At 40.0% G+C, this 134,010-nt stretch overlaps 2 protein-coding genes across 5 annotated transcripts; one reads left to right on the plus strand and one right to left on the minus strand.

The window, feature by feature from the left end:
- Positions 1-18,189: 18,189 nt before the first annotated feature.
- On the minus strand, positions 18,190-52,323 carry ptpn18 (protein tyrosine phosphatase non-receptor type 18). Of its 2 annotated transcripts, none has more exons than XM_042409344.1 (16): positions 52,252-52,323; positions 43,370-43,478; positions 42,998-43,074; positions 42,012-42,107; positions 41,740-41,778; positions 40,581-40,649; positions 39,974-40,036; positions 39,218-39,360; positions 38,122-38,188; positions 32,931-33,008; positions 29,963-30,055; positions 27,217-27,269; positions 25,650-25,775; positions 23,332-23,507; positions 23,119-23,208; positions 18,190-20,239 (listed from the first exon to the last, which is right to left on the minus strand). In XM_042409344.1, exons 1-16 carry the CDS (start codon positions 52,321-52,323, stop codon positions 20,166-20,168), a joined length of 1,425 nt encoding a protein of 474 aa, XP_042265278.1. In that variant the 3' UTR covers positions 18,190-20,165. The 2 variants fall into 2 exon arrangements, with proteins under 2 accessions (XP_042265278.1, XP_042265277.1); XM_042409343.1 differs by having other exon boundaries at positions 23,302-23,507.
- Positions 52,324-55,734: 3,411 nt separating this feature from the next.
- gripap1 (GRIP1 associated protein 1) lies at positions 55,735-115,146 on the plus strand. Of its 3 annotated transcripts, none has more exons than XM_042408243.1 (29): positions 55,735-55,928; positions 60,922-60,988; positions 64,101-64,162; positions 64,316-64,342; positions 65,027-65,134; positions 65,216-65,378; positions 65,497-65,663; positions 65,748-65,787; positions 71,512-71,678; positions 74,782-74,829; positions 74,998-75,029; positions 76,882-76,929; positions 77,034-77,133; positions 78,706-78,783; positions 79,280-79,372; positions 82,352-82,486; positions 83,419-83,514; positions 83,648-83,758; positions 84,376-84,477; positions 84,702-84,815; positions 88,076-88,153; positions 92,634-92,729; positions 94,231-94,287; positions 94,522-94,621; positions 99,891-100,021; positions 102,038-102,154; positions 102,646-102,739; positions 111,596-111,768; positions 111,861-115,146. In XM_042408243.1, the coding sequence occupies exons 1-29, from the start codon at positions 55,881-55,883 to the stop codon at positions 111,939-111,941; spliced, it is 2,733 nt and encodes a 910-aa protein (XP_042264177.1). In that variant the 5' UTR covers positions 55,735-55,880; the 3' UTR covers positions 111,942-115,146. The 3 variants fall into 3 exon arrangements, with proteins under 3 accessions (XP_042264177.1, XP_042264178.1, XP_042264179.1); XM_042408245.1 differs by having other exon boundaries at positions 55,737-55,928; positions 71,608-71,678; XM_042408244.1 differs by lacking the exon at positions 79,280-79,372 and having other exon boundaries at positions 55,736-55,928.
- Positions 115,147-134,010: the final 18,864 nt, after the last annotated feature.

Genomic DNA, 134,010 nt, shown 5'->3' on the forward strand with positions numbered 1-134,010 from the left:
CTCCACTGGAGCAGTCGGGGTTAAGGGCCTAATGAGGGGAAAGTCAAGCTGCTTCTTCACTTTCCCCCAAACAGATTTATTCTGCTTTCTGTGGGATTGAACTGGCGACCTTCCGGTCATAAGCTCACTTCTCTAACCTTTAGGCCACCACTACCCCATTCCTACTCCTCCCTGTTCCTCATAGTCCTGTTTCCTCCACTGTTCTTATTCAGTAGCAGTGGGAACCAGTAAGTATTTTATTAGAACCTGATTCATACAGTGAAATTGCACAATAAACCAGAGGCTGTATTATTAAAAGTGTTACCACATTTTAGGTGAAGAATTAATGCATGTTCACAAGCAGAAGAGCACCAGGACTGTGGTTACACCAAGTTATAAAAGCACCAGTTAAGTACACATGTGTGTGATTACAGATTAGTCACATCCTGACAGCGTGATGAGTCAGACAGACACACGAGCTGCTGTAGGCTGCAGTTCACTCAGCAACACAACAAACCAGTCAGGACAGGTAAGGGACCAGTATCAGGACCTGTAGAGCTGATCACAGGTCAGTGGTCCAGTATAAACCATAGACTGTAAAATAATATGGACGTAGCCGCTGTGATGTCACTCGTTGGTGTCTGGAGAGCGGGTTTGGATGTATAAAGAGAACTGGATACGGCGTCGGAGGCGGGGCCCCGTTCGTTCTTATGAAAGTTGCTCAGTGGCGCATGAAGCAATAAAAAAATCAACTTCCTGGTATGAAAGTACCTGGATCTTCCACATTGTGCGGCCCATAGAGCGAGCGCACTAGTGACTTTCGCTGGCCGAGTCGGCTACTTCCGGTTTAGCCTTCCGGCTAACTTGAATGGGGATAAAACAATTCAATCATGCGGCTCTTCTAGGATTTTGAAATGTGATCAGACCGAACGGATTTAATTCTGATAGTGAGACAAGTCATTTTGCGGGGGTTGTGACGCTCAGAAAAATGTATCTGCTGATTTACAGACGTCTCTTTCACAGTGTAAGTCTATGGGAAAAAGTCTTTTTGGGCCAGTGTGCATCACATGACATAACTACACGGTTTGGCCGCTATGTCAAATTTGTCTCAAAGCCTGGTGCTCTTCCTGTATCCAGTTCTCTTTATACATGCATGGTTCAAAGTGGGCGCCATCTTGGCAGTGTTTGACTCCGCCTAACTCACGGTTAATCCAGAATGGGCAAAGAGGTGGAGCTGAGGCAGCCAAATGAAGCCTGGTTGCTGAAACGAGCCACCTAGCGGCTAGTGACCTGTCACTCAAAGCAGCAACGTCCTTAATTATGCATAATTTTACAGCTTAATAAAATTTGTATAAAAATTCACCCCCCATGCAGTTGTCATGAAAGAGGAAATTAGCTACAGAGACCTAAACCGTTGTTTGTACCAGGCTGTAAACATGTTTATTTCTGCTGTAAAGTTGGACATTTTAACATGGGGGTCTCTGGAGAATGACTCGCTTTTGGAGCCTCAAGTGGTCGTCCAAGGAACAAAGGTTTTTTGGCACTAACGTGTTGCTTCACTTTCCAGCCCTGGAGGTTTCCGCTTGGTTTATACGATAAGTAGCTTCACTTAAAAACTATTTATATTGTATTTTGCATTTTGGCGTAGCAGAAAATAATGATATCAGTTTGTGTAAAATGTATTCAGTCTGTAACAGCAGCAGCAGATAGAAGTGATTCATCCCCAACAAATCCTACAAATTAAAGAATAAAATATGTTATACAAGTGTTTTCTGATGTAATATTGTTTGTTTGTCTTCCAAACCTGTTACACATCACTGTCGGAAAATAAATATGTTTTATTATGTGACAGTGCTAAGATTAAGGTTTGGTCAGGTTTAACATTGTGGTTTGGGTTAAAATTAGGCTACTACTGCATTAAAGTGTCTATAATCAATATTCTACCACAGTCTGATGTGTCAGTGTGTAATGTGTTGGTTGAGGCTCGTAGTGATGAACCTACAGAGAATTATCAGAGACTCTGCAGCTCCTCTCGGCTTCACGGAGCTTTATAGTGAGTTTCAGCTCATTGTTTATCTGTCCGCCTGCAACTTCACTGTTCTGGTTCACATGCGCTGTACATAAAGATGGACGTAGCGAGGTGTGATGTCACCTGTTGGTTTCACTGGAGCCAGTTTGAAGGTAAATGTGAGGTTAGATCAGCTGGAGGGGACGAACTCTCGTGACTGCGTTTAGGGTTACGCACACAATGAAGAAACATATATAAATCTTGCAAGAGTTTCATCAATCGTCTCTCCGGCTGATCCAATGTAGCACCGACCCAGTTTGAAGACCAGAGTTGCAGCTTCTGGTCGGCGCCATCTTTTCCGTTTGGAGCTCCAGATAATGAGTTTGGGTTGTTGCCTTTCACACTCTGGAAACACGCCCCGCTACCTCGGACCCAAGCTAACGTTAGCTTACTGGGAACACCGAGCGCTGCACACTTGGGCTAACGTTAGCTTCTTTAGCTAAACTGTGCTAACAGGGCAGGTATCATAATCAAGTAACATTAAACTTAGTGAAACATTGCAACAATAGTCCGCAGGTGAGCCAACTGTCAATCACAGCTGTCAATCAACACCCACACAGCAGACAACAAAGCTACTATAAGTCTTCAATTCTTAATAATGGAGCAATAATTCCCAAAATGACCATTAGCACACTTATTAGAGGGCCTGAATTTAGAGATTGAGACCAGAATGACTCACTGAAAACAAAGATGGACTCAGTATTTCTAGAGAGAAGTTGAGGCTTTTAGCTAACGGCACCGCTGCACACTACCTGCTCCCTCTTTACATCCATCATATATCAGCTGAAAAGCCGGATGTCTGAGTTTTCCACCAGCTGCTTTCAGCGCAGCGTTTGTGGATCAAAGAGCATGAAAAAGTCTCTAAAAGCTCCTCACACAAATGTAACCTGATCCATGTATGTGATCTGTAGATAAATGCAAGAGAAGTTCACAAATATTTGGAGATATTTATAAGCACAGGAAGCTTTTCAAAAGAGAATTTTATCAGATCTGTGAACTTGAGGTTGAATATATACTGTATATATATATATATATATATATATATATATATATATATATACACATATATATATATATGCTGGATTTGACCACAGGACCAGAATTGCTCTACTAACAGTCTTATGTTTTAAGTCCTGCAGATTTATTCAGATCTTAGAAAATCTGCCTCCAGTTTTTGTGCACGTTATCCTCAACACTCTCGCTAACCCCGGACTAGACTCCGGACTAGACTCCGGACTAGGATCTCAAACCACTTCGTCTCAGTGTGCAGTTATTCTCACTGACTATCCTGTTGATTTGTTTTAACTCTGCAGGTTTTCTTTCTATCTCAACATCATTGCAAATGAAGGGAAACATCAGTGATTTTCAAGGCTTCAATAATATGTTTGAATGAATATGTAAAACACTGACATTAATTCAAGTTGTGATGTATTTATTAGAGGTGTGCCTGAATACAAATACACTATTCGGCAAAGCACAAATAGTGGGTTTTATACGAATATTTGTTTCATACAAATATTTAAAAAATGATTTGTTGGGGTGTTCCCCAGAGATAAAACTGAGCTACTGACACATGTGATGTGCTTCCAAAGTGACTCTCCATAACCTGTTGTTCCTCTTCTCCTTTCCACAAAGTTAGGTTGTAAAAAATAGACAATAAATGAAAAGCGCAAAGCAATAATCACCTTTGAAGTTCTTCCCTACATGTTACAGGCTGTACTGTCTCTGTGTTATGGGTGTATAAATAGGTAGAGTCTGTCTGCTACAAGGTGATGAGTAAAGTTTTAGCTCAGTAGTCAGCGCAGTCGTCTATGATCTGGAGACTCTAGTTTGAGATCCGGTGTGGGGACCTCCTTCATAAGGTAGTTTATTCATGATAACATGATAACTTATTATAACACTTTAATTTTCTTAAATTAAAAGTGTCATAAAAGCAAAAACAGGATTTTTAAGCCTCTTTCCACTTTTATTCAAATACAAATACAAATAATTTTTCTGCCTCAACAAATACAGATACAAATACAAATACTGGGATCTCTGCACATCACCAGTATTTATTTGTAAAAATCATTTTACATTTGTTCCAGTTGTTTGGTATTTGTTTATGGATTGGACAATACGTTTATGAACACTATAATAAATTGCCCACATTTGTGAATGTTGTTTTTATTTGTAGCTCATTTATTTGTCACCATTATTGAGACTAATTCTTTTCCATAGTGTTTGGATAACAACAGAAGCACAGAGGAATAAGATATATCAGGCTTTAGATACAAGTCGATCAGTTCATTGTTGGTTTGACTGCACATGAGATTTGTTCACAATAAGAGAAATATAGAAAATCGACTCTGCACATGAGATTTAATATAGAAAATCACCAGAATGATCCTTTAATGGCACAGTCCCTGTTAAATAAATCAATATATAAGCAACGTGATTGGCTGCGGTTGCACATATGTGGCAGTTTCCAGGTGTTGTATCGTCATGACGACACCTGTAGTCGAGTCCAGAGGACACGGAAACATCACAGTATCAGAGCTGCGTTCAGCTTCGGTGCGGCTTCAGTGTGTGGTCGCTGTGCTGAAGCAGCAGCAGCAGACTCAGTGTTTCCAGAGCAGATCGGAGCAGCTGGAGCCTAAAATAACCCGGCTGGGTGTCGTCTGCTCGGGGCCGGGCCCGGGATCAGGTTCAGGTTTAGACTGGGGTTAGATCCTGCACGGCTTCACCCTGTAATCAACTCTGAGCTTGACAGTTCTGGGTTTTTTTTTCCTTCTTTTCTCTGTTTCTCTCTCTGTAATTTTCTTAATTGAAGCCACTTGAGGGGTCGAGCCCTCTCCTCTTTTCATCTTCGCCTTCTCTTTTCTTTCCACTTCTCGTTTTTTCTTAACTTTACTTTTAATTTCTTTTTTTGCTCTTCTCTTGTGGAAGATGTTAAGAAGGAGAAAAAGAGGGAGCAGTGAGGAAGATGTATGGATGGAAATGAAGTGATGAGGAAGTTTAAAGAAAGAAAAATCCAGTGAAGGAGTGAAGAAGAGGAGAAGACGACTGTGGTTTGTTGTATAAAGAGGAAAAAACCTCATCAGAGAGAGAAAGATCAGTAAACACAAGAAGAAGGAAGCTTTGATAGAGAATCATGGAGTATCAGAGTTCTTCTAATCTGACATTCATCATTAAACTCGTGAGATTCAGTCTTCAAATCTGATCACAACTGATTAAATCAGCTGCTTCAACAGGTGAGTGAATGTGTTTGTCTATCCAGCGACCTGGCGAGGTGAACATGAAGAAGTTTTTCCATTTGATGTTATTTTATTCGTCTTCTCAGCTACATTTCAGTGGGAAATATTTTACTTTTTACTGCCTTTTATTTCACAGCTATACAAGAGACACAACCACACTGATTTTTCAATAATTTCCTAAAAGTAGTAACACACTGAAAAATAAGTTCATGTCAGGTTTTATGTCAGTGTGTAGAATTTAGTGACATCTAGCAGAACAGACTTGGCAGAATATAATATTTATAAGTGTGTTTTAATTAGTTTATAATCACCTGAAAATAAGAATCATTGTGTTTTCATTACCGTAGTATGAGCCTTTATATCTACAGAGGGAGCAGAGCCGCCATGTTTCTACAGTAGCCCAGAGCGGACAAACCAAACACTGACTCTAGAGAGGACCTTTCACGTTTTTCACTAGTTTCGCGGCCACCGTAGGTTCTCCTGCATGCTTGGAAGGAGCAGAGAGGGGTATTCAGTTGGTAATCTGCAACTTCACCACTAGATGGCACTAAATCTTACATACTGGTCCTTTAAAGACTTGTCAGCGGTCTAAATCCACGTCCACATTAAGCTAAATTTGTAAACGCATCTTCTCTCCGTTTTGTTCATGGATGTATTATAAGAGCTGGATACCGGACTAAAAATGGCGCCCAATCAGTCATATAGGAATTACTCTCCTGGCGCATACGCCAAAAAAAGTTTCTAGCTTCCAGGTTTGCTTCCGCGTTGTGCGGCCCACTGAATATGCGCAGTAGTGTTTCCCCCGCTGGCCCCGCCCCCGAGTTCCCGCTCGGCCCATAGACTTTACATTGTGATGTCACGGATTTTTAAATCGCTTTTCTCGGCTCGAGGAAAGTTTTACAAACATAAAACCTCCATGGATCAAAAGGTCATAATAGAAAGAGTCATAATTGACGGTGTTTGCAGTTCGAGGTGTCCTGTCAACAGTTTTACAGACGTCTCTTTTACACTGGTGGTCTATGAGGGAAAATCCTTTTCGGGCCGCAGGGGGATTTTTCGTTGCAATACCGCGAGTGACCACTGGGAAAAACTGGCTGCAAGGCTGAGCGGCGGCGCCCTATCCAGCTCTTATTATACATCCATGGTTTTGTTCCTCCATCCAGACTAAAACTGCATTTTTCTCCTCTGTAAAAAAAGCTTTTCACAAATCGTCCTCCAGAGTGTGTAAATGTGAAGTGTGTTCTGTCGTATTGCTGACAGAACAGATGGTGGCAGTAGAGCGGCGTTTCACTGGAAGAGGAAGAATTAGTAACATGATGACACTAACAACAATGGCGGACGGCTTCATGCAAGTCTTGTTCTCTTTATCGTCTACTTTAACAGCTTATTTAGAGTTAAACAGCTATTTACCACCTTTCTCTGCTCAAACTGTTGGAATCTGCTGCAATAAACTAAACAGAAACAGTACACCGTTTCTTCTTTGCTGGTTTTCTTTGCTGACTTGCTCATCTGTCCTCTGCACATGCTCAGTAGGAGGAGAATCACCTGTTTGGTGTTTTAATGTGGACGCAGGTTGTTTTAGCTCGAAAACGTTTTAGAATTTAGTGGCTTAACGTAAACCTCGTCTAATTTATTATGAACTTTTGCAAATTACCAACTGTGTATGAACCCAAATATAATGAACCAACATTTACCAACTAAACCACCTGAACATTTTTCTTTCCATGTTTTTTGTTATAATTCGTACCAAATTGCACCAGATGTCCTCAACATGTTAAAGCTGTTAAACACCTGCAGAGTCCTCAGAAAATTTCCAGGAATTAATATAAAAATGAAAGAAGCTGTAAAATAAAACTTTGAAATGTGACTTTACAGTGAAGAACCAGCAGCTTCTCACTCTGCACGACTCCGTTTGTTTATTCAGTATCTTTCTCTTTCTTCTTTTTATTCTTTTTATCTTTCTCTCAAAAAATATTTTCTCTCCCCCCCCCCCCCCGACCCCCACCCTCCCCCCTCTCTCTCTCTCCTCAGTGTAAATTGATGCCGATCGCCCGTTAATCTTTGTAAGTCGGCGTGAAACAGCCAGCAGCATGCATGACAATGGGCCTCTGTGTGTGTGTGTGTGTGTGTGTGTGTGTGTGTGTGTGTGTGTGTGTGTGTGTGAATGACAATGGGCCAGTGTATACATGTGTGTGGACCTACTGTATGCTTCCCTCTTTACATCCCTGCTACTATTACAAAACACATCTGGAGTCTTTCTGTGTGTGTGTGTATGTGTGTGTGTGTGTGTGTGTCTGTGTGTGTGTGTGTGTGTGTGTGTGTGTGTGTTGTTGTGTGTGTGTGCAGCTGTTAGTTAAATCTTGAGCGGAGTTTACGAGGTTGAAGCCGCAAGAGCAGAACAAATTCTCTGTGTCTCTGTCTTTATTTATTTTTACTTCTCTGAGGTTTGTCTGATATCCAACACATCTGTGTGTGTGTGTGTGTGCGTGCATGCATGTGTGTGTGTGTGTGCATGTGTGTGTGTGTACATGCATGTGTGTGCGTGCGTGCATGTGTGTGTGTGTGTGTGTCAGACTCTATTTTATTATCCAGAACCCAAACACACTTAAAGCAGAAAACACAGTTGATCACCATGACGCACTGATCACACTTTGTTTTCAGTTTCCACTTCTTCTTCTTCTTCTTCTTCTTCTTCTTTGAAACACTCAGCTGTGAATTCTTTTAATTCGCAGTGAAAACATTAACATCCTCAGATATGAAGTCAGCTGTTGATGGACGTCATCCTTCCAACAAACCAACAAACCAACCGATCGACAGCTTCAGGTTATCAATGAGTGAAGCTTTGGTGATCATTAACTTATGTGATTCTCTTTAGAGACAGCAAACATTTGGGTTCATCAAACACAGATGTGACTAAAAATTCCAATTTCCAGTTCCAGGGAACTTTGTTTTTGTTCACGCTGGCACATTTTAATGGATCCGAGCCATCGTCGATGTTGATCATGTGACTCCAGAACGACACATAGGAGCGTTTTCCTAATCTGGAGCCTCAGTAATCATCTCTCTGTTGTGCTTTTTTTCCAAAACCGTTAAAACCGTTAAAAGATAATGATGTTTTATGATGTGACAACGCTGTGGTTACAGTCTGGTTATGGTTTAGAGAAAGATCATAGTTTGGGTTAAAATGAATCAGTCGTTTCAGAAAACACCCCGAAAACATGTTTTTTTTGTGTGTTGCAGTGACATTTCTGTCCAGCTGCTGTTGTAATTATGATGTTTAAATAATCATAAGTGTTTGTATTTCGCATATAATACTTGAAAATGACTTTCAAATGCCAAACATTCACACTTGTCTCTTGTTTATTCATGTAAATACACCCTCAGCTCCTGACTAACCTCAGCAAGAAGAAGAGATTCAGTTTACAGTAATATAAGTTTATTATCATGTATGACAAAGAAAGGCAGCAAATCCTCACATTGGAGAAGCTGGAACCAGAGATTATTTAACATTTTTGCTTAAAAAAAAAGACCGATTATCAAAATAATTGCCAATTAATTTTCTGGCAATCGACAACTCAGCCTGGTTGCCAGAATAAAACGTTGAATACGTTTCAACACGTGAAATGCGAAGCATATTAACATTTCAACAAAACGTATCATGTCAACATTTCTAAATATGAGTTGATCTTTCCTCTATAGGAGGAGGGGCGGGTGGATGGTTGGTAAGTTTCTTGGCAGGAAGTCGGAAATCAGCAGAGAACACGGTTCGAGACCACCTCCAAACCGAAACCAATGTCCGCTTCCCGTTTCAACCGATAAAAGCGGGTGTTTTTAGCGAGACGTCGGGACATTTGCAGGTGCTTTTCTGGAGAGAAAACCGGCTTTTTTTAGTGAGACATCAGCCGTTTTTATTTTATTTTTCATTTTTATTTTAATCCAAACCATGATCTTTCCCCGAACCCTAACCAAGTGGTCTTTGTGCCTAAACCTAACCAGACCTTAACCACAGTGCTGTCACACCATAAAACATCATTATTCAACAGGCAGAAATGTTGATATGCTACGTATTACACGTGTTGAAACATATATATTCAACGTTCCTGTGGTTTGGGTTGCAGTTAATCGACTAATCACTGCAGCTCTATATGGGACGATAATGTTGCTTCGTGTCAGGAAGTTAGCAGCAGTTTGCTAACATGTTAGCCACAAATACTCTATAAACTGACTTTTGTGGAATTCTTCTGCGCCACAGCATGGCCATGTCTGTCAGCCTCCAGGAACAGCATGGAGCTGTGAAGCCAGTTTGACATAGTGGCCAAACTGTGTAATTACAGCATGATGCTACTGGGCTCCCGTAGACTGTGCCAGATGTCTGTAAATGACTCGTCTCACTATCAGAATTTGATCCATTTGGTCTGATCACATTTTGAAAGTCTAGAAGAGCCCCACCATTGAATTGTTTTATCCCCATTCAAGTTAGCTGGAAGGCTAAACAGGAAGTAGTTGGCTCGGCTGGCGACGGTCGCTAGTGAGCTTTGAGCCCCACAGATGCGGAAGAAGATGATTTTTTTTTTTGGCTTCATGCGCCACTCATGGATGTATAATAAGAGCTGGATAGGGCGCCGCCGCTCAGCCTCGCAGCCAGTTTTTCCCAGTGGTCACTCGCGGTATTGCAGCGAAAAATCCCCCTGCGGCCTAAAAAGCATTTCCCTCATAGACCACCGTTGTAAAAGAGACGCCTGTAAAACTGTTGACAGGACGCCTCGAACTGCAGACAACGTCAATTATGACTCTTTCTATTATGAACTTTTGATCCATGGAGGTTTTATGTTTGTAAAACTTTCCTCGAGCCGAGAAAAGCGATTTAAAAATCCGTGATGTCATCACAATGTAAAGTCTATGGGCCGAGTGGGAACTCGTGGGCGGGGCCAGCGGGGGAAACACTAATGCGCATATTCAGTGGGCCGCACGACGCGGAAGCAAACCTGGAAGCTAGAAACTTTTTTTGGCGAATGCGCCAGGCGAGCAGTTCCTATATGACTGAATGGGCGTCGTTTTTAGTCCCGTATCCAGCTCTTATAATACATCCACAGCTCAGCCTCCGACGCTGCATCCAGTTCTCTTCACACGTCCGTGGTCAGTCCCAGTAGTAGAGGGTTGTAGTGTATTTTTTTGCCTCTCAGGTGGTGAAACTAAAAAAAAAAAAAAAAGTCCTCTGAGTGAAACAAAAGCTGCTTGTGGGCACTTTGGCAGAACACCAAGGCTGTTCAGGGTTTCAAACCTGTGAATCCCTCGTCACATGACTCTCTCTCTCTCTCTCTCTCTCTATCTGCGGGGACGGGACGGCCGCCAGGCGTGGTGCTGAGGTGGTTGCCATGGTTATCGCTGAGCCTCGCTCTGACCTGATTGTTCAAAAAAAAAAAAAAAAAAAAGAAAAAAAAAACAATGAGGGAAAACTTCAAAGAGGAGCTGCTCAGTTGCCTAGCAACAGGGCTCCATGGCAGGACTGCTCTCTCCGTCTATCCCTCTGTTTCATCACTCTCTCTCTCTCTTTTAAATCACTCTCTATCTTTTTTTGATCACTCTGTCAGTCTGTTCCCATCTCTCTCTCTCTCTCTCTCTCTCTCTCTCTCTCTCTTTGCATCAGTTTCTTTCTCTCGGTTTCTCTGTTGTTTCCTCTCTCACACTCCTCCTTCCTTTCTCTCTCTCTCTCTCTCTCTCTCTCTTCATCTCTCCATCATCATATTTCCACTTTCCTCTCATCATCAGTTTCATTGTCTGTCGCCCTCTCAATCGTTTACATAAACTTACTCCCCTCTTTCTCTTTCTGTCTGTCTGTTTTCTATCACTCTTCACTATCAGCTTTCAATTAGCTTTATTGCAGTGACACATAAAGACATTTGTGTTGCTGAAGCCTGAAGAAGAACATAAATACTATAATGAGCAAAGATGGTTTTATAAGGAAATAATTATGAGTATCATGATATATTTTGATATATTTTATCCTTTATACATATTATACTGTATATGTCATCATGACGACCAGCCAGTTGGTCAAAATGTGTTGTTTTTTTGTGCATGAAATCATGTTTTTCTGTTGTTGTTGTTGTTGTGTATTAATTTGTTTTCACATTCATTTCTTACATTTAAAAGGTGCATTAAAGCTGCAGTTTGTCTGTGCGGGATCAGTATGAAACCTCCAGTTTCTGCCCCGACAGTGGCGCTAACAGACTGAACCATGTTGCACCTGGTCTGGACGGGCGAGATCCGTCCAGTCAGATCCAAAGTTTCCACCCAAATGTGGCTCAAATTTTATTGCCTGAAAATCTGTAAAAGTAAAATACAGTGAATATTTGTTTCCATCCGCTGCTGTTGTGTGAATATTAGCAGATAAACAGCAGGTGGCGCTAATTCTCCAGTCGGTGCCGTTAAACCGTTGCAGAAGAAGAAGAAGACACAGCGAGACGACGTCATTAAAAGAGCAGCAGTCAAAAGCTCAAACGATGGAAAACCATGTGGAAAATATGATGGAAATAAGACATTTGTGTTTGTTTCATGTATTAATTTGAGGAGCTGGACTGTGCAGCTTGTACAATTTCAAATATGGAAAGATTTTGTGGGTGATGTGATTGGGCATAATAAGTTCTGGCCTCGTCTTCTTGGTTCATACTATAATCTGTTTTGGGTTTTTTGAGGTTTTTCTTCTTGTATTTATTTGTCAGTTTGAAGCAGTTTAACCCCCAGTGTGCATTATTCTCTTCAGTTTATGTGTAAGTGTATGTTCACAGTTTAAGTAAATATATGTTGTGCATGTTCTGTACATGTGTATATGTATATTGACTACTGCAACTCCTTACTGGCAGGCCTCCCCGCATGTATGTTCAAACATCTGCAGATGATCCAGAACATGGCAGCACATCTGGTCTTCAACCAGCTCAAAGCAGCACGTGTCACCCTGCTGTTCGTATCCCTCCACTGGCTCCCAGTTACTGCCTGCATCAAATTCAAAACCCTGACACTCGCTTACAAAACTAAAATGGTTCCCGCCTACCTGAACTGCTCACTACCTCCTGCTCACTACGCTCTACACCACCACCACAACAGATTCTTCTCTTCTGTAGTCCCCCGGTGGTGGAACAAGTTACCAAGACCCAGCTCTTTCACGAACACCTCTGCACTTGATGGACTGAAGAAAAAGAAATCTGCTTCTATGCAACTTAGTTAGTGATTCCACTCGTCATACGTTGGCTGTGGGGAGCTAATGCCACTGTGTTTGTTACCAGAATAAATCCGGGACAGAGCTGAGAGGCGACTGTGTGCGTGTCATCCTTAACACAACGCAAGAGAGAAAGTACACCACTGCTACACAGTCTGTGCACTCTATGCATTGCCTCTGTGCTCTGTCTGTTGGCATCTATGGACTCAATCTTAAGCTTTATGACACTTACTCGTGTTGTTCTCTCCTGACTAGATCCCTGCTTGTGTTGTATCAGCTTTGGATAAAAGTGTCTGCTGAATGAATAAAGGCAAGGCTGTGAAGGCAAAGACAAATAGGGAGCAAACTTATATTAAAAATACCAATCTTTATCATACAAAAATATAGTTAGATAAAATTACTTGGAGCAGTTGGTTGGTCACAATACATTAAAGGTCACACACACAATCCGTCTGACAGCGACTGGATCAGATTAACAATGCAAAGCAGCACATAAACTAGTGCAAGAGGAGCTCACAATCTATAAACTCTGGCAGCGTGCTCAATAATGCCGACAGGGTCATCACACAAACACAAATAAAGGAAACAATTCATTCAAAATACAAAATAAGTAAAAACAACACAGAGGCAGTGGCGCACTAGCAGCTGTACAGCAGGTCCCCGGTTGGATTTCCCACACAACTGCTCAAGGAGCTCCGGGGTGCAGCTGAGACCGATATTTTACCTCCTGTCTAGCTTCACCACCATAATGATCATTAATGTACATAGTAGGGATGTGCAGAGAGCCCGGTGTTTGTTTTGTATCTGTATTTGTTGAGGCAGAAAAATTATTTGTATTTGTATTTGAATAAAAATGGAAAGAGGCTTAAAAATCCTGTTTTTGTTTTTATTACAATAAGTGTTCATGAATAAAGTATCTTATGAAGCAGGTCCCCACACCGGGTCTCTAACTGGAGTCTCCCAGATCATAGATGACTGCGCTGACTACTGAGATAAAACTTTACTCATCGCCTCATTGCAGACAGACCTCTACCTATTTATACACCCATAACACAGAGACAGCACAGCATGTAACGTGTTTTCATTTATTGCCTATTTTTTACAACCTAACTTCTTGGAAAGGAGAAGAAGGGGAACAACAGGTGATGGAGAGTCCGTTGGAAGCACTTAGCATGTGTCAGTAGTTCAGTTTTATCTCTGGGGAACACCCCCAACTCTGGGAGTGATGTTCAAATTAGGAAATGTGCGTCATGTAGCAGGTGGATGTGACTCCCCTCGTTGAGACCTGCTGATAGACGTCACAGCGGAGCAGAGGAGAGACACTGAGATAGTGATGTACCCGACCTGCACGCTGGTATTTGACACGCTGGTTTTTTTTTCTTCTCGAAAACAAATAGTTTTTAAAACATTTGTATGAAACAAATATTTGTTAAAAAAACACTATTTGTGCTTAACGTATTTGTATTCGGGCACACCCGTAGTACATAGTCTTCTCAGTATCCTCAAAATGGCGGCAATTCAAAGTTGGATCATCTAATTACTCATAAACTCAGCACAGGAAACTCAGTTGAAGACGAAATTTTTTCTCCTTTGGTACAAAAATGACACAGTGTTTAGACATTGGACCAGGACTATCACCCGCTCCACCTGATCTTCCTTCTTGTTGCGTCGAAGCAGGAGAACTGGATGCAAGAGGAGACCGATGCTGTTGCAACTGTGCATTCAGAGTTTCATTCATGTTCTTTAAGGCTGCCGTAGCTGCCTTGTCTGCTTCTAAACTTCCTTTAAGAAGTTGAAGATCTTTTATGTTCAGCAAAGAAGAACCAAGCACCAAAAAACATGAAATGGGTTTGATTGCACCACTTTACATCCTGGCTCTTCATGACACCAAATCTTTGTGAGACCCACTGACTTGGTCTCTCCTCCAGGATCAATAAGTTTGAGTCTGAGTTTCTGTACCCTGATGTTCACTTCCATGGGTCCACCCGGCCCCATATATGATGTCTCCTGCCTTTACCTCTCCCCTTTTTTGTTGTACTCCATGGGAGAGGTAAGTTGTGGTCTTCCTGTTAAATTACAGTTGTAGGTTTATTTGTTAGCTTAAACTTCTTGTGCAGTATGCTAACACATTTAATTTGTGTAGGAGCTCAAGTTAGATGTCACAATTGACCAGAGGATTTTGTTGTTTACTTCTGTCGTCAGAATAAACAGTCGCCTCCAAAGATATCCTGGTCTGAGCCTCTTCGTCAAACCACAACGCTAGAAACCACCGGTTGCATATACACCCTGGCAGCGTGCTCAGTAATGCCGACAGGGTCATCACATAAACACAAATAAACAATCGAACCACAATAAGTAAGAAAAGAAAACACAAAGGCAAGTAGAAGAAGAAGAAGCTGTACAGCAGATCTCTGGGTGGATTTCCCCAACTACACTTGTACATTTTGGCACCAATCCCTCCCAGACTCTGGGAATAAAGCAGGAATGTCCCCCTATGGTCCCGGTCCACATGCTGCCGCTATCAAACACCAAATGACAGCGTGAATCCACGTGCAACTAAAGTCAATTTACTCGCTTAGCTGTGTGTTTAACGCTCTCCACGCTGTGTGCCAGGAAGACAAAGCCAAGAAATGAAACCTGTGGCTTGCCAACAAGTGCCTCTTATCACTCAATCACTGTCAGTACAATCACTTACAGGTCCGCCCAGACCAGCTGCCCAAACCGTCAGTTCCACTCAGCCTCCTCATCGCTCCGCACGCAGATCTGATGTTTTTGTCTCTTCACTGACATTTGAGTCACATGTTTCATTTACATCATCACTTATTCACTCAGTCTGTTGACACTTTTGTTTTTTATGCACACCACTAAGATAAGATAAGATTTTATTGATCACCAGAGGGGGACATTTGCATGTTACAGCTGTGCAGGGAACAACGGAACAGAGAGGAACTAGGAGTAATAAATGCAAATAAAGCTTTATTTCTACGTATTGTAGTCCGTGTTAAAAAGTGGAGATGACGGTGATGGGCCTGTTTTATTGTGTTGACACAGTCCTTGTCGTACAGTCTGATGGCAACAGACACAAACGAGCACCTGAAACACTCTGTCTTGCTCTTTGGTGGAATTTAATGCTACCAAATAGTGATTTTTCCCCTCTGAACCTCTCACATGGTTTCATTCCAATAAATGTTAAAATGATCCAATATTTCACCACAAATGACTACTTTTACACCTCAGGCATGTGATATATTTGGGACTTTTTTTTAAATTTGTCACATTTCCACTCAGGTTTTTTTTTTAAGAGGAAATTGAAAATGTGAATAAAAACAGGTGGATGGAAAAAAAAAACCCTACTTACTCATTTTTTTGTTCTCTGCCTCCGACTTCCATCCTGTCCTCTCTCTCTCTGGATTCCTGTGGTCTCTCCTCCACTGAAAGAGCCAACAACCAACAACCATGACCTGTGTGTGTGTGTGTGTGTGTGTGTGTGTGTGTGATAAAGTGAGAGGACAATGTTCAGAAGTGAGAAGACACAGAGAGAAGAAGAAGAAGAAGAAGAAGAAGAAGAAGAAGAAGAAGAAGAAGAAGAAACACAGAAAGAGGAAGAACACACTCACAGTGAGGAGGAAGGTGGTTTCAATTAGAGCTCTGTAATCGCTGTGACATCATCAGCTCTGAATCAGATTACGAAAGATAGCAGAGGTGATTCAGCACACACTCCCCCCCACTCACACACACACACACACTCACTCACACAGACACACACTCACTCCCACATGCACACACTCACTCACACAGACACACACACACACTCACTCACACAGACACACACACACACACTCACACACACACACACTCACTCACACACACACACACACTCACTCACACAGACACACACTCACTCCCACATACACACACTCACTCACACAGACACACACACACACTCACTCACACTCACACAGACACACACACACACTCACACACACACACACACACACACTCACTCACACACACACACACACACACACACACACACACACACACACTCACTCACTCACACAGACACACACACACTCACTCACACACACACACACACACACACACACACTCAGTCACTCACACAGACACACACACATGCACACACGTTTGTCACTCGTTCTGATTCTCAAAAACCACTAAGTGCAACTCTCTCCCTGCCAGCTGTGTGTGCGCTGCTACTTTGCCACAAAGCATATTCCACTTATTGCCAGTAGCTGCTAACACACACACACACACACACACACACACACACACACACAGACTCTGAGTCTCTCCTGCTGGTGTTTCATGTTGCTCTGCTGCCTCCTGGTGGTCAGCAGAGCAACACTGTGACTCACCTGAAACCACCTGCAGAAATCAGGTTCTGTATGACTTCCAGTGGTGGAAAGTAACTAAGTACAAGTACCTCAAAACTGTACTTGAGTATTTCCATGTGATGCTACTTTATACTTCCACTCCACTACATTTCAGAGGGAAATATTGTACTTTCTACTCCACTACATTTATTTGACAGCTTTAGTTACTTTTCAGATGAAGATTTGACACAATGGATAATATAACAAGCTTTTAAAATACAACACATTGTTAAAGATGAAACCAGTGGTTTCCAACCTTTTTGGCTTTTGACGTCTTACAAAAAGCAGTGTGTAGTCGGGGTCACATTTCACATGTCTATGAGTTGTTAACAGCTCCACCAAATAGTGATTTTTCCCTCTAAACTTCTCACATGCTTTCATTTCAATAAATGTTCAAATGATCCAATATTTCAGCAAAAATCAAAGATTAGAGAAAAAGTCCAAAAACTGAAAACAGATTTGTGTATCAGAACTTTGTTTTTACTTCTTTCCTCTCCCATTAATCATCTCACCACCCCTCAGATTTATCTGCTGACCCTTTGGAGGGGCCCGACCCCTAGGTTGGGAACCACTGGACTAAACTAGCTAACTGTATATAAAGTAGTGTAAACTAGCTCCACCTCCAGCAGCTACAACAGTAACATGCTGCTCTAACACTGATGCTTCACTATTAATAATCTAATGATGTCATATATAATAATATATCAGTCAGAGGGACCAAACCACTACTTTTACTGCAATACTTTAACTACATCAAGCTCATAATACTTATGTACTTTTACTGCAATACTTTAACTACATCAAGCTCATAATACTTATGTACTTTTACTGCAATACTTTAACTACGTCAAGCTCATAATACTTATGTACTTTTACTGCAATACTTTAACTACGTCAAGCTCATAATACTTATGTACTTTTACTGCAATACTTTAACTACATCAAGCTCATAATACTTATGTACTTTTACTGCAATACTTTAACTACATCAAGCTCATAATACTTATGTACTTTTACTGCAATACTTTAACTACGTCAAGCTCATAATACTTATGTACTTTTACTGCAATACTTTAACTACGTCAAGCTCATAATACTTATGTACTTTTACTGCAATACTTTAACTACATCAAGCTCATAATACTTATGTACTTTTACTGTAGTAGGATTTTTCAAGCAGGACTTTTAATAGAGTACTTTTATAGTGCTGTATTGGTACTTTTACTTAAGTAAAGGATCTGAGTATTTCTTCCAACACTGGTTGATTCCAAGGTGAAGAACAAGAAGACGTCCAGATTAAAGTGGTTGTTGTGAAGGGATTTAATCGGATGGTGTTTAGAGTTTAATTTGCAGAACTGAAAATCAAAATATCACACACACACACACTTGGAATAAAACTTTAAAAACATTCAAGTCAAACACAGATGTTTAGCATAAAGATGTGCTGGTGACAGAACCATAGATCACATCTGCACATTTACAGTGTCTATAGAAAGTCATCAAACCCTGTGAATATCTTTATCTTTTGTCATGTTACATCCTGGAAATGGAAATAAATTAAATCTAACTTTTTTGAGCTGTATGTACACATTATAACCCTCATCATCAAAGCGAAAAAATTCTGGACAATTATTAAAAATGAATTAGTGAAATGTCTGGTTTGGTTAAGTGATCAGCCCCTTAGAGTATACCAGAGGTTCATAGAGTGGGAGGTGGGCCTCCCCCGAGGGAGTTTCAGGGGAGGCTCAGTGAATGAAAGTGGAAAATTATTACATCAGTTATCAAGAGGAGATCATGTAGAATAACCCCAATGCGTGTGATTTGGTTAAAGACATAGTTCAGAGATACAGTAGTTTTGGGGAATTTTACTGTTTTTCCCACTTTGCTCAGGTGCAACCAATCAACTTCCAGATCAAACGCCAGGCTAATTGCCCCCCACCTGACATCAATCACAGTGATTTTGATTACTTCAGAAAAACCAGCTATTTCTTGAGGATTTCACTACTAGTAGTTCACGGTACTGCAAAGAATTCACAATGGTTGGAAAAGTGCTTTCAAAAGGCCTCCGGGATAAAGTCATTGGTTAGGTTGTAAAGTTAGGTGAGGCAACAAAAAGATTCTGAAGGCTTTATCTATCCCTCTGAGTACCGTTCAGAGCATCATTAAGAAGTGGAAACCGTATGGCACCAACAAAACCTTGCTTTGATCCGTTCAAACTGGATGACCGAGCCAGGAGGACATTGATCAGAGAAGCTACCAAGAGGCCAAAGGCAACTTTAATGGACTTACAAGTCTTTATGGCTGGGACTGGTCAGTCTGTGCATGTGACAACAATCTCACAAGCTTTACAGAAAGCTGGCCTGTATGGCAGGGTGGCAATAAAGAAGCCTTTTCTGAGAAGGTGCTACACTCAGTCTTGTTTGTGTTGTGCAAAAACACACCTGGAAGATTCTGCCGCCATGTGGAAAAAGGTTCTATGGTCAGATGAGACCAAGATTGAACTTTTGGGACTGAACTCCAAGCTCTATGTTTGGCACCATACCTACTGTGGAGCACCATGGTGGCAACATTATGTTGTGGGGATGTTTCTCTTCAGCGGGGACTGGGCACCTGGTTAAGACTGAAGGGAAAATGGATTTTGCCAAGTCGTCCCTCTGCTAGACAGCTGAAGATGGGCAGGTCATTCACCTTCCAACACAACAACGATCCTAAACATGCCGCCAAAAGAACAACGCAGTGGTTTAGGGATAGGAAGGTGAATGTCCTTGAGGGGCCAAGTCCGAGTCCTGACTTAAAACCGATCTGAGGATGGACTTGAAGAGATCAGTCCATCGCCGTTCACCACAGAATCTGACTAAACTCGAACAGTTCTACATATTCCCCAATCTAGTTGTGCAGAGATGGTAGGGACATATATCCAAACAGATTGATGGCTGTAATTACAGTAAGACATGACTCTATGAAGTCTTAAATCAGGGGACTGATGACTTTTACAACCCTGTTATTCTAGTTTTTCAATTTTTATTAATTTTCAGATCTGTTGCCTTTTTTTCATTGGCTTGATGTTGTTAGGCTAAATTTGTAAATAAAGCTGGAAAAAGTCAAAGGGGTATGACGATTTTCTATAAGCACTGTATCACACAGCAGATTCATAAATCCAGTCTCAGTCAAAGTCAGTTCAAAATAATCCCTCACTGTTCACTTTAATGCACTAATCCAGTCTGACAGTTGACTGTAAACCAGTAAAGTCCAGTTGAACCGCTTCAGCTGTTTCATCTCTCCAGTCGGCTCCACTCAGCAGGAGGATCTCTGGGTCCTCTGGGCTTCTGAATACGACAGTTAAATCCTGAAAAATACCACAAACACATTAAGATACGCAGTTCAACTCAAAATACACAAAACATAGTTAAACACAGTTAAAGGAGCAGTTCAACAGTTCAGGTGTACCTGTCTGCTAGTTTCATCTCTTAGAAGCGTGGGATGTGGTTAGCCTAGCTTAGCACAAACACTGAAAATAGGGGTACATTGCTACCCTAGCCAAGCACAAACACTGGAAATAAGGGGAAACTTATCCTAGCTTAACACAAACACTGGAAATAGGGGGAAACTGCTAGCCTAGCTTAGCACTAACATTGGAAATACGGAGCAACTGCTAGCCTAGCTTAGCACTAACACTGGAAATACGGCGCAACTGCTAGCCTAGCTCAGCACTAACACTGGAAATAGGGGGCAACTGTTAGCCTAGCTTAGCACAAATGGTGGAAGTAGGGCGAAACTGCTAGCCTTGCTTAACACAAAGACTCAAATTAGCCAGGGACGACCCATTCGTCCGAAGGCCCATTATTCCGAAACCCCAGTAGTTTGAAAAATGTCCCACTGGACTGAAAGCCCTTAGTCCAACGGTCCGTTATCCCGAAAACAAAAGCCCACTGCTCCAAAGGTCCATTGCTGTGAAAACACACACTCTGGGGTTGAAGTTTAGTGACTGCCTGCCTTACTCCTGCTCTCCAGACTCCGTTAATATATTGTTCAGTTTAACAGATAACGTATAAATCATAATGTGAGACTTTGTACAACTCCTAAAGAAAGATTTTTCATTTCAGCTGATATTTAACTTCAACAGCTCTTCTGCGACCTAAGTTGAATAAAGTAAGATGTGACGTTACTGTTTGACATTCCGAAACTCCGTCAGTCAGCACGTCCTCGCAATTTTTTGTGATTTCATTAAATCAGAGTTCTGCTTTGTGAAACATGACGCCGAATTTATCAGAACAGCTGAGTGAATTGTGAAAAGTGATGAGTTAATGTACATTTTAAATGACTGACGGCGAGGCAAATAAAGTCTTCAACTGTTTCCTACTGTCTGCGTAATCATAGCCTCCATTAACATATTATTAAACTTAATATCTTAGTGTATTTTGATGTGCTTGTTAAAGAAGATCTATGTTTTATGGTGTTGAAAGCTCCACTATATGTGGCCGAGACAAACTCCTCTCAAACCTACCTGTGATTAAATTATTTAATTTTAATTGGTGATAAGTCTGACCATAGACACATATCTGTGCTAAACTATAGTTGAACTTTCAAAGCGAGACTCGACAAAGGTAAACAATCACCTAGGAAATAAACAACCGGTAGAGGAACTTGAGGCCCAGGGTGAAGCTGTGGTTTCCTGTACCAGGCTGAAACCCCTACAGCCTAACCTCAAATATAAAAGAGCAGAGGTGTATTAGCTGTCAATGTTTCAAACTGTTTGTTCTAAGTGACAAACCAATAAATGTCATCGTTTTATCAACGCCAGGAAGATGTTCTGGCAGATCACCATATATGGGTGTAGGAAAGTTACAAGCATGGGAGGGGAATATAAAAAATAAAGATAAGAGAGCCGAGGGGCTTTTTTTTGGTCTTTTCGGGGCCGTGACAGATGGTCTTTTTTTCCCAGTTTGCCTATTTTGCATTTTTATAACTTCTATAACTTCTTTAAGTCCTAGAGAGGGTTTTTTCTTGTTTGCATCTTTCATATTAAAGTTTTTGTATTCTCCTTTTTATATTTTGTATTACTCACGTTTGTAAAATCCAAATAAAACTGGTTTGTATTGTTATACACTCCAACCAAAGTTCCTGACTTGTGCTCATCTCTGAGGTCTTCTCTAGTCCCCCACGTAAGAAAAAGACGTCTCCTGTGGGATATGGCTGACATGAGTTTTAAATTTGTTTATATTAAAAATTAATAAGAGTGGGTCTCAGAGTGGGCCTCCTCCAGTGATGACCTGTTAGAAGGCCGTCCTGGAGTACTTTCAAACCTCCAACACCTATTTGCACCCACACACTTTTGTTGTGACCCAGCTGTAAGGACATACTTGACTAAATAGGCCTGTTAGCGCGGTTCAACGACAGCTGGTGATTATAGAAGCCAGGCTGCACTCTGGTTGCCTAAGCAGGCTAAGACAGTCTTGCGTGTAGATTTTGGGAACCCTTTCGAAACCTCGGTCAGAGGTAGAGGATAGTCATCTGTTAGTGTTTTGTCCAACTTGGCAGGGGTTATCGGTTGTCTGTCAGGCAGAAACCAGTACAATGGTGCGACACTGCTTTAGTTAAGGCCTGGTTAAGTTTAGGCACAAAAGAGAGGAGGGAGAGTGTGTGTTTTTTGGAGCAGTGGGCTTTTGTTCTCAGGATAACGGGTTGTTGGACTTGGGGCTTTGGGTTCAATGGGAAGTTTTTTCACACTACTGGGTTCCAGAATAATGGGCTGTCAGACCAATAGCATGGCACTGAGTAGCCTAAGGGGAAACTGCTAGCCTAGCTTATCACAAAGACTTGAAGAAGGGGGAAACTGCTAGCCTGGCTTAGCACAAAGACTCAAAGTAAGGGGAAACTGCTAGCCTGGCTTAGCACAAAGACTCAAAGTAAGGGGAAACTGCTAGCCTAGCTTATCACAAAGACTTGAAGAAGGGGGAAACTGCTAGCCTAGCTTATCACAAAGACTCAAAGTAAGGGGAAACCGCTAGCCTAGCTTATCACAAAGACTCAAAGTAAGGGGAAGCTGCTAGCCTAGCTTATCACAAAGACTCAAAGTAAGGGGAAACTGCTAGCCTAGCTTATCACAAAGACTCAAAGTAAGGGGAAACTGCTAGTGTAGCTTAGCACAATTCAGTAAGACAAAGATTTCCCAAAATGACAGTCTGTTCCTTGACAGGTGAGGACAGGTTGTACAGGTGAACTGACCGATGCCATCACGTGAGCACATGTTGGGGATGTCTGTCACAGAAGTGGAGAAATCTTCATAATCATCATCTGTTGATGAATGACGTTCAGCTGGAAGGAAACGACAGTCAGGTCACATCCTTCATTCTTTACTTCCATTTTTTCCCTCCCTCCCCCCTTCCCCCTCCCTCCTCCTCCTGTTACCTGCAAACAGCTGATATTCTCCATTGTTACCTAGTGCCGGTGGTCCCTCCCCCGGCCTGTGATTGGCTGATGTTGCTGTGTCGTAGATGGGCGTGGCAGACGAGGGCAGAGTGTTTGGTTTAGCTCTGGGTTTCACAGTGCTGTAGAGAGGAGCTGCAGACGCTCCTTTGACGTCGTTGTCATAGTGATGGGAGGAGGGCAGCGACCTGGGAGTCAAACAGCATCAAGTAAGAAACACTTGGAAACACCAGGATGCGTCTGAATATTGAATCAAGATTTTTTTTTAATGTTGACGAGCTGAAAATGATCTGAGCAGCATCATTTATGAGATGGAAATTCATTACAAATAAAAGTCCTGCATGAAAAACCCTACTTCAGTAAAAGTACATAAGTATTATGAGCTTGATGTAGTTAAAGTATTACAGTAAATGTACCAGTTACTTTCCACCACTGGTCTCTACTCTGTCAAACTACAGAAACACACAGTCCACTGGCGGTTGCACAGCGGTGTTACAGAGTGACGCGTCTTTATCCACAAACAATCTTTGTGTGAATACAGATAGCAGCTGCAGAGACACATTCACCAGAGAACACACGTTAATTATCTACAGCTGATCTAATCTGCTGCTGATGATGTCTGTCAGTTTAACCAGAGATGAGGATGATGATGTTTCTATGTTTTCTATTGATCTTTACCAATGAAAAGATTGAGGAAGAGATAAAAGCCTTGATAAGAGATTTGTTAGTGTCAGAGCTTAACGGTTCTGGGTACTCTGACAACCGGGAACTGGATCCAAAATGGAACTGGTTATTGAAACCCATCCCTATTCAAATTGTTCCCTAATTTGCATCTCATCATGTCTTTCCATTGACTTTGTATGTGTCTACATTTATTATGTAACACACAGTCAGAGGTTCACTCCTCTCTCGAACTGACAGTCCATTAATTTACACATTTGAGGAGCTCCACAGATGGTTCACCACCTCAAGTCAAGTCAAATAAAGCTAACGTAGGCCAAAAGTTACAAATCACAAATTTGCTTTAAATGGAATGTACAACATATCACATCCTCAATATTTTGATAAGAGAAAAAGTCTTTGACAAAAAACCCCAAAAACTTTACCGGGAAAAAAGAGGAGAAATTGAAGCCCCGTCCTAACATCCTGGATTTGAAGCATTAGTTGAAGACGAACTCCAAAACCCATTTAATTGTTAAAGAAGACATACTCTGCACATTTCCAGGTGTATATTTATATTCTGGGGCTCTGCTGGAATATCTTTGTATGATTTTCAGTTAAAAACTCCTTATTTATCTTTTCACATTAAAAAAAATCAGTGTTTCTCCGACGATGTTTGGCGAGCACCGGACGTCCGGTACAGGCTGTTAGCTCAGCTGCTGCTAATGTTTGCTCAGTTTATTTCTTTTATAACTTTAGATCCAGACGTTTAGCAGGTTTTTACCAGGAGGTCTCCTCTTCTCCAAAAGCAAACGTACACACAGATTAAAATCGTTAAAAATACAGAATAAAGCTGTTTCACCTAAAAAAATCAATGTTTCTCCGACAATGTTTAGCGAGCACCAGACTTCCTGTAGGGGTTGTTAGCTTAGCTGCTGCTAACGTTTGTACAGTTTATTTCTCTGTTAACTTAAGATCCAGACGTCCGGTAAATAAGATCCTTCATCCGGTTAAAAGATATAGTTAAAAATGACCAAAATCTAAAACGTTTATCATGAAAATGTGGCTTAAAACTGAAAAGAAGTCAATTTATGACAGTTTCTCTCAAACAACCACAACGCCGATGTATTATCTTGTATGTGTGTAAGTTACTCTTTGGTAGACGCCATTGTAGCGGACAAACACAGCGCCACCGTATGCATCTGGTGCGTGTTTACTCTTTGGTAGAGGAGGTATGACGCCATCGACAGGCGACCAAATGAAACGGTCCGTTACTTTGATTAAATTACAGATTTCTCTGGGTTTGAACATTGTTGGAAACATTTGGGATAATGGAAGTACACAACTCAACAACATATATAACATAGGTCTAGTTGTTTTTAGACATTTTAATGTGGAATAATTACATTATAGCTTTAATTTATTCTATTATTGGATTATTATCACTGATGTATTTATGATTAAGCTGCATTTTACAGTATGGCTGGTCGAGGTGGAACTTTTAATTACTTTATACTTAAAGAGTTAAATCTGTAATAAAACGTCACATTTTGTTGATTGAACTGAATATTAACTATACCTCCACTGGTATATAAATGTACTGGATATTAAACAGTATTTATCTCTGATTTAGAGTAAAGTGCTTCAGTAAACGTCAGATATTTCTGTACCTGTTGCCGACGCTGGGTCTGGTTGTGGTTACAGTGGAGTAGGCGGGGCTTGTTGAGGGTGAGGGGGGGTGTCTGGGTTTATTAACCACGGCGTACGTATCGTTCATGACAATCGGCTGCGACAATCTGCACACACACACACACACACACACACAGAAAGAGAAAGAGAGAGATGAGATGAGATAAAGAATACTCGCTTATATAAGAAAACAAGTCCAGCACATAAACTTCAAACTGTGGGTTTTTTTTTTTTACATTTCTGGAAGGAAGTGATTTTTATTTTTAAACTTCCTCTGTGGCAGAATAAAGAACACAGCGTTCTGAAAGCTGAGCAGCATGGCTTCGTTTCATGATTCAGGATCGAGCACATTGTGTCTCCTGTGACTGTGACAACACATGAAAGAGTCTCTCTGACTGTTACTGGGTCCACATGTGGATAAAAAGAAGCATTTTCATATTGATCTGAATATGTGTGGACAGTTTGTTTTCTGCTTTATTAAAAATCCTGTTAACCAGAAACACCTGTAAATTCAATTAAAGATTATTTCCACAGCAAGATTCCTCCTGAAGATACACAACTACATTATAAACCATTTATGAGCTGTTTATATACTGCTTGTAAATCATAAATAGGAGGAAGTGTCTGTGTAAAGAGGGACTTTGGCACTAAAAAGACTGTAACGTTGAAAGATATCTACTAGATTTGACTTATTTGGACGCTGAAGCTTCATATTAGCTTCAGATAAACTTTTAAATCCATCACTTCCATTGTAAGGTCATTATGAAGGGATCAGTGTGAACAGGAGGAATGATTACAGCAAGAAAAAACATGTTTCATTTGAGCTCCTGACTGTTGTTTTACTTGATGACGGTTTTAATGCTGCTGCTGCGTATTTACATCTCAGCAGGAAGTCACTCCTCTCTCAACTTCCTGCTCTGGAAGTCGCCATGGTTACACTGATATGCTAACCGGTGTGGCTTAACCAGAGCAGCCGCACATGATGTAAAACTAAAGTCTTCTTCTCCTCTTCCTCTTTTCCTCTGCTTTCTCCTTTTTGTTTCCTCTCCTCTCTCTCCTTCTCTCCTCTCCTTCTCTCCTCTCCTCCTCTTCTTGTGTTTCCTCCTGCGAATCCTCTCACATTTCTCACCTCCTCTTCCTCTCCTCCCTCACACTCTTACACTCTTCTTCTTTTCACCTCCTCTTCCTGTTTTCTCCCTTCCATCTACTTTTCCTTCCTCTCACCTCCTACATCTCCTTCCTCACCTGTTTCCTCTCCTCTCTCACTTTTCTTCCTCCACCTCCCCCCTTTTTTTTTTCTCTGCACATTGTATTTTTGTCCTCCTCTTCTTCTCTCTCATTTCTGCTTTCTTCTGCACTCTTCTCCATTTGCCATCTCCTCCTCCTCCTCTGCCCTCTCTCTGCTCGATCTCCATGGTAACATGGTAACATATGGGGATGGAGGCATGGAGGAATGGGTAAGGAGGGTGAGAAAGCGTTAATTTAACACCTGCCTGTCTGTCTTTCTGGCTGCAGACAGATAAACGGAACAGACAGACAGACAGTTACCTCTTGGAGGAGGAAGCAGATTTTATTATGGTTTTCTTCTCCGGTATCTTGAGCTGGTGAACAAACAGAAAACACTTCAGTTTAGTTTCATTTATTCTTCTTTCTAACAGCAGGTGGGTTACTTTTTTTTTTTTTGTGCACAAACTGTTACATGTTGATTGCAAATAAATATGCTATATGTTTTTGCAGCCCAGCAGCTCTGTGAAATAAGAGCACGGAGCGTTTCTGACTTTCACACATCACAGCAGAGTTTCAGACTGTGAAGGAGAGGTGTGACATGCAACCGGTGTCAAGACTCTTTTCTTTCTTTGAGTCACAACTCAAATCTGAACACACAGACATGAAACTCACGTCTTTATATTCAGCGTCACGTACACACCCAGAAGACATCTGATGTATAATGCAAATAAACCTGATTAGGAGGGAAAAGACACTACAGAAGTTTTCTTCAAAGTGATCCGGTGACAGTTACACGTCCTGTACAGACATTTCTACACTGCAAACAGGAACTGCTAATAGCTGATTCAAAATACAAATAAAGGCCCTGAATATCCCTTAAAGCATTATGGGAACTGTAGCATTATGGGAACTGTAGTTCCAAAACTGAGAGCATGATTATCCCCCGAATGGAAGTAAGACGAGGAACAAATAATAATAACAGAAGCTACAAAATCCATTAATATGAACTTTTTTTCAATATTTTTGTCACATCGCTAACGCTCAGAAACTCTCCTCTAAACATTTATACACATATTTATCCTGTGTTGAGAATCACAGCAGATCTGTGGTTTGATCATGTGACTCCAGAACGACACATAGCTGCGTTTTCTAATCTGGCGCCTCTATCAGCAGGACGACATCGTCTGTCTGTGCTTTTATAAAACTGTTAAACAATAATGATGTTTTATGAAGTCACAGCGCTATGGCTAACGTCTGGTTAGGTTTGATGGTTTGGTGCAGGTTAAAGTCGCTACTTCCTTACAGCCAAAGTACAGCGGGCGCAGACGCGGCGCGACAGAGCGCCGTCCGTTATAATCAACTGAAGCCGCTACGCTGACCACACCCCTCTGTTTTATTCTGTCTATACGCGGCTAACGCAGCTCTCTAACAGGTAAAAACGACATAGAACTGTAAAATACAAGCACAGAAGCAGCAGCGGTGCAACCTTGTGTGTGTGTTTTTTTTTTACATTGCACATTAAAATAAATCAATGACATCACTGTGTATCCATGATCCTGTTAATAAAGCTTCTAAACTCTGCATAACTAACTGACTGCATTATCTCAGTATGGATGCAGTGATGCAGTGGAAACATTGCTCCGCTCTGCCTATGTGACGCCTCATGTCTGTACTCGGCTGCTAGGCAACAATAACCACCATGGAGTTAATCTATTATGTCATTTCCATTCTGTCTTTTATTTTAAAACTGTGACCACAATCTTCCTCATTTTTAAAAAAAATTTGTATCACACTTTTCAAAACTAATGTTACAAAGTGCTTTATATACACACACACAAAAAACCCCCAAACAATAAAAACAAAGTTACAGGAATAAAGTCTTACGGCAGTTTATAAAACATACGTAATAAAATATCACAGATATAAAAAGGCTAACCCAGTGGTAGGCAAACAGCGGCCCGTGGGCTAAATTTGGCCCTTCAGCTAAAATATTTGGCTTTTATTTTGACTTTCAAAACTTTTTCACAAATCTGCTGCAGATAAGAGAATAAATACAAGAATCTACGCTAATAAAACAACGTGAGCTACTGAAATTAAGTCTAAAAACAGAATTTGAACACTGGTTTAATTCCACAACTACAGTCTGTCGGACCAGAACAGAAACACAAACAGCTGCAGGCCAACACAAGTTTTATCTGACTTTTTATATTTTATCTTCTATCAGATGTTGCGCAAACAAACGAAGAAACAAGGTTATATCAGGATGAGATGGTGAGGTAAACCATCAGCTAGAAAGTGGTTTTCAGTGTGCCTCTCGGTCTTCTCATCACATCTCTGTACTGTATGTGTGATTCACGTTGTACCTAAAAAGGACTGGTGTAAACCACAACTCTGTGGACAAATCAGTTACAGTCGGCTGCGGCTGTTCTCTGCATTCTGGGAGCAAATTTGAAGGACTGACAAGCAGCTCCCAATATTACGGTTTGGTTTTACATCTGGATCACCGATTGAGCCTTTAATGACAAAGAATCTATTTTTTATAGCAATTCAACAACATGATGTGCTCGCTGTATGCTTCTGCATTATGTAAAAATACTCCATTACATGTAAAAGTCCTGCAAACGGCAGCTACACACTGATTTTATACAATATCAAGTAACATACAATGGAAATACTGAAGTAAAGTGTTATTGCATGTATGATGTTATTTATGGCGGTTTGTTTTGATGACTGCCTGGATGTGAGTGTATCACCTCTCTAACTGCACTCTGCTCCTTCAGGTTAATGTTATTGTGATGCAGTGAAGGTTAAAGGTGGACCTACCTTTTTCAAAGCGTGGCGTCCATTAGTTTTACTTTAGTTTCGGTGGATTTCCTGTTAAACGTTGCTTTTCTCTGTGTGCTCTGGATGATCTGCTCTCAAACTCTCTGCAGCAGCCAGTTTGCATACAGGAAGTGGGATCACTTCCTCTTTCTGCAGCTGTGTACTTCCTCTACCTCTCACACACTCGTTCAGTAACCCTTCATAGAGAATGTAAATGTGACGACTTCTCTTGTTGTGTTTTTACCTCAGGCAGACTCGGGTAGCGCTGACGACCGGCGGCCTGCAGGACTCGCTCGAACATACAGGCTGCAGCCGTGAAAATGAACTGATACTGATCCTGCGGAGAGGAAGGAAGACAAGTTTTTATTACTATGACTCTGTCAGCACTCTGGAGTTTTCTATATTTCCTCACACAGTAAACTTTAAGCTTAGTTGTGTCCTCTGGATATCTCTTAGTGTCACTTGGTTTTACTGCAATCACATGATCGTAGCCACAGACATCAATGACAGGACAGTTTATTGTGTTAGCTGTCGGATTAATGCAAATGTAACTGATAAAGGCTCTTCCACCATTAAAGGCGCTATATGTAAGAACTGGCTTCCTGTTCATTTTATAGTCGACACTCCAAACCAGCCGTGAGCAGGTCTCCGGCGGTGGAAAACAACGCCGATATCTTCTACTTCTACTTCTATCACTTGTTTTCTTTGCCGCCGAACGTGTTTTCTTGCTAGGAGCGGGTGGTTGTGATAACGGTCGCTTGCCAAGAGCTTCAGCTATCGTTGTGTTTACTGTTGCATTTCGATGGCCAAAACGCAAAACCTTCTGATTGGCAGATTTCACTTTGGATGATGAGAACAAGGAAGGCTGCTCATATTCAGTCTGTCTGCAAGATAATCAAGATAATCCCGCCCTTCGATGTGACAGAAAAGTCACACAACAAAACAAAAACACAACACAGAGTCCCTGAGTGTGTAGAGAGGTTACAGCACGAATCACTGAACATTCATCTCCAGCGGACGAGGAAACAAATACACTGAATTTAAGGAATTCTGACCCTATTATACTACAATGTAGTAACTATTACATTTACTACATCTTTTTACCTGAAAACAAACTTAATTTTATTTTTAATTTTATTTTAATTATTAACTTAATTTAGAGCATCGTTTTGTAGAGGTGCAGTGCAAAAGCTCCTATCTCTATACTTTGGGAGGCATTAATATCTATAACACATAATATAATAATATAGTCCAAAAACAGTGTATTATGTGTTGGGTATCCTTAACAAATAGAATTCTGCAAGAAACAAGTTTTTTTAGTTTTCTCAAAAAAGTGCATTTTTCAGATCGGAGGTTTTGCTCTTCAGCCGTCGATTTATTGACTAACAGTATCGTCAGTATGATTGACAGGAGGTTGGAATACGCCCTCGAGGCAGCGTTTCTTCATCCTCTCATGCTACACTGACTCATTATCACCTCTTGAGGTATAAAGTGGTATTACAAGACAGGACGGGACGAGGCTAGCTAGTTAGCATGCTAACTTCAGTAGATATCTCTGCAACACGATACATAGACGTCTTTGACATGACATCAAAACTGTTATTTCTTCATGTTCTGTTGATGATTTTAATTAATTTTTGAATGCTTTAAACTAAAATTCTTACTTATAGCACCTTTAAAGCAAAGAAACTATGCAACTTTTAAATATGCAAAAAGTACTTTCTTTCCCCTAAAAATCAAAAGTTAGACTTCTGAGTCATAAAAATAATCCACCAGATCCACCTTAACATCCGTTTTTAAACCACAGTCTATTTTTCTTTCCAGCTGAGCAGCTCAAATGTGTCCCAAACCAAATGTAAGCAGAAGTAAAATCTTCTCGACGCCTCTGGTTTTATTTTTCTCACAGACAATCTCAGTGACTCAGTTTTCTCTCTTCTACAGTTTTTAGGGAAAAGTTTGAGGTAGAAGTTAACTGCGGCTCCCAAAGGTGCATTTCAGCAAGAAACAGCCAATCAATGAGCTTAAAATTAACATTTTGTCATGTTCGGTCAAGTGCATTTTTTTTTAAACGATGTTTATTGGTAACAGGCTCCATCTTGTTTCATTTCCTCTCCTTGAAACTTTCATGCTCTACTGACAGTCAGCTGCTGTGTGGGATAATTTGTACTTTACGTATGATGATGTCAGTGTGCAGGTGTTGCAGGTCTTTTATTATTCTTCCTCAACTGTCTTGCACACAGAGTCCTAAAAATACGACGTTTCAATTCTGCTGTTTACAGGAAAAAAGTCACGAATCGACCCCGAGCTGTTAAATATCGCTCAGAACTACATCAAACTAAAGTATGTTGTACAAGTTGTCAGATATCATGTTGGCACCAATAATTGACATTTTAAAATAATACTGAAACTAACTTCTACTGAGAAAATAAATCACTATTTTCATCTTCCTCTTTTATTTATTTTAACATTTTAACCGCAGAGCGCCCCCCGGTGGATTCACGCTGTAAAAACACTTACAGCACTTTCTGCGTTGCCAGGTTGGGTAGTTTTCAATGCAAATGAGCTACTTTTTATTTAACAGGACTGGTACAAAATTGTTTTGGGTGGGTCGTGGTAATCTGGGCTAGTTTCTGGCGTTTTCCACCGATTAAAAACTTAACGGCTATTTCCTGATAAATCGTCCCTCCAGCTGAGTGACGCGATAACTGACGACTGATCAAAACCAAATGTTACTCACCTGTTGTCTTTTATGATGTGATGATATGTGAGTCTTTGTTACCATTTTATTTTGAGTACATCATAAAAACATTTTATCGATTGTTTGTTTTTTGTTTTTTTGACGTTCGATGCTGATGTTGTTATAAACGGTTGATGACTGTGAGAACAGCAGGATCAGTGATGGAAATAAATCCAGGACTTTATTTACCCTCAACAACGTCTGATATGTTTTATTTTAGAATATGTTGGAGTGTTGTCAATAAACCTAAACTTCACTTTATTACAACTAAGTAGAAACATTTTTCCTATTCTAATTATTATTCTGATCAAACACCTGTAACATCTGTTCATATGGGTGAAAACTTTTATCATTTACTGTAACATTATCTTAAAGACTTATTTTATCATTTCTGTTACACATTTGTCATTATAACTGTGGTTTAATGCAGACTGAGCAGGTTTTAGTCTTTGATTGGGACACAAACACTTCTTACTTTGGTTTGTACTGCAGACGGTCGCTGCCTCCGGAGGTCCATGACAATCCTCATGATGCTGAAGTCTTCTGTGATCCGCTGCAGACGAAACAACAAACAACACGTTCAAGATGGCGGCAGCGGAGGAAGAACCGAGACTGAAGGGAAAGTACATTACAATTAAACTAGAGGTTGAAAATGATCATTCTGATGTTTACTCATAACAATTTGTTTTTAGGAAATAGTTTTAAATAAGTTTTCACACCAGTTTGATGCTTAATGTTGATAACTGAAGCTATTTATTTAATGTGGTCTCATAAAGGGAAATCAACTCAGAAATGTTTTTAAATATCCTTAAATATGATTTAATCTGTCATGTCGTCATGATTTTTTTCAACACTTTTTTTTATTCCTCTGTGGACCAATTTTTAGATCTTGAGATTAATTTGGTGGCAGCTTCTTTCATTTCATCAGAAAAGGCTCCTGAGAGCTTAAATCAAGACAGTGAACCTCGAAACCATCAACAAATGTATTCGATTTTAAGATTATTAGTATTAGATTAGAAGCACTGGAACTATTATTGTGCAACTCACACCAGGTTATTGTAATAAGTCAAACTAGATTAAATATAACTTACTGTCAAAACGAAATATTTATCTGTTTAAGCATGAAGACGATAGATTGGAAACATTTCTGCAGAAGGTTGATAATCTGGTCCAAGAAATCTTCAAAGATTATAAAAGAACTAAAACGCTGTCAGATGCAACATGTCAGAATCATATGAGCAAGAAATCAGTTTAAATGACCAAAGAAAACACACATGAAGGATTCCAACCAACAAGTGTCCAAACCAGTTAAACACTGGGAAATGTTTTGTCAATGTGTCCAAGATCTGCACGCAAAAAAATGGAAAAATTAAAGTTTTAATGTCTTTTTAAAGTCCAAAAACTGTGATGTTGTCGCACTTATGTCATCAGACCGTATTTCTGCTTAATATTTGTAATGTTTTTGAGTGTGTGTGTGTGTGTGTGTGTGTGTGTGTGTTTGTGTTTGTGTTTGTGTGTGTTTGTGTTTGTGTGTGTGTGTGTGTGTGTGTGTGTGTGTGTGTGTGTGTTTGTGTTTGTGTGTGTTTGTGTGAGCAGGAACGTTACTATGATCCTGAGGTCGATACTGGCTGATCTCACTCGGAGAATCACAACAGTCAAACACCTCTGACGACCTCTGTGGGCGTTCCAGCCTTAATTTCTAGATCAGCCCAACAACTTAACGAGAATCTGTGTTAATTGATGAACTGCTCTTCAGTGAGGAGGAAGATTCTCTCGTTAATTAGACACCCAACAGATAAATCTGTGGTTAACGAGAAGATGAGAAACACCTTCGATTACAGACAGAAGAGTCTTCAGTCCTGGATGTCTTCCCTCGTCTGGATTGGTTCGTCCATGTATACGTTATTTCATCCTTCTAAATGTAAAGCACATTTAAGTAACCTGTATATGGACATCCTGTCTGTGTTTGAAGATTGACCAGGACTTTTCCATGATGTTTGGGGGACGAAGTATCTGGAAAGTTTCTTCATATTTCCAGCATCAAGTCATCACAGAATTCCAGAGTCTGCCCACAAATCTTTATGTTGAAGAGCTGCAGGCAGCTTGTGACCGTCAGGCTGAGCATGAATCCAAAACACACTCAGATGCCTGTTTTAATAAATCCAACATGCAACAATAAACTAAAACTAAACTAGCATCATCTCTACGGTCATTTGAATATTGACTGCAGCTTCAAAATGACCAAAACGTTGAATTTACATCAAAAACTTAATTTCAACTTTATTTAGAGAAGTAGTTATCACAGGACTGTTGTTGTTTTGTCATGTAAGATTTGTTAAGTTATGTACCGTCAGCTGTTTGTTCTACTAAATTCATGAGTTTTATGTGCTGCAGTTGTATGTAAGAAGTGTGAGTTACAGGTTGATATGAGACTGTAAGAATAAACCTTCCTGCTTGTCTTGTATGTTATGTTAAGTATATACTGTGTATATATATATATGAATCTGTGTCATTCAGACTGCAGGAAGGAGCCGGTCTCACTACATTCCTGGAGAAAGTTGATGCAACGCAGCCCTTCCTCCTCTGCATCGCTGAGCAGAAGAAGAAACTCTAAAGGTTCATTGTTGTGAAACCAGAAAGCAACGATCAGACGTCAGCAGCTGTTTCTGACGGGATGTCTAAAGCTCACCACGTCTTCAGCCTCTCTCGTGATGAAGCTCTTTCCAGATATCGATGTTGGAAACGCAAAGGAAAGCTGACGAGTCAAGAACCTGAGAGCCACGACTGCTGCGAGAGCTGTCAACAGAGCGGTCAACATTTAAAATTCCATCATGGTTTATATGCGTCCAAAAATTGAAGCTATTGAGTTTCAGGAGCAGGACTTTGTTCTTGGTTTGAGACTGAACACAGGTAGAGATCTGAGTCTGTAGACAGATTCCTGTTACAGACAGAATACATGTCTGTAACTATTTAAGATAGAACAGTTCTTCTTGCAGGAGAAACACAGTAAAAAGGGGACGTAGAACGACATTAATGATGGATTATATTTCCCAAAACATCCTCTGTTCTTACAACAGATTTTACTCTGTTATGATGAACCAGTTAGCTGCTAAGAAGAAGATCCACGAACCCGACTGTGTTCATTTTACTTTAAAAGAACCAAAGTTGAACTCTGTGCTAATGAATGTACATGCTGCAGCTCTTTATCTACACAGTAGATTTAAAGTCATGTTTCTGATGAAATAATAAAGCCTCTGATGATTTGAACATTTTAGAAACAAAAGGAATCCGACTTCCATTTATTAAAGAACCATGTTTGGTTCTGTAGTTCAGTCACAGGAGATAATCCTGCTTTAAACAGCTTGTTAGGTTTTATTGAATCTTTCAGTGCAACACTGCTGTAGATTCCTGTCTAGTCTGTATTTGCTGAGAATAAATTCTGCACTTCAGAGAGCTTCATACTGAACACTGTATTGATTTGTTAGAGCAGTTTTTTTTCAGTAGCTAATTAAAAATGTCTACATCTCTATGAACATGCTGTCAGACAGGATACAGAGTTTTAATTATGGTTAAAAATGGACGACAGCAACAAGCACTGAGGTTTAACAACAGTCAGTCTCTGTGTGTGAACTAAGGATGAACAGAGGGTCCAGTATCTGTATTTGTTGAGGCAGCAAAATTATTTGTATTTGTATTCGAATAAAAGTGGAAAGAGGCTTAAAAATCCTGTTTTTGTTTTTATTACGCTTATAATTTTAGAAAATTAAAGTGTTGCCCAAATTAAGAAATGCGCGTCATGTAGCAGGTGGATGTGACCTGCTGATAGACGTCACAGCGGAGCAGAGGAGAGACACTGACCCCTAAATTCCACCGGGCGCGTGTGCGCCGCATTCCAGCTCCGACGCGGCTGCCGGAGCTGATCGAGGCCGCTCTAGTCAAGGTATCCGGTTCCACCGGGCGCGCCGCGGGGCGTTTCAGAAGCGTCCCAGAAGCGGCTCTCCGCTCCGCTGCGCTAAAGATAGACGCCTCGTCTATTTTTTACAGAGCCGCATCAAGCAGCACAGAGCAGATCGAGCTGGGCAGGAAGTCAGACACAGAAACAGCATTGAGCTTCCGGTCAATTTTCAAAATAAAACACCCCGTGCAGACTCCTGGTCGTATATCAACAATAAACGCAATTAAAACAGACGAATAAAGAAACCATTTAACTACGTAGCTACTGAACCAAAGCAGAAGCACAAAAATCAAGGAAAATGACCAAATCAACAAAAGCTGAGCAAGTTAACAAAATTGGGCAGTTTAGTTTCCCTGCTACTGCAGTAATTACGGCAGCCTTAGGGGACTTTATCAGCTTTGACTAGGCTGCTGTAATTAATGTAGTAGGAGTGCAACTGACTTTAAACGGCGGGAGGCAAGACGCTCCGCTTCTGACTCGCTGCCGGTGGAATAGGGCGCCGTGCAGAGGACGGAGCAAAACCGCATCGGAGCCGGAACGCAGCGCACACGCGGACCCGGTGGAATCCCGGGGTGAGATAGCGACTATGTTTTATTCTTCCCAAAAACAAATTATTCAAAAAATATTTGTATGAAACAAATATTCGTAAAAAAACTCACTATTTGTGCTTTGCTGTGTAACGTATTTGTATTCGGACACAAACCTGGTGAACACACTTCTCTCTGCTGATGGTTGAAAGAGACAATAATTGTTACAGATTGATAATATTTTCTCCTCTTTCCTTACTGATGGCATATGTTACCTCAAACATTTGATCTGTGACAACCAGAACATGTTTCCTGATAAGAAATTGATTCCTAAACACTTATTGTTTTAAGAGATTTGAGGTTGGTGAAGAATTACAGAGTCAGACATCATATTAAAACACATGTTCAGATGTTGGATCAGACGTTACGGCACCAGACTGATCTATTTATATGCATCCTATGACCTAAAATCTGGAATATCATAATACATGATGCTTTTATCCCTCCTGTTGGGTCAAATTTGACCCGTTTTCAAATGTTTTTATATCAGAATTATGGATTTCTTTCATCTAATTACCTGAAAATCACGTGGATGGTAAAAGTAAAAGTAATGATCACTACATTCATTGAATTTTGGGTGTTTTATTATAAATGTATAGCATCTGTGGACTGTTGTTAGGGTTATATGATGTATTATTTGATGAAGACTTACATGCTGCTGTTTTGCATTGATCAGCTCGTTTATTTTAGACTCTTTGATACTGAGTGAGAGAGATGTTTTAAAAAGTTTATGTGGTGCAAATGTTTGAAAATAAACATTTTAACCTCTTTAATTTAGCTTTACTTTATTTTTTATTTATTTCTAGTAATTGAGAAGAGTTATATTTACACCGTACAGTGTTAATCTGAGGGTAACACTGAAACGATCCCGAGAGAGAGTTAACATCTAACACTACGTAAGAAAAATAACACTGGTTAGTGTTAAAAGAGGCAATAATTACACTAAACTAGTGTTAAGATATCAACTCTCCAAACACTCTGCGGTGTGGAGACACTCCAGAACGTGTTGAAACCGGTTCTGACGACGTTAATTTGGGTTTTGTGTGTTTTTCTGTTTGTCTTTGTCCTGCTGAACGTCGTGTTAAAGTGATTCAGTGGTCGTGTGTTGTGTTATCATGTGTTACCTTGGAAACCAGCAGGTCATGGATGTAGTCGAGAGCGCAGATGACTCCTGTCCTCCCACAGCCCGCACTTTAACACACACACACAGAAACACACACACACACACACACACACAAACACACAAGAACAGATGCAGCATGTGCATGTTAGCTCTGCCATCGTTAGCAGGTGTTACCTGCTGCATATTCACAGCCTCCTGGTTTCTGTGTGTGTGTGTGTGTGTGTGTGTGTGTGTGTGTGTGTGTGAGAGAGAGAGAGAGATAAACTGCCATATGTGTGATACGGCCTGTTGAATGTTAATGACCATCTGACCTGCTATATGTACTCCTGGCAAAAACAAGTCTCAGTAATGATGTGGAATTAACAGCCGTTTAGAGGCGCATGGAGTGTGTTCCTGTGTGTGTGTGTGTTCCTGTGTGTGTGTGTGTGTGTGTGTGTGTGTGTTCCTGTGTGTGTGTGTGTGTGTGTGTGTGTGTTCCTCTGTGTGTGTGTGTGTGTTCCTGTGTGTGTGTGTGTGTTCCTGTGTGTGTGTGTGTGTGTGTGTGTTCCTATGTGTGTGTGTGTTCCTGTGTGTGTGTGTGTGTGTGTGTACCTGCAGTGTATCAGCAGAGGCGAGGTGTGTGTGTGTGTGTGTGTTCCTGTGTGTGTGTGTGTGTGTGTACCTGCAGTGTATCAGCAGAGGCGAGGTGTGTGTGTGTGTGTGTTCCTGTGTGTGTGTGTGTGTGTGTGTGTGTGTGTGTGTGTACCTGCAGTGTATCAGCAGAGGCGAGGTGTGTGTGTGTGTGTGTGTGTGTTCCTGTGTGTGTGTGTGTGTGTGTGTACCTGCAGTGTATCAGCAGAGGTGAGGTGTGTGTGTGTGTGTGTGTGTGTGTGTGTGTGTGTGTGTGTACCTGCAGTGTATCAGCAGAGGCGAGGTGTGTGTGTGTGTGTGTGTGTGTGTGTGTGTGTGTGTGTACCTGCAGTGTATCAGCAGAGGCGAGGTGTGTGTGTGTGTGTGTGTGTGTGTGTGTGTGTGTGTGTGTGTACCTGCAGTGTATCAGCAGAGGCGAGGTGTGTGTGTGTGTGTGTGTGTGTGTGTGTGTGTGTGTGTGTGTGTACCTGCAGTGTATCAGCAGAGGCGAGGTGTGTGCTCCCTGGCTGTTTCTGGCTCTCACCAGCAGGTCCAGGACTCCCGCAGCCTCGTAGGGAACATCGTGATCCGGCCACGACAGGAACTGATACTGAACCAGCGAGCGGCTGTTCTGCAGGACGACAGAGTTCAGACACTGAACAAAAAGACACTTTAGGGGAAAAAATGTAGAAACAAACACACACTTTATTATTTTATACAAAGACTGGAAGCAGGTGGAACTTCTAGTTAGTTTATTATTATTATAATATTATTATTATATCCATCAGAAAAACAAAAGAATTTAACTTTAACAAACATATTACTACCTGTATATCTATATTTATTCATAATTTATTACTGTTTTCACTTCAATTTGAAGTTTGGACAAACACTCAGTAACCACAATCTTGCTAAAATCAAATCCAAATTCAAACACTTTATTTATGATACAGCGAGCAATTTAAAGCAACCTGGTTTACAAATATGAAAACATAAAATTATGACGAAAGCCACATTTTCTGATAATCAGAGTAATCAGGTCATTAGTAATTATTTTATAGACGTCCATTTCTGGTCTTGAATAAAACTAACAGGTCAGAAGTGTTTAAGTGCAGCTGAACAAATATAAAAACATCATCAGAAAAGAACATTCAAAGATGTTAAAGTTGCAAAAACAAACTAAACTAATCTAAGCTGATCTAATCTAATCTAATCTAATCTAATCTAATCTAATCTAATCTTACTTGCTGGTAGGTGACAGTCAGAGTTCTGATCACCATGTCTTCATTGGGACGTGACTCCTCCTGCTGGAGACACGAAGGAACAACATGTTTATTTATATGTAAACATACAGAGTTCGTTTTGACGTGTTTGATACTTTAAATCATCTCCGTCAAAATGTCTCAGAGCCTCCAAACAGCATCACAATCACTTCTTCTGTGTGTGTGTGTGTGTGTGTGTGTGTGTGTGTGTGTGTGCGCGTGTGTGTGTGCGTGTGTGCGTGTGTGAGTGTGTGTGTGCGTGTGTGAGTGTGTGTGCGCGTGTGTGTGTGAGAGTGTGTGTGTGTGTGTGTGTGTGTGTGTGTGTGTGTGTGTGTGCGCGTGTGTGTGTGCGTGTGTGCGTGTGTGAGTGTGTGTGTGCGTGTGTGAGTGTGTGTGCGTGTGTGTGTGTGAGAGTGTGTGTGCGTGTGTGTGTGTGCGCGTGTGTGTGTGTGTGTGCGTGTGCGTGTGTGTGTGCGTGTGTGTGCGTGTGTGTGTGCGCGTGTGTGTGTGTGTGCGTGTGTGTGTGTGTGTGTGCGTGTGCGTGTGTGTGTGCGCGTGTGTGTGTGTGTGCGTGTGTGTGTGTTCTTACGTTGCAGACAGTAAACGGTCCAAATGCAGCAGACTGGTGAACTGGAGCCCAGTAACACTCACACTTCTTCTGCAGAGGACAAAATGTGACGACATGATGTTCATAAACACATTCAGATGTTTCATGTCTGCAGTAAAGAAATCATTTAAATATTAAATTAAATAGAAATAGAAATATACATATACATATATACATAACATAAATATACTTAACATTTCCTCATTATGTTAATACAAAATGTAACTCAGGTGGTATTACGTTCCTTTGTTGTTACAGATTAGGATTAAATAAACGAAGCAGCAACGTCCAGGGCTGAAAATGAAGCTAACGCGTTAGTGCCAAACGCTGCAGTTCCTCGAATGGCCACTCCAAAAGCAAGTAAGTACATTTTGTTTGAATGGTTTTAAGACTGTTTTTCGCCACCGAAAATTAGCATTAGCATCATCACAGTTAGCTGTAAACTGTAAACACACCATGCGGATCAAACTAGCAGCTAGCAGCTAGCAGCTAGCAGCTAGCGTTAGGGTCAGCTCCACTCTCTTGTCCAGAGATGGTCACTTGTGGCTCCAAAAATCAAACATGGCGACGTTCATATCGTTAAACTCACAAATCAATGTATGACGTCACGGTGACTACGTCTATGATTGAGCTTCAAATTACAAGATATTCTCATCATAACATCGATAATTAAATAATGAATTTACAAATAGAAAATCAATACATTTAAAAATTTGCCGTGTGCTTTGCGTGTCTGAGCAGAAACTTTACAAACTCTGTTCACAATATAATCTGCAGATGTTTGTCAAACGGTTCATTTGAACAGAAGCATGCGGAGATATTTCACGCCGTGCTGCAGTAGTAGCTCTGCTAACCTCCGTTCTTCTTCTCTCACATCTTTTTCTTGCACCTCCTTACGTTCCTCCCATATGAGGCACGAGGATGCAAGTGAGGGAAACATTCATAACAAATGAGAAGCGTCCTTTGTCCTTTCTAAGGTCACCTGATTTCCTCCTTCGCTCTCATGTGACCAGAGTCATAATTCCTTTGTTAGAAATGTTTTTGGTTATTTGTTGTTGTCTTAGAGGACAGTCTCCTTTCAGAAAGATGCAGAAACAGACTGAAATCAGACTTTTCAAGAATTTTTTTTTTTTTTTTTTACCTTTCCCATCTCTATCTCTCTGCAGGCCATGACTATCACCTGAAACACACAAACACAGTGTCAGACATTAGACAAAACCTCCTGAAAAAACTAGTCATCTCAACTTATGATGTTGTTTTATTTAAGCTTTGACTTCTTTTTAACTTTTGTATTAAAATGTTTTATGTTTTAATCTTCATGTATTATTTACAGATGGATAGAAACAGTGTATATCTGTGTGTATATATTTTATGACCCAGACTAATTCCTGGATATTAACTGTGTGTTGTGACCTTGACACCGTGCTGCCAGATCATCCTCCAGAAGTCAGTGAGTGTGGAGCTCAGAGGACCCTGAGAGGCGATGTAGCTGCGGTCTGCTGTCGCCCCCTGCAGGAAAAACACCCACATTACAACCTGAACAGGAACAACAATCACTGACAGACAGACAGTCAGAACATCAAAGAGTTTCAGACGGAATAAACAGGAAAGAAGAGAGATATGTATGTTTTTCTTTTATGTCCTCTTTGGATGGTAGACTGCTTCCATGGATATAACAACAGAAGATCTGGACAAAATAATCAAAATAAAAAAGAGTAACACACACAAAAAGCTCTAAAACTGCAACATATAAAGAAACATAAATATTCTTAAAGTAAAAAAATATACATATAACTGTAAAAAATACTTTTTTGAAAATAGAAAATACACAATAATGGAGGTTTTTTTCTGTTCTTGAGGCATTTTTATTGTTTTAATGTAAAAAATATTGTTAAAGGTATAGATCATTTTATCTCATATTCTGACTTTTTATGTCCTAATTTTGACTTGATGTATCATAATTATGACTTACAAACTTTCCTTTTTTTTAAATTTTCTTTTACTTGCATTAATGAGCCTCCGTAGAAATGCGGTTGTAACATACACAAAAAGCTCTAAAACTGCAACATATAAAGAAACATAAATATCTTAAAAGTAAGAAAAACATTCGTATAATCATCAAAAAAAAATAAAAAAAGAAAAGAAAACAGGGAATGCAAAATAATTTGATGCATTTTTATTGTTTTAATGTAAAAATATTGTTGATAGTACGTATCATTTATCTCCTTTTATCTCCTAATTTTTACTTTATCTCATAATCTTTACTTTTTATCTCATAATTATGACTTGATGTATCATAATTATGACTTACAAACTTTCCTCTTTTAATTTTTTTTTTACTTGCATTAATGAGCCTCCGTAGAAACGTGGACGAAAAGAAGGAAGGAAGCAGTTGTCACCTTGATGAAGCTGGCGTTGATGTAATCAGAGTCAGAGTCTGTGGTCGGCAGAGACAACATCACCCGAGACTGGTCATCTACACACACACACACACACACACACACACACACACACACACACACACACACACACACACAGTTATCATTAATGTATTTGCATCAGTGCAGCTTTGATTTTCTTTGAGTTCCTCTTTTGAGTTTCTTGGTATTTCAGTCCTGTACAAACTTTCACAGAGGAAACAAACACACACACACACACACACACACACACAGAAGAAGAAGATGATGGAGGATGGAAGGACACACAAGGAACAAAGAAGAAGAAGAGGGGACAGGAAGTGAGGACACAGATAAAGCAGGGTGTCTTCATACATGGCAGGATGTCTTTGTATCTGTTCTTCTTGATGTTTTCCTTCAGAGCTCCGGTCTCGGAGGTCAGACTCAGATCTCTCTTTAACAGCGAGGTCTGTGAACGCACCACCTGCCACACACACACACACACACACACACACACACACACACACACACATATAGAGGAAGGTTAGTGTGTGCAAAAAGTTTTCCATTTCTTATGTAAATTATAATAAACACACTTTAGTATGATGATAATAAAAAGACAGAAGAGCCACAGACCGCAGACTATAATCTAAACTCAGAGTTCATGACAGCAGCTGCAGGAACAACAAAAAAAGAAAACAGAAGTGAAATTGAAGACATTTTTTTTTAACTTTGACCAGAGCCATGCTAGCAGTTTCCCCCTGCTTCCAGTCTTTATGCTAAGCTAAGCTAACCATGTCCTGGCTGCAGCTCTGAACGACTTGACAAAGTGTGTCTTAAAGCAACAGTCAGGAGCCCAAATGAACATTAAAACCTGTTTTTCTTGCTGTAATCATTCCTCCTGTTCATACTGACCATTAGAAGATCCCTTCATAATGACCTTACAATGGAAGTGATGGAGGACAAAATCCACAGTCCTCCTTCTGTGCAAAAAATGTTTTTAGTACAAAAATACACCTTTAAAGCTCACTGAGTGACAGGCTGTATCTGGTTTGTTAAATCTGGTTTTAGTGGCAGTTCTGCGTGTCATGAAATGTTGTGAGATGTTTCAGGGAACGTTGTTGGTCGTCAGAGAAGTTTCAAATCCCCGGCAGATATGGCGGACGCCGCTGCGTCACGGCTCACACAGTGATTCATGATTCAGTAAACGCGTCTGAAATCACGATGCAACGCGTTCAAAGACCTCTCGCTGCTGCTGTTTCTAGAAATCCCTCGTGATTTATTTTCTCTTTCACAACCTTTTGATGCTGATGAGTGTGAACCTGAACCGCTAACCATGTTATCACTGTGTCATGGGCACGGTTAGATATAACCGCTGTTACATCATGGGTAACAACTATCTGTGCAGGAGAGGTTGGGTTTGTTGGGGAAAGTGTCAAAACTCACATCCTCATTTTCTCTGCTCGCTCTGTAACACACACACACACACACACACACACACACATTAACAGCCTGACGTTTGGACTGTAATGTGTCCTTCATGCTTCCCATTTCATGGGTCACATGACACACACACACACACACACACACACACACACACACACACACATAAAGACTTTTGATTTGTTTCTTTATTGTTAGTTTATTTACATATTTTGTCGGTGGATTCAAGGAAAGTCTCACGTTTCATCATCGGCTGCAGCAAAGAAATAAAAACTTTAAATCTGTGTTGAGGATGATGATGAAGAAACAGCCGCTGCAGAGGAAGAAGATATAAAACAGGTACAACTTGTCAGTAGATTCGTTTTCAGTTTGAATATCTTCACTTATCCTTTAAAAATAAACCTGAAACCAGCTGCAGGGCGGAACTAAGTACATTTAGTCACGTATGTTTCTTTACTGCATCTTTAGTTTGCAGTTGAGTCTTTTTTGTATAAAATCAGGTCTTGTTCTTCAGATCCCAACACTCGCACCGGACGAGTCGTTTCAGGAATAACGACAACAAGGAAGCTGCTGCTGCTGCTGCTGCTGAGTTAATAATGAATCAACCTGAGAGTAAGAGTGAGTGTGATCAGAAAGAATGAGGAAGCAGGATTATTGACTAACTAACCTCAGTTGCCAGAGAGAAAATAACGGCCGACCTGCGGACTCACCTTAAAGCAAACACACACACACACACACACACACACACACACACACACACACACACACAGGAAAACACAAAAACTAACTGTGTGTCTGATTTAAACTTCCCTGAAATCAACCTGAAAGGTGAAGAAACACCCACATTTATATTTTAGGAAAACAAAGTAACTGTTGTGTTATTTAAAATAAAAATTAAAAATAAAAAAGGTTGTCACATCCTCTGAAATGAGACAGTTTGTTGGAAACAGGAAGTGATGTAAACTGTGGAGGTTCACAGAACAGCAGCTAATAAAAGACGATAAACGTACGATCGAAAAATAACACCGAGACTGTTTCAGTCTGACGGTTTGTCTCCACCTTGTTTTTTTTTTAGTTTGTTTCGTGTTAAAAAGCGTCTCTGTGGTTCCTTTTTCACAATAAACAAGCTGACGATCCGTCTGCCTCTGACGCTGACGTTTAATGAACTTATAGATTTATAGAGATGTTTGTTCTTTCTTCTTCTGTGTCTTTGAGTAGCTTGATGCTCTATAAATAAAATGTATTATTATTATTATTATTATTATTATTAAGAGGTTTTTTTAAGTCTACAAAGGTTTGGTAGCATAAATATGATTTTATTCTGCTTTTCTCTTCTTTTATTCATCTTGTGACCCTTCGTGAGGTTCCTGAACCGCAGATTGGGAACCGCTGCTCTAATGAGTCAAATTAAGAGTAAAATCGTTCTTGGCTGATCAATCAGAGATATGGATCGATCATATATCATATATCATATATCATATATCATATATCTGCCATATTGTGTCTTTATTATTTTAAAGAGATTGTTATGCATGTTTTTCTGTAAGAAACATATAATTATCGTTTTTAAACAGTTTTATTTGTGTGAAATCTTTAAATCTGCAGGAATAACGAACAACAATCTAATATATTTATAATATAACGTATAAATATATAAATATGGATGAAATAACAGGAAGTTGTGCTGCGAGACGTTCTGCTGCTGATCAATGAAGATGATCAGAAAGTGACTGATAATCAAATCAATGCAGGTTTAATCTTTGTGGTTTGTTTGATGAACATGAATATAAATCGGTGTAACGTCTGATCAGACGTCAGTGAGGTTATTGATCCTGATCACTTTTACACTCAAAACTAGTTTGATTAACTGTTTTTATTCTTAAATTTGTGAGAATTTCTTCTTTTATCTTTTACTGAAGTCTAAAATGTTACTTTCAGGATTATAAATAATAACTAATGATTTATAATCCTGACAATAACTCTGTCAGTAGCTCATTAAAGTCATTTCATCCAGATTATAAAAATACAGCCCAGTTAATCCAGTTCAATATTAAAGCTCCAGCAGATATTTTAGACGATGATATGTTTCCATCTCTGCAGCAGCAGTTTGAAGAAGGTTCTTTCTCAGTGTGTGAAATATATTTACAGCTTGGACCCACTAAAAGCTGCAAAATCATGGCTGCTTATTGTTCTATGTTTCTGTAACTGTAATGTTTATTTGTATGTTGAGATGTTGAGATGTGACGTCTGATGTATCCGTCTGGTGCAGCAGCTGCTCGCGTTGGTCACCACAAACTATGAATAAAGGCAAATAATACGTTGAAACTCTGCGGTTCTGCTTCTCTTTTGCATGTTTGAAAAGGTGTGAATGAGTCCATATGCAAAATATTTGTCCTTGTTTATCCAGCAAAAAAAAAAAAAAACAACCTTCCTCTATCAGTAACAAACATGAAACATGGAGTTGCAAACCAAACACTAAATAATTATCTAGATGTGTGAGTTTGGGATCTTTTTAGGTTCAGTTCGGACGTCACTACCACTCCTGAGATGTGCAGCTGTCCACATACTTTTGGCCACGACGACGAAAACAACAAAACAACAAACTAAAAAGGATTGACGCCACCGGACGTAAGTGAGGAAATATGTTTACATATCTAATCTAATAAAGATCCACTTACTAGCTTTTCCAGAGCTTTCAGCTGCGTTCAAAGGTGCTTTACTTAACTTCACGTCTGTGAGGCACTTTGTAAACTTGAGAAATGCTGTTTAAAGGTGCAGTGTGTAGAATTTAAAGCAGAACGGACTCGGCAGAAATGGAATATAATGTTAAAAAGGATGTTTTAATTAGTGTATAATCACCTGAAAATAAGGATTGTTGTGTTTTTTTTACCTTTGAAACAGTCTTTATACCTACAGAGGGAGCAGGTCCTCTTCTACGGAGGCCGCCATGTTTCTACGGTGGCCCAGAACAGACAAACCAAACACTGGATCTAGAGAGGAGCTTTCACAGCCACTGTAGGTTCTCCTACACATTCAGTTGGTTGTAACCTCACTGCTAGATGCCACCAAATAAAGTATATTGTGTGTGTGTGTGTGTGTGTGGGTGTGGGTGTGGGTGTGTGTGTGTGTGTGTGTGTGTGTGTGTGATGTGAACTCTTCTCAGCGTCGAACCTTGCAGGTTATTTTCTGTCTGTTTCTTTTCAGCCACCGACATTTATTTAGAGCCTGGTTATGTGAATATGAACAGAGACGACGACAGATCGGCCGCCGCTTCACTTCTCTTCTTTCAGTTCTGAGTTTCTGATTTTAAACACAAACTGTCACAAGAACAAATTTAACCAGAACGAGCTTCAAACTGGAAACATAAATATGTCTGCAGACCTACGTGGAGAAGACTGTAAAGGTCACTGAGGCTGTAAAGTCTGAACCATTAAAGAAAATGTATGTTTATGTTTATGTTTATGTTTATGTTTATGGGTGTTTATTGAATGTTTTTATGCATTTTTCAAGCCTGAAAATGCCTAAAAATGTGAAATGTTTAAAAATCTTAACATATATCATCAGACTTTTAAAAGGCTTCTGAATGTATTGATTTTGCTGTCCGGCGAGCTCCTTCCCAGCACCTCCTGTTACAGCTCGATCCTATTGATCCTATTGATCCTATTGATCCTATTGCCACAGATATATCTATAACCAGTATATCTATATAAGCACCACTGGTAGAGGGAAAGTGAATGTGGAGGTTTCCATCTAGTCGATCCAGCCAAATTAAAGTGATCATTTAATAACATTACTTACAAACTGATCACTTTAAAAGATCATTTTACAAACCTGTGACATCATACGCAGAGATTAGAATCTTTTCTTTGGGGTTAAAGTGAATGAACACATTGGAAATGCAGATACTGTAAATCTCTTGATAAAGATAAATGAACAAAAGCTTTATTCCATGTCTGTACAGATAGCTGAACAATTCAATAATTTATTATCAATAATACATGTCGCTTTATTTTTGCTTGCAGTTAAACAAACATGTTAAAGAGGACAAATTCAGCTTTTAGTGATTTCCTGTTATTTCTATCCTGTTCGGTGTCGGATGTGAAACACTGAGGTGAACGTATGTAGAGACGCTGCCTGTGAGTCAAAGCTCAGGTTTCAGCTGCCCTGATGCTTCGTTTGCAATGTTTTTATTTGTACGGATGTTTGAGAAGTTTTAATTCGGAGTAAAGAATCAGAATCTGTTTATTAGTCGAGTATGCAGCATACAGAGAAAGTGTCTCTCAACAGAGAAGAATAAAAATACAATAAGACTAAAGTAATGATAATAATGAAATAAACAAAGTAGTACTAAAATCACATTTAAATCTGTTTACAGAATGGAACAGTAATAGTTAAATGAAATATTGATGTACAAAGAAAATATGAACTGTATTGTGGATGAAGAGATGAAGTGTATGAAATATATGAAGGTGACAAGAAGAAAAATTAAATGTGACATAAATATTTAAATTATGTAACAGTGGAGGTTGAATGCGATGTGCAGCGTTCAAGTTGCAATACACGACATTCAGCCACTAGATGTCACACTACAGCACCGACATCCCAGACCGAAACAAACATGTGTGTCGCAATAAAATTGGAAAAACTCGGACCAAACTGTCAGACCGGGCCGATCTGATCACATATGGATCGAGATTCTGTTGCTGTGTCGCCTGTTTCTGCCTCAAATGCTCTCAGGAACATATTTTAGTTACTGTTTAGCTGAAATATGAGAAAGTTTGTGACGCAGCCGCCATCTTTGAAACAGACGTGGAGGACACAAAGGGACTCACATGCACTAACATGCACGCTCACATGCACTAACATGTGGCTACCAAAACAAAGAACAGAGAAGTGAATGTGACTTCATTCTCTGCTCAGGACGCCATTACTCCAGTATTGTCTTTACATAGCAAATAGTTGTTTTCTGACATCCAGTGAGGCTCAGTGTCATTTATTGGACCTTTAAATGATTGAAGAGCTCCGACTGTGGACTGTAGTCAACTCTACCGTCTTGAGGGTGTTTAGCTCCAGGCTGTTATGGCTGCACCAGGATGTTAGCCGTGCCACTTCCTGTCTGTACGCAGACTCGTCCTGGAGTTTTGAGGAGCTTTACAGAGGAGCTTGTGGATAAAAAGACATAAAATCCTGCTGCTATAGTTTGTTTATGTAGCCTCCGGAGCTGGAGAAAGCTTCCTGACCAATCAGAACAGAGTGGGCTCATCAGGAGGCGGGGCCTTCAAGAGACAGGAGCTAAAACGGCCTGTTTCAGACAGAGGCTGAACTGAGGGGCTGCATAAAGTGCAGCTAACATTGTTTTGTAAGACTTTGTTCAAACTAAATAAAGTTGTAGAGAAAAAAACGAGCTTCTTCCTGTATTTGTTGATGTTGTCACTCCCGCCCCCCCGGACACATCTGACCAATGAGAGGAGAGAATGTTCTAACTTTAGGTTTGAAAACGCCCTCAGATCTCTGAATGTTTCACACAAAGCAGCCTGACAGTTTATCAGATTATTGGCTGCAGCTTGTTTGAATAGTGAGTGAAGAGATCAAACCAGAGACAAAAACAGCAGCAGGTTTTTCCAGGAAAGCAACAGACTTATTCCCAACACTGTGTGTGTGTGTGTGTGTGTGTGTGTGTGTAGCAGGAAAAGACTGACCTAAACACACACACACACACATATATATGATGATGAAAAGTCATGTAATGTGACAGGATGTAAACATAAATACATGTAGATATTTATATGCTGGGCAGTGTCTGATACACTTCACCAGAACTAACCTCAAACCTCAAACCTCAAGCTCTTCTCAGCTCTTTCTCACCTATTTTTAGGTCCTAAAGCTCTCATACGTATGTGAGAAAGATCTTTTTTTTTTTAATCAGACAAGTATAAACATGTACTGGATCTGGAGCTTCCTGTGTAAAAGGAGACAGCGGTGAACGGTCTTTCATCTCGCCCTTTAACCCTCATCACTGCTGTCTTATTCAGTCACCGTCTTTAAGTTACACTGATGATGAACCATAACAGGCCTCATATCCAAAAACAACAAGCACAGTGACAGGAAGTAGGTAGCCCCTGCAGTCACTTGGTACCACAACACTCAAAAAAACCAGCAGAGACAACTGACTCCCATTTAAAAAGCTTCAACTTCTCTCTAGAAATGGTTCTTCTCTCTAAATTCAATCCAAAAATATCAAAACAGGGGCCTTTTTAAGCATAATGAGTATGTTTTAAGTACATCTTGCTGATGATACTTGTGTTCTTTTTCTTATTTTTTACATTCTCGCAGTGAGTCTGAGGTGCAAGTAGTACGTAAAAGTAGAACAACCACGATGTAAAATACTCGGTTGCAAGTAAAAGCACAACAAAACGCACTTAAAGTATAAAAAGTAAAAGTTCTCATAATGCAGTTTATCCCTTTAAGTGTTATATTATTATGATTATTGTTGTTATTATTTTGCATTAACATGTAGTGGTTGGTTGAGGTGAAGGTAAATGTGTTTCTGCTGGAACAGACGACGGTCCATCCGTCTTTGTATAAGAAAAGATCCCAGGAGGAAGCAAAGACTCATGGGACGTAATCTCTACCGTTACGTTCATACAACCTTTTAAAATCTGGAGCTGAAAGCACCAGAATAACTGAAAATACACATTTTTAATATGTGGTCAAGAGTGGCAGCGACTGCTGAATGACTAACTTACAAATACAGGAAATTTCTATTCTGCAACTTCAAACACAAACGTTTCATTCTGAGGAATTTTACTGCAGTGTGAAGTATTAATACACATCATACACATGTAATATACACATATAGATATTTAGTCATATATAAGTAGGACACATGCACTTTACATACACTCATGTTTTATACTCTTCTTCTTGTTTTATTGCTTTTACTATATTCAATATTTCTTTTCCTGACTGTGTTGTCGAGGAGTTCAGATTTTTACTCTTGTATATTTGTGTAATGAAACGTAAGAAACTGAACTAAGAAATCCCTCATATTATGTAAACTTCCTTTATGTATTGTCCCACATTCTGAGTCTTTACTTACAAATTTACTTGAGTTGCAGCTTATTTTAACTACTTTATATACTGTTGGTAGTTTAATTTGTAAAAATTGTATTTTATAAACTGAACATATATGTTTTATATGTGCATCTTAATCTTACAATATAATTAGAGCTGTTATAATATCATAATATCCTTTATTTAAATTGCACTTAAAACACATAAAAACAGAAAATACACAGTGCAGCTACAAACTAAAACACGTTTAACGCGATGCAAGTGTACTCTCATACTTCAGTACTTTTTAAAATTATTTATAGTATTTATTATTATCTGGTATTTTCAGGTATTTTATGCCTGTACTTTGTGTGATTTAACGTTTTTTTATAGCAATGTTAATTCTGTCCCTTTACATTTATAATGTGGATAAATAAATAAGTCAAAGCCAGTTTATGAAAATGAGTCTTTAAAAGAGGACACAGACGTGTTAAATATAATATTAGAAAGAAGTGTAAAATAGCATAAAACTGTTGAACTAACAAATACTTCAAATTTGCACCACTTATAAGTTAAAGTACTTAGTGCTACTTTACTTTAAAGCATTTAGATAATTCTTCCTCTACTGTCCCGACCACAACATAAACACACTCGACTCTAACCACTAAACCAAAGGCCAAGCTGCTCTGTAGAAACTGCGAGTGTAGAAATGTCCTCACAGCTTTCACACGGAGACAGAGAAATGAAAGACAGACACTCACGCTGTACTCCTGATCCACAGTCCTGGGATCCACAGTCCTCAGAGAGGACAGCAGAGACGGCAGCAGCTCCATATCGCATCGAATAACTTCCAACAAGTGTCAGAAAAAAAAACATCCAGCAGTGGAGCTGACCTGCACTCCTCTGACTGACTGTCAGAGCTGTGACAGCAGACAAAACTGAAATTGAAATATACCGCTCTCCCTCCCTCCCTCTCTCTCTCTCTCTCTCTCTCTCTCTCTCTCTTTTAGTTCTCTCTTAACGTCTGTCTCAGTTCTGTCTCTGTATTTAACCCTTTCTAGTTAATAATTAACTCTATAATTGAGCTCTCTCTCTCTCTCTCTCTACTACAGAACGAGGAGGAAGTGTTATGAAATTAAATGACAAACAGTTCAGGATCTCATCTTGATTACTTCACTGAGTTTTAATGACCCAGGGTGTTTCCTTCCTCAGGGCACACAAAGCCAAACTCACAACCCTTATACACAATGTGTGTGTGGCCATAGCAACGTCAACCAGACAACCAGTTTCACCTGTGTGCGGGCAGATATGCAAACATCAGCGACAGACCATTAGAATTAACAGACAGCTAGTTGTGTGCACGTGCTGCTATATTTAGGCCTCTTCTTTCCTTTATATGACATCCTGTGTCATTTATTCTTTTTTTTTATTGAGCTCTTGTGTCTCAGCAACGAGAAACTGCTCTCGCTCTAATTCCGTCTTTTATCTTCCTGTCCACACCTCAAGCTGTTGTGTACTTTGAGATCAGCTTGTCACACTCTTGTTGTCACACTTCCTGCCTCAATCCTTTGCCCGTTCTGCGTCTGTGTCTGCCTTCAGCCTCGAACTCTGGTGACCGTCCCCAACATCCACACTTGCAGTATTTACAAGCGGTCAAGTGGCTTGACTTGTGTGATGTGTTTACTGTCACGGCGTCCGAGTGTCTGTTGAGAGCTCAGAGTGGTGTGGAGATTTATCAGAGCTCACTGAGACACTATTGATTAATAAGGACATCCCGTCACTCTTGCAAATACAAATACTGTGCAAGGTACAACGAGCTCAGAGTAAACTCAACCAAACAGTGTTACAGTAAAAACAAACATTCATGAGCTAAGATGAGAAACACAATTAAATACAGTTTTCTAGAAGCAGGTCGGTTTAATTTAGGCAGAATAAAAGAGACATAATATGATATCATTTTGAATGATTTCTGTCTGATAACATTTTTAAGAATGGAACATATTTCTCTACATCTTTCACAATGGATATGATGTTTAATATTTATCTTGACAGTATCAGATATTACTCTTATCAGTCCCATTAAGAAGGACAGATTAATTATTAATATTGTGTGATGACCCTCGGTGGAGATTAAGCTGTAATTTAGTTTTTGGATACTGATAATAATATTCATGCTAAATCCAACTTATAAATTTAAACTTCTTATGTCTGTTGATTATTGTTATTGTCCTAAAACCAGCCAATAGCTGCACTACTACTGTTGCTACTCAGTTAAGCTTTCTTACCATCAGAAATGGGGTGCCACAGGGGTCTATCCTTGGTCCACTGCAGTTTACATTATACATTAATAAGATAATTCCTCCTAATCAATATTTAAATGTTCATTTTTTTGCAGATGATACACTTTTATATGTTCCACTCAGCTCGGGCTCTGACTCCTCTTCAGTCTACCTTCGATGCTTTTCAATTATCACTCCTTAATCACAGACTAGTCATAAATGCAGAAAGTGGTGTTCTCCACCTCCACCAGTGACTCTGACTATCCTGCCATTAAAACTTTTAATGGCAGCCATATTATTCTTGCTGAGTCATACAAATACTCAGGAATTTGGCTTGACAGCAGACAAACATTCAAGATTCATATTCAACATTTGACTCAGGAATTAAAAATCAAACGAGGCGTCTTGTGTAGCATTAAAGATCGTCTGTCTCCCTTCAGCTGTAAAACTATTGTGCAATATTGTCTGTATTGTCATGCTGCCTCATCAACACTTCAGCAGTTAAACCCTGTGAATCATAATGCGAATGTTGTTTCTTCTATGAATGTTTCTTGTTCTCTGGTATCTCTCGGAAAAGAGATGTTAATCTCAAAGAGACTGCCTGATTAAATAAAGATTAAATAAAATAAAAACCTCTGCCAACAAGTGGACTGGTGTGGACCGGTGTATACACTCGGGTGTGAATATAATTTTAGAGTGGTGTTAGAAGTGTGGGTTAAGTATCTGTTAGTATGTTTCAAACACCTGTCAATGTGTGAACTCGCACTTCTGTGTTCAAGGCTGCATATGTGGGTCTTGTTTTTTTGTCATTCTCCAGTTGTCCACCAGACTCTCTTGCCAGGTTCCCACACCCACCTGCTCACCTGTTGCCACTCCCCAGTTATCCTCTGGTCCTCTGCCATCTGTTCCCTGCATGTTGTCTAATTGCCCTCCAGCCATCTGTACTGGTCGTCCTGTTCCTGTCTTTACCTGTGGTTTAGACCGAGTACCTGTGTATGAGCTGACTGCTTGTATTGGCCCTTCTGGAGTTGTTTGCTTGTTAGGGCTGTTATATCTATCTATCTATCTATATGAAGAAATTAAATCATGTGTTTGGTGAAAAGGTAAAGAATAAATGAATAATATAAAGAATATAGTGTGCAAGGTTGAATTAGTACAGGCATTGATAAGCTGTAGCAGCGTTCATGAACATGGATTGTGCAAAAGAGATCAATTTAAGTCCTTTGATCCAGGAAATTTAAATTTTGCGACCGCAATAATTAATGCAAATCCAGGAAATCTCTGCAATATTTGCCAGACTGCACCTGCTCTGCATGAAATGGCTAAATCTCAACAGGCCACACCTGATTTAAACCGATTGTCGCATTTTGTGACGCAGTAACTGACGTCATCGCAGCGCATTCAGGTGGAAGAAGATAAATGGAACTCGGTATTTTATTTTTTATATATGACTTTGAGCCCGTGGTTCTCATGTTATGAAAATATATCAAAGAATTAGACCTGAGGTATAGTTGTTTCTGTGATATGCAGTATGCTTTTCATCCAAGGAAGTGACTGCATATGACTTTTTGCATATTCAAATCACATTATTTTCCTTTGCTTGCAGTTTTTTTTTCCAATTCCCACAATTTTACTGCAAAAAGAGCACATAAAACATTGCAATTTGTGGCCTATCGCAATATTTGAGAAAAGCTGCTGCAAAATCAAACATTTTTGGCCGCAATAATCACAAAAAAACCTGGAGGGACTGATATTTGACTGTTATTAATTGGCAGAAAAATTAAAAAAAATCAAAAAGTCTAACATTGAAGCAATTTTTTAGCCAAAAGTTTTGAAAATAACGTACATTATTGGATTAAAAAATGTTTTAGGCTGCCCTGTCATCATCTTCTTTGACTGACGGGCAGCGGACGGTTCAGTTTGGCTCCAGCTGAAAACACCGGAGCAGATTCTCGGTTCTCGGAAACAGCGTCAGAGTGAGCGCTCTGTGCTCTGTCGGTTCTCGGAAACAGCGTCAGAGTGAGCGCTCTGTACTCTGTCCGCCTCTGTGCTGCTCTCCTCCTCCAGTATACTCCGCTAGCTTAGCCTGCTAGCTAGCAGCCCAGGTGAACATGGCCATGTCTCAGGCTCTGTCAGAGGAGGAGTTTCATCGGATGCAGGTGAGAAAAACACGACAGCTGTTATTTCAGGTCGGTGGGCTGACGCACAGGTAGCTGTCAGGTCTGTGAATAACACCTGTCATGTCTGTCAGGGACGTTAGCTCCTGATGCTAACCGTTAGCCGTTTGGGTGGGAGTAGTTAGCTCGGCTGTTTGTGTTGTTGCACAGAGAGCTGAAGGCATTAATTTAATAATGTCAGGGAGGTGACGGTCAGTCTATGCTGAGTTATTAATCTGACTGATATATCTATATATCTGCCAGCTAGCTAATATGTTAGCATTCACGGGACAGTCGCCCTGATGAGAGTCACGGGTCTGAAAACTGAGTCAGCTAACAGACAGCCTCAGTGTTAGCTTAAACATAAAGATAAACATTATTCTCATTCATAACACAAACAGGTGTACAATCAGCCACCTACAGTGCTGCAAAGTAACTAAGTACATTTACTCAAGTACTGTACTTTAGTACAATGTTGAGGTACTTGTACTTTACTTGAGTATTTCCATGTGATGCTACTTTCTACATTTCAGAGGGAAATATTGTACTTTCTACTCCACTACATTTATTTGACAGCTTTAGTTACTTTTCAGATGAAGATTTGACACAATGGATAATATAACAAGCTTTTAAAATACAACACATTGTTAAAGATGAAACCAGTGGTTTCCAACCTTTTTGGCTTTTGACGTCTTACAAAAAGCAGTGTGTAGTCGGGGTCACATTTCACATGTCTATGAGTTGTTAACAGCTCCACCAAATAGTGATTTTTCCCTCTAAACTTCTCACATGCTTTCATTTCAATAAATGATCAAATGATCCAATATTTCAGCAAAAATCAAAGATTAGAGAAAAAGTCCAAAAACTGAAAACAGATTTGTGTATCAGAACTTTGTTTTTTCTTCTTTCCTCTCCCATTAATCATCTCATGACTCATAAATCTAATGATGTCATATATCAGGAACCAAACCACCACTTTTACTGCAATACTTGAACTGCATCCTGCTGCTAATACTTATCAGGGTTGAAGTATTAGAGGGGTTATGATGTCGTGGGGTTCGGTTCTTTTTCATTACTACAGAATTCATTTTTTAAACCATTTTTACAGAAGAATAAATTCGGAACAGGATTAGAATTGATTTATATTTTAAATATTGTTTCTAGAGCAGCAACAGCAATGTTTATAACAGCAAAGTCACCACATAAACTCAGTAATATCTCACTGGAAAGAAATCGAACATGTCAGTAAAATAAATCATTTTTCTGACATGAAAATACTGAGTGAAGTTTAGAAAGAAGAACACAGACATCAGTCAGTATCAGTCCTTCCTCCTCCTCCTCCTCCTCCTCCTCCTCCTCTTCCTCCCTCTGCTGATGTGACTGCAGGTTCTGCTGGTAGAGAGGAAGAGCAGGTTTGTCTCAGCCAGCAGCTGAGTTTAAAAGAATTAAACTAAGAAAAACAGTCAGACTACAAACATACAGACGGACAAACAGGTTGAAATTTAGCTTTTCTGCATGTTTATGCTTGTTGGACAGAACAGCTGTTTTGATATATTACTTACTGGCTTTTTACTTTACAATAAGGAGCGTAGTTGTCGTCAACTTGAGTAAAACTTCACTTCACCTGGTTCACAAAATACTAATCAGAGAGACACATGCAGCCTCTCCGCTGCACCTGAGTCTGATGGAAAACTCTGCTTATGTACTTTTACTGCAGTAGGATTTTTCATACAGGACTTTGACTTGTAATGGAGTATTTTTACATTGGTAGTTTTACTTAAGTAAAGATCTGAATACTTCTTCCACTGCTGGTAACTGACTGTGACTGTGGATCCGAGGACAGTCAGACTGACACCTGTCAACACGCTACCTGCAGACACCCACGTTGTTTACTTACAGAAGGTTTGACAGTCAGCTGCAGTTAACAAGGTAAACACAGCACAGCTTAAACTACAGTCTTATCCAGTAACACGGCAATAAAAGCTGCCTCCATAAACGTCGTCACGTACAGTTTCTGTCGTCAGAGCTGTTGATTCACCTTTATGGCCATTTTGGAGGCTGCAGTTTGTGCTGCTGTTGAATTTTAATGTGTGATACTCGAGAGGTGTTTTTGATATTCAGTCTAGTCTCAGAGACTTTACGTATAAATGATGTGGACAGAATATGAGAAGCATCTCTCAGTATAACACAGAGGAAGGATCTCCTACAGACATCTGCAGGCTTATTCTGGTCCCTGTGAGATGACGCAGTGACATCTGTGGTCATCAGTGCTAAAATGACGGTTCCATCATGTTTATAACTCGGCGTGCGCTGGAGACGGTTGTATGGTTGCAGAGTTGGCCCAGTGAGGGTTAAAAACACTGTTTACTGTCAACATATCATTATATTTATTTATTTATACATTAATGGACGGGTTCACAACTCTTCAAGTCTTAAATCTTGAAGGGCGACACCATCCGATCAGTCGATTAATTGACTGATTGTTGCAGCTCTAAATTAGCGCCGCTATGAAAACATCACTGTAGAATAAAAGCAAACGGCTGCATGAGAAAGTCTCTTCCTGTTCTGTCAGCTGTCAGTCCTTCACGCCGCAGCTTACTTTATAAAACTTGATCCGATATTTGATAAAACTGTAGGCGCAAGCTGATGGTTAGCGGCTGATGTCAGTGTACACAGCGCCACATATCTCAGCTTTCAGGTTCGGACAGGAAGTTAAAAGACAAAGTTCAGGGTCGGAGCACTTCCTTGTTACTAAAAGAAAACAGACAAGGACGTTATCTGCTTTACTGTGAAAGCCAGACTGATATAATCTGTATCAGCTGCTTTACGGTACAGTGGAAACCAGCAGCCGCTCTGACTCTGATTAACATCCACAATCAGCTCACATGTTGTGAGTTGTGAGCTCCGTGCTGCGCCGTCGGACTGTCGTTACCGTGCACCGCTGTCAGAAATGTGCTGCTGGCAGGTGTAATTATGTGAACTGAACACCGCGGTGTCACGTTGGACTGTTTAAACATCGCTCTGAGCTGTTTTATAACATCTCTGACACACTGATGAAGGCTGAAGATGTTCTGTGTTTTACACTGATTCACTGACTTATTAACTTTTTCTCTATTGATCTGTTTTCTTTCCCCCTAATATCAAATCTGTTTAACTAGTTGTTGTTCAGTCCAATGTGTTTTAATATAATTCATTTATCAAATCTCAGTGTTTCCTCTATAATAGTACGAGCCTGGCAGGCCAACGACCTCCCCGCCAGGCCAAAAAACATTCTTTTAAATGCCAAAAATAACACCAAATATCTATTCATTCTGAAATCAACAGCGTTTGGGAGCCTCTGAGCTGTTTCGAAACGTGAGTCAACATCTGTGTCGTTGCCTGAGAAACTGCAGGTGAACGTGTTTATTTGTCCTCCGCTCCACCACTGCTGGATGAGTCTGGAAGCAGACAGCAAAGCTTAACTTTACCTTTAACGTCAGTTGTTTTTAGTAAGTCGTCAGTCTGGCAGTAAACGTACAGAACAGACAACAGTGTGTCAGTTAATAAATGCTGCAGCTTGTCAAGACCAAGAAACGTCTGTTGTTTCCACAACTGCTGGAAAACTGAAGGGGGTTAGCTCTGAAGTTAGCAACAATGGGTTAGCCTAACATAAGCCCCGCCCCCCCGCCCCCCAGCCATGCCGAACCACTCAACCTCGGGGAAACACATCAACAGACAGATGCTAAAATGTTCTGGTTCCAGCTTCTTAAAGGATCCTGATTTTCTTCTATTTTTCTTATTGTCATTAAATGTTTGGAGACGTGCGAGCAGAAAGCAGGTTTAGTGAAAACTGAGTTTGTTCATCCTGAGATGTGTCATTATGAGCGTTCAGTTCCAGAGAGAGAAACTTCAACTCCTGCTCAGTTAAAAGTGAAACCTGCTCACCGACTGTTTCCTCCTGCAGAGCCTGAAGCAGCGTCGTTCAGTCCGTATCGAAGCGTCTTCGTCAGCAGAGCTTCTCACACTCACAAGAACTCTGTTATGCAGCAGTCAGTCGTTTCTCTTACACAACATGAATTCACCCACAGCTCACAACAAAATCTTTGCATTGTGATCTGTGCACACTGATCAGAACACTTCCTGCACCTAAATGTTTATTACACATAATATTCAGACACATAGGATCAATTAATAATGATCTATCAGTCATGATGTGATTGGTCGCACTGATGGAAACATTCCTGTCATAGTTTTCATGTCATATGTTCATATGTTCTCAGTGAGCAGCTGCAGACTTGTTTTGTCCCCATCAAAGCTGAATAAATAGATTTAACATGTAAAGTATATAAATATAACCTGATGTACAGATAGAAAGAGAACAGTTGAGATAACTTCTGTTGTGATTTGGCGCTTTATGAATAAATTGACTTGATTTATGAAATTCAAATCTGGTAAATGATGAATTAATGGCTCTCTGACTCAGGTTCTGTTTGTCTTTTTTAAACATAAATGTGTCAAACATGCATTAATATCACTACGTCCACCGGGTTAAGATGGAGATTCTACCTTTTGTTTTCCTGTTGCCATGGTGAATCGTAGTATCTGAGCTCCATTGATGAAGACTTTATTCATTCATCAAACGCTCTGATCAGCTGTTCTGGATCCAAAAGTTTCCTACTCAGAGTTTATTAAACTCTGTGTTAGTGTTGTGTGTGTATCAATACTTTAATGTGAATATTTTCTGTTTGTCAGGACAAAACAAGACGTCTTGTGCTTAAACAGCGATTAAATCATCATTTTTCACAATTTTCTGACATTAGAGAGACCTAACGACTAATTATTTAATCAAGAAAATAATCAACAGATTTATAATGAAACTAATGGTGCTGTGATAATGATATCAGATGTTAATATGATGATTGTGTGTGTGTGCGTGTGTGTGTGTGTGTGTGTGTGTGTGTGTGTGTGTGTGTGTGTGTGTGTGTGTGTGTGTGTGTGTGTGTGTGTGTGCGCGCAGGCTCAGCTGTTGGAGCTTCGGACTCAGAACTATCAGCTGTCAGATGATCTCAGGAAGAATTCAGCTGGTAAAACATTTCTGTTCTTTATATGTTGACTGTTGATGTTTGTTTTGTTTGTTCCCTCTTAAGGATCATTTAATAACTGTAAACTTTTTCACCTATAATTTTATAAGAATTTTTGAATGGAGGATGATTATTATGATTATTATGATTATTATGATTATTATGATGCATGTCCATGTAAAGTTTCATTCTGTATGTTTTTCTTACTTCTCATCCAATCACAGTTAAACTGTGTAAAGTTTAAACAGTGAAAAATCGATGCTTTCTCTGGTTTGGTTTGTTTTCCTTCAGCAGTGCTGAACATTATTGGTCAATAATTTGCAGCAGCAGCTGTGTTTTGGATGAAACTTTTATACTACTGAGAGAAGTTTTTTTCTTCAAAATGAGTCTGTTTTTGACCCAGAAATTCCTAATATTATCAACATCAGTATAGTCTTAAAGATGAAACTGTAAGCTTTCAAACAAGGTGTTACATGAATATAAATTCACATAGAAAAATAATTTAATATGAAAACATTTATGTATGAATTATTACGCACAGATCAGGGCTCCCTCTGAGAGGCTGAAGGTGCTGTTTGCTTCGTTTTATCGTCTCATCATCACCACATTAAAGTCGAGACATTTTCCTAATAACCACACGACAGATTTAGAGGCCTGATAGACTTCACACGACAAACGAGGAAACACGTTGTGACATCAGTCACCTTCATTACAGTTGATTTTATTCTAACTCGTATTTAATCAGGAAGTCTCTCTGAGATAAAGCATCTCTTACAGTATTTTATAAGCTTTTGATAATTGATAATTGATTATGGCTGAAAATCAGTTGAGGAAATGGCTAACAGTTAGCCTCTCTAACAGTTGGCCTCTCTAACAGTTGGCCTCCCTAACAGTTAGCCTCTGTAACAGTTAGCCTCCCTAACAGTTAGCCTCTCTAACAGTTAGCCTCTCTAACAGTTAGCCTCTCTAACAGTTGGCCTCCCTAACAGTTAGCCTCTGTAACAGTTAGCCTCCCTAACAGTTAGCCTCTCTAACAGTTAGCCTCCCTAACAGTTAACCTCTCTAACAGTTAACCTCTCTAACAGTTAGCCTCTCTAACAGTTAGCCTCTCTAACAGTTAGCCTCTCTAACAGTTAACCTCTCTAACAGTTAACCTCTCTAACAGTTAGCCTCTCTAACAGTTAGCCTCTCTAACAGTTGGCCTCTCTGACAGTTAGCCTCTCTAACAGTTAACCTCTCTAACAGTTAGCCTCTCTAACAGTTAGCCTCTCTGACAGTTAGCCTCTCTGACAGTTAGCCTCTCTAACAGTTAGCCTCTCTGACAGTTAACCTCTCTGACAGTTAACCTCTCTAACAGTTAACCTCTCTAACAGTTAACCTCTCTAACAGTTAACCTCTCTGACAGTTAGCCTCTCTGACAGTTAACCTCTCTAACAGTTAACCTCTCTAACAGTTAACCTCTCTAACAGTTAACCTCTCTGACAGTTAGCCTCTCTGACAGTTAACCTCTCTGACAGTTAACCTCTCTAACAGTTAGCCTCTCTAACAGTTAGCCTCTCTAACAGTTAACCTCTCTAACAGTTAACCTCTCTAACAGTTAACCTCTCTAACAGTTAGCCTCTCTAACAGTTAGCCTCTCTAACAGTTAGCCTCTCTAACAGTTAACCTCTCTAACAGTTAACCTCTCTAACAGTTAGCCTCTCTAACAGTTAGCCTCTCTAACAGTTGGCCTCTCTGACAGTTAGCCTCTCTAACAGTTAACCTCTCTAACAGTTAGCCTCTCTAACAGTTAGCCTCTCTGACAGTTAGCCTCTCTGACAGTTAGCCTCTCTGACAGTTAGCCTCTCTAACAGTTAGCCTCTCTGACAGTTAACCTCTCTAACAGTTAACCTCTCTAACAGTTAACCTCTCTAACAGTTAACCTCTCTGACAGTTAGCCTCTCTGACAGTTAACCTCTCTGACAGTTAACCTCTCTAACAGTTAGCCTCTCTAACAGTTAGCCTCTCTAACAGTTAACCTCTCTAACAGTTAACCTCTCTAACAGTTAACCTCTCTAACAGTTAGCCTCTCTAACAGTTAGCCTCTCTAACAGTTGGCCTCCCTAACAGTTAGCTCAGAAACTTTTATTGTCCACAAAACCACCTTAACCCTTAAAAACACAAAACAATGGCTCCAGATTTAGTTAGTTAGTCTTATTAGGTTTGATTCATCCTGAAATAACGGATCAAAAGGACAAATATGTAATCAGAATACTTACAGTAAACTCTTTGAAGGTAATAACAAAGAACTGGAGGCAGAAGTGAAGCAGAGATACAGTAAATGAGAAATAATGAGTTGAGCAGATTAAAAACATGGAAAAAATTACATATAAAATCTGAATATTGAATGTTTGAAACAGGACGGGATAAATGTATATACACTATATAATACGCTAGATATTTATAGATGTGTATTAATGTGATGATATGTTTTGTGTGTGTGCAAACAGCATTTAGATGTCCTCTTTTCTTCTCTTTCTATTATTATTTATTTATTTACCGTTTTCCATTGTGAATCACAGTTACGATCAGTCACTGTTGCACATAAAACACTTGAAACATGATTGAACTGAGGCAGCAGTGTGGATCGCTGTCATTGAACTCAAATAATGTGTCAAAGTATAAAAAAACGATGAGGACAAGTGACGGAAAACATACAAACATCATTTAAAATACATAAAAACAGTAAATAATACAGATTAAAATTCAGAGTAGAGTTTGCATTCAGCTCTTACTGGTCTGTAGCGTCTCTGAGGATAAAAGTGGGAAGAATTACTGACAATCTTAGAATATTTAATGTTTTCTCTCGGTTTCGTCTCTATAAGTTTAATGACTATATTTACTGTTTTTTATTTTCAGTGAACTAACATTCAGGTCTCCGTGTCACATGACCACATTAAAGAATAAAATACTTTCCTCCAGATTCGTCTACGTCGTCTCCAGAGCAGATTCACTCTCTGTTTGTCTTTTTTAATAATGTTCTCATTATTCTCTGTGAAGCTGCGTTCTGGTGATAAACACTGATGATGATGATGATGATGATGGTGGTGATGGTGATGATGATGATGTGTTTCAGAACTGAATGCCGTCCGTCAGAAAAATGCGGTTTTGGAAAGAGATTTTATCAAAGCACAGAAGGTAAAAAAAAAAAGCTTCATTATTATAAATGATTTATAGTTTCTGTCTCCAGATTGTTTAATTTTCTCTTTAATAAAACGTTTCCATGGTGACACTTTGTTTATTTGTTGCAGCAGATTTAATGTTGTTGTTGTTTTTGTTTTATCTCTTCAGGCTCTGAATAAGAGCAAGAAAGCTCAGGTGAGTTTTCTATTTGTGGTTACTATGGTTACCACAGGTTACACTGATCAACAGCTCCCTCTACTGGTCTGATTCTGCTCTGCATTTATTTTTATTTTCTACTTATATTTGTTATGTTTTCATATTGATTATAATCTATATTCATCTTTACTAGAGCTGCAGTAATTAATTGATTAATTGATTAATTGATTAATTGATTGTCATTTTTTTTAAGCAAAAATGCCAATTATTCAGTGGTTGTAGCTTCTCAAATGTGACAATTTGAAGCTTTCATGTGTCATTAATGATTGTAAACTCAATAACTTTGGATTTTGTATCATTGATCAGACAAAACAAAACATATAAAGACGTCATATTGAACTATAAGAAATCACAACAAGCAAATTTCACTAATTTTTGACATTTTACAGACAAAACAATTAATCAGGAAAATAATCAATAATGAAAATAGTGATAATCATCAGTTGCAGCTCTAGAAATGACTGAAGTTGTTGTTGTAAGTCTAGTTTAAATGTGTTCAATATAGTGTTTCCTGCTGTTTAACATGTTTATTTTTCTTATATTTTCTTGTTTTCTAAGTAAACACAATGAAGAAATATTGAGGTTGTTTTCAGAGCAGTAGAGGAGCGTGTTTGTAAGTTGTTGTTGTTGTTGTTGTTGTTGTTGTTGTTGTTGTTGTTGTAGGAGGTGGATGCGTTGCTGAGTGAGAATGAGATGCTTCAGGGGAAACTTCACAGTCAGGAGGAAGACTTCCGGCTACAGAACAGCACGTTGATGACTGAACTCTCCAAGGTAACGCTGAACATCACTCAGTAGTAGTAAACATGACTCACGTCCCGTCTGTGGTGTTAACACGACGCTCGTCTGTTCCAGCTGTGTACGCAGATCGAGCAGCTCGAAAAGGAAAACCAGGGCCTGAAGGAAGGAGGAGGGGCCTCTGCGTCTAGCCCCGCCCCCAACCCCGCCTCCAGTCCGGTTGATGGCGAACTGCTCCGCCTCCAGGCTGAAAACTCCACCCTGCAGAAGAAAATGAGAGGTTAGTATGTAGATTATGTTAATACTGATGTGTTTATTATTCAGATGATGAAGAGATTCTCCAGATGTTCAGACCAGTGGTGTTGACTCTTCTTCTTCTCCTCCTCTTCCTCCTCCAGCCCTCCAGGAGCGCTATGACAAGGAGCTGCAGAAACAGGCGGTCGCCCAGGGCAACCAGGGCGCTACCACGGAGACCGACGGGTCAGCCGGCGCCAACGGAGTCTCTGACGTCACAGGGAGAGGGGAGGAGTCAGCAGCAGAGGGAACCAATGAGAGACTGGAACAGGTGATTGATATGATAATAAAGACGCAGCGCTAGCATCGTTATATTTATCTCTCATATTAACGTTTGTCTTCCTGTTCGGTGCAGACGGAGGCTCAGCTGGAACACACAGAGAAACAGATACATGGTGAGTGTCTCTGTCTCCTTTATTAGACAGTTTATCTCCTTATAATAATAATAACTCCCTTCCTTTCATGTGATATTCAATCATTTTACAGTCTGATGGAAATAAAAACAACAGACGGACGTGAAATATGTTGATATAAGTCATGATAAGAGGATGAAAAAATGCACCGATTTGCATAAAAATACAGTTTGTTTTGGTGAAAACAGTTTTATTGATTTACAGTTAGACTCAGTGAATGTTTGAATGTCACCGGGAAGGAAAGAGGACTTATCTTTCATGAGGTCACGAGAAGCTTTGCTGTCCGCTGCTTCGTCTTTATTCTCACCTTCACTCAGCACAAACTGCTCTGACGGACTGTAAAGCATCATTTAGTTCATTCATACAGCCAGTTGTTTTATAGTTGATATGAAGTTTAAAGTCTCGTGTTATTTTATGTTTTTTCTTTTTGTCAACAAAACTCACGTACAGACTCAAACCTCGCTACTCCGTCTGTGGCTGTCAGCTCTAAACCCACCGGCTCCTCCTGCAGACGTACATCTTTAAAAACAGCTCATAAATATATAGTTTTAACTTTAAACTAGACCTGCAGGCCAGTTATACCAGGAACTAAAACACCCGACACAACTCAGAACTAGAAGTTCATCACTCGGGTCGATTGGGGAATCTGGGAGCGTTTCTCATTTTGAGACGTATAATTTCCTCTCTTCCTGCTGGTTTCAATAATTGCTGCATATAAAGTGAAGTGGGGAATTCATTGTAAAGTTCTCTGACTTCCCTTCTCACAAATACAGACTTCATGTTTAAAAAGTCATAAAACAGCCGGTCATATTCAAACAAACAGGAGGAAATAAAGCATTTGTTGGGGACTATTTTCAGTGGCGGATGAATCCACAGTTGGTGCTCTAGTGACCCTCTGCGGCTCACTGACGTGTTTTTAATAGTTTTTGGACAACAGAGGAATTAGATATAATGACAGTATTTATTAGTAGATCAGTTCATGTTTCTGTACGTGAGGTTTGTTGACTAGAAGAATAAAAACAGAGAATATCAGCAGACGTATGAAGTGTTGCAGCATGTTGTTTATTTACTTCATCTGCTCTGAAACGTCTTTTCAAACACTAACGACTTCATCACATCCTTAAAGGACCAAACTGGTTGGTTTCAACTTACAGAGATTTAAAAACTGTCTGCACAGAGATGATCCATCACAGTCATCATCATCATCATCATCATCATCATCATCATCATGATGATGCTGAAAACGCTCCAGGTTTGAGGTATGAGAGTCATCAACGCAGGAAACCAAAACCAGTTCTTATTTTCATAATTTTAGATACATTTGGACCAGTGTCGTCTTTAAACACTGAACTTGAGTTTAAAATGATCCTGTAGGTGAGAACGTCCACATTTAGACTGAAGTCTGGACAGTTTCCAGGTTATTAACCCACGTAGGGATCTAATAATAATCTAATATTTATTATTTATTGTTTGTCTTCTGGGTTTGAAGCATCTGGCTTTCTGAGAGATCATTTCCTCTAGTTGGTCCAGTAAAAAGCAACTTAACAACCTGACTCAACGCCGATGACATCACACATGGTTGCTCTGGAAACAGGAAAATAACTTCTGTTGCAATAAACAATATAAAAAGGATGAATAGATGTTATAATACAAGTATATTTTGTGTAGATGTTGTAGCTGCCAACATCCAGCTACAGGATTAGTTTTTGCACTCAGAGAACTTAATTTTATGTCGGAGTGACCTTGAATGCATCACGTACAGGAATGTTTAAAGTCTCTCCACGATTGCATAATTTTGGAAAAACACACAAACGCGGACTGTGATGGATTATCTCTGCAGGAAGTTTGACATCTTTACAAGATGAAGAACATTTTGTTTTGCTAATAACAGAGTTTATCATGTGAACCCACCAGTGTGATCTGTTACGCTGCTTGTAAATTCTCAAAAAAAGCCTTTATTGACCTTCACTGCAGAAAGACTTTTAATATGAAACAGTTCCAGCTTTATTTCTAATTTCTCTGCTTCCTGATCTGCTCCTGGTTTAATTTTCTGCTGATACAAACTCAACTCTTCCTCCATGTCGACCTGTTTGTCTGGATAAATTCAGTATAACGTCCATTTCCACAGTATAATTATAAAGTTGATTACACTCGGAATAAAACTGCTTCTGTAGCTAAAAGCGGCTGCAGTTCTCCCAGAGTTCAGAGTCTCAGACAGACGAGACAAAAGTGTCAGGATGGTGGATCTGAACTGGCAGTACAAAGTTTTTTCTAACGGTAATTCCACCAGGAGCGTCTGCGATGCGTCTGCGATGCGTTGCAGCTGCGATGCGTCTGCGATGCATTTGTGATGCGACTGTGAGTGCTCGTCCGTGCTTGTGATCCCACCAGAGACACCGCAGCGTGTCTCTGCTCTGCTAAACATGGACACCGTGTCTGTTTTTGACTGAAGCAGCATCGAGCTGCGCAGGAAGTCAAGACACAGGAACAGCATAGAGCATCCTGTCAATTTTCAAAATAAAATAGCCTGTGCAGACTCCCGATCGTCCATCACATCACTGCATCAACATGACGTTATAACCGGTGGCACCAGGCCAGAAGTAAACCAGTCAGAGGGTGTTTGTCACCATCGACAATGAGAGGTTCAGTCATAGATTTTATGACCCCGCTGCCGCCATGACGGCCCGGTCGCTGGCTTCCTGATGCCATGTGGAGGATGGAATAAAACTGTTGCAGCTGTAACGCGACACAGCCGTGTCCCGTAGAATCAAGGCGTCAGACTGCAGTTCAGTTTATAAACCCTCCAATCACTGATAGACTTTAATTTGAAACATCTGCAGGAAATGTTGAGTTTCGTTGACTCAGCGATCGAAAAAACTGCAAAGTAGAATCCAGTGGAAGTAAATACTGAAAGAACATATTGTTATTAATCTAGTGTTTTCAGTATGACGTGAATCTGGAAATGGACTTTATACTGAAGACTTTACATCCGTCTTTATTCCTTCATGTTGGCTTCATTGAGAATTTACAGTCAACCCGCAGCTTGGCTTTATTGAAGCGTAGAGCAGCTAGCTGGCTCAGGATAGACACACACTACAAGCGGATAAACTGTCAACATCAGCAAACTGATGATTAATTAATCTGCAGAGAAATATGACGACTCTTTTCAACCCGATACAGAGACGCAGGTTTCTTATTGATTTTCTGGCAAAGCTGCAAAACCAAACCTTGCTTTAGACCTGATTATACAAACTTTACTTCCTGATAGAACCGCAGACGTTCCAGCTGCCTTCATTCAGCGGCACCAGTTCAGGTCATTATGGGGTGAAAGGAGCGATGGGATTGGTTCCCGTGGTTACGACTTCACACCATGTAGCGATCGCCAGCGTTACTGATAAACAGTGCAAATTGTTAATAAAATTGTTATAGTAACTTCTAAATGATGCGGATCCGTCCTGAGAGCCAAAGCAGGCGACAGTAAGATGTAGAAGACAAGTGAGAAATGAATTCTGGGTAATATTAGTGGGTCATGTGTAATGATTTGAACATGGAGGATGTTAGTGGCAGCAGTGGAGCTTTACACCTACTGACCAAACTAACGTTAGCTCGCTAATATACAACCTGCTCTGGTTGGTCAGTAAAATAGTATTATGGGATGTAGTCGACACATTAAACCAGACTCACGACACGATATACCTTTAAATTACAGGAAGTGATTCCAGTAAAGTCAGACTCAGTCAGGCTGCAACTAATATTATTTTCATCATTAATTAATCTGCAGATTATTTTCTTGATTAATTGTTTTGTCTATAAAATGTCAGAAAGTTTTATTTTGTTCGACCGTCAGTTTAAAACTCTTTAACTTTGATGGATGACAAAGAAAACCTTTAAATAATCACATTTGAGAAGCTGAAACCAGCTCATTTTTGGCATTTTTGCTTAAAAAAAGACAATTATTCTATAATAAAATAATAAACAATATAATAATTGTCGTCTCACTTTCAGTCGACTAATCAGTGAATCAGCTGGTTGTTGCAGCTCAGTCTAAACTTTATGACACTAATAATTGTGAAACACATTTCTACATGTGTGCAGATATAAATAAAACAAAGTGAAACATACGTCTATGAAGGATTGTCAGATATGTTTGAATATATCTGTTGGTACCTAAAACTGCAGATCATTATTATTATTATTATTATTATTATTATTATTATTATTATTATTATTATTTCCTGTTTATATAGTTTGTGCTGCAACTATTAGTCGATTAACAAATCATCAGCCAGCAACAATTTTAATAATCGAATCAACATTTAAGCTGTGCCACTAGTTCCAGCTTCCCAAATGTGAATATTTTCTGTTTTTCATTCTCTTCTACTGATTATTTCGGGTTTAGTTCTGTTGTTCAGACAGAACACGACGCTGTGAAAAGTCACCAGGAGGTCTGAGAACTTAAGAACCTACAAATGATTGATTGATCCAGTAAATCATCTGTAGATCAATCAAACATGAAAGTAATCGTTAGTTGAAGATGTTTCTCTAGAAACACATTTACACATGACTGAAGTCTTTACCAGCTGAGACATCGATGAAGTTTTAATGAGTCGCTAGTTTGAAACAAGCTAACAGTGACATCACACGCTAACGTAGTGATGCGTTGAATCTGTTGCCTGGAGCTCAAACCAACATGTGAAGGTTGTGTGTTGACACGCTGGCGGGAACTTTCCCTCACAGACTGAAGATGTTTGTTTCAGGCTTTAAGCAGAGAAACAGCTTCTGTGTAGCGAAAGTTCAGATACGTTGAACTTTGACCTTCGTGTCCACAATCAGTCACTGTTGACAACGGCTAAAGATGAATGAAAGATTAATTACTGGTGTTTCTGAATCTCCAGAATTGTACAAATAACAAAGTGACGTCATATCAAGACCAGACAACAATGATATTAGCTTGTTAGCATATTAGCAGATACAAAAACACAGTTTGAGTCTCTGAAACGTAGCGAACTGCTAACAGCATTAGCATTTCAGGTTTTTACAAAAGTCCATAGAGCTGCAACGATTAGCTGATTAATCGATCGGCAACTATTTGATAATCTATTAAACATTCACAGGTTCCAGCTCCTCAGATATGAAGATTTTCTGCTTTTCTCTGTTTTCTGTGATTGTAAATTGAATGTTTGGGTTTTAAAATGTTGATCTGACAAAACAAACATTGTCAGATTAATTGAAAATGATCATAATTGATTGTTGCAGCCTCAGTCCACCAGGTAATAAGAAGATATTAAACATTATGAATGATGAATATGGCTGGTTGTAATAGTTAAAGCATCAGTTATGAGTAATAATTAAAGTGCATCCAGAGTAGTAAATCCTGCGTCGACCAACATGGAAGCAAAACTTATTTTCCTGCTTTAATGTTAAAACTTCTCAAGACGTCTTGTTGCCCTCAAGTTTAGATGATCACATCTCAGATAAATAAACAAACTGACCTGAAGGAGGAAAGTTTGTTTAGAAACAAGCTGCTTCCCCCCAAAAACCAGGAAATCCTGAAGTTGGACCGCCGTGTTTGACTTTGCAGCTCAGCCAGAGAAACGTCAGGTTCAGATCCGCTCAAAGCTTTCAGACGTCATGTAGCATGCGGAGCTCCTGTAGTGTGTGTCTGGCCTAACAGACTGCCCCTGCTGTGTGCGGCGCCCCCTTTAGGCCTGTCAGAGAAGAGCGTAGAGAAGATTGTAGCTAAGCAGGCAGCGCTAGGCTGGTCGGCTGCTCTCTGTCCAATAACTCACTGCTTTGGACCAGAGCTGGAGATGGCACTGAACACCGAGCAGGAGGAGAAGAGGCTGCTGAAGGAGCAGATCCACAACCTGGAGGTACACACGCACACACCTGAGACACACACACACACACACACACACACACACACCTGAGACACACACACACACACACACACACACACACACTTGAGACACACACACACACACACACACACACACGCACACCTGAGACACACACACACACACACACACACACTTGAGACACACGCGCACACACACACACACACACACACACACGCACACCTGAGACACACACACACACACACACGCACACACGCACACCTGAGACACACACACACACACACACACGCACGCACACCTGAGACACACACACACACGCACGCACACCTGAGACACACACACACACACACGCACACCTGAGACACACACACACACACACACACGCACGCACACCTGAGACACACACACACACACACGCACACCTGAGACACACACACACACACACACACACACCTGAGACACACGCACACACACACACACACACACACGCACACCTGAGACACACACACACACACACACTTGAGACACACACACACACACGCACACACACACACCTGAGAGACACACACACACACACACCACTCATGTTTCCATCCAGCATTAATCTGTGCATTATAATATCTGAGTGGAAAAGCCAGAACCTTAAAATAAAAATGCCTGAATATTGAAAAAATTAGGGATGTATGATATTGGATTTTTTGCCGATATTTCCAACTCATTGTGGCCGATGCAGATATATGCACATATTTTTCTCCAGCTGGCCGATGAGACGCGTATAAGCATAGATTATATTAAGTATGATCAAGAAAGACAATATATGAAGGAAGAACTGAGGAAGACTGAAGTTCAGGAGTTCAACATTAAAACTTTAATGAACCTGTCAAGTGGGAGCAGCAGTAGAGTTTTCACTGAGTTTATTAGACAGACAGGATTAATGTGCAGGATTTAATCTCTGGTCCACACTCCGCAGCAGAAGGTGGCGGTAATGCACCTAATACGCTAACGTTAGCTGAGAGGCTAATGGAGCGTTAGCTGCAGCATGGCCGGAGGGAAGCACAGCCAGCTAGCCTCCCAGCTAGAAGAAGCAGCAACAGTCCAGCGCAGTCAGGCGGCGGAGGAGAAGGCGACAAATCAGCCTCTCAAAATCAGCTGAATTCGCTGATGCCGATATTTCATTTCAGAGCTTTTATCGGCCGATACCGATGACGTGCTGATAATATCGTGCATCCCTAGAAAAAATAAATAAATGTGAGGTAAACGTTCAGCCTGTTGACAGACTTCAGGATCTCCAGATAGAATCCAGATATCTTAATGTGTTTTAAAAATAAACCTTATTTCATTGATATTAGAGTTTCCAACTATCTGTTTATGACATGATTTCCTTTTTAAGAGTCTTAATTACATTTAACTTTTCCTGCTTTTTGAAAACATTGTATAAATTGTTCATATGATTCACTTTTCTAGTTCTTGAGCCTCATTTTCAAACTTATTTGAATGTCAGACATTGTTTTTTTGTCTCTGACCTGATCAAATGCTTCTGATCAATATAGTGATTCTGATTTCTGCATAGTTTTACACAGATATGTTTCTATCAAACATAGTGACAAATTTATCTTGTTTCTACATAAATCAGATAAAATAATGCAGCTGTTTGGAGAAAAGTCAACTTTTAAGTGAACTTGACCGATTCAGCAACATTTATGAGATATTTGATCAGTGATGTGTTTAACTTTACTCAGTGATACTCAAATACAATCAAAACATTCAAAAGTCATGTGATATTGAGTGATAACAGCTATATGATCGGCCGTTTATGGTCATAATCATAAACTGCTGGTTATGTGTTTTATGATAAAATAAAAACTAAATGACGTCACGTCTGACTCACGACTGCTGATAAAACACAACAAACTAAATCTGACTCAAAACAAAAGAACATGAAAAGGTTTGACAGAGTGATGCGTCTTCATCAGACTCAGCTGACTGCATGTTTATTTATTGACTCACAGCTGTGAAATAAATCAAATCTCTCGTCTCTCACGTCTTGTTAAAACACTTCATTATACAAGATTTGAACATTTTACTCTTTCAAATCATGAAAAACAATCATTCAGCCCTGCGTAACGTTCCAGTATAACCAGTTACACCAGCACATATGGAGGGAATGTTCAGCTGTCCACATACTTTTGGCCATTTAGTGTTTCAAATAGTCACTGAGGAGCTGCGTCTGTTTTACTGTCTGAACCAGACACAAGATAAACATGATGGTTTCATATTATTGTATGTCAGCATGTAACCAGAATAACATTTAGATGCACTCACTGTTTATTTAGTGTTTTAGAAAATGTTTGACTGTAAATATGATGAGTAGTTATTGTTGTTTCTTAGTCATGTGACACACACACACACACACACACACACACACACACACACACACACACACACGACAGGTTTAACAAACCAAACACAGATATGAAGATTTCAAAGTGATTATTTTTTTCCTTCAGCTAAAACGTCTATTTTTAATAATGTGAATGTTTAATATGCAGCATCAGGAGATAAACAAACAAATAAATGATTCATAATAATGAAAATAAGGATAAAAATCATTAAACAAACAACACAAAACAATAAAATTAACAAAACACACAAATCATAACAATATTATTGTTGTTAATAACAAATAGATAGAAATAAAGAAAGAAAGAGATAAAAAAAGAACAAAATAATAAAATAATATAAATACAGCAAAAACAACATCACAGGAAAAGAAGCAACAGATCTGAGTGTAAACATTGAAATGCAAATTTAAATTTAAAATATATTCTCTTAATGTCTTTTAGAAATGATAGTCATGAGTGTCAGACTGAGTGTGATAGTTAACATAAATAAACCAGTGAAACTGTCTGCTGGGAATGAAACAGTGACCAGTTTAGTGTCTCATACATGAAACAGTTGTGTGTATAAATGTACAGATGTTACTGTCTAAACATTGAAAGGATGCAGATGTGTCTCACAGCTGTTAGATGAGATCAGCATCGTTTATAATCAGTTTTCAGACTGTTGGTTAATCATGACGCAGCTGAATGTTCGCTGAGTGTTTCCTGTCTGCCTGCAGGCGTCCAAACAGGCTGAAATCACCAAACTGCAGGAAGAAATAACAAAGGTAAATATTATCAATCGAGCAGCCCGACATCAGTTATTGATTGATTGATTGATTGATTGATTGATTGATTGAACCACCAGAATAGTTTTATCTTAATAAAGATTGAAATGATGGCATCACAGTTTAAAGTCTCATAGATGTTTAATAGATGTTTGTTTTGTCTTGCAGCTGTCTGACAAGTTAAAGAAGAAGCAAGAGAGGTGAGATGCATCATCATCATCATCATCATCATCTTCACCCTCAAGTCAAACACAACTGTGACTTTGTTTTCTCATCATCACACTGAAAATTTAAATTTTACTCCGATAGTGTCACAAAAGGTTGAAATCACAGGTGAATATTCTGACTGATTATATCAGGATCATCCTCATAAAGGATCCTGTTACCACCTCAAAGCTTACTGAGGATCTCCTGGGAGACGAGAGGCGGTTTAACCTGTTGCTATGGATGACATCATGTGACATCACCATGTCCACAGTGATTGGTTGAAAGTGACCTTTCTGTGTCAGTAAACATGAGATAAAATATTAATATTTATATACAGGAGCGCATGAACAAAGTAAATTAATTACATTCAAATTGAAAGTCATGTCAAATTAAATTAGAATTCGTACAGTCCGGGTCAAAAGTTTTTCTTTATTTTTACTAGTTTCTACATTAAAGAACAATACTGAAGACATCAGAACTGTAAAATAACCATAGATATGTATAAAATGTATAAAAACATGGACATAGTTACCGTGACGTCACCCGTTGGTTTCTGAAGAGCGGTTTTGAAGCTCAAAGCGAGCCGCTCCGGCCGTCGCCATCTTGGCAGTGCGTGACGCTGCCTAACTCCCAGCCAATCAAAAATGGGCAAAGAGGCGAAACAAGCCACCTAGCGGCTGGCAGACCTGTCACTCAAAGCAGCCATGTCCTTCATTATGCAGAACTTTACGGCTTAATAAAACTTAAGAAATTAGCTACAGAGACCAAAACCGTTGTTTGTACCAGGCTGTAAACATGTTTATTTCTGCTGTAAAGTTGGGCATTTTAACATGGGGGTCTATGGGGATTGACTCGCTTTTGGAGCCTCAAGTGGTCGTTCAAGGAACTGCAGTTTTTGGCTTTATTTTACAGCCCCGGAGGTTGCCGCCTGAAAATAACACATATTGAATCATGTAGTAAACAAAAAAGTGTTAAACAAACCAAAATATGTTTTAGATTCTTCAAAGTAGCAACTGTTTGTCTTTCTGTTGGATTTCTCTCAACCAGCATCCAGACTTTGACTGATGCTGTACATCAAATAAAAAAACTTATCACGTTACAAATTTGATTATACATTTAATGTTAAATTTAATTAATTTACTAGTTAGATCTCATTCATTTATATATATTTTATGCTGCATCAGAGATTTCAAACATAACTCAAAGTGTCCAGTAGATCATATCAAAAACCATCTGCATGTTATTAACAACTCTTCATCGTTTGATGAGGTCATTCATCTCCTGTATGGAGTAATCCAGTGCAGCGATGTCCATGAAATCAGTTTTATTGATGTATTTATTGTGGTTGGTGATTATTTCATCAGTCAAACTGCAGTGTGTACATTATCTCTGGTGTTATTGGGTTGTTTTGATTAGTTGTTGAGCTGACTGGATCTTTATTAACTCGACCTCCATCTAAATATGCATTTAGAAGTTTGTTATAGTTGTGTTCGTCCAAACCTCTGACTTCCTGTCGCTTCTCTCAGACTGAGGAGCTGCTTTCTGCTTTTGTGAATGATTCCTAAAGTTAGGACGAACATTATTTATTTAAGCTGCTCTTAACTCCAGCAGTTAGGAGACAGTTTTAGCCTGAGGATGAACACGACCTCTGATGGTTCGTCTGCCAGCTGAGCTTCACTCCGTCTACTCCAGAGGACGAACCAGTTAAAGGGATACTGAGAAGAGCTGCGTCAGTCCGACTGGATGTTTATGTTCGATCAGCTGAGTTTAAGACAGAACAGACAAGAACGTTTATAAAAACACAGACTGATGGATGATGAAGTTTATGTTTGTGTGATTTTGTAGTTTTCAGCGTCTGCAGGGAGAAAAGGAGGCTCTGTACAACGACAGCAGGTCAGAACCGTAATATCACTATTATTATCACCTCTACACTGACACGCTGTGATTATACAGCAGATGATGACACGTTGTGTGTTTTTCTTTGTTTTTCTCTGCAGGACGAAGATCGATGAGATCAACCAGAGGAAGGAAGAGGAGCTGAAGGCCATGAACATCCGCATCCAGAAGCTGCAGTCAGACGTGATGGCAGCCAATCAGGTCAGACCTCAGTGACACACAGCCTGTCAGTTTACACCACATACTGATATACTCACAGTAACACATCAGTATCTGCAGATTATAAACGTCTTAACAAGCACTGAGTTCAGTTCCCTCAAAAAAGACATTAGAAGGTATTAAAAAGTCTTAAATTTCCCGTTCAGAGATGTTGAATATCGTCTCTTTCCTGCTGTAGACGGTAAAATTAGTTGTAAGTTTTTTTGCATTAACCCTTTCATGCATGAGTTATGATAACATCAGTCAGTGTTTTTATTTCTCTTCAGGCATGAAAATATTTGAACTTCATTTTTTTAAACACACATTTTTCTAGGAGTTTGTCCAACTTAGTGGACAGATGATTAATTGTCATTTTCTCCCAACATAAAATCAATACTTGGAAATTTTAACGACTGTATTACTCCTTAGTTGTTACTTGATGTTACAACATTTTATTTACCTGCAAGGGTCTATTACTATAGAAGGATCGGCAAGATGTTCCTGAGCTGCTGAATATTTCTGGCCGGCAGGCGGCCATCTTGGTTTTGAGTAATTTGTATTGCACTTACAAAGGCTGACCAATGGATGGCAGCGTCTGGGACGACACACTAGAGTCCACTGTGTTGGCTGATGTGCAACTATACCATCAAAACCCCATGCATATATACTGTGCACTGTAGTGACCACTATGCATGAAAGGGTTCAATTATATTTTTACTCTACAACAGTCTGATGTGTCAGTGTGTAGTGTGTTGGTTGTGGCTCGTAGTTATGAACCTACAGAGAATTATCAGTGACTCTGCAGCTTTACAATGAGTTTCAGCTCATTATTTATCTGTCCGGCTGCAACTTTACTGTTCTGGTTCACTCTCAGCGTCTCATAGCGTCGTTTTCAGAGAAAAAAGCTGTAAAAAGCCGCTGTACACTACCTGCTCAGCACCAAACAGACACAGTTAGCTGTAGACTAGCTGGTGAACATAGTGGAGCATTTAGCAGCTAAAGAGCCAGATATTTCCCTCAGGAGTTGGTAGAGAACAAAAACAGAAGCTAAAAGAGAGTGAATATTGGACTCACATTCACCAGATGGACAGAAACACGACTCCAAATGAATGATAATGTTGCTCCGTAACTGTTTGCTAACAAGTTCAACATATCAACTTAAAAGCTGATGATGAGTCAGTGTTATTGTGTCAGTTTGTGTCTGATGAAAACTAGTGGACAAAACACCAGTTAATGCAGGTTTAAATGAACCTATTGTCATATAAATAATAAATAATAATATATGTCCCCTTAAAAAAGTCTTTAATTTGATGAACACTACAGAAACTATTCTGTCATATTTATACTATTAAACCTTTGCGTGTTCAGGCTGAAAAGGCCACTTTTGATTTAAGTAACAACAACATGTTTCCTCCTGTGCCTCCATCAGAAGTGGTAAAGCTTTCTCTCCATCTTTCTCTTCTTGTTTTGTTTTTCTCTCTGTAATGAACGTCAGTCTCTGGCAGCTTCCACTGCAGCTGAAGGCTTTAAGTTAATTAAATTCCACACTGACTAACCTTTTGTTTTTTTATTTAGATGACAGCAGAGCAGAGAGAGCAACTGCAGAGCAAAGAGAAAGAACATGAACTGGCTCTGAACACTCTGAAAGCCCAGGTAACACACACACACACACACACACACACACACACACACACACACACACACACACACACACACACACACAGAGTGATGTGAACTGCTGCTTTGTTGTGTCGTTACTGGACGTTTGTTTCTTCCCTGTCAAAGTGAAATATTAATTAATCTTCATCAAGAACAGATAGATTTTTCTTACTCGAGCATTTCGTAGGATTGAAAAGATACAAATATGTTTTCCGTTATGACGTTGGTGTTGGTGTAGCCTGGTGTTTCTCTGCCTGCTGCTCTGTGTGTGTTTCTGACCTGAATCCTTCTCTGTTCTTTATCCCTCTCTTGTCTTTTTTTACCTTTTCTGTTCGCGTTCCTTTGCCTCTGTTTGTTTCTGTCCTTTTTGCTGTTTTGGTTTTCTTTCTTCTCTTTCTCGGTTGGTTTCTTTGCATCTTTCTGTTCTTTTCGTTTCTGTCCGTCTCCCGTCTCTCCGCTGCCTCCTACCTGTGGTGCGCCGGTACTGCAGGTAGCCAGTCAGAGCGCAGTCAGTCAGGAGCAGGTGGACAACATCCTGCAGGAGAACGATGCTCTGAGGACTAACCTAGCTGCTCTAGAACAGGTAACGCACCTGGAGAACGTTACCTAGGAGCCCAACTTCAACACAGTGTCCTATAGATTAACCTGAGTACCATAATACTGGTTATATGACTCTACAACCCTGACACTACCTCATCAAAAACACTCAACAACCATGTTCTGAGAAATGAACTGCTGCAGAGCAGGTATAATACATCACATGTATAAAATGCTATTTATTTATTGAACATGTGGGCACAAAGATGAGACATAAGAATGCATATAAAATAACAATACATAGCATATAACTAAAATTAAATAACAAAATAACAGAACACACATCTTCACAAAAAAACAACAAAAAACACTAAAAAACAAATACTGCTAGCTGCATACATAAGAAAACAAACAAAAAACAGACTCCATTTACTATTTAAAACCTCAGTCAGCAGCTTAAAAACTTAATTCTCAAAAAGAAGAAAAACAAATAGCTTCCAGTTTAAGAGTCGTAGCACACTTGTCAGCCGTGCCACAACAAGAAGACATGAGAACAATAAGTACGCAGAATAACAACAGTTGTGCTTTATTAGTTTTATTATAAACAGAGATCCATTTTCTTAATCTTGGTTCAAAATATGGCCACTTCTTTACAAAACAAATATAAAATGCTGTTTAGAACCCTGGCCCTAAAACGGCGCTCTGAGCAATAAACTAGCTGCTCCTGAATATGTAATAAACCCTGAGAACTTTACTTATGAGTCCAACTTCAACACAGTGTTCTGTGGAATAACACAGCTGCCATGAAACCATTGATATACCTGAAAAGCATTACATAGAACCTAGAATAACACTCTGCTGTCATAAACACTCTACATCCAAATAAACTAGTTGCTACATAACAGTTATAGTACATCACATGTTTAAATGCGATGTAGAACCCTGGCTGTAGAACAGCGCTCTGAGCACTAAACTAGCTGCTCCTGAATATGTAATACACCTGGAGAACGTTATCTAGAAGGTTAACCCAGAAATAGCGTTCTGTGGATTCATTTAGCTACAGTAAAAGAGGAAGTACACCTGCAGAGAACCCTAAAATTACATAATCATTAAGCTGTTGTAGAACTTGTAACACTTGGAAAACATTATCAAGAAGACTAACTGCAAAACAATGTTCTGTGGACTCTCCTGACTGCTATAAATGAGGTCATATATCTGGAGAACATTCCTTAGAGAACCTTAACACTATGTCATTTGGACCTCCAACACTAAAAAGATATTCTGAGAAATAAACTAGTATATAAATACAGTACGATGTTACGTTGGATCATGACCCAAGAACAAGTGTTCTGAGTGCTAAGATAGCTGCTCTAGAACAGGTAATAAACCTGCAGAACATTATCTAGGAAGTTAAATTCAATTCTGTCATGACCCCAGCTGTCAGATATCAGCCTGGAGAACATTACATAGAACCCTAATACTGGGTTATTTATAACCTCAACACTGTAGTGATATTTGGAGAAATAAACAAGTTCTTACAGAAAGTATAATGTGCTAGAACCCTAACCTTCGAGCTGTTGTTAGGTTAATCTAGCTCTAATAATTTCTTCATCCAGAAAAAGTATCTAGAACCCCTTGTGCACCTGCTGTAACTGGAACACACTGGTTCTAAATGGGAATATATAGAACTATAAATCATCTCCTTTCTCAGTGTGGAACTTTAACCCATTTTACAGGAGAACACTGCTCTGAGGACTAATCTGTGTGCTCTTGAACAGGTAATTGTATATCAGTCTTAGAACCTAGAACCCCTTTCTAGACCCTTAACTATGTATGAATACCCTGAAACTAATTTAGGCCCCCAGACCCTTGTCTAGAACCCTTAATACTGTTCTGGATTAATGCAAAGCTAAGCACTCAAAAAAATAACAAGCACATAGAACTGATCAAGAACCATAATCTACATTTCCAGTCATGATTCATAACTGAGTAATCTGTATTAATCTGTAGAATAATTAATAATTTACTGAGAGAACCCTGCATCAGAACCCTGAAGAACCCACACAGTGACCAGTTTATTAGCAATTAGCAAACCTGAGATCTGACAAATTCTGTAGACCTGTCCTAACTAGAGCAGGTCATATATGAAAAGAATAATTTATAGAACCTTCAACCTAGAACAATGTTCTGAGGACAACATTTTGCAAAACTTTAGAACTTTGCTCTGTGGACCGGACGACGGCTCTAGAACCTATAAACCTTGTTAGAAAAGGTGAATTTCCTAATACTCTATCCATAACCTAAACAACAGAAACCAATATAGGTCCCTAGAACCTTTAATTACTGCTCTTAATTATTACAAAGCAAGGCACCTTAAAAATGACATGAGAACTCACCTAGAACCCTAACTTTGAGTACTAGAGGAAGAGCATTAATAATGTCTGAAATGTTTCCAGAACCCAAATCACTGTATTGTTTGAACTTATAAATGAGTAGTGATAAATTCACTGAGAGAACCCTGCATCAGAACCCTGTAGAACCCAACACAGTGACCATTTCATTAACAGCAAACCTCACATATAAAGAACTCATGGAGAACCTGAACTAGAACCTTCTGTATGTTCTCTCTATGCTCCAATAGATACAGAACTCTGTCATCTACTGTCCAGTAGAAAATATTAGAGGACAACAGAAATAGATTATCAGATTATATTAAATGAAGTCATCATTTGTCATCTGTTGTCAGTCTAGCATCATGTTCTGTGGTCATCTACTGCCCTCTGCATCCTCTACTGTATTCTACTGTGTCCTGCTGCTGTTGATTGTTGCCTTGTGTCATTTTACTGGTGTTTACTCATCTGCTCTGTAGTTTTCTGGTGTCTGATGTCTTCCACTGGTGTTTACTGTCTGCATCTCCATCTTTAATCATCTCCTTCCTGCTGACCCGTAGATCCGTAGTATCTTGTTTTGGTTTGGTCTTAAAGACGTGACAGAGTACTCAGGTGTATTAAAAACGTGTGTGCAGATCCAGACGGTGAAGACGCAGGAGATGAATCTGTTGCGTGAGCAGCAGGAGGCGCTGACGATGGAGCTCCAGCAGAGACGAACCGAACAGGAGAGTCTGCTGGCCCAGAGAGACGACCTGGACTCCCAGCTGCAGGTTTGTTCTGTCCGTTCATTAATGTTTCACCTTCGGTTTGATTGTAAAAGAGTAAAGATAAAACTAAGATGCATCAAACACAACACTATCAGGATTATTCCTAAATTCAATGACAATCAGCTGTTAGCATAAGGAAATGCCTAAATTATTCTACATAAAGGCAGTAATCCTTGAAACCGTTCACGTGTGGAGAGTAAATATCAGAATTAATGGGAAATAAACCAGAAACAGAGTCATGAAATATTAAAACACTGGAGGTACTACTAGCTAAGATGGAAAGATATCTCGCTAACAGCCCCTCACTGTGGCTTAGGGGGTTTTTTTGTTTGTTGAAATCAAGTCAATACTGATAGAAAATAAAATTACAACCATAAAAATACCAGAATTTGACTGAGAAACAGCAGCAATGTGAAGCATTAAAAACCTCCTTCAAAGCACCTTGACACTGGCAGATAGACGAGTTCGTGCAGCAGAGCTTTAAATCTGAAACCTGTGTGTGTGTGTGTGTGTGTGTGTGTGTGTGTGTGTGTGTGTGTGTGTGTGTGTGTGTGTGTGTTTATTAGAAAATGTTTTTCTTAAGCCGTGTTCAGATCAGCTTTAGCTCTCTGTGAAAAAACGCAGCTCTCTTATTGATTTGAATGAGAATCGTCCAGAAAAAAAAACACGCAGGAGAAAAAGTTTAAACTGCTCAACTTTTACTGCAACACAATATGTTTACCAAACATTTACACACAAGCATCACTACTTACTGTAATACTTGTATTTTGTGCAATGACATTAAAGTTCAGTCTGATCTGATCTAACAGATAAATGTTTGGAACATTTGTTTGTAGATAGAAGTTGATGATCAGATGTGTGTGTGTGTGAATGTTTCATGAGTCTCTTTTTTTTTTAATATCCTGCTTCCTTCTTCTTCTTCTTCTCTTCTTCAGGAGTCCAGTTTTGCGAACAGGAAGTTGTTGGAGCAGTTAACAGAAGAAGGACAAGAGAAGGAGAAACTGCTGAGAGAGCTGGATGAGGCCAAGAAGGTACAAACACACAAATAATCAATAAAACATATTAAACTCACACTAATGATGCATACAGACATAACAGACGTGTGTGTGCGTGTGTGTCTGTGCGTGTGTGTGTGCGTGTGTGTGTGTGCGTGTGTGCGTGCAGACAGCGGAGAAGAGGAAGGCCATGTTGGATGATATGGCCATCCAGCTGAACCAGGAGAAATCTGACCACAAGGAGGCGCTGTCAGACCTGAAACTGCAGCACGAGAAGGAGGTGAAACACAAACAAACCCGACATCATGTTTGTTTTCTTCTCTCATCGTTTCATTTTCTGTACCTCTTTCTCTCTTTTTGACTATTTTATTTTGAATTTATGTTTTGTTATTTTGATTCTTTTCTGTTCTTCATTAATTATCACTGAACTGTTTCTCTTCCTGTTTTTATTTATTTCATTTTTTCTTTTTTCTGGTTTTTAATTGTATAAAAAAAAACAAAAGTCCTAAAATTTTTGTGAGTGAAGCCTGAACGATTTAACTAGTTTGTTTTCCTCCTCTCCTCTTCCTCTCCTCCTCTCCTTTTCCTCTCCTCCTCTCTCCTCCTCTCTTCCTCTCCTCTTCCTCTCCTCCTCTCTTTCTCTCTTCCTCTCTTCCTCTTCTCTCCTCCTCCTCTCCTCTCCTCCTCTCCTCCTCTCTTCCTCTTCTCTCCTCCTCTCCTCTCTTCTCCTCCTCTCCTCTCTTCTCCTCCTCTCCTCCTCCTCTCCTCTCTTCCTCTTCTCTCCTCCTCTCCTCTCTTCTCCTCCTCTCCTCCTCCTCTCCTCTCTTCCTCTTCTCTCCTCCTCTCCTCTCTTCTCCTCCTCTCCTCTCCTCTCTTCTCCTCTCTTCCTCCTCTCAGGTTCTGGGAGTCAGGGCTCGTTATGAGAAGGAGCTCAGAGGACTCCATGAAGACAAGAATCGTTCTGAGGAGGAGATCCGACAGCAGCTTAGAGATGAAAAGGTAAAGAGGAGGAGAACGATTAGTGAGGAGAGGAGGAGGTGACAGCTTCAGTAGCGAGGAAGAGAGAGATTATAGATATTATGATATGAAATACTCCATCTGAGTGTGTGTGTGTGTGTGTGTGTGTGTATGTGTGTATGTGTGTGTGCATGTGCGTGTGTGTGTGTGTGTGCGTGTGTCTGTGCGTGTGCGTTTGTGTGTGTGTGTGTGTGTGTGTGTTTCAGGCTCGTACCAAAGAGCTGGAGGGGCTGCAGCAGCGGGTGGAGGAGCTGCAGGCTCAGGTTCAGTCCATGGAGGGAACCAAAGGATGGTTTGAGAGACGACTGAAGGAGGCAGAGGTCAGTCTGCCGTTTAGTCCGATCGTTAACTTATTAATCTGACAGTTAATTTATTAATCTGACCGTTAATTTCTTAATCTGACCGTTAACCAGGTTGGTTAATGTCCTGTGGATTTATAAACTGTTAGTTTTCTGCTGCAGAAACTCAAAGAGCAACTGAACACTTGAACACATCTTGTTATCTTTGACCTCTAGGTGGTTCAGCTGCAGTGATGTTGTGTAGTTTAGTGTAGTGTAGTGTAGTGTAGTGTAGTTTAGTGTAGTTCAGTGTAGTGTAGTGTAGTGTAGTGTAGTTTAGTGTAGTTCAGTGTAGTGTAGTGTAGTTTAGTGTAGTTTAGTGTAGTGTAGTTTAGTGTAGTTTAGTGTAGTTCAGTGTAGTGTAGTTTAGTGTAGTTCAGTGTAGTTTAGTGTAGTTTAGTGTAGTTTAGTTTAGTTCAGTGTAGTGTATTGTAGTTTAGTGTAGTTTAGTGTAGTTCAGTGTAGTTCAGTGTAGTTCAGTGTAGTTTAGTGTAGTTTAGTGTAGTTCAGTGTAGTTTAGTGTAGTTTAGTGTAGTTCAGTGTAGTGTAGTTTAGTGTAGTTCAGTGTAGTTTAGTTTAGTTTAGTGTAGTTCAGTGTAGTTCAGTGTAGTGTAGTTTAGTGTAGTTTAGTGTAGTTTAGTGTAGTTCAGTGTAGTGTAGTTTAGTGTAGTTTAGTGTAGTTTAGTGTAGTTTAGTGTAGTTCAGTGTAGTGTAGTTTAGTGTAGTTCAGTGTAGTTTAGTGTAGTTTAGTGTAGTTTAGTGTAGTTCAGTGTAGTGTAGTTTAGTGTAGTTCAGTGTAGTTTAGTTTAGTGTAGTTTAGTGTAGTGTAGTGTAGTGTAGTTTAGTGTAGTTTAGTGTAGTTTAGTGTAGTTCAGTGTAGTGTAGTTTAGTGTAGTTCAGTGTAGTTTAGTGTAGTTTAGTGTAGTTTAGTGTAGTTCAGTGTAGTTTAGTTTAGTTTAGTGTAGTTCAGTGTAGTTCAGTGTAGTGTAGTGTAGTTTAGTGTAGTTTAGTGTAGTGTAGTTTAGTGTAGTGTAGTGTAGTGTAGTTCAGTGTAGTGTAGTGTAGTTTAGTGTAGTTTAGTGTAGTTCAGTGTAGTTTAGTGTAGTTCAGTGTAGTGTAGTTTAGTGTAGTGTAGTTTAGTGTAGTTCAGTGTAGTTTAGTGTAGTTTAGTGTAGTTTAGTGTAGTTCAGTGTAGTTTAGTGTAGTTTAGTTTAGTTTAGTGTAGTTCAGTGTAGTGTAGTTTAGTGTAGTGTAGTTTAGTGTAGTTTAGTGTAGTGTAGTGTAGTTTAGTGTAGTTTAGTGTAGTGTAGTTTAGTGTAGTTTAGTGTAGTTCAGTGTAGTGTAGTTTAGTGTAGTTTAGTGTAGTGTAGTTTAGTGTAGTTTAGTGTAGTTCAGTGTAGTGTAGTTTAGTGTAGTTCAGTGTAGTTTAGTGTAGTTTAGTGTAGTTTAGTGTAGTTCAGTGTAGTGTAGTTTAGTGTAGTTCAGTGTAGTTTAGTTTAGTGTAGTTTAGTGTAGTGTAGTGTAGTGTAGTTTAGTGTAGTGTAGTTTAGTGTAGTTTAGTGTAGTGTATTGTAGTTTAGTGTAGTTTAGTGTAGTTCAGTGTAGTGTATTGTAGTTTAGTGTAGTTTAGTGTAGTTCAGTGTAGTTTAGTGTAGTTTAGTGTAGTTTAGTGTAGTTCAGTGTAGTTCAGTGTAGTTTAGTGTAGTTTAGTGTAGTGTATTGTAGTTTAGTGTAGTTTAGTGTAGTTTAGTGTAGTTTAGTGTAGTGTATTGTAGTTTAGTGTAGTTTAGTGTAGTTCAGTGTAGTTCAGTGTAGTTCAGTGTAGTTTAGTGTAGTTTAGTGTAGTGTATTGTAGTTTAGTGTAGTTTAGTGTAGTTTAGTGTAGTTTAGTGTAGTTCAGTGTAGTGTATTGTAGTTCAGTGTAGTGTATTGTAGTTTAGTGTAGTTCAGTGTAGTTTAGTGTAGTTTAGTGTAGTTCAGTGTAGTGTATTGTAGTTTAGTGTAGTTTAGTGTAGTTTAGTGTAGTTTAGTGTAGTTCAGTGTAGTGTATTGTAGTTTAGTGTAGTTCAGTGTAGTGTATTGTAGTTTAGTGTAGTTTAGTGTAGTTTAGTGTAGTTTAGTGTAGTTCAGTGTAGTGTATTGTAGTTTAGTGTAGTTTAGTGTAGTTCAGTGTAGTGTATTGTAGTTTAGTGTAGTTTAGTGTAGTTTAGTGTAGTTTAGTGTAGTTCAGTGTAGTGTATTGTAGTTTAGTGTAGTTTAGTGTAGTTCAGTGTAGTGTATTGTAGTTTAGTGTAGTTTAGTGTAGTTCAGTGTAGTGTATTGTAGTTTAGTGTAGTTTAGTTTAGTTTAGTGTAGTTTAGTGTAGTTTAGTGTAGTTTAGTGTAGTTTAGTTTAGTTTAGTGTAGTTCAGTGTAGTTTAGTGTAGTTTAGTATACTCCAGGGTCCACGTGTTCACACAACAATAATGTGTGTTGAGGATTCAAATTTTAAAACAACATTTTGACACTTTGCAATTCATCAGATGACCTCAATCTAAAGATCAAACACTGAACCTGGAGCCTCCTGTCTGTTTAGTGTGAAGGCCCAAACGCACTGGGAGGATAACTGACATGTATCAACTGATGCTCCTACGGCACGCTGCGAGCGTCAGATTTGAAATTCCGACACCACAGAACCAACACAAATTAGTCATTTTATCCTCGTATGAACCGCTAGCTGACTGTAATGAATGAATGAAAAGTTCAGGCCTTTAACAGCTCATTTTAACATCGAGAGCAGTAAGTTTGACAAAATAATCTTAACTCAAGCTCCACTTACTTGCTTTTTCTGGAGCTTTTGACTGCATTTCATGGTCTTCAGCAACAGATGGAATCCTTCCAGTTGTCATCATGTCATTTATCATATAATTGATTGGATTTATTGAATGGGACAGTGTGCAGTATGGAGCATAAATGATGCACTGCACTACAACAGCACAACAACAAACAGTACAAAGCCAAAAAAACAAAAACAAACAAACAAAAAAACACACAGAACACAAAATACAAACCTACACACAACAGCATGTGTATATTTATTACTTGTTGGGCTTTAAAGTCACATTTTCTACAGTTTTTGAGTCGATGTGAAGATTGTTGCTTCTAAAATTTATGTTGTGTACATTTTGTCACCAGATTTATTTATTTATTGTGTGTGTGTGTGTGTGTGTGTGTGTGTGTGTGTGTGTGTGTGTGTGTGAACAGGAGAACATTGAGAAGAATTCTCTGGAACATCAGGAAGCGATGGAGCGACTACAGAAGGAACACACACTTCATCTGGAGGTAAAAACACACAGAACAAGATGTTTCAGCATCTTTGTAAATATAAATATATGTGTAGGTGTTTGTTTATACATACAGTCTGTGTAGGTGTGTGTGTGTGTGTGTGTGTTGAATGAGGTTCAGCTCTAATTGAATGTGTGTTTCTAATTAAAGCGTAGTTGTCTCCATGGTAACACAGATAGGTTAAATCGTGTTAAGAGCAGATCAGAGTGGAGGAGGCTGACAGTCTGTTAGAAAGACTCTCAGCTCTCACAATCTGTCCGCAGGTTGTTGCAGCTCGGTTCACTCTGTTTCCATCACTGTGATGTCTCATAGAAAACCCCATATTCACTTTATTCATTTATGATGAAGAAAAACATCAAATTATCATATTAATCTGGTATCACAATAGTTGTAGATCAATTGTCTGGTGTCGATTAATCGATTAATCATCGCAGCTCTTTTCATTCTTTCCTTGTTGATTCCTGTCTGATCCTCCTGCTTCAACACTGAACTGTAACACAAACAAAAGGCTGCAGCTAACGATTATTTTCATTATCAATGAATCTGCTGATTATTTTCTCAATTAATCATTTTGTCTATAAAATGTTGTTATAATCTGGTCTTCAGATGTTTTGTTTTGCTCGACCAACAGTTCAAAACTCAAAGATATTCAGCTGAATGATGAAGAAAAGCATCAAATACTCAAATCTGAGAAGCTGAAACCAGCTAATATTTTACATCTTTGCTTAAAAAAAGACAAAACTATTATTTGATTATTAAAATAGTGTTATTAACTAATCAATTAATCAACTAATCACTGCAGCTGTAAACTGAATACTGGACTTGTAGATGATTAAAGTCATTCCAGTGGAGACGTTTATATCAGAGACAGTAGAGAGATGAAATGATGAATGAAGGAGGAAGAGAAGCAACTAAAGTTCACCGCCAGACTCAAACTGGAGACATTTTGGTTCGTCGTCAGCGTCTCTGAAGAAGGAAGAAACTTTATTGTCCAAACAGTGGAAGAATGTCTTTAGTTTCACCATGTAGCACCAAAAAACAACACAAAACAGGACACAACGACAACAAACATCATCATTTAAAGTAGTTTTCATGAATCTCAGGGTAGATTATATATTCAGCATCCTAATTGCATTTGGCCAGAAATACTTGCATCATATTTTGATGACTCTTCGTCGTCTCTAGCAGCTCCTGGAGGGTAAAAACTCACAGTGTGAGTGTGAAGGATCCCTGATGACCTGAGAAACTTTACACCCTGTCAACACAGAGACTGTAGTGTGAGCAGCAACACGTGGCTGAGACTCTTCCTGTACAGACACAGTATTAAACTTCAACTCTGTTTTACACACATAACTACAGTCAGTGTGTATTTAGACTCTCAATGCTTCCAAAACACAGGTGACCTACGCTCAACGCTGCACCTGAACACCTCCTGTGTAGAAACACAGACGGAGCGGTCGCTGCTGCTGCTGCTCACGCTGCGCTGTCTGTGTAGACACGATGTTACTCTTCATATTTAGTTCATATTGAGTCCATAAGCAGCACAGATGCACTAACAGTTGTCAGGATGAGAGCTGATGTCTCTGCAGTGAGATGATGACACATTAAAAACAGATTTTCTGGGCTCAGACAAAGTTTTGCAGATATTTGAATAATTACTGTGCACATAAAGGACACATGAAGTCTTAAAGAAAGGATTGTAAAACACAGTTTGGGTTAATTGTGATCAGAGCGCTGATGTTTTCAGATAAGAGATTCATTTCATCTTATTTTGTGATTTTTCCTGAAGCTGACTTCATGGTTCTCTAAAATCCTTCCGGGAGAAACAGTTTCCTCGGAGACGGACAGACTTCACTGATTACTGCGTGTGTGTGTGTGTGTGTGTGTGTGTGTGTGTGTGTGTGTGTGTGTGTGTGTGTGTGTGTGTGTTATCTGCAGGATAACAGTCTGGTACAAAGAGCAGAACAGGGAAACTTAATAGGAAAAGTTAATTAATGATGGAAGAGGTCTAATTAGCGGGCAAGTCGGATGCTGGGCAGGTACGCAGCTTGTCGTGGGTTTGAGTTTCAGTCGTCTCGTGTCGTTTCCCGTCTGAACACGTCGACCAGCGGCTTTTAAATCCAACTTCAAACAGAAAACTGTATTAAAACTCATCAGGAAAGCAGAGTTTGTTCTTTCTGCTCGTTTTTGTCAGTGATTCCTGAGATTTTAAACTGTCACCGTTAGCTGCTACCAGTTCAACCAAAGTGTCTTTTTTTCTGCTCTTTTAAATTTAAATCATTGTTTTGAAGGCTGAAGAGGTGAAAGATGTCAAATGATTCACATTAAAACAAAAGTGAGAGAAAAGTCTGAAAAATCAACAATTATTTTATAGCATAAATATATTTTTCTTCTTCTCACCTGATTAATCATCTCATGAAGATTTATTTCCTGACAGAGATGATGATGATGATGATGATGATGATGATGATGATGATTATATGGAGACAGAATATTAAATATGCTTTCACTTTGTTTTAGTTCAGCATCATATTTAAACTATAAATGTATTTTAACCCTTTCATTCATGAGTTATGATAACCTCAGTCAGGATTTTATTCCTCTTTAGGCATGAAAAAAATATTTGAACTATTTGAGTTTGTCCAACTTAGTGGACAGATGATTAATTGTCATTTTCTCCCATCATAAAATTAATATTTGGAAATTTTAACAATCGTATTACTTCTTAATTGTTACTTGATGTTACAACATGTTATTTACCTGCAAGGGTCTATTACTATAGAAGGATCGGCAAGATATTCCTGAGCCGTGGAGCATTTCCGGCCGGCAGGCGGCCATCTTGGTTTTGAGAAATTTGTGTTGCACTTACAAAGGCTGGCCAATGGATGGCAGCATATGGGACGACACACTAGAGTCCACTGTGTTGGCTGATGTGAAACTACACCATTAAAACCCATTAAACCCCATGCATGTGTAAGAAAACAGCTTTTGAATAGCTGTCCGCTGTAGTGACCGCTATGCATGAAAGAGTTAACTGTAAAGTCAAACAGTGTTTTTCCTCCTCTGATCAAATTCAGACTGTTTATGACTCGTTGGACTCGTCTGAACCACTCAGGATTATTTTTGTACCTCAGAAAAATTCTGAGAAAATTGGTGAATTTCACTAGTTCTCTTAAATCACTTGTATGTTCCACTAACAGGTGACATATTCAGCTTTTAGTGATTTTCTATCATTTATATCCTGTTATGGATGTTAAACAAGATCAAAGCTTCAAAACCTGAGGTGAACGTATGTAAAAATGCTGCCTGTAAGTCAAAGGTCAGGGCTTCAACCTGCTCTGGACGTGTTGTATGTGACAGAGTTTTATATTTGTTTGTTTGTTTTTTACTTTCCTGACAAGATGACGTCATCTCGCCACATGTCCGTAAACATGCGTCTGTTCTAAAGTCTGTGTTGTTCACGTTGTTCACTCTCATATTTCAGATTTGAATGGATGGATTTGAGAAGTTGATATTTGGAGTAAAGAAGGAGAAGAAGAGGTGAAATCCTGCTACTATAGTTTGTTTACGTAGCCTCCGGAGCCGGAGGAAGCTTCCTGAAAGCTGACCAATCAGAACAGAGTGGGCTCATCAGGAGGCGGGGCCTTAAAGAGACAGAAGCTAAAACGGCCTGTTTCAGACAGAGGCTGAACTGAGGGGCTGCATAAAGGACCAGTAGAAGATAAATAAGGAGTTTTTAACTGGAAATCATGTAAAGATATTCCAGTAGAGCCCCAGAATATAAATATATTATGTATTTAAGAATGAATCTGTCTGCGAATCTGAACCTGAGCGTCATGTGGGAACCTTGAAACTCATTTTCAGCAAATAAAAAAGCAAAATGTGTTTAGTTTATTCACCATTTCTCATCTGTGAACAGCAGTCTGTGTCTTCACTGTATGTCTGTTTGTCTCAGTTGGTTTCAACACATCTACTCGCTGCTTCTATGCTTCTTTATCTGTTTCTCATTGTTTTTCTCTATTGTAATAAACACAGAAGCTAATTCCCGCCTGATTAGCTGTGTGTGTGTGTGTGTGGAGGTTAGAGAGTGTGTGACATTACAGGGAATTAACAGATTCAGTTGTTTTACTCCAGAATTACATGTTTTTTGGTTTTTTTCTCAGTCATGTGGGCGACTGCAGCCTGCGAGTGTCTTAATGTAGATTTTAGTCAAATTAATTAACAGCAGAAGATTAGAGGGGAAATTAAATGCAGGTTTGCCAAATTAATCCCTGAGTCAGATGGATTAAGAGCGAGAGGGCATCACTGAAGGTTTTTACATTTCTTAAAAACTTTTTTTTTTTTCCACCAGGTGAACAGAAGTGTTTCTCCGACAGATGTGCGAGCGGGTCGAACGTCTGGTCTCACTCCTGTCGTTTCTCTACAGAAGATAAAAATCCTCATCTGTGTGTCTTCTCTTTGTGTCTCCGTCCTGCAGGAGAAGCAGTCAGAGATGGAGGGACTGAAGCAGCAGATGGTGGAGGTGGAGAAACAGAGGGACGAACACGACGACACCATCGGAAAACTCAAACAGGTAACAGCTGATACAGTAGAAACGTAGAAGTCTGGTGATGTTCTGTATGTTACTTCTGGTCAACTAACAAGTATCGTGTGTGTGTATGAGATGAACATGAACACACACACACACCGTCCTGCTGCCACAAATACTCACTACAGCACCACATGTGTATCCATCCGCTGCTGAAAATAGTCCCCAACAAATTTCCTCCTGTTTGTTTGATCAGCTGTTGTAGGAAATCCCTGAGACATTTAAAAATTAAACTATATATTTGTGAGGGTTTTTGAAGATCATCAGTTGGAATAAATGTGTTTGGAGAGAAAGTTGAGAAAAATGGTCGACCTTGTGGCAAATTTCTTCCTTTAGACAACTTTAAAAATCAGCTAAAGACCCGTCTGTTGAGATCATGGATTTATTATAAGAGCTGGATACCGGACTAAAAACGGCGCCATTCAGTCCTGTAGGAACTGCTCGCCTGGCGCATACGCCAAAAAAAAGTTTCTAGCTTCCGTGTTGTGCGGCCCACTGAATATGCGCAGTAGTGTTTCCCCTGCTGGCCCCGCCCACGAGCTCCCGCTCGGCCCATAGACTTTACATTGTGATGACGTCACGGCTCGAGGAAAGTTTTACAAACATAAAACCTCCATGGATCAAAAGTTCATAATAGAAAGAGTCATAATTGACGTTGTTTGCAGTTCGAGGCGTCCTGTCAACAGTTTTACAGGCGTCTCTTTTACACTGGTGGTCTATGAGGGATAGGAGACACTCTTCCCAAGACAAATGACAGAACATGTTTACGTTGCAGTGACGGCGCCCTCTAGTGGTCGTAGTGATTCTGGAAATCAGGTGACGTCATTATAGAGTGACACACAGAGAGAGGAAGTCGTCTACAACACATCACTCTAACACCAGAGATCACTGTTCACTTCCTGTTTCCAACCAACAGTCAATACTCTTAACCTTAATCACGTGTTTATTATTGTAACCATGACAACAAAGGTCCCCTAACTTTAACAAAGTAGTCATTTTAACCCAAACTACAATGATTCTATAAACCTGATCAGACCTTCAAGCTGCTCTGTGACGTTATTAGCAAAAGTTAGCTTCACTCTTCTTCTCTGCTTCTGTTGCCGCATGTAGATCAGTTGAATAGTGTGACTCCGTTGGTTGGAACGTGTATTACAGGAAAAAGAACCTTTAACTATAGACAATAAATAAATAAAACACATTTATTTTCCATCAGTGATGCGTAACAGAGTTTGAAGGAACAGACAGATGATTTGGTCTTTACATTTCGAGGACTTGTTGATTAAGACTTTTAGTTTAGTTTATCGTGTCTGTCTTTCATGTCTTTAGTTTTTTATTACTATAACTACACATTCACATGATTTACAGAATCACTGTTATGGTTTTAAAAAGCTGCATCAGCATCACGGTGAAATTATTTTCATAACTGTGGAATTTGTTTAATGTTTTCTACCTTTTTAACTTCTATCAATGTTTCCTCTGTCTGCAGGAGATAAAGGACACCGTGGACGGTCAGAGGATTTTAGAGAAGAAAGGAAGCGCAGCGGTGAGTTAAATGTTTATCTGACTGATGTCAGCAAATACAGAAGACTGCTCTGTCTGTCTGTCTGTGACGGACAGGAGGAGTGGAATTTGAATAGAGATGAGAGAGAGAGAGAGAATATATTTTGCAGAGTAATTTAAGAGCAGCCGTGCATGGAAAATAATAATTAGAAAGTAAATCCCTGACCGTGTGTGTGTGTGTGTGTGTGTGTGTGTGTGTGTGTGTGTGTGTGTGTAGCTGAAGGATTTGAAGCGGCAGCTGCAGCTGGAGAGGAAGCGAGCGGACAAACTGCAGGAGAGACTCCAGGAGATACTGACCAACAGCAAGACCAGGACAGGTACACACACACACATACGTGATGTCACTGTGATGTCACATCATGATGTCATCCCCCGCCCCTGCAGACAGCTCTGACTGTGTCATGGTTTATTTATAGGACTTAAAACATTTTACCAGTTGAACCAGTCAGTTTGGTCATATTCAGTTTTGAGAAGTAAAAGATCCGTGTTATAAGTGTGTTTATGAGTTCATGCTAACATGCTAACATGCTAACTTGTTCAAGGAATCTACATTCGGCTGTTTCAACCGTACATGAACCATCCATTCCTGCTGTTTACCTTCCGATCATCATGACAAAAATAAATTGATGGCCACTGTGATAACGTTCGTAAAATCGTGGCTCATAGTCTTATAAAACTTCTGTGTCTGCTAAACTTTAAAACTTATGGATCTGTTACTCAAAAGTTTGTGTTTCACCATCTTACCAGTATCTGAAATAACAAGTGGAGCCCTAGAACCTTCCTTTACCTCCCTTTAAACCAGTAAATTGTCACTTTAAAGCAGTAAATGGTTCCTTTAAACTCGTGAACTCGTAAACATTCCTTTAATTTCCTGTCTCATTTTACAGGAAATTAAAGGAATGTTTAATTCCTTTAAAAATGTTAAATAAAGGTATGGCTTGAACACCTGTTCAAGCCATACCTGAAGTTAATTGTCAGCTGTTATTGAACCATTAGGAGTACATGCATGGTTTTGGTCTCTTTTGAAAGGTAGCACTCTGGAGTTGTTTCCCCAACAGTCAGAATCACTGTAAGTGTTACTGGCATTGAGTAATAGAAGTTTGAACACACTGAAGTGGAAGGTTTTTATTTCGGCCTGCAGAGGACCTATAGCTGGGATTTACTAGCTGGGACTTTAACTCAATGGGACCACAGCATGGAGCCTCACCTAGTTCAACTTTAATAACAATACCACAGAAAATTAATATTTTACACATGTTTTTCTAAGGATATTTCTAGGCGTCTTGCAAAAAAAAAAAAAGGCCATTTACTAAATAACCCCTGGCTCAGAGTAACTGAGGCATAAACGCATTATAGTGCTTTGTTCCCCTGCTGGAACTAAAGTTTGTGCATATTAAAGAGTCAAAACAAACACTATGGTGGAAAAGCAGTTTGTATAAAAAGTAGCACACAGCAAACTATTTAAATTTACATGATTTCCAGGTTGACGCTCTATAGAAACCACTAAAGCTGCATATGGTCATTTTCAAAATTTCATTGGCTATTTGAAACGTCAGTCACCAGCAGACTCTGTTCCTATTGGCTCAGTCTTTACATGAAAGAAGAGGGACAGGCACCTCCTTTCAACGCAGACTCTCGTTGGCTATTATAGGCTGTAGACAGGATATGGAAGCTCCTATTGGATGAAGTGAGGTGTCAATTGAAACGTCTGAGCGCAGCCGCCATTTTGATACCGATATGTGGCTAATGCATACATGCTAACGCGAGTTATGACGGAGAATACGCTGAAGATTAGGACATCTGCCGGCTAATTTGAAATGATGCAACAGCCGTTTGTGGATATTTACTGATGTAATGATGTGTTTCCTCGGACAGTGTTTCCCTGTTGAGCTGCAGGTGGAAGTATAGTAACAAAAAGAGGAACTTTGGCACTAAAAAGACTGTAACGTTGAAAGATATCTACTTGATTTGACTCATTTGGACGCTGAAGCTTCATATTAGCTTCAGATAAACTTTAAAGACTTTTTTTTGCACAGAAGGAGGACTGTGGATTTTGTCCTCCATCACTTCCATTGTAAGGTCATTATGAAGGGATCTTCTAATGGTCAGTATGAACAGGAGGAATGATTACAGCAAGAAAAACAGCTTTAATGTTCATCTGGGCTCCTGACTGTCGGTTTAAGACAGACTTGAAAAATTGTGAACTTGTCCTTTAATACGTCCATGAAGCTTTAGTTCCTCTAACAGACTCACTAGTGGAAAAACTGTGTTGAAGCAAATTAGAAAACTCATTATTTTACTTTATAAATACAAAGTTAAGAAATGTTCTCTAGCAGATGATTTCTGTTGAACTGTAGTCGTTGTGTTCTTGTGTGAACTGGCTCGTGTCCCGGCCTATCAGACTCCTCTGGCTTATGATTAATTATATTGAGTTGGTGTGCAGCCACAGAACAGAAAAAATGGGGGAACAGTGCTTCTTTTTGCAAAAGCAATAAACAAAACACAACAGGAAAACAGCAGCAGAGCTCAAGAAGTGCGAAGAAGTTGATTCAATGTCCCAACTTTTAGATTTTCAGTGTCTTCTTACCGACAGCGAGTGATAAACGCAAACTCAAGACTTCAAAACGTCACTTTGAAAACCTGTTTGTGAGATGACAGACGTGTTTTATTGCAAGTTATTGATCTGATGTGACACTGAAACCACCAGGAAGAGTATTTAAATCTTCTAAATGGACGACGTTCCCCTTTAAAAGCTCCAGTAAGAAAAGTGTGTGTGTGTGTGTGTGTGTGTGTGTGTGTGTGTGTGTGTGTGTGTGTCCTAAGTGGCCGGGATGTGATTGTAAGGTGGCCTGTGGGTCGGATAAACGGCGGCGTGCTAACCCTGCGTCAGGAGGTTTTGGCTCAGTCCGGACCCTTCTGTTCAATATTTAATGCAGCGCTCTGATTCCCAGAGCTGAGGTGGACACACTGGCGTCTGTGGGCAACACACACACAAACAAATACACACAAATACACACACACACCTGCACAGTCACTTTCTATTTGTCTTGATCAAACTTGATCGGTTTTCCTACTTAATCTTTGTCTTCTGTTGCAGAACTTTTCCTCTTTTTTTTACATTCTTGAGACTTCCTCCTTTTCTTAAACACTCACTCTGTCACTCTGCTTTCACACACACACACACACACACACACACACACACAGAGTGGTGCAGGGCAGTCCTCAGCATCATATATAATCTATGAGCAGTGATGAATGTTTAAAAGGCTTTTCTGCACAAACCTGAGAATCAGACATTTTAAAGTAGGCTACTTATCTTACTGCCCGCTGCCAGCACCCGCCTTAAAGGGACGGTCTGCTACCTTAAAGGGACGGTCCAATGCCTGAAAGGGACGGTCCAATGCCTGAAAGGGACGGTCCAATGCCTTAAAGGGACGGTCCAATGCCTTAAAGGGATGTTCTGCCGCCTTAAAGGGACATTCTGCCACCTTAAAGGGACGGTCCAATGCTTTAAAGGGACGTTCTGCTGCTTTAAAGGGACTCTCTAGTGCATTAAAGGGACGGTCTGCTGCCTTAAAGGGACAGTCCTATGCCTTAAAGGGACAGTCCTATGCCTTAAAGGGACAGTCCTATGCCTTAAAGGGACATTCTGCCACCTTAAAGGGACGGTCCAATGCATTAAAGGGACGTTCTGCCGCCTTAAAGGGACATTCTGCCACCTTAAAGGGACGGTCCAATGCCTTAAAGGGACGTTCTGCTGCTTTAAAGGGACTCTCTAGTGCATTAAAGGGACGGTCTGCTGTATTAAGGGGCAGTTTGTTGTCTTTTATTTATTTATTTATTTTTTGTCAGTGCAAGATAAGTGATTAACATGAGAACACATACGACACGGGACAAGACGAGCAGGAGAAGCAACAGAACCAGACGACAGTGGTTCAGTTTACAACAGTCTGCTGCCTTAAAGGTATAATGTGTAAGAATTGACCATCTGATCCAAACAAATAGGGGTCAGTTTACACATAGCTGGTGCGTCTGATCAGCTGACATGAACAGCTGATGTCTCCCCCGCCAGCTTCTGCAACTGACAACATCGCTGCAACTTTCCAAATAGGCGTTATTTGGATAAACTGACCTGAAAACATGTTAAAACTTAATAAAGTGACGTATTAACAGTCCTATAGTGAAAATGTCAACAGCATTCAGCTGACTCTGCTATTACTGCCGGTGCTGCTGCTTCTTCTTCTCATGTTGGGCAGACTGGACACTACAGTGACTCACTGTCGCCCCCCTCAGGTATAAAGTGGTATTACGAGACAGTACGGGCCGAAGCTAGCTGGTTAGCATGCTAATGCAACATAATACATTCAGGTCTTTGACATAATGTCAAAACTGTTATTTCTTCATTCTGTTGATAATTTTAGTTTATTTGGGAATGTTTTAAGCTTAAATTCTGGCCGATTCTCACACATTAAACCTTTAAAAGGACAGTTTGTTGTCCACTGCTTTAAAGAGTAACTGCACACTGAAATTCTGTCAGCTCCCTCCATCCCCAGCATGTTTAAAAGATGCAACAGACGACTGCACAGGTCGACTGCAGGGGGCGTGGCCTCGTCGTTACACAGTGTGTGACGCGGGAGGTCAGAGGAGTGTTGTAGCTGAGCTAGCGGCTCTGCTGTGTGTGTGTGTGTGTGTGCGTGTGTGTGTGTGTCAGTACGTAGCCGCAGCCCTGCTGTTTATCATGTTAACATTAGCGTCATCAGCTCTGAATATCTTGTCAAACAGCACAGTTAGTTATCAGCAGGCTCTCGTGTTGTGTTTACTGCCACAGAAACAGAATCAATCATTTGGTTATTTGCAGGACTGTGTGAGTAGCAGGACGTCGCCTCTCTGTCTTCTCTTATCAGACTTATTAACGTCAGCAGCAGCTCAGTGTGTGAGACACAAACTGATTAGAGAATTCAACTGAATTTTAAAATCCAAGCAGACAAAAATGAGCTAATTTTAAGCAGAAAATGTATTTATTAACATCATATGTCAACATCAACCTGTGTGATTATGTGTGCAGTGTAAAGAAATGACTGGGTGTGTATTCACTCTTTAAAGGGACGGTCTGCTGCCTTAAAGGGGCGGCTCTGAAGTTCATCCTGAGAGGTTCATTAATGTTTTCACCTGATTTCATAACAGTTGTTGTCTCGATCCATCCAGCATCTTTCTGCTGCTCACAAGACACTAAACTATCATGATGTTCACGTCCACAAATTCATGGATACAATGGATCCAGTGTTCTCGGTTTTATCTGTCATAAATCTCACCAAACAACCAAAATAAATCTTTAATATTCCTGAAAATAAAATTGAAATCAGAAAGAGAAAATACTGCAGCGACGTCTCGGCGGAGGATCAATGTCTCTACAACGTCCCCATCTCACTTCTCTGCTTTACATGATGATGAGACATGATGGACGTCGCTGTGTTTGTGTGACGGATGTGTTGATGTGTTGATGTGTTTGTGTGTTTGTGTGACGTATGTGTTGATGTGTTGATGGTTTTTGTGTGTTGACGTGTCGATGGTTTTTGTGTCTGGCAGGTCTGGAGGAACTGGTTCTGTCAGAGATCAACAGTCCCAGTCGGACTCAGCAGACCGGAGACTCGTCCTCCGTCTCGTCCTTCTCCTACAGAGACATGATGAAGGAGACCCAGCCGACCAATCAGAACAAGGTGGGTGGAGCCTAAAGCAAACAGCGATCAGAGTCAGATCATCATCATCATCATCATCATCATCATCATCATCATCATCTCTCCGTCACAGTGAAGTCGACTCAGATAAATTAAAAACCAATTAATCAGGATTTATTTATTCTGGAGGTTCGTTCTGGACTTCAAGGTCAACTTACTGCTTTTTCTGAAGCTTTCAGCTGCGTCTCCTGATGGATCACATTTAACTTTCAATAACATTTCTCTCTTCTTCATCACTTGAAGGATTAATTGTTAATATTTTTAGAGTTGGACTCAAATCGTTGCATCTCTACTAAAGTGAGTTTTAGTCAACTTCATCTTTTCACATTTTTATTTTTAGTCAGTTTAAGTCAACAAAACTCATTTTAGTTTTGTAATTATCGTCTGGTTTTAATTGATAAAACATTCAAATCCTTCTGACTGATTTCAGTGTGAAAGAACTTCACAGATTATTGACCACAAAGATAAAAATGCAGCGACGTCGTCTCGTCTGACGTCATACATCTTCACATCCTGAGATAAATAATCCAGTAACGTTTTCAGTCACAGACTCGAACACTGTGATAAACATCTGAAATGATTCTTCTCTTAAACTGTTACACACAACCCTTCTACAAACATGTTAAGATTTCATTCAAGTTTTTGTTTTTTTTAGTCAACTGTTATTAAATCAGTAATATGAGTCAGAGATGGATCCATAGTTCTGGTGAAGCTTTATTTTATTTGTACAGATTCATTATATTCAGGTTCAGATATAGTTGTTAATTTGCACATCAGGTAATTTGGTAGAATAGAGGAAATATTAACACTAAACACACTGAGAACACTGAGTCATTTTATATCAGTTAAAGAAACGTCAAGAATCTGATTCCTTAAGATTTTTTGTAAATTAACAACTAGATATAAACCCAAATATAATGAACTGGTATTTACCTACTAAACCAACTTAACACGTTTGTTTTTTCTTATAATTTATATTAAATTCCATCATTTTCTCTGTAAAATGTTTAAAAACTTAAGTGTTAAATATCTGGAAATGACTCAGGAAATTAATATAAAATGAACAGACGAGTAAAACGAAGCTTTACTACGTTTAGTTTCATCAAGTCTGTTTCATCTCATTAAGTTTTTACTTAAATTAACCTAAAAAAGGTTGTTGACAAAACATTTTTTGGTATTTTACAGCTTTCAGCAGCTTCAGACGTCTCTTCTGTTTCCTCAAACATTAAAACATAAAATCATATATTTGTTCTCGTTTTCTCTCCGTCGCTCTGAGCGGCAGCCTGACCTCCGTCTGTCCGTCTCTGTCTCTCCGTTGTTATGACAGCTGTTACCACGGCGATATGCTGACATGGTGATGACACGCTGAACTGTAACTTCCCGTCATCCTCCTCTCCTTCCTCTCTCTCTCTCTCTCTCTCTCTCTCTCTCTCTCTCTCTCTCTCTCTCTTCACTCCTGTTATTGTTTTATTACATTTTAACATTGATTCTCTCACAAGTCTTCATCAACGTCTGCTGCTATTTTTAACTCCGTCACAGTGACGTGTGTGTGTGTGTGTGTGTGTGTGCGTGTGTGTGTGCGTGTGTGTGTGTGTGTATGTGTGTGTGTGTGTGTGTCTATTGATAGAAACGCTGTAAATAGAGCCGACAGCTTCAGTTTACGTTCCTGAATGTTTCTGTCAAAACATGAAACTACAGAGTCCATCGTCAGGTCGGTTTACTGCGGCGGTTCGGTCGTCATTAGCAACAGTGTCACATGACAGAGGAAGGTGTGATGTGTGTTACATCCTGCTGATGAGACGTTTACCATCAAACCGACACTTTTAAAGGATCATTCTGGTGATTTATGTTGTGTTTAAAGCCTGATGTCTCATCTTCCTCTTGTTGTTGTCCAGAAACTATCAGCAGCGGCGGCGGCGGCGGCGGGTGACATGTCCACCGTGTGTTTGTCTCATTAAATAACGTGTCTCTCTGTGTGTCTCTGTGTGTCTCCGTCAGTCGGGAGGAGGCAGCCCTCAGTCTCAGCGTCCCGCCGAGCTCTCAGACGACGAGGTCGGGGAGTTGTTCCAGCGGCTCGCAGAGGTCCAGCAGGAGAAATGGATGCTGGAGGAGAAGGTGAGGAGCCCTCCGTTACCATGACAACCAGGGTTTTAAAGGTCACATGTCCTGTCTGTGTCCCGCCTGTCAAACAATGTCCCAAAAAACCCTTCAGTCGCGTCTCGGTGGTTCTGCTGTCTGGAAGTTTTCACGCTCGGCCGAACGTCAACAGTCAACAGTCAACAGTCAACAGTCGGGTCAACGATGGAAAGTTCAGCTTGTTTCAGAAGAAGTTTTATGTTTTGAGATGAATTATTAACGATCTCTGCAGCGTTCACTGTTTCTGTTTGCAGGGTCACAGCTGCACGTGTTCGCTGATGCTGCAGATATTCATGATTCAGCTGATCGACGATCGCTTAACGTTTGATCATTGATTAGTTGTTTCAGTGGATTCACAAATAATAATAACAAACATCTGTTTCTCTTATGAGACGTTCAATGTTTCACATTTACACGCCGACTGCTGATTGGCTGAACAGCTGAATTAATCTGTTTGTTTTACCTGTCAGGTGAAACATCTGGAGGTGAGCTGCTCGTCCATGGCTGAAGACATCTGCAGGAAGAGCGCCATCATAGAGACATACGTGATGGACAGCCGCATAGGTGACGCACGCACGCACACACACGCATGCACGCACACATGCACACACCGCACGCACACGCACACACAGTAATATTGTTGGTGAAACTTGTTGTGTTCTCCAGAGCTGCTGCAATTAGTTGATTAATTGATCGGCAGAAAATTAATCTGCAACTATTCTTAACAACGTAGTAAACTGAATATAAACTGAATGTAAACTGCTGGTCGGACTAAAGATGTCTGATGACATCATCACCGCGGGCTTTTGGAAATGATGATGTCATCAGGATTAATCAATGATCAAAATAATTGTTAGTTGCAGCGTGAGGACTCGTCGTTACAAACACATCGACCTGCTCATTTAAAGCTGCTCTACAGCCGCCAGACGTCTGTTACAGTCGGACACCAACAGCTGCAGCTTTTCAATCATTCAGTGACGTGTTGACATGTTGTTGTTTACTGACGGAGACGTGTTTCTGTCTCTGTCACAGGAAGATGATGTCATCATTCTTAATCCCACCCACAAAGCTCTGATTGGTCGGTCAGCAGACCAGTTTGAATCTGAACCAATCAGAAGTTTCATATTAACGAGTTTCTGACAGTTTATTCATTTAACATGAAGACGTTTGCTGTTTATTTGTTATTAGTAGTTTTCAGGGATTTTCTTTATTGTTTATATACTTTTTTAAAATATTATATTATTGATCTCTACTTTTGAAGTACATGTTGGTTGTTTGAGTAGAAGTCGGGATAATTCAGCCTCTGATGCTTCAGTTTTAACAGTTTTATTAATATGATAACGAGTCCAAACTGACAGCAGGATGAGTAAAAACTGAGACGTTTGACCTGATTACAGATGTTTTATAAACTTGTTATTTGTATAAACAGTCTAGTTTGATGAGATGATTATTAGACGATGGTTTATAATAAAGATATAAAGATCATCAGTCAGCAGCGTTCACATGGACTCAACAGAGACACGACAACGTGTTGTTGGATCAATGAATACGATCGGTCTTTATTGATGATTTCACTGAAACACTCTTCAGGTGTTTGTGATTATTATTTTCTCTCTTGTTAATAATCTGAACTCTCGTCTCCTTCATGAGTCTCTGATGTTCCAGCGCTGCTAAATATAGAAAAATAACTGCTTTACTGTTTCAGCAGGATGGCGCTACGTGTGTGTGCGTGTGTGTGTGTGTGTGTGTGTGTGTGTGTGTGCGTGTGTGTGTGTGTGTGTGTGTGAGACTGTGTGTGTGTGTGCGTGTGTGCGTGTGTGTGAGACTGTGTGTGTGTGTGCGTGTGTGCGTGTGTGTGTGTGTGTGTGTGAGTGTGTGAGTGTGTGTGTGTGTGTGTGTGTGTGTGTGCGTGTGTGTGAGTGTGTGTGTGTGTTTAAAGTATTTTTAATAACTGTGGAGCAGCTCTTTAAACTATCAGCTGATTTATGTCTCAGTTGAATCGTCTCTTCATCTCTAAATCCGTCTTCACTTCCTCTTTAACGATCACGTGGAAACATTTTTAGAATAAAATCACTGCGTCAGCAGAAAATAACAATGTTTAGTAATCAGAGGAGCACGTTCTGCATGTGAGTCCACATTAACACTTTCATGCTCAGTCAGTGTTTTTATTCCCCTTCAGCCATGAAAAACAATATTTGAACTTGTTTATTCATTAATTTATTAATTAATTATTTTTTTAACATGTGATGACACATTAGAGTTCACTGTGTTGGCTGATGTGCAACTAGACCATCAGTGAATATGTAAGGAAGAGGCTTTTGAATATCTGTCTGCTGTAGTGATCACTGTGCATGAAAGGGTTAAATCAGCTGAATTCATAAACACTTCTTCTTCTTCTTCTTCTCCGTTTTGTTCGTCCGTTCAGACTGAAGCAGCGTTTTTCTCCCTTAAAAACTGAACTTTTCCAAATCGTCCTGCAGAGAGCGTCAGTGTGAAAACACTGGTTTGTAGAAATGCTGTCATATCGCTGACAGAACACAACAACAACAACAACAACAACAACAACAACAACAACGGCGGAGGGTTTCATGTGTGTATCGTCTGCTTTAACAGCTTAGTTATCCACCACCTTCCTCTGATCAAACTGTCGTCTAAATGTCAGGAAGCCGCCGTCAAAATTGTAACAGTAAATCGTTTCTTCTTCGCTGGTTTTCTTTGCTGACTTGCTCATCTGTCCTCTGCACATGCTCAGTAGGAGCAATGTGGACGCAGGTTGTTTTAAAACAGCGTTTTAGAGTTTAGTGTCTGAATGTCGACGTCGTCTGATAGAAACTAAAGCTGAGACGAGTTAATCAGTAAAATATCTTCAACCACAAGACTTTAAAATGTTTAAAACATAAACAGCATCAAGACAAACAAGACATGCAAGAAATACGACAATCACACAAACAACCAAACAAACAACAACAGTATCGTCTGTGTCAGTTCAGAGTGATGATGATAATAAGGTGCAGCGCTGGACGGCGGCGGCGGCGTTGAAGCTTCCTGCAGATCTGATTTGACTGTCAGCTGTGACGTAGTAACGAGTTCAGACTCCACATCGCTACTTCTCACCTGCTAATCTCACAATTTAAAAAAACTTAACAGACAGAAATGAGTAACTAACACGTCTGGAGGCGTCAACATCACTTTGATCCACAGATGTTTCATTAAAACTCAAATCATGACGTCTGTATGTCGTCGACTCCTGAAATACAGAAAGTACAAATCAACAATATGTTTTCACATGAATGGATTATAAATAATAAATAAATGTTCTCATCTCAGGTAAAATAAAGTCTATAAATCTACAGCAGAGCTTCTGAAACATGTGCATCTTAACATAAAACACTGAACTTTAGAACAATGAAATAAAAAGTGTAGCTGAGCAGCTTTAACACCTTCTTCTTCTTCTTCTTCTTCTTCTCTTTCATCCTGCTGCCTCACTTCCTCTCGTCAGTCAGAGATCTGAACTCTTATCTTCTCTCGCCAGGATCTTAGATCTGAAACATGTTGGGATGCTGGCGGATCGATCATGTTGGTTTCTTAGATCCTTTATTTTCTGATCCTTCGCTTCAGATCAGAGACGCCGCGTTTGCTCCAAAGATTTGTGTTTTAGTCGCCGCCGTCTCACAAAGTACAAGACAAAGCGGCTCTGAACTTCCTGTGAGAAGAATCAACATGAGTCTGATTATTCTACTTTATTAGTCGACGTTTCTCCGGCTGTCGACTCTCGTCTCTGTTTACAGGAATCCACTGATTTGATTGGCTGAGAAGCGTCACATGCTACTGGTCTGTGAGATTCCTGTACTGGTGAACCAGTACCGTAAAGGCTGGAAAAGCTGCGCCAGTTAAAATAGAAACTCTAATTCTCTATAATTGATCAGTTATTGATCCTAACAGGACGACGTCTGATCAATCCAATGATCATTGTTATTGTTTACAGCACTCTGTATTAGTGTGTGTTAGTGTGTGTTAGTGTGTGTGTTAGTGTGTGTTAGTGTGTGTGATGTGTGTTAGTGTGTGTGATGTGTGTTAGTGTGTGTTAGTGTGTGTGTTAGTGTGTGTTAGTGTGTGTGTTAGTGTGTGTTAGTGTGTGTTAGTGTGTGTGTTAGTGTGTGTTAGTGTGTGTTAGTGTGTGTGTTAGTGTGTGTTAGTGTGTGTGTTAGTGTGTGTTAGTGTGTGTTAGTGTGTGTGTTAGTGTGTGTGTTAGTGTGTGTTAGTGTGTGTTAGTGTGTGTGTTAGTGTGTGTGTTAGTGTGTGTGTTAGTGTGTGTGTGTTAGTGTGTGTGTTAGTGTGTGTTAGTGTGTGTGTGTTAGTGTGTGTGTTAGTGTGTGTTAGTGTGTGTGTTAGTGTGTGTGTGTTAGTGTGTGTGTGTGTTAGTGTGTGTTAGTGTGTGTGTGTTAGTGTGTGTGTTAGTGTGTGTGTGTTAGTGTGTTTGTGTTAGTGTGTGTGTTAGTGTGTGTGTGTTAGTGTGTTTGTGTTAGTGTGTGTGTTAGTGTGTGTGTTAGTGTGTGTGTGTGTTAGTGTGTGTTAGTGTGTGTGTGTTAGTGTGTGTGTGTGTGTTAGTGTGTGTTAGTGTGTGTGTTAGTGTGTGTTAGTGTGTGTGTTAGTGTGTGTTAGTGTGTGTGTTAGTGTGTGTGTGTGTTAGTGTGTGTGTGTGTTAGTGTGTGTTAGTGTGTGTGTTAGTGTGTGTTAGTGTGTGTGTTAGTGTGTGTGTGTGTTAGTGTGTGTGTGTGTTAGTGTGTGTGTTAGTGTGTGTTTTGTGTCGTACTGATAGTTTCTTCTCTTCGTTCTGTTTTTTCTCTCCTGCTGTTTTTAATTTCATGTGTGACTGGTTGAACCCTCCTCTCTCTCTCCATCCCAGTCCCATTAACACAGTCATAATGGTAAATCTAATGGCCAGTAAAACTGAGAGCTCAGCTGACTGGACTGAGTGTGTGTGTGTGTGTGTGTGTGTGTGTGTGTGTGTGTGTGTGAGTGTTACATTTAGTTGAAACTTATCATGAAAACCTGACTGAGCGCGTCAGAGTTTTTATAACCTGCTGCTGTGTTGCTAGGCAACGCTGTTTGATCTGCGGAGCAGTTGGAGGGTCGGTGCCTTGCTCCAGGGCACATCAGCAGCTCCTCTTCACACTCAGAGTCACTCGTCTGTTGTGAGATTTAAACAAGTGAAAGTGTGAAATAAACCTGAAATAATCAGATGTTTTATATTTGCAGACAATCAGATTAAAGCTGATCAGATCTGAAGCTGATCCAGATCATTGATCATTGATCGTTGATCGTTGATCGTTGATGGTCAGACAGATGTTTTTGTGTCTCTCGTGTATCAGAGTAACATTCGAGTCTCACAGTCAATCATCTGTTTCTCTGAAACATAAAGAAAGTCTTTCAACACTTAACTGCTGTTCAGAAGAGGAGACCTGGATTATTACAATCTGATGCAATAATAATAATAATAATAATAAATTCTACTTTATGTTTATTATTGAGGTGATGCTGCTGCTGCAGTGTGTTTATATTGAGGTCTTCCTCATGTATGTTAACGGACAGAATCATAAATAAATGAACAGGTTGTAAATCTTGATGCAATATTTTTCGATCCAGATGATTTAAAATCTTTAAAGATTCTAAAAATAAGCAGCTGTAAGAGTAAATCTAACAACATTTTACCTTTAACATCTGGATAACATCACTGTCAGCTGCTTCCACAATCATCTTCAATGTTTCCAGCAGTAATAATAATAAAACTTCATACATAACTTTCATTCAAAAAGATGTCAAATGTGACGTAAAAAGACAAAAACAGAACCTGAGTTTGTTTCTGTGAATCTTAATGTTTATAACTTTTAGTGTTTTTAAATTAAAACAAGACAAATAAAATAAAGAGACTTAAAACATAACAGAAAAGATAAAAAAAGACTAATCAGAGATTTAAAAACAAATAAAATACAGTTAATACTGTAGATGAGATTAAAATGTACTCCGATGTAAAAGCAGTTTAACAGAGTTCAGTTGTGTTTTTAATGAAACTTCCTGGTTTATAAAACAGAAACACAAATAAAAAGACTCAAACGCACTGAAACTGATAAATGAGGCGACATCATGTGATGCTCCGACAGAGAACTGCAGGCATCAGATACGAAACACAAACAACAACAACAGATCCGCCCTGTTGTTGTTGTTGTTGTTGTTTACTGCTGCGTTAATGAATGAATGAAGGAGAAATACAGTAAATCATCCGTTGAGTGTTTGATGGTTTTTATTTCTGCTTTACAACGTTAAACACAAATTTCTCTCATTCAGTCAACCTCGCTCTCTCACTCTCTCTCTCTTTGGGCTTTTCTCATTGGTTCTTCACTTGTCAAATCAAAACATGGCGTCAGGGCGGTTTGATGCGCGTTCAGCCGTTTAATGCAACAGGTGAACCTCAGAACGAAGACGTCAGACGCTCTCAGTGTGTTTTGTTTCTGAAACCTGGAACCGAACAGGAAGTTGTTGGTTCAGTTCACAGATTTCAGCTCCGCTCAGCAGCCAGATGTTGTGCAGCTGTAAACCGACCTGCAGGTAAACAGTTACAGGTGTTGAGCTGTTAAATATTTACAGCTCACTCTGCACAGTCAGCAGCCACCGACCTCCGCGTCTCTGCATGTCACATCCAGCTGCTGAGTGACGACGCTCTGAGGGTCGAAGCTTGGTTTTATGTCACAGTTAAGGTTCATTCATTTAAACTTTATTCATACAGGAAGGTCCAATGAAAGCAGAGCGTCCTGTTTCCATGACGACGTGCTGCAGGATGTTTTTACTTTAGGTTCAGGTTAAAGGTTAAAGGTCAGTGGAGGCGTCACGTCAGAGAGGGACAAGAACAGAAAGATGTCTGTGATTCGTTCAATTTAATGAACAGCTGCTGCTGTTGTGTCAGAGTGTGTGTGAGTGTGTGAATGTGTGTGTATGAGTGTGTGAGTGTGTGAGTGTGTTGTAACGTGTTTGGTAATAAAACTGTTTCATTTATAACTCAGCTCCCCCCCCCCTCCTTGTTTCTTCTTCTCCTCTCCTTCCGTTTCCTGTTTCCTCATTTCTACTTTCCTTTCCTCTTTCCTCCTCTCTCGTTTCTTCTTTTGTTCCCTCATTTCCTTTCTTCTTTCCTGTTTCCTCATCTTCTCTCTCATTTCCTCCTTATTTCTTCTCCTCTTCTCTTCTGTTCCCTCCTCTCATTTCCTGTTTCCTCTCATTTCCTGTTTCCTCTCGTTTCCTGTTTCCTCTCTCCTTTCCTCTTCTACCAGCGTCGTCTCAACTTAAAGAACTCTTTCCTAGAAACACTTTGTTCCTCCATCAGTGTCTGGTGTCCTTCTGCGTCCAGCTCAGCAGGTTTCAGAGATAACTTCCCTCCAGTGTGTTTGCTGTTTCAGCAGATTCAGCAAACCTCACAGTGGAGTCCTGAGTAGCGTTCAACAGCAGCTCTGTTTACTGTCGGCGTTCGGTCAACACGGCGTTCATCATCTCATTACAGCGGCTGCTGCAGTGTTACAACATATCAGCTTCTACAGGTTTAAACGTCTGATTACTGAACTCGGTGATGAAGATGAACTCGTTGTTCTACACGGACAGATAAACACTGCAGCTGAACATCTGGCTTCAACTAACAATCATCTCCTCATGGATTCATCCGCAGATTATTATTATTGATACATTTAATTGCTGAGATTCTTTTAAGTTTAATTGTATTCAGAGAAAACATGAAGTGAATTATAGAGGCGGAGTGATTGAAGGTAAAGTCAGTTGAAAGATGTGATGAGATGCAAATTGAAAATGTTTCATCTTAAGCAGCTTTATGAATCTACTTCTTAAACGTAGAGACGAGTTGGAAAATGAGAGAAACAGAAACAACAGAAAGAACCAAAGATTCAGTCTGAACACGAACGATCAAATACATGAAGAAAAAACTGACATGTAGGAAGGTTCAGTGTAAACCGTCTGTGCTGCATCCTGTTACTGTTTTCATGTTTTTCACTGTTAAAGGAAATAAAACTCCTTATTTATCTTCTACTGGTCCTTTATGCAGCCCCTCAGTTCAGCCTCTGTCTGAAACAGGCCGTTTTAGCTTCCTGTCTCTTTAAGGCCCGCCTCCTGATGATGTCATCTTGTCAGGAAATTAAAAAAAAAAAAAAAACTCTAACGAAGCATCAGGGCAGCTGTAACCTGGGCTTCGTCTTACAGGCAGCATTTCTACGTACGTTCACCTCAAGATTTAGAACTTTGACCATGTTTAACATCAGAACAAGATATAAATGACAGAAAATCACTGAAAGCAGAACATTTCCTCTTTAACTGACATGAGACCACAGACTGTAAACAATATGGACGTAGTCAGCGTGACGTCACCAGTTGGTTTGTGAACTGCTGTTTTTAAGCCTCGAGTATAGCAATTCGGCCGTCGCCATGTTTGATTTTTGGAGCCAGAAGTGACCATATTTGGACGACAGGGTGGTGACCACAGCGCTAGCTGCTAGCGTGGTTAGCACAGTACATTTACAATCTATGGTTAACAGTGATAATGCTAATGCTAACTTTCACTAGCGAAAACAGGCCTAAAACCATTTTAAAAAAATTCACTAACTGGAAAAACTGATCATCCGACTCATTGATGGGTCTTTTATTACAACTAAATGCTGAACAAGACTGTTTTTACAACAACAATGTTACAATTAACTTTAGTGAACTGAAAACACGTTGTGAAAGTGCAGCAGCTTCGCCTGTACGCCATGGTTATATTAAGTAAGCAACGTTGTCGCCATAGTAACGCCTTGTCAACTGAGGTAATAAATGAAGAGAGACGTTGGGTCATTTTCTCAGACTTCTATACAATCAGACGTCTTTTTGCAGAGTCGCCCCCTGCTGGCCGATAGAGAGAACGCAGGTTTTCGTCACTTCCGCATTGGCTTCATTTTTCAGCCCCGGAGGTTTCCGCTTGTATGAGACACGTGTGTCACATGACTGCAAACCACATTTAAACCTTAAACAATAAAAAGTGATTGAGAACATAACTAACAGTCTTTAACTGGAATCAAACCAGTTCTGTTCTGTATTTCTGTAGCGACTCTTCCTGCAGCACTCTGTAAGTGTTTTTTTGTGAATGTTAAGTGTGCAGCTGGTGGCTGAAGTGTCCTTTAAAAAGGTCTCAGAGTGGCACTAAAAGCTTAAAAAGTATTGAAGTGTTGAGCTGAGAGCTGCAGAAACACTCAGCAGCTTTATGAGGCTGTTTAACACACAATGAATGTTTTACAGTCTGACAAACTTTAATCTGCTCTCAGCGGAAATCACAAACAGAAAAGTGTCATTTTATTGATCTGCTTTGTTCTCTCACTAACTCGTCTTCCTCAGACGTGTCGGGCAGCGCCGTCGGAGGTCACGGAGGCTCTCAGGGGGAGAGAGGAGGTCTGGGTTCGGTCCTCAGAGATCTGGTCAAACCGGGAGACGAGAACCTGAGAGAGATGAACAAGAAGCTGCAGAACATGTTGGAGGAGCAGCTGACCAAGAACATGCACCTGCAGAAGGTAACGAACGCAAATATACGAGACAAACACGTCAGGATGAAGAAATGTGGTGTTTATATCAATATTTGTAAACCTGCTGTCTTTCTCTGCAGGACTTGGAGGTTTTGTCCCAGGAATTAGTCCGTCTCAGTAAAGAGAACAGTCCTGGAGGTGGTGCGGCCGGGTCAGGATGAGACTATCGCCTGGATCCCGTCCATCCCCCCCCCCCCCCAGGTATCATTCACCTCAACTGGAAATGGGGGCTGGGCTTGGACTAACACCTGGAACAAACTTCTCTTTCTTTCCCATTCCTCAAATCCATGACCTCAGACCTGCTGCGGGCTCCGACTACTGTCTGGAGTCTTCATTGTTTCACCACCAGTCTGCCTCCCGGGCTACGACTAAATGCTGGAACTTTTCCAACTATTGCTTCTCAGTTACAGGATGAATGGAGAAAACAGGGGGAATGGAAACATGGAAGAGTTGGGCTCAGCTCATTACTGTTGCTATTGAATGTACTGTAATTAGACTGCACCACTCAGTTCTTCTACCTGTTGGGTCCTGGCTACGACCTGGAAAAACACACACACTTGTAACAGATTGTAAATTTTGCTTTCATTGTTTCTTTCAGTTATCATGTCTGTCTGTTAGTTAGGGGTCCTGTCTATGTTCTGGAACACTTATGCTCGGTACAGACATTATTTCTCTACGAACTGACTCGTTTTGTCAGTTTCTATGTGCAGTAACTCTGTTGTGATCTGGCTACTTCCTGGACTGCCTCTCTGCAACAGAACGACATACATCAGCCAATACCTGGGGTCTGACTATGTCCTGGAGTCTTATCTGTGATTGTAACTGAACTTTTGTTGAGCTTTTAAAAGATTTATTCTTCACCTCAAAAAACAGCAGACAACCGTTTGTTTCTGAAGCTTTCAACCACATGTTCATGGCCTTCATCGGTGAGTAGTTTGCTCAGTTGTCATGGAGACGGTTTAGTTGTTAAAACCTGACCTAAACACCCGATTTCAGCTCCGATAACAACTGAGCAAACACCAGTCGCTGTTAAAAGCCATGAGAAGTGGCTGAAAGCTCTGAGTGAAAAAACAAGTAAGTGAACCTTTTTTTTTTTTTTTTTGTCAAGCTGTAGCTTCACTGGACGAGTTATAGTCCCGCTGTGTTTCTGGTCGTTGGCATGTGACTACGTCCTGGACTACGTCAGGTTTCCAGCAAAGCTTCAGTTCGGTCGACACGATGAATTTTTCTGACTGAAACGAAGAAGAACAGAGCTGAAAGCTGAAAGCAGGCAAACGTTCAGACGTCTGAAGTGTGAGGAGTCGCTGGTGTTTCTCCTCAAACGTCTCAATATGACTGAACTCAGAAGCTCAGGACTCTCCTGGAAGATCGAACATGTTTATGTTCTGACCGGTTTCAATTATTTCGACTTTGTTTTCTGAGAAATCATGTTTTTCTGTCAAGCGGTGCAGCCATGAATACTACGATACCCATGAGCCTCAGCTGCAGTTTTAGGCTCGATGTTTCTTCTCTAAATGCATCCTGGGAGTCGTAGTTAACTTCTCTTCTTCGGTCTTTATGCTCACAGTCTCGTAGCTTCAACTTTTGCTTCCAGAAACACCTGAAATCTCTCCTCACACTTCACAACTCTCTGAGTATCTGTCGGCCGTGTCTACGTCATGGATCACAAACATACTGTTCTCACGTTGACAGACTATTATTTTTTTCTTCCACTGATGAAGTCGTATGATTGTGTCGGGCCGTGGCTATGTCCTGGACTGTCATAGCCGTTTGTCTTACATGTTGAACCTTCTGTGTCTTTGTACGCGGCTGCTTTGCATCCCTTCCTTTTATTTATTACTTCTCAAACACTCTGGGATGCAAAATGGCTTGTTGCAGCTCTTGTTGTTGTGTACGTCTCATTTTTCCGTGACAGGGATGTCAAAACAGCTGTTGGTGTGGACTATTCGCTGCATTATAAAACTGTCACAGGTCTCATGCTTATAGTACAGTTAGGGCTGTTTGGTTTTTTTTGTAAATTTTATGGAATTAGGGTGAAATTACACATGAAGAACTTATAAAGTATTACAAATAACGAAGCTTTAATTGGATTTTAAAAATGAAGAAAGAACCAAATTTGCAGTTTTGTTTCTGTTGCTCACTGGGACGATTGTGGACGAGTCAGAATGAAAGTCAGTAGAAAATAAAGTTACTAAAAATAATCTGTAGAATCAACAAGCTTTAGCTCTAATCTTTAGCAATTACAGCACCATTTGGCATCAACCTTCTTGGACGTTTTTGATATAAAACGGTTCGAGAACTTTGATAATTCACCTTATTTTTTTAAAAGAAGAATCTCTATTGCACTATTTCGTTTTTTGTGACTGTTTTCATTCTTTGGATTAATATAATCAGGACACCAAATGGTGCAGAGGAAAGACAGGAAACTGTGAGCTTTTTTCTGCGACTGAAGTCTTTAATTGTTTTGTTCTGTCGGGCTAGGTCTACGTCCTGCTTCAAACAACATATCTTATTACTTTGACTGTATCTAAAAATATGTAACGACAGGAAATGACACGATGAGATAAACACTTCCTGTCGGGTTTGCCTTTTTGTTTCTTGGACTTGTTTGTGTTTTGTGCTACACGGCCCCCCGACTACTTCCTGAGTTTAGAAAGTCTGCTACAGGCGGTGTCTGCTGAAGGGGTCTTGACTACATCCTGGACTGTATTGCTTGTAGCACACGTCGTTTTATGTTATAACTGCCTGTACATTTCTGCTTTACTTTTGTTTGTAAGCTGCAAAAATAAATATCATATTCAGCCTGACGTTAACACTTTAAAATCTAAACAAACAAGTGAGAAAAACTCGACTTGTTCACAGCGCAGCGTCTCGTCTCAACAACTTTTATCTCATAGAGCTGCAGACCAAACTATAAATATAATAATCCAGATTTAAATGATGCAAAAAAAAAGCTGTAAATGTAAAATATATATATTAGCATGAGAAGTCGCTCCGTACAATATAAAGTTTGAAATTATCTTTGGTTGTTAAACCTGACGGAGTCTCATTAACACGACTTTCAGCAATCATAAAATTGCTGAAAGTTCAGAAGACGTTAAAGAAAATAAATCTGAGCTGCGCTGAAAACAAATCCAGATGTTTTCTCCTTGTTTCAGAGTCTGACTGAGCGGGACGGGTCTATGTGCTGGGCGGTGACTCGGCCCGTCGCTTTGTTCTGTTTGTAATGTTGAAATCTGTATATATATATAAACGCTGTGATATGACTTTAACTGTATGAAGAATCAACTGATCTATTTATGAGACTTAACGATGATCGTGACGCTAATTATTGTAACTGATGAAATATAAAATATTGTCTGGAGACTCGTGTGTCTGTGTTTTTTTTTTTTTTAGGGATTGTTGGACAAATTAAAGGCAGCGAACATTTAAAAACACATTAATTGTTTTGCAGAATTCAACATTGATGAGTGTTTGCAGTAAATCAGCTGAAGTTCAATAAAAGGTGACTGAAGGTTTGTGACGCAGCATCTGTTTCCTGATCAATCAGATTGATAAAGAATAAAACTGTGACTTCAGTAATTAACATCTGACATTAAATAATATTATTATTCTTTAAAATAAAGTTTGTTTTGAACTTTTTGTGACTTTGTACCCGACTACTTTGCATCCCAGAGTGTTACTTCTCAAACACTCTGGGATGCAAAATGTCTCACAGACATGTGGCTCCTGTTGTATTCAGGAAGTTCAAACTCTACTTATGTTAAAGCCTTTTACTTACATCATCTAGATTAATATTTCCCTCATCAGTCTACACTTAATACCCAACATGACAAAGACTGACAGAAGTCTTCAGACTCGTAGTAGAAGCTTCTCTGGCAGCAGTTCAAGCCTCCGGTCTTCTCTGGTTTGACGTGACAAGTTTGCACATCTGGATTTGGGGATTTTCTGCCATTTTCTTCTCTGCAGATGTTCTCAGGTTCCATCAGGTTTGATGGGGACCAGGTTGGATCAGGTTCCAGTCAAGGCTGAGCTGCTCCTGTGTTGAGGGTCCAGTCTGAGGTCCTGAGAGCTCTGGACCAGGTTTTCATTAAGAATCTCTCTGTACTTTGTTCAACTTTCCCTCAACGCAGACCAGTCCACCCAGTGAAAAACACCCCACAGCATGATGCTGCCACCACCAGGCTTCACCGTTGGGATGATACTGGGATGGTACTGGGATGGTACTGGGATGGTGATGAGCGCTGCCTGGTTTCCTCCAGACGTGACGCTCAGACTTGAGGCCAAACAGTTGAATCTTGGGGTCTTCAGGTGTTTCAGGAGAATCTTCGTCAGTGGTCGTTGTTCTTCTGGAAGTTTCTCTCCAGACTGGATCTCTGAGCTGCTGCGACCGTCTCAACTCATAAAATCTGTAAAGTTTAATGGAGTTTGTTTCACCTGCAGACTCTCTTCCAGCTTTAATTTTCATCCTTCGTTATCAGACAAACTGTCTCTTTTAAAATTTCCACAATAAAACTCTTCCTGCTCTCAGAAACTTTGATGATGATGAAGGTCGTGTTTCAGGCTCTCAGCCGGGAGACGACGCCTCGCTCAGCACTAATTAGCCGTCCGGTACTTCCTGTCCCACAGAGAGCGGCAGATTAGAGAGGTGACCGCGCTCCGCTGACGGGGTCCGCCTTAACGAGATAGCGTCTGATTGGCCGGGCCGAAGGTTAATTGAAGGAGAGGCGGCGATGAGTTTGTTCAAATTTGGTTTTAATTAAAAAGGAAAGCTCAGAGGAAGGCCGTCAGTCTGCCAATCATCTCTCACTGCTCTCACTTCTCTGTTTAATGAGACGTCTCCTCTACCCACAATGCATCACTGACAAGAGACATGTCTTCAAGTGAAGTCTTTTATTTATTTATGATGTCATCAACATTTAAATAAGTGAAAGTGTCAGAGTAGCTTTGACATTAATAACCAGGAGAAGTTGGTCAGAACATTTTCACTAACGAGTTTAATGATGTGATGAGCTCGTTAACAGCTGATCAAACATCTTTACATCCTGACGTTAACAGAGCAGAGCAGCAGGTTGATGATACGACGCGGAAAGATTCACGTTTTAAAATTTCATATTTAAAATAAAGAGATTTTATGACATTTATCTGCTTTAAAAACATTTCAATCATTTTCTATCATCAACATGAAGCATCGATCAGTTCAGAGTTTATTCTGAATAAAAATGATGCTGTTTCTGTTTAATAAGATTTATTTATTATTATTATTATTATTTTTTCTTTACTTTTTATGTGCTGGTTGTATTTTTATTAATTCTTAAGTAACGTAAACTTAAAGTGTTTTTTTAAGTCAAGTTTGTTGTTTGTTAGTTACGTGTTAGTGTGTGTGTGTAGGTGTGTGTGTGTTAGTTACGTGTGTGTGTGTTAGTGTAGGTGTGTGTTAGTGTGTGTGTTAGTTGTGTGTGTGTGTGTAGGTGTGTGTGTGTTAGTTGTGTGTGTGTGTGTGTAGGTGTGTGTGTGTTAGTTGTGTGTGTGTGTGTGTGTGTTTGTACCGTTAAACTTGCCGTCGTCTCCTCTGCTGAGGTTTGACGTCTCGTCTTCATCAGACAGAAAAAGATCGAACAAGAATCTGAAAGAAAACATCAACATCATGATTCTTTGTTTCATTTTATTTCTGAATCGAAGGTGAAATAAAGTGACGTGTTGGTTTGTTGGACTGAAACATTTTATGTTTTTGTTCCCGAAGTTAGAAAGATTTTCTCTTTTATTTTGGAATTTTGTTAAAATGAATCGTTTGTTTTGATGTTTTGATTCTTTATCTGCTGGTTGAACTATTATTCATAGATTCATCCAGAACATCATCAGATTAATTTATATGAAAATAATTAATAACTGTTGTGCATAACGAAGGTGCTGCAGGTCTTTTATTATTCTTCCCTGTTATGTCCTAAAATATAATGTTTCAATCCTGCAAAATGCAAAAAAACACAATTAAGTTTGTGAATCGACGAATTTCTCTGTTTAAACATCACAAAACAACAAAACAACAAAACAAGAAGATTCAATAAAGGAAAATAAAAATGAACCAAACAGACAAATGTTTCAATCTTAAATTAAGAGTCCAAATAAATTCTAGACTTTGTTCATTCATGAGTCGGTTTGATGTGTGATGAAGATTAAAAAAGGACAAAATGTAGAAGATAAGAGGAGGAAACATGTCGAGAGAACGGAGGAAAGTAAAGAAGAGGAGAAGAGAGAAATGAGAGAAGAGGAGAGGAGAGGAAAAGGATGAAGGTCGAGCAGAGAGGAGGTGAAGTGAAAGAAGAGATTAGAGCAGAAGAAGAGGAGATGAAATGAGAGGAGGGGTGAAAAGGAGGGAAGAAGAAAGAGGAGATGAGACAGAAAGTCGGAGCGAGAGTTAAAACGAGAAGAGATGAAACTGGAGACTGAAGGAGGAGGAAGACGAGGATGCGAGAGGAAGATAAGACTGACGGCGAGAAGAAGAAGAAGAAGAAGAAAAAAAGCATCAAAACAATCCTGAAAGTGATGTGAGATCCTCTAGAGAGAAGACGTCTCACTCTGTTGGAACTACAGAAACACTCCTGTTGTTACAGAGTGAAGCTTCTTCCCTCATAGAGGATCTTTGGTTGATACGAGCTGCAGTCTGAAGCTTTTCTACTCTGATCAACAGAAACAGACTTTAGTGAATCTGTTTAACAACCAACATCAGGGAGCTGCAAACCGCCAGACGCAGCCGCTGCTGTTATTTCTACTGTCGGCAGTAATTATTCAAGATGTTGTAGCGACACCTACAGGTGAAAGTGTATCAAACACCACACACTTGTTCAGCATCCCCACCTGTAGGATTTTGCGTCATTTGGTCACCATGAATGGATTTAAGAGATATAAAGCTTAATGAGTAGGATGGTGGTGTTTCACAGCTATTGGCACCGTGTTTCACTATGTCGAGCAGAAAGCAGAACTGTAGAAATATCATGTTATAATATTACAGTAGCGCCCCCTGTTGGTAGAATTGTATCAAATTTTACATGAAGGTTCACTGTCGTTATATAAACAAGATTCTCATATTTGGTGTCGATCGGAATCATCGTTGAAGAGTTATGGCTCGTTAAACGCATCAGGCCACGCCTTAAAAGTTTGGTAACCGATTAACAAACAGTAAATGATACAAAACAATAAAGACATAAGCTCTGTTCAGGATCATCTAAATATGGTTTGTAGCAAGTTTGGTGAAGATTAGATGAGAAATGTGCCAAAAGAAGCAAAAAATGCGTTTATGAAAAAATCCAAAATGGCAGAAAGTTTTTATAGTCGTGAATGGGCGTGGCCTATATCAGTCTACTCGGTGTCATCAAAGGAAGACACTGTGCAGAAACTGTTTGGATACGTCTCACGGTTCATGAGTTGTGAGCCAAAATCTAAAACACGTAATAACTGACCACATGGTGGCGCTACAGGTCCCGTTTTTAAATATGTGAAGCGTTTGCTTCGCAGCTCAAACACGATAATGTTTCTCACTCTGAGCTGCAGTGAAACGCTGCTGTAAACAGAGAACATCCAGGATTCACATCATCAGTCCACACATGACAGTAAACGTTACATGTTCTCATCTCTAAATGACCTGAACACAATAATAACTGTGATGGAAACTCTCTCACCTCTGGTGCTGAACGTTAGTGAAGTTGGATAAACTACTTGTGTTCAGTGTGATCGACTCTCTGTGAAGTGACAGCAGGACGCAGACGTTGTTTCTCTGATGGTGAACGACATTAAAACACGAGTCTTCCAGGTGAAACATGAGACTCCTGCAGCTGTTCTAGGAGGTGAATGTGGGGCAGATAATAGTATTAATATTACATCAGTAATGATGTCAAAGCATCAGTCTGACGTGCCGACGCTCAGCTGACTGAAAACATCAGAAAACCTAAAAATGTCCCAGTTTCTCAGACTACAAGGTGAAGTCATCAAACGTCAAAAACCCAAAAACATCCAGTTAACTACTAGAAACAATTAACTGATTACTGAAATATCCTCGTTATCTTTATCTTCTACAACAGACTGAAGCTGATGTGAGGATGTTTGTTTGCTTTTTCAGTGAACTCCAAGTCAGACTTACATATAAAGTCAGAATAATCAGTCGTCATGTAGTTCTGGATGCTGACGTCAACGTTAGAAGATATAAAATGAATTCTAAATCCACCCTGACGGAGGCTCTGAGCTGTGACGTGGAAGCCAGAGACTGAACTGGTTCAGATCAGATGTTGAAAGATGATCGTATATTGTTGGAAAGAGCATCTTCAGATTAATCTGATCACATGTTTGAGGCTCCAAACAGCTGAAAAGACGAGTTTGGTTTCATCAAACACATCAGCAGCAGATTCGAGGTTTTGTAAAGTGTCAGTGAAGGTCCTCACCAGTACACAAGTACAAATGTGTGTGTGTGTGTGTGTGTGTGTGTGTGCGAGGACGGCGTGATGTAACGGGGCGCTCTAATCGCCCGGGAAACCAGGGGGTTGCCACGGCAATCCCCACATGTCTGACAGAGAGAGACGAGTGGAGAGAGTGAAGGCAGAAGTCGGGTTGCAGTTTAAAAAATTCACAAGTTTTCTCCTGCAGCGGCCGGCTAAATATAGACAGAGAGAGAGAGAGAGAGAGGGTGTGTGTGTGTGTGTGTGTGTGTGTGTGTGTGTGTGTGTGTGTGTGAGTGTGTGTGTGTGAGTGTGTGTGTGTGATGACAGAAAGGGTCGGTATGTCTTCACAACAGGAACCAACATGTCTGACAACAAGCCCCCTAAAATAAAACACTGTTCTATCTTTCTGCATCACTACACAACAGTGGTACTCAAAGTGAGGTCCAAGGACCCCCAGGGGTCCTTGAGGAGGCTCCAGGGGGTCTACAGCACAAAGGGGAATCATTTATTTCCACTATAATTCCTCCATAAGTAACATAATGACAGAGTGTATGACTGTGTCGGTCCTGGGTTTCATTAACGTTCTAAAAACATCTAAAAGCAAAAATCTTATCAGCTGTGGGTCTGTGGTTTAAGAACAACCGCAATAGAGGACAGTAAATGCATCACTGAAGAGACAGGACAGTAAACGCATCATTAGACAGGAGAGTAAACGCATCACTAAACAAGATAGTACATCCATCACTAGAGAGGCCAGTGAACACATCACCAGAGAAAAAGAAGACAACCAGATAAACCAGTGAACGCATCGAGAACGAAAAGTGAACCAGGGGAGACAGTAAACACATCATGACAGAGGACAGTAAACGCACCACCAGTAAACATATCAACATTATCAATTATTGATTCATCTATCAATTATTTTCTGGATTAATTGATCAATTGTTTGGTCTATAAAATGTCAGAAAATGACAGAGGCCAGTGAACACATCATGACAGAGGCCAGTGAACACATCATGACAGAGGCCAGTGAACACATCATGACAGAGGCCAGTGAACACATCATGACAGAGGACAGTAAACATATGACCAGAGAGGACATGAACTGGTGAATGCATGAGCGAGGACATAAAGGGCAGTGAAGGCACCGCCTGTTAGAACAACAAACACACCGTCAGAAGAGACACTAAATGCATCAAGATCGAGATCAAGATAGACTTCATTTGTCGCTGCGGGTCACAACAGCTTCACAATAAACGAACAAATAAACAACACAGAGTAACAACGCAGACAATAGGAACAGGCAACATCACACCAGCAGACCCAGTCAAAACAGAACCAACAACACACATCACAGCAGCAAAAGACCAGCATGAGAGGCGACAGTAAACACATCACAAAACAACAGAGCTTTATTTCATCCTCTATGACAGTGAACTGAATATCTTTGAGACTTTTGAGGACATCAGGTTGGACTCTGGAAAACACTGATCTGCATTCTTCACCACATTCAGACATTTTATGGACCAAACAACTAATCAATTAATCGAGAAAATAATCGACAGATTATTCATAATGACAACAATCATTAGTTGCAGCTTTGCAAAAGAAGACAGTAAACACATCACCAGAGAAGACAGTGAAAGCATCACCAGAGAAGACAGTAAACACATCACCAGAGAAGACAGTGAAAGCATCACCAGAGAAGACAGTAAACACATCAGAGGAGACAGTGAACACATCACCAGAGAAGACAGTGAAAGCATCACCAGAGAAGACAGTGAAAGCATCACCAGAGAAGACAGTAAACACATCACCAGAGAAGACAGTAAACACATCACCAGAGAAGACAGTGAAAGCATCACCAGAGAAGACAGTAAACACATCACCAGAGAAGACAGTGAAAGCATCACCAGAGAAGACAGTAAACACATCACCAGAGAAGACAGTAAACACATCACCAGAGAAGACAGTGAAAGCATCACCAGAGAAGACAGTGAACACATCACCAGAGAAGACAGTGAAAGCATCAGAGAAGACAGTGAAAGCATCAGAGAAGACAGTGAAAGCATCACCAGAGAAGACAGTGAAAGCATCACCAGAGAAGACAGTGAACACATCACCAGAGAAGACAGTGAAAGCATCACCAGAGAAGACAGTAAACACATCATCAGAGAAGACAGTGAAAGCATCACCAGAGAGGACAGTGAACACATCACCAGAGAAGACAGTGAAAGCATCACCAGAGAAGACAGTGAACACATCACCAGAGAAGACAGTGAAAGCATCACCAGAGAGGACAGTGAACACATCACCAGAGAAGACAGTGAAAGCATCACCAGAGAGGACAGTGAACACATCACCAGAGAAGACAGTGAAAGCATCACCAGAGAGGACAGTAAACACATCAGTGAACATACTGTGGGTCTCTTAGTACACTGAGTTCAGGAGTACAAACTCAGCTCAGCTTCAACACACCTACCTGACTGTTCTGTGACAAAATGATCTCTAATCTGTTGATTTGAATATATTTATATTGATGTAAATGTATTGATATCTGTACATATGGAGCTCCAGACGCAGCGCTGCTGTTCTGTCCAGTAAAAACATGAAGCTTCACTTTACATTCAGACAAACTAACGCAGCAGCTGCAGTTGTTAGATTTCATCTGTGAGACCAACATTCATCTTCCAAAAGGAATGATATCAGATATAATAATACTACAGACACATGAGAGCCAGCAGCAGATCATTTTCTCTCCAGGATGACGACATGTTGACCAGCTGCTCTCATCCGGCCAGCGGCTTCAAAACATCCAAACAGGCATTTTTCTGATTAACTGACCACATATTGGGAATCTAAATGGTTACTTTCTCCCCTGAAAACTATTGAAACTTAATAAAGTGACATATTAACAGTCCTAGAGGAACGTTACAACAGCTTTTAGCCCGGCGCAACATCTGCACCATCACTGCCGGCTGGTACAAGTCAGATCCAGATGTAGCTTCAATAAAACAGGCAGAGCAAGAACACTTCCTGTCGTCTGGACTGGACCAGGCTGGATGTGGAGCAGCAGTCTGGCTGCGACTGACAGACTAACGCAGAATGAGAGAATAGCTCCAGCAAAAACAGCAGACAGCAGCAGATAACAGACAGTAAAGGCATCACTAAAGATGATGCTAAACACACCACCAGAGAGGACAGTGAACGCATCACAGAAGATATAGAAACTAGGTGTTTTCCCTGGTTTAACACTGCTAGAGAAGACAGTAAGTAAACACATCATGAGAGAACAGTAAATGCATCACCGGAGAGGACAGTGAACGCATCGCAGTGTCCTTTTCTCCTGTGTTGTTGTTGTTTATTGTTTGTTTCACAGAAGCCAAACAAGCTGAGCTCAGATCAACTTTACACTCGCTGCTCCAAACAGACCTAACTTATGGCTGACGCACACACACACACACACACACACACACAAACACACACACACACACACACACACAAACAAACACACACACACACACACACACACACACACACACACACACACACACAGAGTGCAGCGTGGCCCCCAGAGGCCTCAGTGTATTGATTGGACTCTCAGTGTGTGTAATGAGAGCCGCTGCGTTTGTTTTTAGCTTCAGAGTGGGAGGAGAGAGATGTGGCACTGCGGCAAGACACACACACACACACAAACACACACATACACTCTCTCATACACGCACACACACACACACGTATGTGCAATCAGAGATGTACATGTCTTAATATAGACACACACACTCTGTCAGCAGTGTAGGAGGTTGTAATTGAGAAGAAACAGCTTGAGGTCTGATTGCATCATCACTTTCTTTCTTTCTTTGTTTGTTTCTTTATGTAATTTATCTTTTGTTTGTTTCTTTTCTGTCTCAATTCGATTAGTTTGTCCTTTTATTTCTGTTTCTCTCTGTTTAGTAGGTCGGTGCACCACTCTGGTCCAGACTGAAACACCTCAACAACTGTTGGATAAAATGTTGTACATTCATGTTGCTCTCAGGATGAATTATCATAACTTAAAGAGCAGCTTCACAAATGTGCTTTCAATGGAAGTGATGGAGGATAAAATCCACAGTGTGTCCACACAGTCATTTAAAAGTCTGTGTGAAGCTTCTATTCAGCTTCAGCAGTCTGAGTTAGTCATATCAAGTGGATATCTGACACATTTACAGTCTTTTTAGCATCAAATTCCCTCTTTGTGTTTCCTCGGACAGTGTTTCCCTGTTGAGCTGCAGGTGGAAGTATAGTAACAAAAAGAGGGACTTTGGCACTAAAAAGACGGTAACGTTGAAAGATATCTACTTGATTTGACTCATTTGGACGCTGAAGCTTCATATTAGCTTCAAATAAACTTTTAAATACATTTTTGCACAGAAGGAGGACTGTGGATTTTGTCCTCCATCACTTCCATTGTAAGGTCATTATGAAGGGATCTTCTAATGGTCAGTATGAACAGGAGGAATGATTACAGCTAGAAAAACAGCTTTAATGTTCATTTGGGCTCCTGACTGTTGGTTTAAGATGAACTTGATAAACTGTGAACCTGCCTCTTAAGTGATCCTTTGACTTTTCATCGACCACTATCATCAGGTCAAAATTTAATTTATTTGTGTAATAAATGTATAAATTCAGAAGGAACCTGATTCACTGTTTTGAGAATATAAAGTCGGTTTCTATATACCTCGGCCTGAAGACGTGTATTTTGGGTAATAAAGAGGAATCTGTTCCTTCTGCACATACGCATCTTTTACAAATAGTTATATAGAAACATCCTGCTGTGACACCAGGCTGCCAGTTACTGATACAACTGATCAGAATCATGTTTATTGTCACTTCTATAGCACACACCCAGCATACATGGGAGAAAGATATTGTTCTCCACAGTTCAACATGTGCAACAGACGAGACACTACTAAAAGTCACCTTCGTAACTTCACACTGTTTCCATGATCCTGCAGCCGGTTGCCAGTTGCCTGTTCTCGCCTCACTTTAGTATTTCAGATGGAGCAACCAACAACAGAAATCCAGAGCCCTCCACCTCTCATCAGGTTTTCAACACCAGCACCAGCAGCGTGCATGATCCAGGACAAACAACACCGGGATGCCAGAACCCCCCACCGTCCAGCTCCAGCAAGCCTTAGCAGAGGAACCTGGCACCAGGGGCCCCCATCTCCCAGCTTCACCAGTCTCTGCAGCTCATGTCAGCTGAGGCCATCAGCCAGCAACTAGCTTTCCTCTGCAGTACTTGCAGCAGTAAGACTTCTGGTCACATGGCTTGATGTTCCCATCTCACCAACAAGTCCAGTAAGTTCCTTCCATACTGAACTCCGATCTTCCTTCTCAACCCAGCCCAGCTGTCCTACTCCAGGGCTCCCGGCACCGGGATGCCAGCGCCCCCTGCTGCCCGCTTCCAGCAACCGCAGCAGACATAGACCCAGATGACATCAGCTCTAGGCACTGTTCCTTCTGCCGGTTTTGGGGGTTTCCACGGTGGACGATGGTTCTCTGCCAAATAGCCAGCCGAGATCACGCTGTTCTTGCTTACAGAAAATTCTTCAACAATTTCCAGATGTTCATGAGATCAACCCAGTCGTCACTGCTTTCATAACCAGTACAACATAACCTGCCCATCGTTCGATCTCATTCCATGATGGCCACCAAAACACCTACCATCCAAGTTTACCTCAGAGGCAGCAGCTTCTTCTCTAGACTCCTCACCGGCAGCTCGGGTCTGGCCTCCAGCCATCCACAGATAACTTCACTCTTCAGACGACTTCTACGCCGAGAGCCAGCTCAAAACCCTCCCCGCCTTCCTCTTACTGCTGACGTGTTGTCAGTCTGCATCCACACCATCCGCTCCAGATACAGCGTTCCTCACATTGCTCGAAATTTAGAAGCCATGTTCTTGCTTGATTCTTCGATTTCCTCAGATGCTCCGAATTCACCTCCTCAACCCTTCACTCCGAGCCACACTTCAGCATTTCAGACTTGTCTTATTTCTCAGACGACACCATAGTATTCTACTTCAAGTGAACAAAAACCAGTGAATCCAGTCAGACATACCCGTTTTTACTTCAAAGTCCAACCTCTGCTGAATCCTTTCGAGACCATTGCAGACTACTTGCAAATCCAGAAATCCCAGAGCCTTTCACTGACAGATCCTCTCTTCATCTCTGAATCCAGACAAGTTGCTACTCGTTTCTGGTTCCATCAACATTTCCACCATGTTCTCTCCTTGTCTGGCATTTCTCTGGTTCATTACTGCAGACACTCCTTCAGGATCAGAGCCACCACATCAGCCTCCTTCAGTGTCATCCCAGAACACTTAGAGGCCGTTGGTCCTCCCAAGCGTATCACCACTAGATCAGTTCAGATCTCAAAGATCTCAGATCTGCTCAATCTTGTCTTAAGTATCTGGAGGTTTTTGGGGCTCCGTCGTGCCCGGGCGCTACGGCAGATTCCCTACCGAAGCTTCCCCACAACACAAACAGCAAATGGAAGAACTACAAGCAAAGTTTTAAGCCTCACACACTAATCATTCCTTTTTGCAATCATTTAAATGCATCTTGTTGATGGTTTGGTTGTTGCTAGTGAATTTAAAATCAACATGAGACAATCCTTAAAAGAGAGGATGTCTCACTCTGTTGGAGTTGTTGGAACTACAGAAACACTCTGACTGTACAGAGGTGTTACGGAGTGGAGCTTCTTCCCTCATAGATGATCTTTGGTCGAGTACAGACACACAAACCGACAACAGACGAGTTTCATTCTGTCATCAAGTTACTCACAGAATGAATTAGTGGCAGCTGATATGAGCTGCCGCCCGACACGTTTGTCATTTTAAACACTGAAAGTGACGCTCGGTGAGGATAAACATGTCTGAAGCTTTTCTACTCTGATGTTGACTCTGATCTGCTGTTCTGCTGTAAAAAAGAGAAGTGATCCATTAAAATATCCCCAGATATCCGCCTACATCTAATTAACACGCTGTCACATTAAAGTAAGATGATGGTCATGGTACAGTAAACAAACCTGTTCAACATCAACGTGTATCGTTATCATTGAGAGCATGTTAGCATGCTGGTTAGAGCTGCAACGATAAGTCCATTAATCAATTAGTTGCCAACTATTCTGATAATCAATTCATTGTTTGAGTCATTTTTTAAAAAGAAAATGTCCAAATTCTCTGATTCTCCTCTATGACAGTAAACTGAATATGGACTGTTGGTGGGAACAAAACAAGACATGTGAGGACATCATCTTGGACTTTGGGAAACTGATCGACATTTTTCTCCATTTTTTGACATTTAATGGGCCAAACAATAAATTAATTAATCAAAAAAATAATCAACAGATTAATCAGTAATGAAAATAATCGTATAGTCTTGCAGTACCGGACAATCGGAGATCTCCGCCTACCGAAGTCTGAGGATTTCTAAATGCACAGTAGTTGCTTGAACGGCGGTGAGAACAGCTGCTAAGAAACCTTCGGCCCTTATATTCTGTCAAGGACATGTCTTACTGGAAATGATGCTCTCCACCATTGTCTTCCATATTGAACTGCAGGTCACCACACCGATATGAAGGGCTACTGTAAAGACTTTGGACTGGTTCTGCTATGCAGGTTTTTTTTTAAAGTTTAATTGATTCCACCCAGTTTTAACAACGAAACCTGGCAGACTGTCCTCAGTCTCTATGAGTGAAGCCTCACAGAGCCCTGAACACTGAATTAATCACCTTAGTGAGTGTAGAGTGTAGAGCCGAGCATGACAAGCTGAGACTGAGATGTCCTAAAGGGGCCACCGTACCGACGATAAAACCTTTTTGATTTGGCACCACCATTAAACAAACTATATTTTCTCCTTTTTTAACATGAAAAGTTTGATCTCTCCATTTTTCATCCCTGCGATAAATGTGTCTCTTTATGTTTAACCATCATTACAGACTCATAAGGTGACTGTAGACCTTTAATGTTATAAATAAATAAATAGTTCATCTTTCAGTTTTCAGCCTCCAATCAGCTTTATTTTCATGCAACAGCAGAGGGTGAAAGTTATTATGTTAAATTATGTAATGTTTCCATGACTGTTTGGCTGGAAACAGACTGAAGACAATCATTGTTTTTCAATTGACTGACATAATTTTAACCAACAGTGAATAAATGAATAAAACAGAGTTCATGGACACACCTCTACAATGCGGACGTATATTCAGGACGTCCTCATGAATAATGAGCAGTTCACTTCCTTCTCAGGGTTGATCTCGCTCTTCAGGTTTTTTAAGGTTCCCTCAGATGAGACTCGAAACGTCTTCCAGGATCTAGATGTATTTGCACTTCTAGATATCCCATGTTTAGAGATGAACCTGTACACCAGTTTTACTACACTGTAATAGTAAAAACACTTTAAACACAATTACTGTCATTACTGTGATTACCGCCATTTAAAGATGGTACCATGAACAAAACACATCATTCCTGCTTTTATTGGCAGCAGGGTTGGATATGAGTATTCAGTTAATCAATTACTAATTGGACAAGTACCTAATCAATCCTTTTCCTCCCTTTGTTTGCTTTAGTATCAGTGGACTGTGAGCACGCACGGAAAAAACATGGTGCCAACATGTGTAAAAAAAACACAACGTCCTAAATATAAGATGATTTATTTTCCCGGGAAATTATATTTGAAAAAGGGATTGTATTATATCTGAGGACAAAACAATAACGTTATTCACAACATCAGATCTTTCCTTTTAAATGGAAAGAGCGTCTCTTACAGAGAGTGTTGCATTATGGGTTGTTTGTAGCATTAATGTTGCTATGCTAGCAAGTCTCTTCCACTGTGTTTATGGTGAGTCTGTTAAGAGTCAGTCAGTAGTAAAAGTGTTTGGTTTGTTCAGTTTAACCTGCAAGAGTCACTGAAGGCTCCTGTAGCGCGTTGATGTAACGCGTTGGTTTAACTTTTTGGTTTAACTTGTTGTAACGTGTTGGTTTAACATGATGTTGTAATATGTTGGTATAATGTGTTTGTGTAACATGTAGTTGTAACATGTTGTAACGTGTTGGTTCAACATGTTGTTGTAACATGTTGGTGTAATGTGTTTGTGTAACGTGTAGTTGTAACATGTTACGTGTTGGTTTAACATGATGTAACATGTTGGTTTAACATGATGTTGTAGCGTGTTGGTGTAATGTGTTTGTGTAACGTGTAGTTGTAACATGTTGTAACGTGTTGTAACATGTTGTTATGTGTTGGTTTAACATGATGTTGTAGCGTGTTGGTGTAATGTGTTTGTGTAACGTGTAGTTGTAACATGTTGTAACATGTTGTAGCATGTTGGTGTAATGTGTTTGTGTAGCGTGTAGTTGTAACATGTTGTAACATGTTGTAGCATGTTGGTGTAATGTGTTTGTGTAGCGTGTAGTTGTAACATGTTGGAGCGTGTTGGTGTAATGTGTTTGTGTAACGTGTAGTTGTAGCATGTTGGTGTAACATGTTGGCGTAAGGTGTTTGCAGGTCGGTCACACGTCTTCATGGTCAGGTTCTTATTTGTGTGTGAAACGTTACATTAATAATAATAAATCCTTCCCCCCTAAATTCTCCTTTGGGTAGGTTTTTAAGTAAGTTAATTATATTTCAGCTCTCAGAAACTGAAAACAGATTTGTGTATCGGAACTTTTTCTTCTCCTATTAATCATCTCTGAATACTTGTTCTGCCTGTAGAGAGACTCCCCCCGGCCCCACTGCTCTGTGCTCATTCAATATGTTGGCACGTGTGTGTATGTGTGTGTGTGTGTGAGCCTGTTGTTGTGTGTGTTCAGACGTCAGAGCTGAACTGTCCTGACTACCAGGTCACATGACCCCCCTCCTCCTCTCTCTCTGCTATGTGATCTGATTGGTTTTAATGAGGCTTCATTAAAGCAGCAGGATCGTGTTTCCCTGATAGAATAAGACTATTTCCTCTCAGTCCTGCTGGCAAACACTCCGACACTTCAGTCCGCTGAAAATCATGATACTGGAAAAATACACATTAAAATCTGATCCATTAGCTGAGGCAAGCTGGTGTTTGTTGCTCATTATATTGATTAGAAAATATCATCTGAGTGGGACGTTGTAACCGAATGACGACGTGCAAAGAATTGAAGTCCAGAGAAGAAGTTTCACTGCAGGAAACAGAAGCTGATGTTACTGTTAACTATTAAACACTAAATCTGTATTTAGTCTGTATAGCAGCTGTGTGTTCACATATGCAAATCACATATAGCATGTCTCAATACAAATCTGCTATAATATGCTGCAGCACGACATGATGAACAGATGAACCGTGACTCTGCAGCCTCATTGAAATTCTGGGAAACACAAAATATTAGGAACACTTTTCAATATAATACACTCCAGTACACCCACTACGACCTCAATAATAAACATAAAGTAGAATTATCACCTTTCTGACAAAGTCAATAAAAGCTGAAAATGTATAAGCTTCGTAAAAGTAGAATTTATGGCGGAGCCGTTGGATTGGATTGCATTAGATTACACAGGTGTTCCTAATAAAGTGCTCACTGAGTGTATATTTGCTGCAGAACATGCACTTTTTGGTTTTTTTGGTTTTCTTTTAGTTTTTGGGTGCTGCCCTTGTATCTGTTATCCAACAGGTTTAAATTCCTGTTTCACATCAAAATGTTTTGTAAAATGTAATTTATATAAATGCAATTTTCTTGTGAGGAAAAAGTTTGGACACCCTCACATTTATTACTATTTTAAATGGCTTAAATTAGAATCAAATGCACCACATCAGGTGCATTTGATTAGAACATCATTAGAGATGATTGCAGCCTGTCTCAGACATTTAGTTTGGTTTGCTCTTGGTTGTTGAAGGGAGTGGTATCACCATGGCGAGATCAAAAGAGCTCTGAGACTTTCAGAAAGAAGGTTGTAGATGTGTATGAGTCTTTAAAAAGATCTCCAAACAATTAGAAATCAGCTGTTCAGCCGTCCAGAAAATAATTTAAATATAGAGAACATTTAAAATAACTGCCAACATGTCCAGGTGAGGATGTTCAAGCAAGTTCAGCTCAAGAGAAGACCGCAAGATGCTTCAAGAAGTCTCCAACCAGGAAGCTCTTGCTATAGTTGATGTTAAAGTACATGTGTCGACCATCAGGAAGAGAATAAACCAGTTTGATTTTCATGGGAGGTGACAGGAGGAAACATCAGGGAAAGACTAATATTTGCCAGAGACAAAGACCAGGACTTCTGGTGCTTTGGACAGATGAATCCAAAGTTGAATTATTAGGTCTCAGTAACAGCAGACATGTTTGAAACATGGGGGTGGAAACGTCCTGGTTTGGGCTGCTCACCGTCATACAATCCACTGTGAAGTCTTTATTGTATCAGAGGAGGAAAATGTGAGACCATCAGTCTTAAAGTTGAAGCTGAAGCAGATGTGGACCGTGCAACATGACAATGACCCAAAATATTCCAGTAAATCCACCAGTAAACGGCTCAAAAGAAAGAAACGGAGAGTTCTCGAACAGCCAAGACAAAGCTGGATCTTAATCCTACTGAGACGCTGTGAGGTGATTAGAAACAGGCAAGAAACCCTCGAACAGGATCCTGCAGTCCATGTCAGACTGGTAGACACTTATAGAAAACCTCTAATTGAGGTTTTGTTTCAGCCACAACAAAGTTAAATTTTCATTGTTTTTGGATCAATTACGTCACATTTTTCTATAGATGTTGTTTGAAAGAAGATCAAATATTGATATGTTCATATTTATTAAAAAAGAACTAAATATTTCATGAGGTTTCCTATTTTTTTCATATGAAATGTGTAAAAACTGAAAGTCAAATCTTATGTGTAATTGTGATTATGAATGTTTTATACAGTTTCCTGATATTTTATGGACTCTGATTAGTCTGTCAGCAGATTGAAATGTTACGTAATCATGAAAATAATCATTATTTGTTGTCCTGCTGGTTCCTCCTCTGGGTATTTATCATCTCTCCTGCGTCAGAACAGCAGACGGCCTGTTCTCGAACGCGACACGCTGAAGCCAAATTAGTGTTAAGTAAAACAAAACGCTCGCAGGCCCTCCAGCTGGCAGACGGGACGCACCGTCGTCACATCTGACAGCAGAACACAAAGTGAATCTGGGGACGAAGCCAAAAGCTCAGCTGAGCAGAGACAGACTGTCGGCTCAGCGCACCTCTGACTGATCCACAGGTAGATAAGGACGACAGGTAGACTGATAGACACACGCGGAACATAATGAGGCCGGCCCTGAACGCCTCGCCGGCAGATCCACAGCTGAACAGAGAAACACAAGAGAACAACAACAACAGCTCACTGAGACAAGAATCTGGACTGAAGTCAAATCTTTAAAGTTTTATGTAACAATATCACTGTTTTCAACATGTTTTACTCATTTATATCTTCAGCTTTATGCGTTTTATTATGTTTTATTTGGCAGGAAATGAAACAAATTTCCCTTCAGGAACAAGAAAGTTAAAGAAACACTTTGGTTGTATGACAGTATGAGAAGAGTTTAATGATCTCTAACTGATTCAACATGATTTCATGTTTTAAGAGCTGCAACTAGAGATTTATCTGACTGTTACTTTTTAGATTATTTATTGTTTTGTCCATAAAATGTCAGAAAATATCTAAACTTGTCCATCACATTTTCACATCATGACATCAAATGTCATGTTTTAACAAATTTTAAGCCCCAAACCCAAAAATATTCAGTTTTTGGGCTGCAACTGATTATACGGATGCACGATATTGGATTTTTTGCAGATATCCGATATGCTGATATTTCAAACTCATTGTGGCCGATGCAGATATATGCACATATTTTTCTCCAGCTGGCCGAGGAGACTATTACACATGCAAGCATAGATTATACTATGATCAAGAAAGACAATATATGAAGGAAGAACTGAGGAAGACTGAAGTTCAGCATTAAAACTTTAATGAATCTGCCAAGTGGGAGCAGCAGCAGAGTTTTCATTGAGTTTATTAGACAGACATGATTAATGTGTAGGATTTAATCTCTGGTCCACACTCCGGAGCAGAAGGTGGCGGTAATGCACCCAATACGCTGGTTGACAACCGCCGTTATAAACCAAAAAGAAGAAGTTTTTCCCCCCAGAGTGGTACATCCTGTCAGCCGAGGTGTTTCCTATCAGTGCAGCCAAACATAGCAGCTCCTCCTCGGACTGTTTCACCCTGACGGTCCCGGTGTTTCCTCCGCAGGCTGCACTTCACTCAGCTGCCCGTCAGACCAGCTGCTTCTTCCCACTTTAACCTGAATAACAAACCGCTGACGCTCCGTTAGCCGCAGCATGACCGGAGGGAAGCACAGCCAGCTAGCCTCCCAGCTAACGTTAGCCCCGGCTCTCCATGTCGATCCAACCGGAGCACCGAGCCCCCGACGACATATCGGCCTCTTATAATCAGCAGAATGCCGATATTTCATTTTAGAGCTTTTATCGATGATGTGCCGATAATATTGTGCATCCCTAATTGATTATTTTCTCAATTAATCAATTAGTTGTTTTGTCCAACGTGACGTCATCAAATGTCTCGTTTTGTCCACAACTCAAAGATATTCAGTTTACTGTCATAGAAACTAAATAAACCAGAAAAAAATTCACATTTAAGAAGCTGGAATCAGAGAATTTTTCTCCTAAAAAATGTTTAATCAATTATGAAAATAGTTGCTAGTTAATTTACAGTAATCAAATTAATTGACTAATTG

Source organism: Thunnus maccoyii, chromosome 4 (genome assembly GCF_910596095.1).
Source record: "Thunnus maccoyii chromosome 4, fThuMac1.1, whole genome shotgun sequence".
In the NCBI taxonomy this organism is placed as follows: Eukaryota; Metazoa; Chordata; class Actinopteri; order Scombriformes; family Scombridae; genus Thunnus; species Thunnus maccoyii.

Excerpts from the sequence above, each read along its gene's own strand:
- gripap1 (XM_042408243.1), top strand. The coding sequence starts at position 55,881 with ATGGCCATGTCTCAGGCTCTGTCAGAGGAGGAGTTTCATCGGATGCAG. Across the intron at positions 64,163-64,315 it reads ATTTTATCAAAGCACAGAAG|GCTCTGAATAAGAGCAAGAA; the intron begins GTAAAAAAAAAA and ends TTATCTCTTCAG. Across the intron at positions 64,343-65,026 it reads ATAAGAGCAAGAAAGCTCAG|GAGGTGGATGCGTTGCTGAG; the intron begins GTGAGTTTTCTA and ends TTGTTGTTGTAG.
- ptpn18 (XM_042409343.1), bottom strand. The coding sequence starts at position 52,323 with ATGGAGCTGCTGCCGTCTCTGCTGTCCTCTCTGAGGACTGTGGATCCC. Across the intron at positions 43,075-43,369 it reads ATACAAAGACATCCTGCCAT|ATGACCAGTCTCGGGTGATG; the intron begins GTATGAAGACAC and ends GTGTGTGTGTAG. Across the intron at positions 33,009-38,121 it reads ATGACCTGCTGGTTTCCAAG|CGGATCACAGAAGACTTCAG; the intron begins GTAACACATGAT and ends TTTCGTCTGCAG.